Here is a 144,179-nt window from a genome sequence, read left to right as displayed (position 1 = left end):
ACTATTATGTTTTCATCATTTCCTTGCGAATGATGACATGTATACGAACACCTGAATCGGGCAAGGAGGCATCTCTCACTCACTGTACTTGGCGTACAAATTAGGTGCGTCGGTAAGAGATTCCTATCATATGACACAACATACTGTCACTAATGCCGTGTTTGACCCACCAGACGTGTTCTCCGGTGGAGGATTCGGTTCGCCTTGTCATCAAACGTTTGCGGTTCCCATTCGATAGCCACTTCCTTTCGGCTGCTAATAGAGTACTCGTGCAAAATCAACTGTCATTATAGGTCCCTTCCTTACACGTCGTTGTTGCAAAAGAACATTACACTACGACACAGATAAAAATTTGAATACAGCGAACACCGAAAGAAAGAAACAAAAAAAAAAAAAAAACAAAAAAGATGATTAGCGCGAACACGGGTCGCTCGGTTCGCGGTCTGTCATCGTTACCACTTTTCTTTTTAATCTCGTTTTGTTCGTTATGGCTCGTTGCATGTGTTCGGGGCGGACATTCCATGACATCCATTCAAGCTCATCGTCGATCCGTCCACTCTGTTTTTTTATTGCAGAGGGCAGCTAACCCTCTGACCGAACACGATGAACTATTGTGCCGGCGTAACCACGGAGCCATTGTTCTTTCAGGCTGTTCCTTATTGCACTTCTTGTCCTCGGACCGTTCACTGTTTCTATTTTGCTTCTTTTTTCACAGTTCAATACTTCTTCTTTCTGTTTTGATGTTTGATTTGTGTTCAGTTTCTTTTGCGGTTTGTCCACTGGGCCCTCTTACAACCAGATATGAGGGGAGTGCGACGGGGTGTTTCCCTTGTCAATACGGAGTTTCCAGTTCTGCATGCTGTGACATAAACATTGCTTTAGGCCTATCAGTGGTGGATTGGTTCGTATCCTTTATGTTTTCTAGCACTGATGATAGCTATACTGTAGCCGAAACCTACAGTATATCTGCAATAAAGTACAGACTGAATCGCGACTGATGGCTGACTCCCTTCTTGTCTCAATCCCATCACAGTCACTGTGTGCAACGGTTCCAATAGAATCGATCCTGATGAGCGAGAAATTTATTAACATCGACTACAGTGTTCAAGTATTATAAAGTCTTTTACTACGGTATTTTCCTAGAGTGCAGCGTTGTACAGAAATGAAAGGTGGAAAGTGAAGAGTCGAGAGAAGATGACAATGGAAACTTTCAAGAGGTGGTGCTTTGGGTGAACGCTGAACATTGGATGGATACATCGAACGTGTTAGGCGTGTGGAAAGGAAGATGGAGCAAGGCGAAACTTTAGGGGAACGTCCTGTATGATGGGACAAATATCATAGCTTGCTCTTTAACCAGCCCTGTAAGAGAAGTTTAATATATCTCCTTATTTCCTGTTGAAATGGCAGCATTCATTTTATATGACATCATTCCCGCTTTTGGCTGTTAAAATATTATTTATTGCGATTGCAATTTCGACAAGTCATTTTCAGGCACTGTGGGATGTTGTAATCCGCTCAGTAATATAAATCTATGCCACATGCTGTGTAAGAGCAGTTGCATGAGGTGTTGTCAATTTACCAGCTGTTCCGTATGTCACACGCATTATAGGGCTGGTGAAATAATTATGCAAACACTGAAGTTCATATTTCATGTAGCAGGAGTGGTAACTGGATCACGGATAACAGTCACAAGCAGAAGCGATTTCGTTTAAAAATTTCACAAAGGCTGTGGACCGAGTTATCATCAAACTTTTGTATTCACATTAAGTCTGTCGCAGTCTTTTTCTCAAATCACAAAAATTACTCTATAGAAGTAAGGTTTTCTTCCAAACGTGAAAAACTGTTCCAAAACGCAACATGGTCGGCATCCAGGAACACGTTTTCAGCTCCAGTTTGAAACAGCGGCAATCGAGAAAGTCCTACCAGTACTCTATTTAGCAGTATGTACGAGGCGTGTTTTTTAAGTGAATACCGTTTTGAAATTTAAAAAATACGTGTTAAGATATCTCAATAATTTTGTTTTCACATGGAAGCCTGTACCTTAATCTACGCACTGACGCCATTACAGTCTGATTCTTCCTTGTTCCGTTGTGTACTGAGTGTTTGAGATGCCTCCGATAATCGTGAGTCCCGCCGACTGAGAAGTACGGGCTGTTGTAAGATTTCTTAGTGCTAAAGGCCTAAAAGTGATCCATATTCATCGTGAGATCTGTTAGTTTACAGAGAAAACACTATGAGTGGTGGAATGGTAAGAAAGTGGGTGGGAGCATTTAAAGATGGCCGCACAATGTGCATGACGAACAACGGAGTCGGCGTCCTTCGGTCGTTGATGAAAGTTTGGTGCAGGAGGTGGACAATAAGGTGAGAGAAAACAGACGCTTTGCGATTTCCTCCTTCCGGGATGACGTTCCTAACGTTTCTCGTAGTGTTTTGTATGGCACTGTGACCGAGCACTGAAATTACCGAAAATTGTGCGCACCGTTGGGTACCGAAAATGTTGATGGATGTGCACAAAACGAAACGTTTAAACAGTGCATTGACTTTCCTTGAGCGGTACCACAACGACGGTAATGATTTCTTTAGCCAAATTGTTACGGGCGATGAAACATGGATGGCCTACGTCACACCAGAATCGAAACAACAGTCCACGGAAGTTGAGCAAGGGCATCGTTTTGCTGCAAGACAATGGCCGTCCGCATGTGGCGAATCAGACAAAAACATCTCATCGCATCTTTTCGATGGGAAACTCTAGATCATCCTCCGTACAGCCCTGATCTTGCGCCCAGTGACTACCATCTGTTCCCGCACTTGAAGAAACACCTGGGCGGTCAGCGTCTTCAAGACGATGACGGAAATCAAAACAGTGGTGATGCAGTGGTTAACAAGTCAGGCGGCAGACTTCTATGAGGAGGGTATTCAAAAAATGGTACAACGTTATGACAAGTGCCTCAATATTGACGGAAATTATGTAGAAAAGTAGATTAAGGTACAGGCTTTCATGTAAAAATAAAATTATTGAGATATCTTAGCACGTCTTTTTTTTTTAATTTCAAAACGGTACGCCTCCTATGTTTCGTTATTAGGCTACAACACACCGATAATCAGTAAGTGAAATCAAATTAAGATGAGATGTTTGTAAATATTACGAGTTCTACATATTAAAGTGCTGTACAATATACGTATAAGAGCTATTTCGAAGATGTTGCTTATGCTTCTGTTATACAGTTTTAAAGTCAGTAAAATTCTCTATAGTTTTAAAAACCGTGCGAGGTGGCGCAGTGGTTAGCACACTGGACTCGCATTCGAGAGGACGACGGTTCAATCCCGCATCCGGCCATCCTGATTTAGGTTCTCTGTGACTTCCCTAAATCGCTTTAGGCAAATGCCGGGATCGTTCCTTTGACAGGCCACGACCGACTGCCTTCACCATCCTTCCCTACTCCGATGAGATCGATGAACTCGCTGTTTGGTCTCTTCCCCCAAATCAACTCCCCGGTTTTAAAACTATAGTCTGATTAAAACTACTTGATAGCTGGTTTCTTCCAGTCAGAGCGCTCAACGTCAACCCCGAACCGTTCAACGTAACTAAAATGCCGCAACAGTTGGTGATCAGTTCACCTTGCCCGGCTTTCTTTTTTATTGTGTTTGGATCCCGAATACTGGATCTGGCTCTTTAATTTCGTATTTCATCACACAAGGTAACCAGAAAACACACGCTCATGTAACGATGCTAACGATATACATGCGTTTGACAGACAGCACTAACCAAACAAGTTAAAAATATATTGGAACAGAAGCAGATTGAAGCTAACACATATTTCGACTTTGAAGGCAAGGAAAATTGTTGAGACATGAAAGAAGCTCAGTTCGTTTGCACATGTCACGTTTCCACAGTAAAAAACACCTTTTGTTTGAAGGTACAAGGTGGTACACAGCTGACGAAGTCTGGATTAACGTGCCATACGTTATATAGCCACAGTCTGATTAAAATTACCTCATACAGGCTGGCCGGCCGATGAGGCCGAGAGGTTCTAGGCGCTTCAGTCTGGAGCCGCGCGACCGCTACGGTTGCAGGTTCGAATCCTGCCTCGGGCATGGATGTGTGTGATGTCCTTAGGTTAGTTTGGTTTAAGTAGTCTAAGTTCTAGGGGACTGATGACCTCAGATGTTAAGTCCCATAGTGCTCAGGCCCATTTTTACCATTTGATACAGGCTGTGATGAAAAGTATCCGGACACCTTCAAAAACATACGTTTTTGATATTAGGTGCATTGTGCTGCCACCTATTGTCAGGTAGTCCATATCAGCGACCTCAGTAAACATTAGACATCGTGATAGAGTAGAATGGGGCGCTCCGCGGAACTCACGGAAGTTGAACGTGGTCAGATGACTGGGTGTCACTTGTGTCATACGTCTGTATGCGAGATTTCCACACTCCTAGACATCCATAGGTCCACTGTATCCGATGTGATAGTGAAGTAGAAACGTGAAGGGAGACGTACACACAAAAGCGTACAGGCTGACCTCGTCTGTTGACTGACAGAGACTGCCGACAGTTGAAGAGGGTCGTACTGTGTAATAGCCAGACATCTATCCAGACCATCGCACGGGAACTCCAGACTGCATCAAGGTCCACTGCAAGTACTACGGCAGGTAGGCGGGAGGTGAGAAAACTTGGATTTCATGGTCGAGCGGCTGCTCATAAACCACACATGACGCCGGCAAATGCCAAACGACGCCTCGCTTGGTGTAAGGAGCGTCAACATTGGAAGACTGAACAGTGGAAAAACATTGTGTCGAGTGACGAATCGCGGTACACAATGTGGCAATCCGATAGCAGAGTGTAGGTATAGGGAATGCCTGATGAACGTCATCTTTCAGCGTCTGTCCTGCCAACAGTAAAATTCGGAGGCGGCGGTGTTATGGTGTGGTCGTGTATTTCATGGAGGGGGCTTGCACCCCTTGTTGTTTGACGTGGCACTATCACAGCACAGGCCTACACTGTTGAAGAGCAATAAGGGAATGGTGGTTCAATCTTTCAACACGATCGACCGCCTGTTCGTAATGCACGACCTGTATCGGAGTGGTTACACGACAAGAGCATCCCTGTAATGGACTGGCCTGCACAGAGTCCTGAGCTGAAACCTACAGAACACCGTTGGGGTGTTTGGAACGCCGACTTCGTGCTAGGCCTCACCGACCGACATCGATACCTCTCCTCAGTTCAGCACTCGGGGAAGAATGGGCTGCCATTCCCCAAGAAAGCTTCTGTCACCTGATTTAACGTATGCTTGCGAGAGTGGAAGCTGTAATCAAGACTAAGAGTGGGCCAACACCATATTGAATGCCAGCATTACCGATGAAGGGCGCCACAGACTTGTAAGTAATTTTCAGTCAGGTGTCCGGATACTTTTTTTCACATAGTGTAGTTGTCGTCTGTCACCTGGTGGTGCAGTGTTGCCAAATCGGCAGCCGGCTACCGTTCGGCTACAGGTGACACAGAAACACGGCAAGTCACTTCACACGTGCTGTTAACGTGTATTGCGGAGCAGTGTTGGAAGCGGCCCCCGAGAGGTGTGACGGAAATGCGAGGTGCTGTGTTGTCAGCTGGTGCTGAGTGACCAGTCACCGGAACTGCTGCAGGCGGCGCGTATTGTAGTCCTGAACTTAAACTAACGTCCTAACCTAACCACAGACTCGTGATGCGCAATGTATCCGATCGAGAACCTGCTAAAATCGTCACTGCTTTATTCATGGTGATAAAAGCTAACAACTACGAGCAAACTCAAGACATAAAAATTTCAGTTTCAGCGCAAAACAACGAACAGTAATTGATCGCTGTCGTCGATCCGTTACCTCAGACTATCCTTATACTGGCTGCGGCTTAACCAACCGACGAGTAGTCTTGTTTGGCGATACTGGCAGATTCCAAATGAAAAAGGAATGACAGGAAGAAAAGTAAAGGCAAATAAAAAAGCCAATCTGATGGTGAAAATGACGCGACAAAGTATTGGAAATTGAAAAAAAAAAACATTTAAATCACTTAACTGAATAATAACAATAATGAAAGTCTTTTCATTAGATTTTCAACCAAAGAAACTTCTTTGCTATTTACGAGTTTGGAACCTACGCACTTCACGGACAAAGTTACTGCACTAGCCACTAATCTACGACACTACCAAGCGAAAAGTTGTTACGTTTATGGCTCTCTTTACGGTACCTCCGCCGAGTTGCAGCCTTCGTGTCATGCTAGACTTTTCTAATCTAAGCCGATCTCTGTGATTATGATATCTGCTTAGTGACGCTCAACCGCGTCTTGTGCAGAAACATCTAGTAGTGTTTGGTTAGTGCTGTCTATGAAACGCGTGTATGTCGTTAGTATCGTTATGCGAGTGTGTGTTTGTGGCTATCATGTTTGATGAAATACGAAATTAAAGAGCCAGATCCAAGATTCGGGATCCAAACACAATAAGAAAGAAAGCCGGGCAAGGTGAACTGACCACCAACTGTTGTGGCATTTTGGCAACAGTGAACGGTCAGGGGGTGACGTTGAGCGCTCTGATTGGAGGAAACCAGTCCCGGATCGTGAAGTGTCAACTATCAAGTAATTTTAATTAATCTATAGTCTTAAAGCTATAGAGAATTTTACTGACTATAAAACTATATAACTGAAGCATAAGCAATATCTTCCAAATAGCTCTTATGCGTATATTGTACAGCACTTAAATATGTATAACTCGTAACATTTACAAACGCTGCACAAAACACCTCATGACAAAAAAAAAAAAAGAAAAACTGCTGGGGATTGCTTACGGTGGACTCAAGTGTTCGGCTCTTCATGTGGTTCTAAGATCCGTCAGTAGACTGACTTAGAAATGTCACGTGTTCCAGGGTACACTAGCCTAATGCGGGGAGACGAGTAGCCAAGAATCGTGTGTGGTGGGTGAGTCTCAACATTGTAACAGAAAGCACCTGTGCCGCCGGAAATGCCTGCGTATTTGTTCCGTAATGAATCGACTTCGATAAATGATGCACTTCGATAGGAAAATGTTCTTTACCTTCTTAAACTTACAATGAATGGAGTATTGTGTGTCATTCTAGCCGATCGAAATTAACAACTGCACACTTTGGTCTCTACTAGGGGTCAAGTGAAGAACAGAATACAACCCTTCGACTTTGACCAATGTCGTCACAATTTGCCACCAATGTCGTCACAATTTGCCAGAGATGATTTATTAGACAGATTTAACAACAAGACGAGTGTTCATAAACAAAGAAATGCAGGAGAGAGAACAGATGATAGACATACATCAAGTCCAGTAATTTTTCGAACATGAAGTTAAGCATATTGCTCGTTTGAGTTGTAGTATTTCTGTAAAAAGTGAAGAAAAAAACGGATAGAAGTAACGGTAGCATTTCCGGGCGGGAAGGAGCGCCTGGTCCCCGGCACGAATCAGCCCTTCAGATGTGTGTCGAGGTCCGGTGAACCGGCCAGTCTGTGGATGGTTTTCAGGCGGTTTTCCACCAGCCTCGGCGAATGCGGGCTGGTTCCCATTATTCCGCCTCAGTTACACTATGTCGGGAGGACGACTGTTCAATCCCGTCTCCGGCCATCCTGATTTAGGTTTTCCGTGATTTCCCTAAATCGTTTCAGGCAAATGCCGGGATGGTTCCTTTGAAAGGGCACGGCCGATTTCCTTCCCAATCCTTCCCTAACCCGAGCTTGTGCTCCGTCTCTAATGACCTCGTTGTCGACGGGACGTTAAACACTAACCACCACCACCACCAGTCACACTATGTCGGCGATTGCTGCGCAAACAAGTTCTACACGTACACGTACACCACCATTACTCTACCACGCAAACATAGGGGCTACACTCGTCTGGTGTGAGACGTTCCCTGGGGGGTCCACCGGGGGCCGAACCGCACAATAACCCTGGGTTCGGTGTGGGGCGGCGGAGGGGTGAAGTGGACTGCGGTAGTCGTCGGGGGGTTGCGGACCACTGCGGCTGCGGCGGGGTCGGAGCCTCTCCGTCGTTTCTATGTCCCCAGTTAACATACAATGCAATACAATACAACGGTAGCGTGGAATATCTCAGTTGACATATATATGAGTTGTATCTAGAACGTTTGTCGATCTGTATAGCTTAGCTGTAGTACGGGATACAAACTTAACGTACGTCGACGTCTTCGTTTTCGTTAGCACTAGTATCGTATTGTTCATTTCACCTACATAGGCCAGCTGAAGTACGGGATACAAATTTTGCACGTGTTGTTTCTTTCGTCTCCGCTACTACTAGCCTTCTGTTCTTGCGTAGACAGTATTAATAGTGAAGGCGAAAAGACTTACATACAAAATATAGGTCTTGCTAGCGATAACAAAAAAACCGACAACAGTAAAATTTGTACCCCGTTCTACAGTTGATTTATATAAGTCAACTGAAGAATAGGATACTAGTACTAGTGAATGGGATGTAACGACATTTATAACATGTGTGGATATCCTGTACTTCAGTTGACCTATATACGTCAACTGAAGAATAGGATAGTAGTGCTAGCAAAGGAGAAAAATAGCGACGTACATAACATTTGTATCCTGTTCTTCAGTTGACCTATGTAGTTAAATGACATCAGTGTTACATATACCGCCTTTTTCGTCTGTCTAGCACCAGTATCCCGTACTTCAGTTGACCTGTATACGTACGTCGGTCTTTCCGCCTTCATTAGTCCCTGTACAGAACCGAACCGAAAATATCATTGTGATTCTAGTACTAGGTAAGGGAAAAAGAGCAAATTTGTATTCCGTACTGCAGCTGAGGAACCCATACTTAACGCAGAGCAATATAATACGAAATACATCAAACATACAAATTCGGTACTACATAGAAATAAAAACCTAAACATACCATACGCAAACTCCTCCGCAAAAACCGAAGCTCGCCTTGAAGGTGTCAAGAAAAATCACATACTCACATACAAGAGACACACAATATCACCAAAAAACAGACATACACACATGAATACACACACACACATTCAAATATATAAACCCAAAAATTCACATCAACGAAATGAAGCAAAATAATTGAAAAAATATCTACAAAAGAAAATTACCTAACATAAGAAAATGAAGAACGATGTATCAATCCCAGGAAATTCAAATCAATATTTCAACAATGCCCATCACACCTACCCTTTTCCTTAATTATCAGTTACACGCCCTAACCGTCATCCGAACCTGAAATTAACAAACAAATTTTGGACGATACATTTGCCCAACACGTTCAAGGAAACACTTAAATGGGCAATATGTATCGGGTACACTACACTTCCATGAATATTCATCCAAATGGCTCTGTAGTGTCGAAATGAGTCGTGTCCCCCTCCCTACAACAGTTTTTATGGCTGACCAGTAACCTTCTATACCATTGGTGCAACCACCAATTGATGTCTGGCCGCTGTGGCCGAGCAGTTCTAGGCGCTTTAGTCCGGAACCGTGCTGCTGCTATGGTCGCAGGTTCGAATCCTGCCTCGGGCAAGGATGTGTGTGATGTCCTTAGCGTAGTTAGGTATAAGTAGTTCAATGTTCTAGAGGACTGAGGACCTCAGATGTTAAGTCCCACAGTGCTTAGAGCCATATGAACCACTTTGAACTAATTGATGAAAATCTGAATTCAATATTATGATTCACGACAGGATGATGAAAAACCCTATTCCCCATATCCCTACATGAAAAAAAAAAAAAAAATCGGAAATAACTACAGAACCCTTGCAACATGATCTTCAATTAATTTCACCAACACTTTCTTCGTTCGATTAGGAACTACTTTAGCAACTACATCTTCACATTGTGGACCTGAAATTACAGGCCCCCAAACCCATAACCCCACCTACTGTACTTGGTTTTGCCAAATGAGCCTCATCGACTGTATCACCCCCACCTCCACGCCCCCCAAAGGCCCCCTATACTTTATATATTCCCAAAAACTTCGCTACAAAACGAATACCAGTCTGAAAAGGTACGCTCACTCACACGACATTCATGCACACACAGTCACACAGGATACCTCAAACACCAACAGTATGTAGGTTTTATTATATCCCTCAATGCCAGCTTCGATTTCTCAAACCACGCTCATCGTTTAATTGAGCGCCATAGTCGATCCTTGCTAAACCTCCGTATGAATAAATCGTGAGTCCGACGAGCAGACACACTTATGTGGCGCATATGTTCGCCGCACTCACGACTTCGAACGTAATCAGCAAGAAGACCAGACATTTGCAAAAATCGAATGGTTGCCATCATATCTACGCCCAAAGCCTGCTGTAAGTCTTCCATATTGATGGGAATAGATAAATACACAACTACAAACGAAAATGAAAAACTAAACATTCTTCTAAATGAAAAGCTATTCTTCCAAATTGTCTCAAACTCACTAAGAATGAAATTAAGTACCGGCAGAATTGCAAAGAACCAATGATTTAAATCACTGCAAACGAAAAAAATCTTACCCAATATCTAGCGCTGTCTTTTAAAAACACATTGATTTATTTCAGTTCACAATGATGGCGCTTATCCACAGCAGACAACCGATTTATTATCTATGGCTCGAAAGTAAAGACATTAATACCTATGAGCAAGCTATGATGTCAGTTGTCGAAGTCGACGGGTTGTGTCCCGTTCTTCAGTCGACCCCTACTGTTTAATTAAACAGTTTTCTGACTCACCGATTAGCGATAAACCACGCCAGACAGCTCGCCTCGTGCGGAACGTCGCCGGAACTGGGACGCTTCGTTCCCCGCAGCCGTTTCCGTAGTAACGGCTCCTCCCCCTCAACAATGTGTCGCGGCGCGATCTCTCCAGAGCTGGTGAGCTGAACGCTTCACAGACTCCAGGCCCGTCTGCGTCTGCACACTGCGTATCACAATGAGGAGTGTGACGGAGGGTGCTTTCTACTGAACCCTGCATTACGGCTACTTTCCTTTACTGTTTTAAGAGGGAGAGCGCTATAAAATATACAGGATACACTTTACGTCTGACATCAGCGATCCTCTGCACGTTCGAAACACAGCAGTAGTGTTGAGTCGAGCTGGGAAGCTGACACACCCAGTCCCCACAAAAGCACGTTGAAGCGAAAGTGTGCGCCACCTCGCACCCTATTTAATGTCCACACACAGGTTGCTAATCGCAGATGGAGTTTGCATGGGGGCTTAATTATATTAAATGCAAATATTTTTTAAATTTTTAGTAGCTGTCTGTCCGATTACGAAGTCTCGTAAACGGTTGGCCCTGACTAGTATTAGTACGCAATCTGACTGCATAGAATAACAACAAAGAATGAAAGGAAATTTCCGTTAACACAATTAATTAATTAAGTCCCCAGCAACTATAAAACCTACGAAACAACAAAGCACTAGAGTAACTGTTCTGTGTGTGGAAGTGTGATTCAACGTACACATCTGGCACGGTTCTTCCTCAATAAGATAAAATCTTTTAAATACCATTTATACTGAAGTAATAAAAAAAATAAACAAATACTATAATTACACATAGAAACCAGAAATACAGTCTAATACAAGAACACGAGCCACATGCTTTGTTGACTGAACCTGTGACCAAGAGGCATTATTGTTTAAGACATTGAAATAATAAAAAAAAGGAATTTTTTTTACCTTCATATATATTGCCGAAAAGCACACTCTGATCATTACAGCATCCCCAATCCAACAACATCTGGTGTCTAGCCCATCAAAACAATACTACAAGTTCTGAACAAGCACTCACTACCGCAACTTCTCAACTACGACTCGCTACTGCAACATCTCAACAAGCACTGCCTACTGCTACTTCTCAATAAGCACTGCCAGTGGAGGCAGCGGAATAATACTCTTTGGCGCAATCTCTGGCGCTGTGGCTCAGTGTAGCCACCTTTCAAGTTTTAAAGTGAATGTTTGCCTACTGCTGAATGATCTGCCACCATTAGAAGCACTTCTCTGTGCTGACAGCCTTACAGTGACTTCTAGTAATGTAAATGGCCTTTTATTAGCTGTTTAGGGATCGAATAAAATGGGTTGCAATAGTATAGCTATTGGGCCTCCAGCCCACTTTGGTTTCACTGTATATTCCCCACTCTTTTCAAATCATGTGACCAGGTCATTGACCTTCAGATGACGTCACAACCACTCTCTCACGTTTATGACGTCATAATGATGACCTCACAAGTCAAACCCCTTTGTATCATTAAGTCATCAAGGAATGGAGGTGAACAATTTGTAAAACTGATGGGAAACTTCAGAAAAATTAAACATTGTGAGGGATGGTAGGTAAACTTCACACACACACACACACACACACACACACACACACACACACACACACACAAACACGTCAATTTTATGCATTAGTTCTGGTCAACCCAAAGATAGGGAAACTCAAAAAAATACAGGACTGAAGAATTTTTTGTACAGAAGAAAAAAAATTATTAAGAAATGAAAAAACTATGACGAATTAAACACAAAATATCAAAAAAGAACTAGTTGGTCTCCTTCATCACAACAAATTGGTCTTTCAGATTGCTGAGTCGACTGTTGCTGCTGGACTGGCCATCTTGCTGATAACTGTATGATATCCATATAAAGGATTCACTCGAAGAAGACTTGCTTATGTACGCATCGCTGTCAACTAACACTACCGGAAAAGAGATTCTTTTTTTTTAAACGACCATGTCTATTGGCAAGATTGTACCGATATTTGTACTGATGGCGCCAGGGCAATGAATGGTAAGACAGGTAGAGCGGTATCGCTAATAAAAAAATAAACCACCAAACCATAGTTGCAGTAGTAGAATCCTGCAAAGAATAGCACTCCCAATGCAAAAGGTGTTACCAAATCCTAAACTGGCTTTTGATGAAGCAGCATAATCACTTGCGTTAAATCACTCCCTCTTGATTACCGATTATTTTCGATATTTTGTGTAGATTGTGGGAGAAGTCGTAAAACACTACTGTCTCACACAGAGGTTACATGGCTACCTTCGGTTGAGAGTGTAACAAGATTATTTGGACCAAGAGCTGAATTACAAACTTCTACGTCTGATTTTCTTTTAAATTAAAAGACCATTTGAGCGATGTGACTTGGTTTAGATTTGTGAAATCATGAAAACGAATTCTTGCGTTCAGAATCCTCTTGTAACAAGTTTTTGGAGGTCTGAAAGCCTGTGAAACAAAGCCTATGAAACATCCTTAGAAATGACATCGGATTGAAGCTTGAAATCATTCTTGAAAACAATGACTGTAGGTAATTTTTGGTGCAGGGTTCATGATGAACATCCACAATTTTCCACACAGGCTCTGACGGTTCTTCTCCCATTGCCAACAACATACTTGTGTCATTCCCCAATTTTTTGCTGGATGTACTCCAATCTCTGTCTTCCTCTACAATGTTCACCCTCTACAGCTCCCTCTAGTAACATGGAAGTTATTCCTCGACGTCATGCTAGCTATCCTGTCCTCCTGTCCATTCTTCTTTTCACTGTTTTTCACACATTCCTTTCCTCTTCAATTCTGTGCAGGATCTCCTTATTTCTTACCTTATCAGTCTATTTAATCTTCAAAATTCTTCTGTCATACCAGATCAGAAATGCTTCGCATTGTCTTCTTTACCAACTTTCCCACAGTCCATGTTTCACTGCCGTACAATGCTGTACTTCCTCAATTGAAAACCAGTGTTTGATACTGGTAGACCTCTCTTGGTCAGGAACGCTCTTTCTGCCCATTCTAGTCTGCTTTTGACGTCTTTCTTGAGCTGTCCGTGATTGGTTATTTTGACACCTATGTAGCATAATTAGTTAACTTAATCCACCTTGTGACTACAAACCTGATTTTAAGTTTCTCGCTGTTCTCATTTCTTCAACTCATCATTACTTCTGTCTTTCCTTCAATTTACTCTCAATCCATATTCTGTAGTCATTACACTGTTCATTCCATTCAGAAGATCGTGTGCTTTTTCTTCATTTTCACTCAGGCTACCAATGTCGCCAGCACTTTATATCGTTGATTTCCTTTCACCTTGACTCTTAATTCCACTCTTGAATCTTTCTTTTATTTCTGTCATTGCTTTCTCGATGTACAGATTGAACAGCAGAGGCGAAAGACTACATTCCTGTCTTACACCTTTTTTAATCCGAGCACTTTGTACTTGGTCTTCCATTCTTGTCATTCCCTTTTGGCTATTGTACGTATTGTATGTTCCCGTCTCTCTCTGTAGCTTACTTCTATTTTCCTCAGAATCTCGAACATCCTGCACCATTTGATATTGTCGAATACTTTTTCCAGGTCGATAAAGCCTACGAACGTGTCTCGATTGTCCTTTAGTCTTACTTGCGTTATCAACTGTAACGTCAGAATTGGCTCTCTCGTGCCTTTACCATACCTAAAACGAAACTAATCGTCATCTAACACACCCTCAATTTTCTCATCCATTCTTCTGTGTGTTATTCATGTCAGCAACCTAGATGCATGAGCTCTTAAGCTGATTGTACGATAATACTTGCTCTTGCTGGCTAATGCAATCTTCGGAATTGTGTGGATTAAGTTTTTCCGAAAATCTGATGGTATGTCACCACACACATACACTGTTCACACCAGGGTGAATAGTGGTTTTGTTGCCACTTCCTCCAATGAATTTAAAAACGCTGATGAAATATTATCTATCCCTACTGACTCATTTGATCGTAAGTCCTCCACGGCTCTTTCAAATTCTGTTTCTAGTACTGGATTTCTTAGCTCTTCTAAATCGACTTCTCTTTCTTCTTCTATCACATAAGACAAGTCTTCCCCCTCGTAGAGACTTTGAGTGCACTCTCTCCACCTATCCGCTCTCACCTCGGAATTTAACAGTGGGATTCCCATTGCACTCTTAATGTTACCGCAGTTGCTTTTAATTTCACCAAAGGTTGTTTTAGTTTTCCTACATGTTGTGTAAATCCTTTTGACAATCATTTCTTTTTCGATTTCTTCACATTTTTCATGCAGCCATTTCGTCTTAGCTTCCCTGCACTTCCTGTTTATTTCATTCCTTAGCGACTTGTATTTTTGCTTTCCCTAATTTTCCTGAACATTTTTCTACTTTCCTCTTTCATCGATCTGCTGAAGTATTTCTTCTGTTACCCAAGGTGTCTTCGCAGTTATCTTCTTTGTATCTGTGTCTTTACTTCCAACGTCTGTGATTGCCCTTTTTAGAAATGTCCATTCCTCTTCAACTCTACTGCCTACTGAGCTATTCCTTATTACAGTATCTATAGCATTAGTGAACTTCAAGCGTACCTCTCCATTTGTTAGCATTTCTGTATCCCACTTATTTGCGTATTGATTCCTACACACTAATCTCTTACCCATCAGACTACTCTTCGTTACCACTACATTATGATTTGAGTCTATATCTGCTCCTGGGTACACGTTACAATCCACTATCCGATTTCGGATTTCTGTCTGATAATGATATAACTGAAATTTTCCCGTATCTCCTGGCCAAGTAGATCTCCACCTCTTGTGATTCTTGAATAGAGTATTCGCTATTAGTAGCTGAAATTATTACAGAACTCAGAACTCAGTCTTTCTCCTCTATGATTATTTTTCCCAGACCCATATTCTCCTGTAAGTTTTTCTTCTTCTCCTACAACTGGACTCCACTCCGCCACGACTATTATATTTTCGTCTCCCTTTACATACTGCATTACTCGTTCAGGATCCTCATACACTTTTTTTATCTCTCCATCTTCAGCTTGCGATGCCGGCATGTATACCTGAACTATCGTTGTCGATGTTAATTTGCAGTCTAGTCTGATGACAACAACGCTATCACTCAACTGGTCATAGTGACACTATCGCTGCCCCACTTTCCTATTCATAACGAATTCTATACCGTTATACTATTTTCTGCTGCTGTTGATATTACCCTATACTCATCTGACCAGAAATCGTTGCCTTCTTTCTATTTCAGCTCAGTGAACCCACTATATGCAGTTTGAGCCTTATCATTCCTCTCTTCAGGTGTTCTAGCTTCCCTACCACGTCAAACTTATGACACTACATGCCCCTAGTTGTAGAACGTTACCCGTTCGTTAGTTATTAAATCTTTTACTCCTCCCTGGCAGTCTGCATCCGAAGATCTGTTCTGGAATCTTTTGCCAATGGAGAGATCATCGTGACACTTTATCAGTCACAGTCCACATATCCTTTAGATACACGTTATGTGTCTCTATTGCAGTGACTTCCTTCCTGTTTTGTATGCTCACGCCGTTGATCATTCATTATTGTTCCGGCATTAGGAGCCGTTTGCCACCCGAAAGACGAGAGAGAACCATGGACCTCTGTCTGCTCCTCTGGCTTCTTTGACAAAGTCGTTGGCAGAATGAGGTTCACTATGCCAGAAGTCTTCATTGGCAATTGCTGATAGTTATTCAAATTTTAAGCGGTGGTGGGTTTCGAACCTGGGACTGAGGACGTTTTTATTACTAATCAAAGACGCTACCCGTAGACCAGTGCGAGTAATGTGCAGCTACAGCGACGAAATACCGCAATACACTAGATATTAAATCTGACGTGTTGTCAACTCTCTTGTATCAAGCCTGACATTAAAAAGTTGATGAAATATTTTAAAAAATATGCTTCATATCTCACTTTAAATGGAAGCAATTTCATTAACTTATGGTGGAATCAACACAGTGTCATTTTATAAATTGTCATATTGTGCATTGTTTTGTATACTGCTGTAGAAGTCAGTAATGTATAATACATCCGTTTATGTACGATTTTTGTTAAAGGATCTTAATTAAATAGTGAACATACAACCAGTTTTTGCACATGTTCAAGTTCTGTAAAACATTTATTATGTCGTTAGGGCTCCATCGACAAAAATTTTTGAAAACTGTTGATGTAGATTGTGATGCTTCTGGCTACGAAAGTCATTCTCTTATGGGGAGGATAGCGAATATACTTCATTCAAGAATTTGGCCAACTGTACGTATGGAGGTATTAATCACCTAAAATTTGAGTCGCAAATACTGCGAAAATGGAAAGTGTGGTGTTCACAGTATGGATTGGTAGTCAGGGGCTCATACTGCTAGCAAATAGACAGATTGTAAAAATTATTAAAAAGTGTATTTTCTCCGCTCAGGGACTGGGTGTTTGTGTTGTCTTCAAAGAGGTGGCCACAGGAGGGGCATCCGGCGACCTCTTAAATTAACCATGCCTGATCCGACCATCACCATGCCGACCCTGTGACAATGCTGGAGAAAGGCAGGAGAAGAAGAAGAAGAAGAAGAGTCAAAGCACCTGTTCGTCAATGGACTATGCGATTTACCAACACAGAAAGAGCCTACATGCTTATGGTGTATGGAGAGTGTAGGATGAATGCAGTACCTTCTTGTACGGTGTGAGCGGCAAGAAGTCCCCATAGATGTCAACCATCTCGACATTTGTTTATCAACTTCTTGCTGAAAGTGACAGTGTAACACCTAGACAATGTAACAGAAGGAAACAAGTGACAACAGAGGAGCGGGAAGCAAATGCTCTTGGCGCTGTGGCAGTCGATCCGCACGCCAACTCCCGTGCAAGTTCACGAGAAAGCGGCCCACGCATTCTGCATCAGCATATGTTCCATCCTTATCACGTACTCCAGCATAGTCCAGATGTATCATGTGTCTTGTTTAGTGGTAAAGTCACCAATCATGTCCAGGTAAATTGCCAAAGCGTGCACTACTGGTCTGTTGACAATCCCCATTGGCTTCATCAGGTGGAACGTCAGCGACCGTGCAGTGTAAACGTGTGGTGTGGAGCGGCGAACCATCAGCCCATAGGCCCGTTTTTCGTAGACAGAACACTGAAAGCAGCCTCCTAACAGACTAGCTTCCACGGATACTAGAAGACGTTCGCCTGTAGACGAGAAGGAACATGTGGTACCAATGTAATGGCTGTTACACTCCATAGTTCACGAAGTGCTACAGCACGTGTTCACGAATTATTTACAAATCGTTGGACTGGATGCAGAGGACCTGTTCCCCGAATTTGACGTCTATAGACTTTTTTTTATCAGTGGGGAAAGCCGAAACATGCTGCCTACAGGGACATACCAACTACATCCTATGATATGTATTGACCTGTTACTACAGCCTGGTCGGACGCCTCCGCAGAAATCCCAGCACGCGTGCAGCAATCGTTCCATACCAAACTGGAAGCGTGTGGTGGCCATTTTGAACACCGCCTGTGATGGTCAGTTGTCTCGTTACTGGTCAGAATCCGCTTAACTAGTGTATGCACTTGTTCTTTAGTGTGTGCTATCACAGGTATTGTACTAGTGTCGGTGTGTGGGAACTCGCACCAGAATCCTCCAACGAATACCACTGAGATTCCAATTTACCCCATTTTTTGTCTGTTCATGTCAGAAGGCATCGTTCCATTTAAAAAAGTGTATGTCTGCACAAAAATACACTTTCTAAGGAAGGGAGGCCACGGCGTTGACATCACTGGTTGACTTCAAACGCTGTGTATCTTTAGTAGGCCATTAAAACAACATAATGTGCACGTAGTAAGGTGCACTAGTGTGGCAGATCCGAGAAAATAGGAACTGAAGTTTTACGCGTCTGCTACGTGGAGCAGCACGTTGGTGCTGGATGGTAGAGTTCATGGTGGTCAAGGGAGACGCCGGCACGGTAGCTCAGCGTGTTCGGTGAGAGAGTTAGCTGTCCTGTATAATAAAAGACTGAGTGTCTTGTCCTCTATAATAAAAGAGTGAGTGAATGGATCAAAGATGAGACTGAACGGGTGTCATGGGACGTCCGCCCCGAACAAATGCAACGAACAAAATAAGATAAAGAAAAGTGGATAGTGTTCTAGCTACGTAAAACGAACGTGTATGAAGGGACGGTTCGACTCCCGTTCCAAATTTTATTTTCATTTGTAATCTACATAAAGCTAAACAAAAAATAAAGGGAGATTTTTTAAAACGTAACGAGGTGTGTTTTCTCTTTGAACGTTCCCTGTACGTGCGGGAAAACTGCATTCATTCGATGTAGTGGATGCCGTTTCAATTTATGTTTTTCATGTCTGTATGACAAATACCACCCAGCAACGTGTGATGTCGAGAGCAATTCCGACTACTCTTGTGGTCTGGCACAGTATGACTTTCTGCTTCACTGAATAAAGGCATTCCTAGCATTATTTATCGACGTTTGACTTGGGTTTTGCAAGCCTTTCCCTCGGTCCTTGAAAATGTAATTAAAAATAGTAAATAGTCGAATAACTTATGAAATTCACTACAACTTCATGAAAATGCACGTGTTTCTTTCATTATATTAATTCTCAAATGTTATAGAAATTAAATAATGTGACCAATGACGAAAAAAAATGCAAGGGTTACCCAGAAAGTAACGGACCGCAATTTTTTTCTCAGCTGAAAGCAACGCTACGAATGCGAAACGTTACTTGTGTATTGTTTCAAGTGTCCTGAGTGAGTGCGCCAAGTTTCCGTCGTTTCCGACAGATAGCGTAGCTGCAGGACAGTTTCAAAATGGCGTTTGTAGGTGACGTACGTTACAAGCAACGTGCCGCCATTGAAGTTTTCACTGCAGAGAAAGAAACTGTGGGGAATATTCACAAACGCTTGTGCAGAGTCTATGGAACATCTGGTGCCGACAGAAGTAGGGTTAGTCGCTGCACACGGAGGGTGAGGTCATCAGAAGGCGTTTCGGCGGAGCTCCACGATTTGCAGCGGTCGGGGAGACCATCCACAGCAGTCACACCTGACATGTTGCAGCGAGCTGATGTTGTCATTAGCGAGGACAGACGCAAGACGCATTTCGACTCGGCAGTTGGCGCTTCAACTGCCGATCAGCAAAGGAAGCGTCGATGAAATTATCCTCACTCTTGGATATTCAAAAGGATGTGCTAGGCGGGTCCTGCGGTTTCTAATCGTGGAACACAAATCGGACAGAAAAAAGATTTGTCTTGATTTGTTGCAACCTTTTGAAGCTGAGGTGGAGGCCTTCTTGTCCCTTATTGTGACAGCAGATGAAACTTGGGTTCTCCATTTTGAGCCCAAAACAAAACGACAGTCGATGGAATGGCGCCATTCCCGCTCCCCACAGAAGAAAAAATTCAAAGCAACAGCTTTCACTGTTAACGTCCTGATCACTGTGTTCTGGGACTGTGATGCGAAGGGGCGGCGCCATTAATTCAGAAGCATTGTAAGGTGTCAGGCAAATCCAACACCTTCCATGGAAACCCTGACATGATAGCAAATCCAGCAGTATGTCACATAGCTCCGAATAAATCCTGACATTAAATTAACCAAAGTAATATGATCAATGAGTGAGCAAATGGAATACCACAGACTAACACAAGAACGCCTGAATGCATGTCATACCTTCCCACCGTGAAACAGACTCAGTTCCGAGGGGAGGAACGAGAACAGAAGCCGAGAGCAGAACCGCGTTAAGCTAGAAGGCCCTACGATAAGGGACAGACACCCACGTCGCCCGCCGACCGCCAAGACCACCCCCCAGCCCATGTTAAAAGATAGAGCCCTCCAGAAGAACAGTATAGATCTTACGATAATACTAAAAGGACCACACCAGCTGCACTTTTAGTGTGGGGCTATACGCGTCTCTGTTACGCTGCAAACGTTAAAAACATTGCCCCCCCCCACCCCCACGAAAAGTATAACATTTCTCATTGGATAGACAGAATTTTTGTAGGTGGAGCTTAAGGTTAACATTAAGAGTCTGATTGGTCAGTTGAAAACACAGCCAGATAGCTTTTCTTAAACCAACTCTAGTAAATTGTAGTAAGGAGAGGATAGAGAAGGGTTGCTTCTGAGATGGCGAGGTGTGGAGCTGCCCCGCCCCCCGCCCCCTGACACTGCCTGACCAATGGCAAGGTAATGAACGCACGCGATGCCGCATAAGAGCACATAAGGCTTCACTCAGAACTGCAGAAGTCTCATCTGTTACATCCCCTTTTTGCATAATACTAATGTCGATCGTCAATTAAAGCTCATGGTATTCACATTTGCTACTAGAAGTTAAAATCTGTAACGCGATGATTTTTCTGTTATATAATTATTGAGAAGCCACATCAGCCACTGTAATTTACGACAAGTTAAATAAGTAATTAAAGATAATTGAGAGTCTCTGTAGACCATTTTTGATAGTTTTCTCTTTTATGAAACTTAATTTAAAACTAGATTATAGATGTCATATGGAATAGGTCATCCTTCAATCCATTGTAGAACTTGGAAACCCATTGAGGGAATATTGGTTCAGATTTTTGTTGAGCGCAGTAGGTTTTTATCATCCTGTATTAAAATATTTCCTTTTATCAATCGTGCAATTTATAAACAATGTTTTGTGAGTAGAATAAAAATTCCAGTGGTAAACTTAACTGATTTTTCGACGTTATTTTACCAGCTAACTAAAAATAGGAAAGCCTTGAACCCCTTCCACTAAATTTAGTTAGTATTAAGATTCTTTTACTGGGAGTGCAGTGGAGCTGACGCTGAAATCATTAAGTATTTGGTTATATCGTCGCTAGTCTCACTGAACTCTTCTGAACTCTACATTTCATGTGTGGTCTGGCGTCTCCTTACCAGCAACAGGTCCCAGATTCAAACTAGTCAATTCCCTAAAAAACACGCTCAGAGCGTCGTTGCGCGGAAGTGGTAGGGAGACACGACTTAGAACAAACAGATACCACACAGAATGTTAGAGCATGTATCAACACATTAGCAAAACTCAAGACGCACTGCTGGCGACGTCGGCGCCACAGCAGAACAGGAGATGTTTTGCTGCAAGAGAATAAGGCTCGGCCCCACATAAGTGTGAGGACTGCTGAACACATCGCAAAACAGGGTGGGACGGCGTTACCCCATCCACCCCACAGCTCTGACCTACCGCCCTCGGACTTCCGCTTCGTTGGGCCATTAAGGGGCGCCACTCGTGGAAGACATTTTAAGGACGATGAGGAGGTGATTCACAGAGTGAAGCATTGGCTCCGCCCCCAGGACAACGACAGAGCATACACGGCCTTGTTTCGTGCTGCAGGAAGGCCACAGGACAGGATGGAGATTACGTGGAAAAATAGGGGTGTAGATAAAACACCAGTCTTTCGTATGTATAATTCTCATTACATTCAATAAAGAATTGCTGAAGAAAAGAAATACGGTGCATTGCTATCAGGGCATCGCTCGTATTACACTGACAGCCGCCGGCGCTATAACACTGACTCTCTGGAAGCGTCTCTGGACGAATGTTCCTGTGTAGAAGTTGATCTACTAAGTCATGTGTACAACCTCTAGAAGTGTGTAACATGAATTTGGGAAAAAGACTGCATTTTGATTCAGGGCTGGGAAGGCTACTGCCATTTCACGCAGAGTAAAAGAAAAATCAGGTAAAAAGAATGTCTCAGAGACATGTAAAACGATTAATAATACGTCTACAGAAGTGGGGGAAAACTATTTCGTTGGTAAATACGCGTACCTGACCAGAAATTCTTGTACTGTTGCTGCAGCCTATGAAATATTGTGAGGATTCCTCCAGTTTGTCCATAAACCAGCCGTAACTTCTTCTGCACGCTGGCCGAGTGGTTCTAGGCGCTTCAGTCTGGAACCGCGTAACCGCTACAGTCGCAGGTTCGAATGTGTGTGATGTCCTTAGCTTAGTTAGGTTTAAATAGTTTTAACTTCTAGGGGACTGATGATCTCAGATGTTAAGTCCCATAGCGCTCAGAGCCATTTGAACCATTCTTCTGCTCGCCCTCATTGACTTCTCCCCGTTTGTCTGTCAGATACTGCCAGTCCAGACAGCGTTATGTCGCGTCCTGCGTAAGCGACAGCAGCGACCGACGGCACGCGACAGCTTCGGACTGCGAAACACCACCGCAGGTGTGGCTGCGGAAGCGTCCCACGTGGGCGACGCCCGTCACACGTGTTTGGATCTCGACGCTGTGGCGTGCGCTACAGCGATAGCGACGGACACACGTCGTCTGCGCAGAGCAGCGCAGCAATGCGCCGGCGGCTATGAAACTGTATTGTCTACTGTCTATTGAACCGGGGACCTAGAAACGACGGAGAGGCTTTGTGGTGTCACCGCCAGACACCACACTTGCTGGGTGGTAGCCTTTAAATCGGCCGCGGTCCATTAGTATACGTCGGACCCGCGTGTCGCCACTGTCAGTGATAGCAGACCGAGCGCCACCACACGGCAGGTCTAGAGAGACGTACTAGCACTCGCCCCAGTTGTACAGCCGACTTTGCTAGCGATGCTACACTGACAAATACGCTCTCATTTGCCGAGACGATAGTTAGCATAGCCTTCAGCTACATTTGCTACGACCTAACAAGGCGCCGTATTCAATTGATATTTATTATATGAAGCATGTATCATCAAGAGCCATGTTCTACAATTATGGATTAAAGTTAAGTATTCCAGAAGCTACGTACTTTTCTTTATAGCATTCATTACGTGTCCTGTTTCAGACCTCACGCCAGCCTGCGTGAGTTTAAGCGCGTGCCTTTCGGCTTCCTCTCATTGTGTCTAGGCTGTCTTGTCTAGACACAACAGGCTTCGTTCCGCCATAGCCCTCAGTGGTTCACATCCTCACTACAGGCCACAGCAGCCTACCCACCTCACCGCCACCCCACACTGAATCCAGGGTTGCTGTGCTGTTTGGCCCCCCAGTGGACACCACCCCTCTCCCCCCCACCCCGCCACCCCCCGCGGGAACGTCTCATCCAGACGAGTGTAACCCCAAATGTTTGCGTGGTAGAGTAAGTATGGTGTACACGTACGTGGAGACAGTGTTTGCGCAGCAATCGCCGACACAGTGTAACTGAGGCGGAATAAGGGAAACCAGCCCGCATTCGCCGAGGCAGATGGAAAACCGCAGTAAAAACCATACACAGGCTGGCCGGCGCACCGGACCTCGACACTAACGAGCCGGGCGGATTCGTGCCAGGGACCGGCACGCCTTCCCGCTCGGGAAGCAGCGCGTTGGACCGTGCGGCTAGCCGGGTGGTAGGCTATGAAACACTTATTATCCGATTTTAAGAAAACTATTCGGTGGAAAAATTTGATTCTTCCGCATCTTACGCGCTTGCAACCTTCACTCGATAAACATTTGAATTTATTTTCGTTATTCGTCATAGTTACTGTGGAGCATAAAACTGAGTACATGGATGCACGAAATTTTTAAGACTTTGCAAAGGTAAAATCACATTGCGCAGACTTTCCGTGTAGTTCATTTTAGGCCATACATTACTGCATGTCAAATGTAATAAATGTATCTAAATTGTATTTAAAGTTGAAAGCGGAATGATACCTCTTTACATTCTCGAGGTATTGATTGTCATACACACGTCCGAATCCTTTCCTCCGCGTCGGGAATAAACTGGTCGTAAAAATCGTGGCATCTCGCAAAGGATTCAAGATATCGATACGACGTTTCTAGAAATTACAGCACGCAGAAAGGACTATTTTACGGTACGGTTAACACTCGACACGTTTTCGTCAAACTTATAAGCAGCGCGAAAACAAGACTCCCTATAAATTACACGGTGATGTTTTGTCTCAATTTTCATAGACAAACAAGGAGAGAGAAACAGGCAAACAGGGTATGAAAGTGACCAGCGTGACGTCTAGTTTTGCATGAAAATATTTAATTGCTTTAAAGTAATCAGGATAATTAAGGAAAAGTAATTACTGAGTTCAGAAAAAATTTGAACATTTCATGAAAAGCTGCTGCAAGCTACGTAAATGAAGTATAAAAAACTTCATCCGTTGAAGGCCTAGCTATTTTGCACATAAGAAGATACATTGGTACGATGTTTAAATGTCAAAAAGGGTTCCCTCGAATCAAGTACCAAAGTTAGGATTTTCGAGAACAGAAGACGTGAGGAAGGCAAATGATTTGTCGATAAGATCACGTTACCTGAATAAAACTGGAATGTAAAAAAGTGAAAGAAATCGGTCAAATATTTTGTGAAATGATTTGTCTAAAATAAGTAAATAGACCTGAAAAAACCATTCGACATGCCTTTCAATGATGCTCGAACTCATGAACAGAATATAAGGTGTACCAAATGTTTAATATCTTTTATTTCGTACTTTCAGACAAATCATTTCACAAAACCTTTGACTTTCTTTTCAGAAATTTTATATGGTTTGCTTTTTAGAGACTACTTAGATTAACAACAACGCTTCGACTTAACACTGACTGCTCATAAAATTACGTTCGCAACAATAAAATATTGGTAAAATTTCATGGTTGTTCATTCTATTTCTTAGGAATTTAATATGTGTGATGTACTGGGATACGCGTGTATACACTTAGAGATCGAGTACTTTGGCAAGACCTTAATAGCGATGCAGTGTAAACAATGCACATAAAACTTAGTGTACAGAATTGTAGCCTAGTCAGTTAAAATAGACGATGTCGCAGGGACCGAATCGAGATCTTTGAATCATCCGCAGCTGCAAATCAAGTACGCTAACATTACACCACAGCGCGATATCATTCACCACCCTTATTCTTTTGTATTTAGGATAGCGGTTGTCAGTTACTCTTCCGCATTTATTAGCTGTTACAATTTTCTCATCATAGAAAAAACATTAGTCTTCAGTTTACAGATGAGATAGTCGAATGCTCCTTTGCTCATTCATGTCTATTCGAAGAATTTGTCTGGTGATCTTCGTAGCTGATGATATAAATTATGAAATTCTCCATAAAGATTCCTCCCTCCGCAAATTTCGTGCACAGTAGTCCTTTTCGCTTTATTTTCATCTCGAGCTACAGTGCGCTACAGTTTACGGGCGCCGTTTCATAGAAACAGCTGGCCGGCTCTAAGCAGCGATCTTGCAGCGGGAGGTGGTATGTCGCACGCAGGGCAGCCGAGATGTCGGCCCGATGCCGCCACTCGTTGATGGAATGTCGCGTATCCAGGCGTCGCTCGCCGGTGGTCGCTTCGGACGATTGCGTGCGACGCGCCCTTAGCGAGATTTCCTTATAGGGTGCCCTTCCTGACACCACCACTCCCCTTGGCACAGAGTCTGTGTCGCCCTTTCTGACTGCGTCTGGTGTACGTCTCACGTTCATGTCAAAGTTTAAGCCCCTGTTACACGACGCACCTAAATCGTTCACCAGTGCACCAGCGCCCCACGTGTGCATATCTGTGACTACAGGCTGGTTCACGCAGACGTGTTACACCATCCGCGGATAGACCTGGCGCATATGCGCAGTAGGTGGTAATAACGCGCGAAATGCAAATAGAACTTTCAAATTATTTATGTGGGCTAGAGGTTTTTTAATAAGGAATTGGTTTCATTATTATTTATTAAATACTTGTTATTCTCTTATGTAGGTTACCACTGTCCTGAATTACAGACTCGAGAGTTAGTTTTATATTACGACACTTGGTTACACAGGTGTATCTACAGGGTGTTTCAAAAATGACCGGTATATTTGAAACGGCAATAAAAACTAAACGAGCAGCGATAGAAATACACCGTTTGTTGCAATATACTTGGGACAACAGTACATTTTCAGGCGGACAAACTTTCGAAATTACAGTAGTTACAATTTTCAACAACAGATGGCGCTGCAAGTGATGTGAAAGATATAGAAGACAACGCAGTCTGTGGGTGCGCCATTCTGTACGTCGTCTTTCTGCTGTAAGCATGTGCTGTTCACAACGTGCAAGTGTGCTGTAGACAACACAGTTTATTCCTCAGAACAGAGGATTTTTCTGGTGTTGGAATTCCACCGCCTAGAACACAGTGTTGTTGCAACAAGACGAAGTTTTCAACGGAGGTTTAATGTAACCAAAGGACCGAAAAGCGATACAATAAAGGATCTGTTTGAAAAATTTCAACGGACTGGGAACGTGACAGATGAACGTGCTGGAAAGGTAGGGCGACCGCGTATGGAAACCACAGAGGGCAACGCGCAGCTAGTGCAGCAGGTGATCCGACAGCGGCCTCGGGTTTCCGTTCGCCGTGTTGCAGCTGCGGTCCAAATGGCGCCAACGTCCACGTATCGTCTCATGCGCCAGAGTTTACACTTCTATCCATACAAAATTCAAATGCGGCAACCCCTCAGCGCCGCTACCATTGCTGCACGAGAGACATTCGCTAACGATATAGTGCACAGGATTGATGACAGCAATATGCATGTGGGCAGCATTTGGTTTACTGACGAAGCTTATTTTTACCTGGACGGCTTCGTCAATAAACAGAACTGGCGCATATGGGGAACCGAAAAGCCCCATGTTGCAGTCCCATCGTCCCTGCATCCTCAAAAAGTACTGGTCTGGGCCGCCATTTCTTCCAAAGGAATCATTGGCCCATTTTTCAGATCCAAAACGATAACTGCATCACGCTATCTGGACATTCTTCGTGAATTTGTGGCGGTACAAACTGCCTTAGACGACAATGCAAACACCTCGTGGTTTATGCAAGATGGTGCCCGGCCACATCGCACGGCCGACGTCTTTAACTTCCTGAATGAATATTTCGATGGTCGTGTGATTGCTTTGGGCTATCCGAAACATACAGGAGGCGGCGTGGATTGGCCTCCCTATTCGCCAGACATGAACCCCTGTGACTTCTTTCTGTGGGGACACTTGAAAGACCAGGTGTACCACCAGAATCCAGAAACAATTGAACAGCTGAAGCAGTACATCTCATCTGCATGTGAAGCCATTCCGCCAGGCACGTTGTCAAAGGTTTCGGGTAATTTCATTCAGAGACTACGCCATATTATTGCTACGCATGGTGGATATGTGGAAAATATCGTACTATAGAGTTTCCCAGACCGCAGCGCCATCTGTTGTTGAAAATTGTAACTACTGTAATTTCGAAAGTTTGTCTGCCTGAAAATGTACTGTTGTCCCAAGCATATTGCAACAAATGGTGTATTTCTATCACTGCTCGTTTAGTTTTTATTGCCGTTTCAAATATACCGGTAATTTTTGAAACACCCTGTAAATTTATATTTATACAGCAGATTAAAACTGTGTGCCGCACCGAGGCTCGAACTCGAGTCCTTTGCCTTTCCGGTGAAGCGCCCTACCAACTGGCGGAAGTAAAGCTACGAGCAGGCGTTGTTGGCTGTGCTTGGGTTGCTCAGTTGGTAATGCGCTTGCGCACGAAAGGCGGAGGTCCCAAGTTCGAGTCCGGCACAAGGTCTTAATCTGCCAAGAAGTTCCATATCAGCGCACACTCACGCCCACAGCAAACGAACTGGCCGCGGGCCCGGAGATGCGCCTCCTGGGGTGCGGCACGTACATTAACTTCTCACCAATTCAGAGGTCAGCTTCGCTTCAAATTTTTCATTGTAGTGAGGTTTGTAATAAATTCATAAAACAAAAAGCAAGGAAAGAATTAAAATACTATTCTCATATTATTCTCCATCCGAACAGGCTATGGAAGGTCTAACGGGACCGACCGGCCGCCGTGTCATCCTCAACCATCAGGCGTTATTGGATGCGGATATGAAGGGACGTGTGGTCAGCACACTGCTCTCCAGGCCGTATGTCAGTTTACGATACCAGAGCTGCTACTCCTCAATCAAGTAGCTCATCAGTTTGCCTGACGAGGGTTGAGTGCACCCCACTTGCCAACAGTGCACGGCAGACTGGATGGTCACCCATCCAAGTTCTAGCTCAGCCCGACAGCGCTTAACTTTGGTGATCTGACGGGAACCACTGCCGCAAGGCTATTGGGATTCTCATCTTATTAATTAAATAAAATTTTATGATTTATCATTTTGATTCATATTTCTCATTTAACTCCTACAACCGATTGCTACAGTTCTCATGAAGAAGAAATGTCGTTTCAGAGATGGTGTCAAGGTAAAGTACAGCTATACACGATCACCTGTTACCCTTCACTATATTACTTCGTCATCCGGAAGGCTCTCTGGTCTCTTTTCGATCCATCTGCGACTGCTCTGCAGCATGTCTGCTTGCATTTCCACACTAGACACGTACTCGTTTGTACAGCTTCATAGTGTTCCAGTCTCTGACACATACAGTCCCCCACATGAAAAACGGTCGCACAACAGTCGGGAACATCTGTCCCCTTTTCCACCAGAAGCTGTCTTATAGTGGGTGTCACCGCTGCCATTTCGTCCCTCTCCTGTTTCAATTGCTAATGGCGCACACGCAGAACGGCTGTTGATATATAGTGGGCCAAATAAAGGTGGTCTGGAGAACAGAGTTCCTGGGCACAAAGAAACACAGCAGGGGCAAGGCAATACAGTAATAATCTGGCTATAGGAGCTGTTAAAACTCACCACCGTTCATCTCTTGACACTTTTGGGCCCTGATCAGCAAGATGCTGTCCAGTGGAAGTGTTTAAACTCAGTAGAGTATTCTTGGAGCCATTCTTTAGCAATTCTGGACGTGTAGGGTGTCACAATGTCCTGCTGGAATTGCACAAGTACATCGGAATGCACAATGGACATGAATGGATGCTGGTGATCAGACTGGATGCTTACGTACGTCTCAGCTGTCAAAGTGGTATCTAGACGTGTCAGGCGTCCCATATCACTCCAACTGGACATTTCTCCCACCATTACAGAGCCTCCAGCAACTTCAACAGTCCCTTGCTGACATGTAGGGTCCACAGATTCACGAGTTTGTCTCCATACCAATACACATCCATCCACTGAATAAAATTTCAAACGAGACTCGTCTGACCAGACAACATGTTTCCAGTCATCGACAGGTGATGATGGGTCCAGGCAAGGTGTAAAACGTTGTGTTGTGCAGTCATCAAGGGTAGACGACTGGGACTTCGGCTCTGAAAGCCCATATCGATGTTGTTTCGTTGAACGGCGTGCACGCTGACACTTCCTGGAATTGCCCAAATCCGCAGGTATGCACAACTGACATGAGTGGATGCAGGTGATCAGACAGGATGCTTTCGTATGTGCCACCTGTCAGAGTCGTATCTTGACATATCAGAGCTCCCCCTCTCAGAGATTAGAGTCCTCCCTTGGGAATGCGTAAGTTAGTTTCAATTAGACTAAGTAGTGTTAAGCCTCGTGGTTTGCAGCGTCCAAGAAGTGTGTAAGCCTAGGGACCGATGACCTCAGCAGTTTGGTCTCATTGGAGCTTACCACAAGAAGGTCCACTCATGTACCCTTGATGACTGCATGACACAAAGCTTTGTTTTGCCTGGGCCTGTCAGCACCAACATTTGACAGCTAATGACTGGATACATGTTGCTCGGTCAGATGAGACACATTTCAAACTGAATCGATTGGATGGGTGTGTACAGGCATGGAGAATACCTTATGAATTCTCCAGCAGGCCATTCTGACACAGTGCTGTGTTCTCGATAGCTCTCCAGCAGGCTGCTCTGTAACACTTCTGTTTTCTCAATGGCTCTCCAGAAGGCCGCTATGGAACACTGCTGTGTTCTTGATTTCTGTCCAGCAGGCCGCTTTGGAACACTGCTGTGTTCCCTATGGCTCTCCAGCAGATCGGTTTGGAACACTGCTGTGTTCTCGACAGCTCTCCAGCAGCCTACTCTGGAACACTGCTGTGTTCTCGACAGCTCTCCAGCAGGTCACTCGAGAGTCGGGTCGGACCTGTGCTGATCTACACTTATAGCGGCCAGCCTGGCAGTGATGTTGTAAATATTCTATGTAAATCTGTACTTAGTTTCTATGTACTTGTTTGGGCTGTATTCCTCCTCTGCGGACACAACACTGGCGGGACAGAACGGCAGCTGGTTACTTGGAGATTGCATCGTCTGCCTGAAGGAATGCAGTGACAGCGCTCTGCAGTTGGCGCAGGATGGACCACGTTCGCTTCCCACCTGGCATACCGGCGTCTAGGCGACGCATACGCTGCAGGAGGTGTGACAGCACTGCAGCAGCGCCAGAGACGGCCGTGGGTGTTGTCATCCGGCAAGCACCTCTAGCGACAAGTTGCGGCATAGCATCCAGGAGGGCGAGGGTTAGAGTCCGGTCCTGTACTGGGAGCAGCGGCGGCCCGAGGGAAACGGGTGACCAGTACGTACACCTTCGTCCCATTGTCACACATAGCAGGTCAAACAGGGCAAAGGGCGGCGAGGACCAGTGACTGTAGAAGTCTCTGGAATGGTGGGGGCTACACTCCCAGCTGAGTGGCCCTTATGATGGAGGGGCAGCGTCTGCATACCAGGAGTTGCTGAGTCGGCTGGACTCGCGGGACAACACTGTAGGTGGCACGCCGACACTATGATGCACCCATCGGAGTACTGTAAATTATGTGAATAAAAGAATGCTTTTGAATACCGCTGTATCACTCTGCATTGCCCCTTGACGCTGTTGAACTAACTTGGCCTCCTGACGAAATACAGCGCGGTGGGTCCCTGCATCAGCTAGGCCATCTAGAGTCTCGGGTTCGACCATCGACACACCGTAACAATACTACATCTGAAAGTTGGTGTGTCGCAAATACTTCATCATTTGTGTGGGTGGGATTGAGATGCTCCCATTCTCACCCTGTTTGCTTGAGAGTGATTGAATATTTGCGTGCGTCTGTGTGTGTGTGTGTGTGTGTGTGTGTGTGTGTGTGTGTGTGTAGAATAGCCAGATGAGGTGTTTGTCATGTTTGTCATAGTTGTTTGTATGTACATACACATGTTAATTGAAAGCACACTATATGTGCATACAATCTGTACAAAATATATGTTGCACACATGTGTGTTTGTGCATATTGTATATATGTTTACATGCATATATGTGTGATCTTTCTTGAACTGCTGCTGCTAGACCATCTATATATATTGCACATAAAAAACGATTCAGAAAAGAAAAACAGGTTTATTGGGGAAATAGATTCTTCACTGTTTGTTTTTAATTTGCATAAGCCATTGAGCGTAAATATCATGTGCGATTAAATGAGAGAAAGCAGATTTTGTATTAGCAGAAAAATGTAAAGAGAAGTTAAATCTAAAATATTGTACATGATTGAAAGGTATACATAGTGCACAGATTAAAAAAAAAAGTATATCGGTCACTTTTTGCAAAGAAGTATTGTTAATAATAAGCCATAGTTACTGGTTTTACAACATAATTATGAGTTTGATAATAATTCAAAATGTGCTGTAACTTCTGCATTGCACACTTCTTTTCTACCATATTTAGACTCCTTTACACATCAGTACGAATTATGTTTAGTATTAAACTTCACTGTAAGAAAAGGGTATTAATAGTATTATGTTTAATTATAGGCAGCTTATTGAGTAACATGTTACCACTGAGTTACTGTAACTACATCTCACTCATTATTAAGATTTGAATGCAGATTGCTGCTGACTGTGTGCTTTGAGGCGACATCTCTCTAGTAGTTGTTCTACCTGCACCACCAGCTGTAGCTGGAAGCAGTGGTGGCCTGGGACGTTGCACCACCTCTGCAGGATTTACCTGTCAGGTGGGCACTTGTGGGTGGTCTGGGGCTTATCCGTCACCAGGGGAGATGGGGACCACCACAGCAGCTCCGTGGTGGTCGATCAGAGTTCTGCTCAGTCGACACACGTGCGCCGCTTCACCGCAGAGGCGTCTCATGCCCTGACAGCGACGACAGTGTTGGAGACTTTCAAGCAAGCACTGAATTTTCTTGTGTTTATATGCAATTGGATGATATTTTACACTCATTGTGTTGAGCAAAGTTTTTTCAACAGCTGCTATGTATAAGACTTGAATTCCGTTTGTATAGCTTTCAGTCCAACAAGTGCCACAGTAAACGAGGATTGATTGAAAAGCAATGCCTTCACCTTCGTAACTCTTCAACAGTTTGCAGCATTGGTATCCGGGTGATACTGGCTTGTTCCATAGTCTCTTCTCTACAGCAGTAGTAGGCGGGAAACCTTAGCATTGCACGGTTGTGTTGTTACAGTGTAAAGTATGGAACCCTGCGCAGACGGTCGGTCAATGCGATTTAAGCAACGTGCAGTCATTGAATTCTTGACAGCAAAAGGTGACACCTCAAAGGAGATTCTGCTGTATATCTAGAGGAGGCCGAAATGCACGCGTTTAAATACACGCAGACTGGCGTGAGGTCTAGAACAGGACAATGTCTTGAGAATTGCAATAAAGTACGAAAATCTTGTAATATTTAACCTTAATCCACATCTGTAGAACATCGCTCTTGATGATACAGAAGTATAATAGCAATAATAACAAAGGATAATGGCGCCTTGCTAGGTCGTAGCAAATGACGTAGCTGAAGGCTATGCTAACTATCGTCTCGGCTAATGAGAGCGTAATTGTCAGTGATCCCCTTCTGGCAAAGTCGTCTGTACAACTGGGGCGAGTGCCAGGACGTCTCTCTAGACATGCCGTGTGGTGGCGCTCGGTCTGCAATTACTGACAGTGGCGACACGCGGGTCCGGCGTATACTAATGGACCGCGGCCGATTTAAAGGCTACCACCTAGCAAGTGTGGTGTCTGGCGGTGACACCACAGATTCATCACAGAATGAAAGCAGTTTAAAGTGATTGTGTTGATGTGAGTACTGTGCGTCGTTGAGCGTGTAAGTTTAAAGATGTTGAGACAGGAACATCTGACCTGCGTGACAATCAAAGAGTTGGACGGCCTGTGTCAGCAACCACCGAGTTTCACAAGCAAAATGTTGACAGATTGATTCAGGACGATCGTCATATCACTCAGAGAGAAACTGCAAGCACAATCGTCATTTCTCAAGAACGTGTGGGTCATATTATTGCTATATTTGGCTATCGGAAGATGTGTGCACGATGGGTACCCCAGATGCTGAGTCCTGAAAGCGCACAGACTCCTTTCTCCATTCAGTTGTGATAGGAGACGAAACGTGGGTACACCATTACGTCCCGGAGACGAATCGTCAATCTATGGAATATCGACACAAAGACTTGCCCCAGAAAAAGAAATTCAAGGGGAAGCCCTCAGCTCGAAAAATCATGGTCACAGTGTTCGGGGACGCAGATGCGGTTATCCATGTTGATTTGCTAGATCGTGGAACAACAATAAATTCAGAGCATTACATCACAATGGTGCGAACAGTGAAGCGACGGCTAACAAGGGACCGAGAGGTAAACGGAAATGTTTTCCTGCAGCATGACAGTGCCAAGCCACACACTTCACGTGCCACCACAGTAGAACTTCAGAGACTGAATCTCACCACCGTATGGCATCCTCCATACAATCCAAATTTAGCACTGTCTGACTTTCATCTGTTCCTGATAATGAAAGACGATCTGTGGGGACATCATTATGATTCTGATGAAGACGTTGAGAGAACTGTGAGACTGTGGTTGTAGAAACAGTGTCTTGGCTTTCTCTGTGACGACTTCAGAAAACTTGTTCATCGTTGGCAAAAATGTACCCAATTGGATGGTGATTATGTGGAAAAGTGAATATTGGTAATTAAAGATCAAATCCTAAGGGTTATTTCTGCGTTACATTTATTGAAATATTCCCATCAAAACCCAATTAACGAAGGTGTGGGCATTACTTCATTCAACCCTCGTATATATGAGTATACCATCTGTGAATTCTGCTTCAATGGACTTAATGCATATAGGGTGCTCACATACACTCTATGGCACTCAGAGAATACATGGATTTATACACTGGTCCATTTACGTTTGGATGGTAGACCATTAATCTGTCTGTAGCCATTACTAACACACAGAATAAACCATCCAAATTTGCAACACCCAAATGTTTTATTAAAATACATATTTCCTCTGAAGTTGATTCAAGCATAGCTTCACCATACATATCCACTATTGGAACCCTAAGATTTTAGTGTCAATTGGTGTATGAGAGCACTACACACTGTCCTCATGTTCTTCCTTATCTCCCGTGCACAGATAGTCCCACTCATATCAAAAACATATTGCGCACTTTGTACTTCTCTAACGATGCCAAAGTTGCTGTTAGGTTCTGGGCCTATTTTCAGGCACGTAGATAGACTGCCAGTCAATGTACATGTGTTGGCGAATACCAACGATCTTGTGCAACTTAACTGAGCCTCAGCAAGTTGAGGAAGCTATGATGTTCGTACAAAACAGTGAAAAGGTTGCAGGTTTGATAAATCTGGAAGGTCTTCTGCGGCTTGAATTTACTTCTCAGCTGGAGCTCGTTGCATTGCTGAAAGAACAAGAACGTGTAATAGGATATATTAATAAAAATAACAATAATTATTTGTGGATAGATACTTACTTTCAGTCTCCTCCTCCTTTCTAGTAGATCTCTGCTGGGCGTCCATGACGATATTTTTCACTACTGTATACAGACCTCAAATGATGATTCCTGTTGAGAGAGAGAGAGCACTATGCGGGGAGGGTAGCAGAGGGCAGTTAGTGTAGAAAGGAAAAGCAAAGAGAGCGCAGGGCTAGGCTGACTTTAATTGTGACATATACAGTTACAGCTGTTGCAACATGACACCTGATAAAAAGTTCTAACAGGTGCTGATTCAGCGATTTGGCCCAGAACCCACAGTGATACACTATTATCATGTGTCAATGCTAACTGTTAATGCACACACAATAGGTTTCCTTATATGTGAGTGGCTCGAAAACTTCTTAATAATAATAGAACCCATTCCATTGTCTTTGATGGCGATCACGAAATGTATCTAACACATACTAAGTATTAGTTCGCTATTGGGTTGCCTAGAGGTCAACCCCGTTAAGACATCCATAGTCCTACACTCCAGCAGACCTCTCCATTCGGACAGGTCCTACCATTAATGGAAACGTGAATCATCCCCGCCCAGGTCATCGTCGTAGCACGCCAAGCACGCACAGGTAGAACCATTGTCCTAAGAAATCATCCACATAATTATATATTTCATCCCTGTACTTACAACCAAATGTTACGATCGCGGTCTCAGTTGAACGACGTTCGACCATGAGCGAGTATCAGAAATACACCCTCTTGACGGCTGTGGTTCTGGAAATAGAAATATTGGTACCATTCTTATGACTTTCCTTTGTTATCACAGTACTTAACGTCAAATCCATGCCCTACTTACGAATGAACATAGTAATTTCCTTTTGCACATGTTGGAACACAACCATGTACTTTATAAGCCTGATGCTCAAGGCAGACCTATCACGCACCCCCTACTACTAAGTATAATACTTCGTCAATAACTGATCGCTGGCGATACGAAATAGTACTGACCGAAAATCAAAATGAGTGGGCATGTCTCATAAGTTTTTCCTGCTAGAGCTACCACTGTGTCTTAGAAAGAGAGGTTTAATCGTCTTACAAACTGCCAGATGTTGAAAACCCGATCCTAACAACTACTGTATTTTACTGCCACAAGCGGTCTTGGTTCTACATGTACACACAAGTATCCATGTTAAAAGGTATACCGGCTTTATAAATCGACGTATGGCATTACCTGCGAATCACATGGTTTTTCCAGACAAATACCAAGGTAGTGGTCGCAGAGTGTATATTATCAGACCAGCAGTCCGGTTACACGTAGCCGACGATGCAACCTCGTCATAAAATCGTTCAATTTTGAAAGTGATTTGGCTAAGGAACATGGTATGAAACCGCTATTTGTAACCCCCTCACGCCGCCGCCACCAGATATATCTCCAGTATTTGTAATGTGTTCTGTCTCGTTACTATTTCAGAAGTTCTGCGATATATCCACTGAGTTATAGGCGATGACTGATTGAGAAGGATCACAAAGAATAAAAGATGGTGTGCTGATTGAGGCCGTAAGAAATGTACACTAGCTTTTCAGATCTCTAGTGTTACGCTATCTGCTAGAAATGATGTCTATGATTTGGAATCAAGTCTTTCCATTCAACCACGTACTTTAGTTGGATCCTATGGAGAAGTCCTCTAATGATTACAATCACTAGTGAATCATATTTCTGGCAGTCTCATATCTCGCAATGAGTCACTTTTCTCGAACCTGTCTGCTACAGTAAAATTCAAACATGGTTTTAGGTGGTCCCTATGCATCTTGCAACTAGCCCTTAGAGTCTGCACACTACTGTCCCAGTAATTTTGCGCATGTGTAAGTCGGAACCGATTAGAAGCTATATCTACCACCTTCTGCAACCCATGTAGAAACAGGCGAAGCTGAGTTACTGCGATGGAACTGTGTTTTAACCATTCGACGGAAACAAGGCCTGCTTCTGCAACATGACGTAGTATAAAAGACAGTAGGGAACTGGGGAAAGGACGTGGATGTTGCTACTGCATTGTGGTGTTTCTCCAAACTACAAGCAGGTATTACAGATCCACACACCTCAGGATCCAATCACATCTATCATCCCAACATTCTATCATCGTTATTCTGTTTCATCCACCAGAGAAAAATGACGAACTATAAAAATTCCACTAACTTCATCCAACAGAGGACTCGATAAGATTTTTACCGCATCTCTCTCCCCCACATATCGAAAAAAAATATCGCATGCATGCTGGCTTTCAGCATATGTGACTATCCTATTAAATATACAGGTATTGGTCCACTGCACAGACCAGTTTAAAGTTTAATCACCTATATAGTAGGAGGATTAGCGTATCCCTCAGACTATACTGTAAGTCGCAAGAGATGGTCCCTGTGACCCTCCCTGTGTCGTTGTTTGAAACATTGTTTTTTTTCTGCTGTAACACGCATTGTACACTCCGATACATTTTGTTTTCCCACCACAACTTCGAAGCTGTGTCAGATTCTAAACTGACATTATCACGTTCTGATCCATTTCTTCTCGCAGAAAATTACACGTCGCGTGGTGTAAATCATATTGTTACTGCTGTCACCATAACACACTGCACACACTAGATGATTTTAAATAATAGACAGTTACAGCATAAGGAAACTGGAAGAGTTTGGCGGCTTTGTGGAGAGTTTCCAAACTGCTGTCCGAAAGTGATTGATGACTTCTACATTTTAACTCATCTGTCACAGTGACGGAGTAGCTGATGGATCCACGTTCCGTTTCGACTGACTCCTCATACTGGAGTCATGTACGCGATAACTGTTTTGGTACTATCCATCCCCAGAAGGTTTTGTGCCTCCACCAAACCTCTTTCTCCAACTCGAACAAGCGATGTCAGTCAATCATTATGTGGTAACCAACAGCGTGCCAGTGGATGGATGGGATGGAAAAGACACCCCTAATGAACTGAAATAATAAGTATCACAGTTGGTACTGTGAGCAATTTTACAGTAATTTCAACACCGACCAATTATGTGACAGCATGTTTTCCAGTTTCGGTATCATAGATAAACCACACCTTCCCCACTTTTCGGGTATCATTGCGAATGTGGATAGATGACTATACACTACATCCATTCATTGTTAATTCTCAAATACATACATCATCAAAGTATATCAGACAGCATTTTACATATTTCTACACCTCGAACATAGTGTTTAATTTACGCTCTATCTTGATGCTGATGGGAGTCATAGAGTATTCTCGCAGTCTTAGGGTAAAATTAGTGACTGGATGCCCCCCCCCCCCCCCACACTGTCATTGACAAACACACCCTGCAGCACAGTTACCGATTTCATCTGCAGTCGACCACAAGCAGACGACTACACTCAACTTCTCATGAGTGAATGTAGCTTGCTGAGTACTCACCCATCCAGGTGCGCAAGATTTCTCGAGATGCGCCGACGTCGAGAAAGTTACCATTCATTATCGATGTATAGTAACAGATTTGAAAGTGTTATGATGTAATACCAGACGCTGAAGAAGGACAAGAACAGTTAACATATGAGTTACTAGATTTGTTACTGGCAGTATTAGGGCAATCTATGTGTCACCCCACACTCCATTGTTGCCAGATGTATCCAAGATGGCGGTGATAAAGACATCCAAGAAGGCGGCTGTGACATCATCCAAGATTGCGTATTTGGTGGGAAGATAGGTAAATTGGGATACCTCCACTAACCTAAACCCCCTCCCCTCTCGCAGAAAATGGTGGGAAGTTCAAATTGCATCAGGACAATGCAACACACCTCTACTAACCTAAAAAAATCGCGAAAAAATATGTCACTTGGGCTACCTCCACTAACCTAACTTCTCTGGCTGCCACCTCCTCCTAGGAACTGGAGGGAAATTTGAATTTTGGCGGTAAAGAAAGGCCACTTGGGCTATCTCTACAAACCTAAGAAAATGGTAGGCAAGAAAGGACACTTGGGATACCTCCATTAACCTAAGACATCGGACCACCACCTCTTCCTAGGAACTGGCAGGAAGTTTAGAAGGAGCATAGATCAATTGGGCTATCTCTACTAACCTAAGAAAATGGCAGGAATGAAAGCACAGCTGTGCTACCTCCACTAACGTAAGTCATCCGACCATCCTAGGAAATGGCAGGAAGAGGATTTGATGTGTGATGGACATGAGTCTTTATTTTGTATGCAGTATTTATGTGAACAATTAGAGGCAGTACCACCATCAAGTGTAGTTCCATAGGGTCTAGAGTCCAACTGACCTAGTACACTGCATTGCCAGCAGAGGACACTGATGTCCATTCCATGATGTCATTTAAGATGGTGGGGGAAAATGGAAAGAAACAGTGTGGTCGCCATTGGATCCGGAGTCCAACTGATCCAGTACACAGTACCAACACCAGAGGGCACTGTCGTCCATTCTGTGATGTAACCCAAGATGGCTGTCTGGAGGGGAAATGACTCAGCCTGTGCTGGGCAGCTAGAGAGATGAAGGAGTGTACTTTATTTATTTTTGAACAGGCTATTTAAGCATTGGATTTGAGATAGTATATTCATCACTGTGATAGGCTTGGTGTCACGCCACACTGCTTACAGACCTGTAAACTACTCCTAAATTACGGAAATTGTAGCGAAATGCAGGAAGATCTGCAACGGATAGACACCTGGTGCAGGGAGTGGCAACTGACCCTTAACATAGACAAATGTGATGTATTGCGAATACATAGAAAGAAGGATTCTTTATTGTATGATTATATGACAGCGGAATAAAACACTGGTAGCAGTTACTTCTGTAAAATATCTGGGAGTATGCGTGCAGAACGATTTGAAGTGGAATGATCATATAAAATTAATTGTTGGTAAGGCGGGTACCAGGTTGAGATTCATTGGGAGAGTCCTTAGAAAATGTAGTCCGTCAACAAAGGAGGTGGCTTACAAAACACTCGTTCGACCTATACTTGAGTATTGCCCATCAGTGTGGGATCCGTATCAGATCGGGTTGACGGAGGAGATAGAGAAGATCCAAAGAAGAGCGGCGCGTTTCGTCACAGGGTTATTTGGTAACCGTGATAGCGTTACGGAGATGTTTAGCAAACTCAAGTGGCAGACTCTGCAAGAGAGGCGCTCTGCATTGCGGTGTAGCTTGCTGTCCAGGTTTCGAGAGGGTGCGTTTCTGGATGAGGTATCGAATATATTGCTTTCCCCTACTTATACCTCCCGAGGAGATCACGAATGTAAAATTAGAGAGATTCGAGCGCGCACGGAGGCTTTCCGGCAGTCGTTCTTCCCGCGAACCATACGCGACTGGAATAGAAAAGGGAGGTAATGACAGTGGCACGTAAAGTGCCCTCCGCCACACGCCATTGGGTGGCTTGCGGAGTATAAATGTAGATGTAGATGTAGAAATAATGCTCTGCAATCACGCAAGCAACTCCTAAATTATCTAAAAATTTCAGTACACACCAGACAGACAGAAAACTCCTCCTAAATACACTCCTGGAAATTGAAATAAGAACACCGTGAATTCATTATCCCAGGAAGTGGAAACTTTATTGACACATTCCTGGGGTCAGATACATCACATGATCACACTGACAGAACCACAGGCACATAGACACAGGCAACAGAGCATGCACAATGTCGGCACTAGTACAGTGAATATCCACCTTTCGCAGCAATGCAGGCTGCTATTCTCCCATGGAGACGATCGTAGAGATGCTGGATGTAGTCCTGTGGAACGGCTTGCCATGCCATTTCCACCTGGCGCCTCAGTTGGACCAGCGTTCGTGCTGGACGTGCAGACCGCGTGAGACGACGCTTCATCCAGTCCCAAACATGCTCAATGGGGGACAGATCCGGAGATCTTGCTGGCCAGGGTAGTTGACTTACACCTTCTAGAGCACGTTGGGTGGCACGGGATACATGCGGACGTGCATTGTCCTGTTGGAACAGCAAGTTCCCTTGCCGGTCTAGGAATGGTAGAACGATGGGTTCGATGACGGTTTGGATGTACCGTGCACTATTCAGTGTCCCCTCGACGATCATCAGTGGTGTACGGCCAGTGTAGGAGATCGCTCCCCACACCATGATGCCGGGTGTTGGCCCTGTGTGCCTCGGTCGTATGCAGTCCTGATTGTGGCGCTCACCTGCACGGCGCCAAACACGCATACGACCATCATTGGCACCAAGGCAGAAGCGACTCTCATCGCTGAAGACTACACGTCTCCATTCGTCCCTCCATTCACGCCTGTCGCGACACCACTGGAGGCGGGCTGCACGATGTTGGGGCGTGAGCGGAAGACGGCCTAACGGTGTGCGGGACCGTAGCCCAGCTTCATGGAGACGGTTGCGAATGGTCCTCGCCGATACCCCAGGAGCAACAGTGTCCCTAATTTGCTGGGAAGTGGCGGTGCGGTCCCCTACAGCACTGCGTAGGATCGTACGGTCTTGGCGTGCATCCTTGCGTCGCTGCGGTCCGGTCCCAGGTCGACGGGCACGTGCACCTTGCGCCGACCACTGGCGACAACATCGATGTACTGTGGAGACCTCACGCCCCATGTGTTGAGCAATTCGGCGGCACGTCCACCAGGCCTCCCGCATGCCCACTATACGCCCTCGCTCAAAGTCCGTCAACTGCACATACGGTTCACGTCCACGCTGTCGCGGCATGCTACCAGTGTTAAAGACTGCGATGGAGCTCCGTATGCCACGGCAAACTGGCTGACACTGACGGCGGCGGTGCACAAATGCTGCGCAGCTAGCGCCATTCGACGGCCAAAACCGCGGTTCCTGGTGTGTCCGCTGTGCCGTGCGTGTGATCATTGCTTGTACAGCCCTCTCGCAGTGTCCGGAGCAAGTATGGTGGGTCTGACACACCGGTGTCAATGTGTTCTTTTTTCCATTTCCAGGAGTGTAATTCTGTACAATTTGATGTGCAGACACGAAATTAACTCGTATACTGTCCAAAAAATCCATAGCACAGCGTACAGACCTGCTTGTAAAATAATGCAAAAAACGCACAAACAATGCGTACAGCCACTGCCTGTCATCCCCTGTCCAGTAGACCCCACAGGAGGCCACCGCACATACTCCCAGAAGCCAAGCCACGCACAGGTGCCCGTTTGGGTCCCTCGAGCATGAGGCGGTGGTATCCCTTTCATACTTGACACCTGAGAAATTCCTCTTGAAATTGGTGATCACCTGACGCGACCGGACAGGGGCGAAGACCTATCTGCAGAGTGCAGACGCCCAAGGGCGCGCACAGGCCGACACCACAGCGAGCCACTGCTGGGTGCAAGCCAGCGCGAGCCATATTCTCACGCCGCTGCTGCCTACAGCAAGCAGGTGAAAGTTGGCTGTATTTTCGGGTATACTATTAGAGTTCTTTGAATGTTACACTGATGTCGCAGAACTCCAAGATGTGCTCAAGCTGGTTCCATAAGCAAGGCGCCTTTTGGCAGCACATATGTTTACCATTACTGACACGATACATGCGGATATGTATGTCACAGAATAGCAGAGGGTGCATTGTTCCTAGCGATCCTAATGTGGCATGTGAAGTGCATCTTGTCATGCATGCGTACCCAGTGTGGCACAGGCTTTGCGTGAAATGTTCGTAATGCTATCGATACACTCTCAGAAACATTAAACGTTGTCACTACTAAAAGGCTGTGCGTGATCGTGAAATCACTATTAATCATACAAGTGGCCAGCCGAGGTGGCCGTGCGGTTCTAGGCGCTTCAGTCTGGAACCGCGTGACCGCTACGGTCGCAGGTTCGAATCCTGCCTCGGGCATGAATGTGTGTGATGTCCTTAGGTTAGTTAGGTTTAAGTAGTTCTAAGTTCTAGGGGACTGATGACCTCAGCAGTTAAGTCCCATAGTGCTCAGAGCCATTTGAATCACAGAAGAGAAAAAAATGGCCTGAAGTTCTGGTATCCTACAGCTACAGGTCGAAGATGTCCTAAAATGGCACAGTGGCAGATCAGTAATGGCATTCGCGCCAGAGATGGATGATCTGCTTCAATTTGTCTTTGAACACTTGCTTTCTCAGGACTTTCTGTGTGTACCTAGCCTCTAACTTGTTCAAATCTGTTTGCAGATGCTCCTACGTCCCAGCACAAAGGTAGTGTTGTGAATGAATCGATCATTATGATTGTATTTTGTACAGATGACCATATTTTATTGACAATTAAACCCTGCAAAGTAACCTACAAATCGTCCAATATGGAAAGACTCTTACTCAATCACACTGCTCCCCCAATGAGGACAAGAATGAGAATAGTATAGCACATAACAGATCTCCAACCCAGCAGTATGTCACCACGTACCGTATTGATGTAGTGAACATACAATTCATATCCTGCGCCGTACGCAATCAGCCCTTTCACATCATTCGTACATATACTGTGAAGACAGACAGCACCGTATAAACTCCTCGCAGCACTAGATATTCCACCATGAGGTCTGCGGTCATCCACCCCTGACGGTTGACCAGAGCACCCTCAGCAGACGGAAGCCACCCTGAGAACTTTTCCACAAATTCGGGCTCGTTCCCCCTCGGCACAAACGCATTGCTCTTTCTTATCTGGACCTGCTTGCTTGCTTGCTTGCTTTTCTACACCCAACTCTAGACTCTGGGATTACAAGAACACATGTATTTTCGCATGGTTTGCCGTAATATTACACCATTTTCGCGGTACTTCTCGATATCAAGCACGCAGCAGCCGTATCCTACCGATCGCTTGCGCAACATAATTCTGAAGATATGTACTGCATATTATTTCTCTACAAAGCCAAAACATTTATCTACGTGAGGCGTGCTGTAAACAACTGAGTAACCAGAAACGTGTCTCGTCTGCAAAGACATTTACTTGGAAACTCGAAAAAAATAGCGAAAACTGATTTTTTTTTACTTGCGAATGCCGACGTCAGTGATGTAGTAGATTCCAAATCACCCCTATAGTTTACAAGGTCAACTAAGGTTTTTCTCATGTGTATAGAACCGGCAAACGTGTCTTCCACATATTAGATGCACACACCACAATCGATCTTCTCTCAACTAAATAATGGCGTGAAATCTGCAGAAGCAGTTAACCGAAGAAATTACGTGGGAGGGAATAACAGTCCAGCACAGACACAACTCCATTATTCCATCATCTCAAATGTACTCACAATGACGAAAGCTATCCAACACATACTAAGTATCAGTTCACTGTTTGGTCGTCTAGATGTCAATCCGGTTAAAACGTCTACGTTCCTCCACTCTAACAGGCCTTTCCATTCAGACAGCTCCTGCCACTAACGAAAACGTGAATCATCCCCTCACAGGTCAGTGGTGCTGCACGCCAAGCACGCCAGGTAGAATTATCATCCTAAGAAATCGGTCACGTATGCATTTTATCCCCGTACTTACAGCTGTATGTTACGATCACGGTCTCAGTTGAACGACGTTCGACAATGAGCGAAGTATCAGAAATACACCCTCTTCACGTCTGTGGCTCTGGAAATATAAATTTGGTACCATTCTTATGACGTGAAATACTCCTTCCTTTGTTATCACAGTACTTAATGTCAAATCCATACCCTCCTTACGAATGGACATAGTCATTTCCTTTGCACATGTCGGAACACAAACACATACTTTATAAGCCTGATGCTCAAGGCAAACCTATCACACCCCCCCTAAGTATTGGGACAAGGGGGATTCTATGCACAAAGTATTGTTATCCAAGATGGGGACGAAGACGTCATCCAAGATGGCGTCGATGCCGTCTTCAAAGATGGCGGTCTTGGCATCAGCTGATGATGCAAGTGACGTTATCCAAGATGGAGGATTTTGGCGGGAAGTTTGAATTTTACTCGGGAAACTACCACACCCCCTCCCCCACAAAAAATGGCATGAAGTTCCAATTCCAAGAGGATAATGCACCACAAAATGGTTATCTCTACTAAGCAAAGAAAATCGCGGGAAGATAGCTCGCTTGGGCTACCTGAACTAACCTAAGTGAACAGTCCGCCACTTCCTGCTACGAACTGGCGCCAAGTTTGAATTTTTGCGGTAAACAAGGCTCACTTCGGGTTTCGCTGCTAAGGTAAAAAAAAATTGGCGCAAGAGTAAGGACAGTTATACAAACCCAACCATCACGTCCTCCAAAGCGTACATGGAAAAAAGGACTTGTCTTTATTATTCAAACAATTTCATACAGATGTGTTCAGCACTGGGTCCAGAGTCCAACTAGCTTAGTAAACACCACCACCAGTGTTGTCTGGCGTCAGGTGATGTCTCAAGTACCGTAACCCAAGATGGCGGCATCCAGTGTATTCACCACGAGATCACGACTCCAACTGACTTAGTACATATCGTCGCTGCCCGAGGGCGCTACCATGACGTCAGGTGATGACGCAAGTTTCGTTATTCAAGATGGCTGCATACATTTTGTTCGCCATGTGGCCCAGTACATATAGCCAGCACTAGAGGGCGCTACTGTGACGACAGTTGATGACGTAAGTACTATTATTTAAGAAGGTTGCATACATTTCGTCCACCATGTGGTCTAGGGCTAGGACATAGCCACTACATGATCCCATTATGTAATCCAAGATCGTCGCTCGCAGTACGGCAAACACACGTCACCCCCGTAGTCAAGTGCTGAGACAGAGAGATGCTTTCCTACCTGACGCGTCTATAACGGCGTGTGCCGCGCGTGTAGAGGCCTCGGGTGCCACAGATAGTGTTCTGCAAGTATGCTAGTGAATGTAACTGAATACAAGTCACACCCACATCACCCATCTACCGTATGAATTACCTAAGTACTTAATTCCGCATCAATTTTTATCATATTCCATAAATGAATGTAATATTAGCATATTCATTTATCAAATGAGAATTTTCACACTAGGAGCACAGTGTTCATTCATGACGTAGCACCCCCCCCCCTATAATGCAGCACTCCTATTGGCTACTGCATTAGTCACTTGATTCTACGTCATAGAACACCAGATGGAGGTCTGTAGAGAGAAAATGGCGCGAGAATGACTCAGGCTGCGCTGGGCTGCTGGGGAGAGTAAGGAAGGAGTGCACTCTATTTATATTTGAACATTTTATTGAGGGATGGAGTACGTTTATGACACTGATACAAAACACACGCTCTCACATGCTTGGGGCCAACCCACACAGCCCACAGACCTGCAGACTACATCTAAGTAACGTTTTCCAGACAATCAAACAACACCTAAATTAGCCAAATACATTCCTGGAAATTGAAATAAGAACACCGTGAATTCATTGTCCCAGGAAGGGGAAACTTTATTGACACATTCCTGGGGTCAGATACATCACATGATCACACTGACAGAACCACAGGCACATAGACACAGGCAACAGAGCATGCACAATGTCGGCACTAGTACAGTGAATATCCACCTTTCGCAGCAATGCAGGCTGCTATTCTCCCATGGAGACGATCGTAGAGATGCTGGATGTAGTCCTGTGGAACGGCTTGCCATGCCATTTCCACCTGGCGCCTCAGTTGGACCAGCGTTCGTGCTGGACGTGCAGACCGCGTGAGACGACGCTTCATCCAGTCCCAAACATGCTCAATGGGGGACAGATCCGGAGATCTTGCTGGCCAGGGTAGTTGACTTACACCTTCTAGAGCACGTTGGGTGGCACGGGATACATGCGGACGTGCATTGTCCTGTTGGAACAGCAAGTTCCCTTGCCGGTCTAGGAATGGTAGAACGATGGGTTCGATGACGGTTTGGATGTACCGTGCACTATTCAGTGTCCCCTCGACGATCACGAGTGGTGTGCGGCCAGTGTAGGAGATCGCTCCCCACACCATGATGCCGGGTGTTGGCCCTGTGTGCCTCGGTCGTATACAGTCCTGATTGTGGCGCTCACCTGCACGGCGCCAAACACGCATACGACCATCATTGGCACCAAGGTAGAAGCGACTCTCATCGCTGAAGACGACACGTCTCCATTCGTCCCTCCATTCACGCCTGTCGCGACACCACTGGAGGCGGGCTGCACGATGTTGGGGCGTGAGCGGAAGACGGCCTAACGGTGTGCGGGACCGTAGCCCAGCTTCATGGAGACGGTTGCGAATGGTCCTCGCCGATACCCCAGGAGCAACAGTGTCCCTAATTTGCTGGGAAGTGGCGGTGCGGTCCCCTACGGCACTGCGTAGGATCCTACGGTCTTGGCGTGCATCCGTGCGTCGCTGCGGTCCGGTCCCAGGTCGACGGACACGTGCACCTTCCGCCGACCACTGGCGACAACATAGATGTACTGTGGAGACCTCACGCCCCACGTGTTGAGCAATTCGGCGGTACGTCCACCCGGCCTCCCGCATGCCCACTATACGCCCTCGCTCAAAGTCCGTCAACTGCACATACGGTTCACGTCCACGCTGTCGCGGCATGCTACCAGTGTTAAAGACTGCGATGGAGCTCCGTATGCCACGGCAAACTGGCTGACACTGACGGCGGCGGTGCACAAATGCTGCGCAGCTAGCGCCATTCGACGTCCAACACCGCGGTTCCTGGTGTGTCCGCTGTGCCGTGCGTGTGATCATTGCTTGTACAGCCCTCTCGCAGTGTCCGGAGCAAGTATGGTGGGTCTGACACACCGGTGTCAATGTGTTCTTTTTTCCATTTCCAGGAGTGTAATTTCAGTACACACTTGCAGACTACTCCTAAATAATGCAGCACAGTGATGTGTAGACACGCACAGTACTCGTAAACTGTCCAAATAGCGTATGGCACAGCCTACAGGCCCACTCGCAAAATAATGCGATCAACGTGCGCAAGCACCGCCCCCCCCCCTCCCACCCCCACCCCCACCCCCGCACCCTGTCCACTGGACCGCAAAATGACGCGGCCGTCAGCTGTCAAACCACACACTGACCCCCGCTCGGGTACTGCAAGCATGAGGTGGCCACATCCCTTTCATACTTGATTTCTGAGAAATTCCTATCCAAATACATGTTCACCTAGACACAGGTCTTGGCGCAACCGCCCAGGGACATGCGCGCTAAGCCGGCCGAAGTGGCCGCGCGGTTAAAGGCGCTGCAGTCTGGAACCGCAAGACCGCTACGGTCGCAGGTTCGAATCCTGCCTCGGACATGGATGTTTATGATGTCCTTAGGTTAGTTAGGTTTGACTAGTTCTAAGTTCTAGGGGACTAATGACCTCAGCAGTTGAGTCCCATAGTGCTCAGAGCCATTTGAACCATTTCGACATGCGCGCTGTCGCAGTCACAAGCCACTGCCTAACGCAGGTGAAAGTTGCATCTTGGAGCCGTTGACGACGCGATCGGACAGAAGCGAAGACTTATCTACAGACCACAGACGCTCCAAGCTTGGCCACGTGTGTGGGTTCGTCACTACACTCGCTCTAACTGCGGTCCGGCGAAGACGCTGCAGTAATACAATCCAGAATAGCGGAAGTTCCTTTCTCAGCGATTCTAATAGACGACGCCTGATGTGTGGTTGACTCTTTGCTGTGCGTAGCTACTTACTATCGCAAGTGCATCTAGCAACATTCTCATTATTATACTGAAGCCACATTGCTATCTAAAATAATGACCATGTCGAAATCTAGTAAACTGCATAGTCCCCCAGAAATACTTAATGTCCGATTTTGTAGGAGTTTTCGTGTTGTCTCAGCTTGTATGCACGGTAATTCTTGCCCTAACAGAACCTCTTTACGAAAATAACGCACAATAACGTCGAATGCAGTCTTCCCCGCGCCCCTAACGTCGTACCCACTCCATCACGTGCTACCCTCCCTGCTCTCAACATACGCAAATATAGATGCTCCTATATCCCAGCACAAACGATGTCAATGAATGGAGCATTATAATTGGCTATTATCGAATTTACTCGCCGAATTACTGATACCGCCGATATCGAAGCACTGTCCGCCTTTTTTCCTTCTGCAGACGAGACTTTCAGTGGGTAATTTACACAGATCGCAATACCGCACTGACAATTAAATCATACAAACTACCATACATATTGCCAAATACGGAAAGACTCTTACGGTAGGACACACAGTCATCCACTGTACTCTTGCCATAACATAAAAAACAGTAACAATACAATGCAATATACACGCATTTTACATAACGTAAGCCACAGTAGCTTTACAATACAATATATACACATTTTACACAAACAGTGCAGTTATCTTTTATATCTGTACAGCACCCGAAAAAATTATCGTATGCCTACACTCACACAGGCTATATGTCACGACGCCTCCCAGTCCTAGGAAAGCACCGTACACCTTTCCTTTCTTTCCACAGACGTGAGATTCAGCGGCAATAAACTATTTTACACTGTTCGCCATATTACACCGACAATGAAACCTCGCAAAGTGCCATAGATATCATCAAATACGTAAACACATCTACTCATTTACACTGTCCTCCCACTCGTACCAGGAGGCTGAATATTAGGGGCTGAAACCGATCTCGACCTTAGCAATATATCAACGAGTACCGTCTCCGTGTACTAAACATACAATTCTCATCCTACACCATACAAAATCACCCCGTTTACATCATAAATCCCTCAGTGAATCGAAGTCACTCTCAGAACTGATGTGAAAAGACAGGCTGTTTTCCCTTCGCTACAAACGCGCTACTGTTTCTGGCCCAGACCTCCCTGCTAGCTTGCGTTTCCAGATCCATCTCCTGACTCTGGGATTACACGAACACAAGTATTTCCGCATTGTATGACATAATATGATACCATTTTCTCTGTACTTTTCGATATCAAGCACACAGCAGTAGCTGCCCGATCACTCAAGCAACATAATCCCGGAGACATAGACTGGAAATTATTCCTCTGCAAACCGGAAACTTTAGCTAGTAGGAGCGTGCTCTGTACCACTGAGTAACTAGAAACAAACATATGAAAATCATATTTCCAGATCTCGCTTATGTAACACATTGCAAGCCATCCCTATAATTTCCAAGCCAACTAAGGTCTTTCCCATGTCTAGAGAACAGGCAAACGTGTCTTCCACATGCTAGATGCACACACCACAATCGATCTTCTCTCAACTAAATAAAGGTCCGAAATGTGCAGAAGCAGTCAACCAAACAACTGACATGGGAGGGAATGACAGTCCAGCTCAAACGCACTTCCATACAAAATCTTCTGAAATTTCCACTTGATCACGAAAGCCGCCCAACACGTACTAAATATTAGTTCTCTAATCGATTGTCTACAGACTTCAAAGTTAACTCATATACATTCCTACACTCCACCGGCCTCTGCATTCAAACGGCTGCTGCCGTTAACAGGGAACGTGAATAATTCCCACCACAGCCCATGTACAGACGGAATTATTCCAGAAAGCCGGTCACATATATCTTTCATCATTATACTTACAATTAAATGTTACGATCGCGATCTCAATTGAACAGCATTCGACAATGAGCAAAGTATCGGAAATACACCTTGCTGTCGGCAGTGGCACTGGAAGTAGAAAAATCTATACTTTCCTTACGACTGGACATACTCTTCCCTTTGCTATCACAGTACTCCAAGTCAAATCCATACTCTTCCTACGATTGGACACAGTCATTTCCTTTCCACAAACACATACTTTATAAACCTGATGCTCAAATGCGAACATATCACGCATTCCCTACTAATACTAAGTATAATACCGGGTGATTCAAAAAGAATACCACAACTTTTGGAATTTAAAACTCTGCAACGACAAAAGGCAGAGCTAAGCACTATCTGTCGGCGAATTAAGGGAGCTATAAAGTTTCATTTAGTTGTACATTTGTTCGCTTGAGGCGCTGTTGACTAGGCGTCAGCGTCAGTTGATGCTAAGATGGCGACCGCTCAACAGAAAGCTTTTTGTGTTATTGAGTAGGGCAGAAGTGAATCGACGACAGTTGTTCAGCGTGCATTTCGAACGAAATATGGTGTTAAACCTCCTGATAAGTGGCGTATTAAACGTTGGTATAAACAGTTTACAGAGAATGGATGTTTGTGCAAAGGGAAAAGTTCTGGACGGCCGAGAACGAGTGATGAAAATGTAGCACGCATCCAGCAAGCATTTGTTCGCAGCCCAGGAAAATCGACTCGCAGAGCTAGCAGAGAGCTGCAAATTCCACAATCAACTGTATGGAGAGTCCTACGAAAAAGGTTAGTTATGAAACCTTATCGTCTGAAATTGGTTCAAGCACTGTCTGCAGCTGATAAGATTAAAAGATTCGATTTCTGTGATTTTATCCTTGCTCAAATGGAAACAGATGAATCTTTCATTTCAAAGATTGTGTTTAGAGATGAAGCAACTTTCCACACTAACGGGAAAGTCAACCGTCACAATGTCTGTATATGGGGCACTGAGAATCCGCGGGAAACAACTCAGTATGAACGTGACTCGCCTAAGGTGAACGTTTTCTGTGCCATTTCAGCAAATAAAGTTTTTGGTCCCTTTTTCTTCGAAGGTGCTGCTCTAACTGGACTACAGTATCTGGAGATGTTAGAGAATTGGCTGTTCCCTCAGCTCGAACAAGAGGCACAACAATTCATGTTTCAGCAGGATGGAGCGCCACCACATTGGCACTTATCTGTCCGTAACTACCTGAACGTCAACTACCCGAGGCGATGGATCGGCCGCCAGGCAGCTCGTGACAGAGCACTTCATCACTGGCCTCCAAGAAGCCCTGATCTTACCCCCTGCGATTTTTTCTTATGGGTGTATGTTAAGGATATGGTGTTTCGGCCACCTCTCCCAGCCACCATTGATGATTTGAAACGAGAAATAACAGCAGCTATCCAAACTGTTACGCCTGATATGCTACAGAGAGTGTGGAACGAGTTGGAGTATCGGGTTGATATTGCTCGTGTGTCTGGAGGGGACCATATTGAACATCTCTGAACTTGTTTTTGAGTGAAAAAAAAACTTTTTAAATACTCTTTGTAATGATGTATAACAGAAGGTTATATTATGTTTCTTTCATTAAATACACATTTTTAAAGTTGTGGTATTCTTTTTGAATCACCCTGTACTTCGTCAATAGATGATTGCCTGCGATACGAAATAATACTGACTGAAAATCAACGATATGTGAGCATGTCTCTTAGGCTTTTTTTGCGAGTCCTACCACCCTGTCCTAGAAAGAGAGCCTTAATTGGTGAGATGTTAAAGAAAAACCAGATCGCAGCAACTACCGTATGTTACTGTCACAAGCAGTCTTGGTTCTACAGATGCACACAAGTATCCATGTTAAGAGCTATACCCGCTTCACGAATCGAGGTACGACATTACCTCTGAATGAGGTGGTTTTTTTTTTTTTTGTTCTGGATAAATATCGTGACAGTGATCATAGGAATGTGTATTACCACCACACAATGCAATCTTGTGATAAAATTACCCCATTTTGAAAGTGATTTGTCTGAGTAGCGCGGTATGTAAGCTGTATTTGCGACTCCCTCACACCACCCAACTAGATAATTCTATAGTATTTCTAGCGCATTCTGTCTCGATAACATATCAGAGGTTCTTCCATATACCCACTGAGTTATAGGCGATGGTTGATTGAGAAGGAACACAAACGGTAGTAGAGATGATGTGCCGATTGAGGTCGTATGAAATGTACACTACCTTTTTCAAACCTCTAGTGTTACGCTATCTGCTAGAAATGATGTCAGTCATTTGGAATCAGGACTGTCCATTCAAACACATACCTGCATCCATCACACCCACAAGTGAATCATATTTCTTGCACTTCCATATCTTGGAGCAAGAGACATTTCCCAAACCTAGTTGCTACAGTAAAATTGCAACGTGATTTTATTCACTCCCCATGCATCTTGCAACTGCTCCCATTTCTACTGCTTTCCGCATGTAATCGTTCCAATTTAAGTCTGAACTGAGTAGAAGTCGGAGAAAGACGTACCAACCAGTATATAAACAGAACGACCTGAGTTAGTGCAACAAGAGCAGGTTTAGACCATTCGGCGGAAATGCGCGCAATGTAAACTACATACAAGTACTACAGATCCGCGTCCATTCAAATCAATCAGCCCAACATGCTATCATCGTTATTCTCTACCTTCCAATATAAAAAAATTACAAGGTATATTAGAACAAATAAGCCCTCGGTCACAAATATTAAGTCAAAATTGACCAGGTTTCGACGTTACTATGAGCGTCGTCTTCAGAATTAAACTAACTGTTCTAGAACATAATAGGTATATAAGGCATTAATAAACTAAAGTGTGTACTGACTGGAAAGAGATGCAGTACTTACAAGTCACATTCTAAAAAAAAAAAAATCTAAGCCGGAAAGGCGATGTCAGGAAAAGTTGTAAATAAGATAAGATGGCGAGCCGCTAAGGGCTGCTCGTACCTGCAACCCGTGTCCACTCAGGTGGATATACCTATTATGTTTTAGAACAGTTAGTTTAATTCTGAAGACGACGCTCATAGTAACGTCGAAACCTGGTCAATTTTGACTTAATATTTGTGACCGAGGGGTTATTTGTTCTAATATAATTCTGACACGGTCACTGAACCTTAGCAGCTATGTTCTAAGCTTTTTTTTTATAAAATTACAAACTATAAACACTCATCCCACATAGAAGTCATCTATGCACCGATGCGGGTGCAATGACGCATAGCTGCGGCGCAGCCCAGCGTGGAGAAACAGATTTCGCAACGCTTCCCCAGAACAACGAAGCGTGCAGCCATCGAACCATTCCTAACGGTTTACCAAGTCTCTCACCGATTTTACATCTCAAACTGTTACTGCTACTAACGCTTATTAAATATACAGGCGCTGCAAAGTTCGACCAGCTATACTCTAGATGAACGATCTTATCCCGCAGACTATGCTAAGTCGCATGAGACACTCCCTGCTGTCCTGGTTCGAGCCCTGTTTTCTAACACGCTTTTGTACAATGGCAAACATTTCGTTTTTCTGCCACGACTTCGAGGCCAGTATCAGGTTGTAAACTGACATTAAGAAGTTCTGATCTACGGCCTTTCGCAGGAAATCAGACGTTGCACGGTGTAAATGATACTCTTATGACGGATAGCATAACATGCCACACACTGGTTGATTTTAAATGAAAGACATTACAACATAAGCAAACTGGAACAGTTTTACTACGTTGGCATAGGTCTCGAAACTACAGTCCGAAGGTGATTCACAAGCCCTACATTTATACTCGTCTCTCACACTGACGGAATAGCTGATGACTCTGCATTCCTTTTCGACTGATTCCTCATATTACACTCATGTACGCGATCGATGTTTCGGTGCTATCCATCCCAGAAGTTGCTGTCCATTCACCAAAACTTTGTCGCCAATTCAAAGAAGCAATATCAGTCAATCATTATGTGTTAAGCAGTGCACAGATGGGATGGAAAAGACACCATCCATATACTCTAATAATAAGCGTCACAGTTGATAGGGCAAACAATTTTGCAGTAACTTCAACACCACCCAGTGGTGTGACAGCATGTTTCCCAATCCATTATCATAGATAAACCACCCCTTCTCCACTTTGCGAGTATCAGCGTGAACATGGATAGGTGACTGTGCAGTACATCCATTCCGTGTTCATTCTCAAACAAATAAATAATCTAAGTATACCTGACAGTGCTCCAAATATTTCTATCACCTCGAGCATAGTGTTTCTCCATTAGAACTACTGACGGCCTTTGGAGAGCCAGTCCTGACAAAACTCTACCATCTGGTGAGCAAGATGTATGAGACAGGCGAAATTCCCTCAGACTTCAGGAAGAATATAATAATTCCAATCCCAAAGAAAGCCGGTGTTGACAGATGTGAAAATTATCGAACTATCAGTTTAATAAGTCTCAGCTGCAAAATACTAACACGATTTCTTTACAGACGAATGGAAAAACTGGTAGAAGCCGACCTCAGGAAAGATCAGTTTGGATTCCGTAGAAATATTGGAACACGTGAGGCGATACCGACTTTACGACTTATCTTAGAAGAAAGATTAAGGAAAGGCAAACCTACGCTTCTAGCATTTGTAGACTTAGAGAGAGCTTTTGACCATGTTGACTGGAATACTCTCGTTCAAATTCTAAAGGTGGCAGGGGTAAAATACAGGGAGCGAAAGGCTATTTGCAATTTGTACAGAAACCAGATGGCAGTTATAAGAGTCGAGGGGCATGAAAGGGAAGCAGTGGTTGGGAAGGGAGTGAGACAGGGTTGTAGCCTCTCCCCGATGTTATTCAATCTGTATATTGAGCAAGCAGTACAGGAAACAATAGAAAAATTCGGAGTTGGTATTAAAATCCACGGTGAAGAAATAAAACCTTTGAGGTTCGCCGATGACATTGTAATTCCGTCAGAAACAGCAAAGGACTTGGAAGAGCAGTTGAACGGAATGGAGAGTGTCTTGAAAGGAGGATATAGGATGAACATCAACAAAAGCAAAACGAGGATAATGGAATGCAATCGAATTAAATCGGGTAATGCTGAGGGAATTAGATTAGGAAATGAGACACTTAAAGTAGTAAAGGTGTTTTGCTATTTGGGGAGCAAAATAACTGATGATGGTCGAAGTAAATAAGATATAAAATGTAGACTGGCAACGGCAAGGAAAGCGTTTCTGAAGAAGAGAAATTTGTAACATCGAGTATAGATTTAAGTGTCAGGAAGTCTTTTCTGAAAGTATTTGTATGGAGTGTAGCCACGTATGGAAGTGAAACATGGACGATAAATAGTTTGGACAAGAAGAGAATAGAAGCTTTCGAAATGTGGTGCTACAGAAGAATGAGGAGGTATTGAATAGAATTGGGGAGAAGAGAAGTTTGTGGCGCAACTCGACAAGAAGAAGGGACCGGTTGGTAGGACATGTTCTGAGACATCAAGGGATCACAAATGTAGCACTGGAGGGCAGCGTGGACGGTAAAAATCGTAGAGGGAGACCAAGAGATGAGTACACTAAGCAGATTCAGAAGTATGTAGGATGCGGTAAGTACTGGGAGATGAAGCAGCTTGCACAGGATAGGGTAGCATGGAGAGCTGCATCAAACCTGTCTCAGGACTGAAGACCACAACAACAACAACATATATGTCCTAGTTTCCTTCCCCATCTTCTCTCCTTCCCCTCTCTGTATCTCTCTCCTCCTTCCCTCTCTCTTTGTCCATGATCTCCTCCCCCTCTCTCTGTCAATCACCTCAGCCCCACTGCCTATACATCTCTTAACCTAAGCTCTCTCTATCCTTCTCCACCTACCTCATTTCTCTGGCCATATCCTCCCTTCCCTTCTTTCTATCCATTTCCTCCCCTCTTTTCTGTTCACCACTTCCTCCCGTGTCTCTGACCATATTTATTGTTATTGCAAACGGAACATTGGTTGGGAATATAAGTCAAAATGAATGGGTAAATCGGTTGGAAAGTTTAGAACACGGGGTGTGAGAGAGACCTTCCACCTGCTGGACGTGTGAGGATAGTAACTTTATTGGCAGTATTTGGCATAGTCTTAACCTATGAACAGGTATGATTATAAAGTTAGCCATAAACACGACTTTCCTCTTTTCTGTTAAAAACAACTGCAAAAGGGAAAACCAACCGCACATTTTCACGGCACTGCTTAGCAGGTTCCTTCTCGGAGCCGGTTTAACAGAAAGTGTTTATTTTATAACATTCCCATACTTGCTGGGGTTTACTATGCGCGCTGATTGTCAGTCAGCCAGTCATCTGGTCGAGAGGGGATTTTACCAACTACATGTTATCTAAAGTGTGTGTGGACTGAAACAGTCCAGTTTCAGTTATATTATGAATTAACTGATATGAACGAAAGAGGAATTCATTTGTTTCGCAGTGATTTGTTTGTGTTTTTAACGTATTCATTGTAACTTTTGGTGACGAATGATATATTTTAACTTTCCGTCCGGAGGGAAAACGAATTGCAGCGATGGCCTACCGACTCTTCAGTGCGCCACGTACTCTGCCCATGGGAAAATCACGGCACTTCAAGCATTGTCTGTGACAAGTGCTTTTGTATTTGACTTGTGAAGTAGTCGAAAAATAATTTACGTTAAAACCTCGTTCGTAGATAATATTGGCCCCATTTGGAAGGAACTGCTGTAGGCCTACTTTTATGTATTAAGCAACAAATGCTTCGCTGGAGGTTCATGGACAGAAACCATCGATGCCAGTATCTTGCTGGCGGTAGGTGTCTGTTGCGGTAATTTGACCTTTCCGCTGGCACAACACAATCCTGGCGCTTCGTGTCGAAATCTTAAACCGTTACAGTGTTGACAAACACTGTCCATTGTCCCGAAGTCGACCAGTTCATCTGCGGCGTAATCGACTGTTGGATCGTACCTGCACGCGAAACGTTCAGTTCTAATTGTTTTGTTCGGCCGTCTGTTTTCCCCACGTTCCAAATTATTTTGTGTGTTAACTCCAACTGAACCAGTCCAACTCGACTAAACTTGTTTCGAAGTCATAATGGATCGCGCTTGACGAAGTCGTATTCGATTTGCTCCAAGACGCTGTCTACACTCTTCGTTATCCTATCTGACTAGAGGATCACGTAGGTGGTCTGCGTTGCGCTACACCCACAGATATTTCTCGGCTCAGTCGCGGCATTTTTTTCCAAAGACATTAACCACGAACTGAACTCAATTGATTATATGCAACACACCAAATTACTACGAACCGACACACCAAAAGTATGATCACCATTGATAACACACTGAAATATCGGTTTTCCGGCCGGAGTGGCCGAGCGGTTCTAGGCGCGTCAGTCTAGAACCGCGCGACCGCTACGGTCGCAGGTTCGAATCCTGCCTCGGGCATGGATGTGTGTGATGTCCTTAGGTTAGTTAAGTTTAAGTAGTTCTCAGTTCTAGGGGACTGATGACCTCAGCTGTTAAGTCCCATAGTGCTCAGAGCCATCTGAACCATTTTTTTTGAAATATCGGTTTCAATTGCATTCTTTTCTCAATATTTAATGCGAAATTTGTTGCTGTTGTGAAAACATGTGACAACGGAACTGTCAAACTGAACGTCACATTTTTTTAAATTGACATTTTCAGTAAAAAATACCATTCCACTTTTCTTTCATGTAAACTTTTTTCCGAAAATTGCGAAAAACAAGTCGCCCAAATCGGTCGAGTCTTTCTCAAGTGAGGACCTTTCATACTTGCGGCAACTGACTTTTAGTCACATAAATTCAGTGTTAATCTCTCAATTGGCACCAGTAACATTCATTTGAATTTATTCCATATCCGGCCTATACTTCTATCGTCAGTTTTGGAGGACTGCCGCGTATGAGAGCATCGAGCGAACTTTTACCTGCTTTTTCATTTACTCGTAGATGAAGTTCGCGGTTATTCTCGGTGGATTTGAATGTTATAGTATTCAGTCTCAGTGCGACCTCGCATCGTACAAAAGCTTACAAACAATCCCTTCCTCTCGTAAATTTGCTACTGGAGCAGAAAGGGAATGGTTAGTTGTTTCAGCAAATACTATCATCCATGCATTTTTCAGTGACTTGCCGATTATGTATATAGATTACTCAGTCTACTATTTATTTAATAAACCGGGAGCAAGTACGTAAAATGCGTTAAATAAATACTTCAAAGTGTCACCAGTAAGGAAAATTGCTTTAGGTCGCAAAAACGAGAAAATAAATATGCAGAAATAGCAGAAAAAAAGGACGAATTAGCAGGGATATAATCGCTAATGTGTGGCAAATTCGGTGTTTTTCGGACACTTGCAAAAGTACTAGCGTACTGTCAAGACGTTTTGGAAGACTATCACTGCAAAAATATACTTCAGGCTATGTAATATTATAAAGTGCCGTATCACACCGAACTGTGACACCTATCGCAAAGAAGCAGAATGTAATATCACTTGCCCTTAAAAGTTACGTAGCTGGTTTATCCCCGGTATCAAATGGATATTGTTAAAATGTCTGCGCAACATATATAAATAATCCACGACACGTACGAAAAGAATCCGTCTGCACTAGGGATGTAGTGACATTCTAAATATACAGCGCGCTATACATACAAACAGACGACGTCCCGAGAACACGTGACCACCCCGGCAATGTATGTTGACAACACAAAATCTGTTCTGCGCATGTGAATGCTCACTCCAGAGATATTTACTCTATGAACAACACCAGTGTACGTGTGCTACTGATTCTGACCAATCATCGCTTTTGTGTTTTTTGACATCAGGTTTATTCTTAGGATGGACCGACTATAGTCAGTATGCGTTACACGTTGTGGTACTGAACCGATATACCTGACCGTCTGGCGGGACTGGATGGGGGTTCGGAATACGTAGATCACACAAACCAGCCCGTGAAAAGGAGACCTCCCCCGGAAGGCGATGCACTGTCCATTTAAGGACACATTCAGCCTTTACTAGGATGATAGGGCAGCAGGAAGGCGGATTCTCGCCTCCACGTCGTATCTGCGAAACCGGACTTCTGCGGTATCGCGCCAGGAATAGCGTCTGTAACCGACAGAAGCGCCAGCGTCAGATCCACGCGGCAGCTGGTGGATGGCGTCACCGCTTCCTGGTCGCGATTTTACCAGGAAGTGCTCTCCTCCATCCTCCTGGACTCTTTGGGTCTGCTTGTCCGGTTCACTGTGCAGCCTCATCAGTATCGACGCTAAACTTCCAGACTCCGCTGCTCCTGTGCCAGGGGTCGCTCCAGCGCACCCCGTCGGGTCTCGACCGGCGGTCCGGCGTCTCGGCGTCCCTCCTCTGTGAGGGCCCAGACAATAATAGATGGTCTTATAGATCTTATAAATAAATTTTCCCCGAGCCAATTAAGTCTCACCTTTACTCTGATAATAATGGAAGCAGAAGAAATGAATTAAAATTCGTGCCCCAGCCGGGACTCGAACCCGAGTGTTACTAGGCAGAGCACCAACCATTACACCACTGCAGCACTATGGTCAACAGTGCTGCACGATCTACCCAAGTAGAGCGCCCTCCCCAACACAAATTTCAAATCCTCAGCTTATTTTCCCGCTACACTGTGAGTATTGCCAGGGCTCTCTGGCATCGGTATAGCACCCCATCATTGGACGCGAGAGGGAAGTCCTATACAATAGGTGATTCTCTAGACCTTATAATTAAATTTTTCCCCGAGACATTTCTCACCTTTACTATGATAATGTAGGGGAACAATGAGCTGTAAATATGAATTGGAGTTTGTGTTGGGGAGGGCACTGGACTTGTGTAGCTCGTGCAGCAGTCTTGGCCATAGTGCTGCAGTGGTGTAATGATCAGCATTTTTGCCTACCAAGCCAGAAGACCCGTATTCGAGTTCCGGCCGGTGCACAAATTTTAATTCATTTCTCCTGCTTCCATCGTTATCGTAAATAAAAGATGGGTCTGCAGCTCCCAACACTTTTGCTGTTCTACTGACCGCTTTTTCATCAAAGATTTCTCTCGCTTGATATTTTCAGAAAATAAAAACACGTTCAGATAGTGACATTTGATGTTAGCTTTTGTAGAAGCAGACCAATAATGGTCGCCCACACCAATTCTGCATTCTGGTCGCTTCTCAGATGAATGGACATTTCTCTATGGCAACCCCACAATAGTGAAGAAGGCTTTCGGAGAGGGTGCATAAATTTACTTCCCGCCAGGCTATAGAAACCCATTTCAGGTCTTGACACGATTGCAAAGTTGTATCACGGCGCCGGCCTAGGCACTACAGTCCGAAACCGCGCGACCGCTACGGTCGCAGGTTCGAATCCTGCCTCAGGCATGGATGTTGTGATGTCCTTGGGTTAGTTAGGTTGAAGTACTTTTAGGTTCTAGGGGACTGATGACCTCAGAAGTTAAGTCCCATAGTGCTAAGAGCTATTTGTACCATTTTATTCTATCACGGAACAGCGAAGATGTAGTATTCCTGGCTTTGCAGCCATCATATTCGGCTCCAAGAAGCTTTTCTTAGAGTAGTTGAGAAGGCAGCAGTTGCAAGATGACGTAGTGCGGTGTGAGGTGCCGATGATGTTTGGTTTGTGGGCACTCAACTGCGCCCTACAAAATCCCAGTTGTTATACAGTCCAATTTTTTAACAGTCCGTTTTAGCCACTGCCATAAATTACGAGGATGATGATGAAATGAAGACAATACAAACACCCAGTGCCCGAGCAGAGAAAATCTCCAACCCGGCCGGGAATCGAACCCGGGAGCCCGTGGTCCCGAGGCAGCAACACTAGCCCCTAGACCACGATGAGATACTGATGACAAATTGTTTATTAGATACTGGAGTCGTCAGAAAGATCGCCTAAATTGTGGTCCTTCTCCGCGATTGACTGCTGGATTGCGCCGGCCGCGGTGGTCTTGCGGTTCTAGGCGCTGCAGTCCGGAACCGCGGGACTGCTACGGTCGCAGGTTCGAATCCTGCCTCGGGCATGGATGTGTGTGATGTCCTTAGGTTAGTTAGGTTTAAGTAGTTCTAAGTTCTAGGGGACTGATGACCTAAGATATTAAGTCCCATAGTGCTCAGAGCCATTTGACTGCTGGATTCGGAAGTTGCGCGCCAAATTGGTAATCTGCTGTTATTAATATTTGAAAAATTAAACACCGTATTTATTTGAATTTCAAATCAAAGCGTCTCTCAATAGCGTGCTATCATTCCATTACTTCACAAGTATTAATAACCAGTGAATAATAAACAACTGCAAAACGAAAAGGCAGACGAAGCACTTGGGTGACCTTCGGATCGCGACTAACTTGGATGGCGGGCGAGGTGGTTCGGCTGTAAGATCAGAGCTCGTTCGGCAGTCTCGGAGGACGGACGTGTTGTCCGCCTCGGTGTCACTTAAGACTTAATTTGCAGTGCCTAGTTTGTAAACGCGAGGGCTAGTTTGGCAGTGTCGGAGGACAGACGTGTTGTCCGCCGAAGTAACAGTTAAGACTTTGTTTGCAGTATATGGTTATTTGAACACATAGTTGAGAAAAGTGTGATACTAATTACAGAAATATGCAGTCCAGTAATTTGCTGAGGAATAAAAAATCACTTGCGACTCTAAAAAGGAATGTGCAGTTTCTCGTGTTATGCTAATGAAAAGCGAGTGACGTCCTGTATAAACAAACAGATGGCAAATTTAATCGTTTATGAAGCGATAGTTCCTCGCTAAGAGTTTCTTACAGCCTCAAAATAACGGATTCACAACCTACGTGCGGTTTTCTGCGCAGGGAACGACGACTGTATAAGAAAAATTTTGTGGTAAGGTCTGATGGGACCAAACTACTAAGGTCATCGGTCCCTAAGCCTACAAACTACTTAATCTAATTTAAACTAACTTACGCTATGGACGACACACACACACACACACACACCCATGCCCGAGGGAGGACTCGAACCTCCGACGGGGCGAGCCGCACGGACCGTGGCAAGGCGCCTGAGACCGAGCGGCTACCCCGCGCGGCCACGACTGTAGAAGATTGCAGGTTGGTGAACGTCTGTTACAATTTATGCATTCCAGTCAGGGGGTGAAAGCAAATAAGCACCTCGTGTGTACCGCAGTCTTCGTACAAATGAGATCAGTGACATGTCATCTGTGGTAACACACATGACATGTCACTGATGAGAAAAATGTTTTGAGGGAAGGGGTTTATCATATGCACGTATATGTCAGCCAATCTCTATCTCTCCCTCTCTCTCTCTTTTTCAACTTGCCGTGAAGTTTGTGAAGATATGGAAACGCATTCCTAGCTGTATGGCTTCGAAAGGACCACTTCCTGTCCTACTTCGTGCACTGACTGTGTCTGATTCATCAATTTCCTTTCCTATTACAGGTGTAACTCTACCACGTCTCCATGGTCACCAAACAAGTTGCTGCTAAGTGATGGTACATTGAGGATGGAGAAAGTCTGTAATTACTTTGTGTTTTAATTCATACTAGCTGCTGGATGAAAGTGGTCTCTGTTGTTCCGGACACGTGTGAAAGAAAAGATACCTCATTATTAAGTCGAGGATGCCCAATGATCTCATGAGTGCGGATGCATACCACGCTCGGCCTGTTACGGGAATCAGCGAAATGGCGCGAATAATGAAGACGATGGGCAAGGGACATTGAATTGGTAGTGTGTGGATGGGTTGAAAATTTGGGTCTGCTGGGAGGTGTGCCATGGTAGTCCGTGCTGTTGTGATGGCCCCTGTGCCAGGATGGCGCCGTGGTCAGCGTATCTGCCAAGTGATCGGGAGACCCGGTTGCAAAAACCTGTCTGGCACAAATTTTCAACTTTCCCCATTGATTTAAATCAGTGCCCAGTCGCAGCCAATGTTTGTAATTCCTTTCTGTCTTAGTGAATAAATGTAACGTACTGCGCAAAAAGTAGGCTAAGTCCACTACTGCTCGATTGCACCATAGGCGGCAAATTGCTGGGAACAGTGACGACTAGAAAGTACACAAGAGTAGCCGTGAAGACCGACCCACAGCCTGATCACCGCACAAAACAGGAATCAGGCAAAGCAGGTGGCAGACTGAGATTCACTACACAGTCTTAAGATGTAATTGATTCACGAAAGAAGCAGCTTACTCGTGCGACTGACTCCTCAGTAGTGTCCATTAGCATGGCCTCCTCGACGAGTAGGATTAACAGAAGAGCGGCGAATTTCTTCACGGTATTGTTTACTCGGCGAGACAGCTTCGCAGAAATGCTCAACAGACTCAAGTGCCACACGTTGAATAAGATGCATTGTACATCGCGGCCATGATTGCTATTGAGATTTCTAAAGGTGACGTTTCAAGAAACATAGGACAACATATTACTTTCTCCCACATATGTCTCCCGAAATGATCAGGACTAGTAACTTAGGGATATAAGATGTTATACAGAGCTTTATCGACAGGAAGTTTTCTCTAGCGCCAGTCGTCAAGACACTAGAGATGTAAGGCTGTGAGGCACGGGGGGGGGGGGGGGGGAGGGGGGGAGGAGGAGGAGGGTGGAGATGTACCACACTTACTCCCCGCCTCACACAGCTTTAGTGAACCAGGAAGTTTCGGTAAGGATGCTGTCTCTAAAATTTCGTGTCCGCAGCTCGTGGTCTAGTGGCTAGCGTTGCTGGCTCTGGATCACGGGCTCCCGGGTTCGATTCGCGGCCCGGTTGGGGATTTTTTCCGCTTTCGGACGGGGGGGTCCGTCTTGTCCTGATCATTGCATCATCATTATCATTCATTAAAGTGGCCACATTTGACAGAGCAAAGGTTGGGAATTTTTACGGGCGCTAATAACCTCGCAGTTTTGCGCCCCACAAACGAAACACCATTATCATCATCATCTCATCTAGACTTTTGTATAGTTCATACTGTCAGCAGACACTCCATACATAAACGAGTTTTCCCTTTCCTTGTTTCCGATAGGCTCTTTCGTAGTATAAATCTTGAATGCATCAGCTTTCCTGTCGTTCCCCTAAATCTGCATTAGTTTTATTATCAATGTAGCACATATTTCTCTCCTTTTATTTCAGCCTTGGTTTTCTTTAATCTTTACCTGCATAAGGTAGGGCTCGAACTCACATGTTTAAAGAACTTATTTATTGAATCTACACGGCACAGCGAAATTCACTGACTACTGAGAACAGAAATTGCAGGTGAAATCTCACAGCGAACAGAGACTTTGCCATACACGGAAGATTTGGACACTAGCTGAGGACCAAAAAGGAAACCCCTAAACAAGGAGGATGTAGTCTTCAGGCACACTGATATTTACACTTTAAAATGATGCTAGAGTATTTGTTTTTTTAATTTGAGTGAAAAGGAAACCGATGTTACGACAGTAAGATAATACCGAAATTTTTGTGTCATCACATACGATACCTATACACATTGTAGAAAGATACACTTTGTTTACACTGTATCTGTCCAAAAGTAGCCAAAGAGCAGTGAAAGAAAGCCCCACAGATTTCCTAGAAAATTCACGCACATAGTATACCTGTCCCTAACTACACTCCTGGAAATTGAAATAAGAACACCGTGAATTCATTGTCCCAGGAAGGGGAAACTTTATTGACACATTCCTGGGGTCAGATACATCACATGATCACACTGACAGAACCACAGGCACATAGACACAGGCAACAGAGCATGCACAATGTCGGCACTAGTACAGTGTATATCCACCTCTCGCAGCAATGCAGGCTGCTATTCTCCCATGGAGACGATCGTAGAGATGCTGGATGTAGTCCTGTGGAACGGCTTGCCATGCCATTTCCACCTGGCGCCTCAGTTGGACCAGCGTTCGTGCTGGACTTGCAGACCGCGTGAGACGACGCTTCATCCAGTCCCAAACATGCTCAATGGGGGACAGATCCGGAGATCTTGCTGGCCAGGGTAGTTGACTTACACCTTCTAGAGCACGTTGGGTGGCACGGGATACATGCGGACGTGCATTGTCCTGTTGGAACAGCAAGTTCCCTTGCCGGTCTAGGAATGGTAGAACGATGGGTTCGATGACGGTTTGGATGTACCGTACACTATTCAGTGTCCCTTCGACGAGCACCAGTGGTGTACGGCCAGTGTAGGAGATCGCTCCCCACACCATGATGCCGGGTGTTGGCCCTGTGTGCCTCGGCCGTATGCAGTCTTGATTGTGGCGCTCACCTGCACGGCGCCAAACACGCATACGACCATCATTGGCACCAAGGCAGAAGCGACTCTCATCGCTGAAGACGACACGTCTCCATTCGTCCCTCCATTCACGCCTGTCGCGACACCACTGGAGGCGGGCTGCACGATGTTGGGGCGTGAGCGGAAGACGGCCTAACGGTGTGCGGGACCGTAGCCCAGTTTCATGGAGACGGTTGCGAATGGTCCTCGCCGATACCCCAGGAGCAACAGTGTCCCTAATTTGCTGGGAAGTGGCGGTGCGGTCCCCTACGGCACTGCGTAGGATCCTACGGTCTTGGCGTGCATCCGTGCGTCGCTGCGGTCCGGTCCCAGGTCGACGGGCACGTGCACCTTCCGCCGACCACTGGCGACAACATCGGTGTACTGTGGAGACCTCACGCCCCACGTGTTGAGCAATTCGGCGGTACGTCCACCCGGCCTCCCGCATGCGCACTATACGCCCTCGCTCAAAGTCCGTCAACTGCACATACGGTTCACGTCCACGCTGTCGCGGCATGCTACCAGTGTTAAAGACTGCGATGGAGCTCCGTATGCCACGGCAAACTGGCTGACACTGACGGCGGCGGTGCACAAATGGTGCGCAGCTAGCGCCATTCGACGGCCAACACCGCGGTTCCTGGTGTGTCCGCTGTGCCGTGCGTGTGATCATTGCTTGTACAGCCCTCTCTCAGTGTCCGGAGCAAGTATGGTGGGTCTGACACACCGATGTCAATGTGTTCTTTTTTCCGTTTCCAGGAGTGTAGTTGGCATAAATTATGGAGGTATAATCTTCCAAAACGCAGGAAACTATGACATACCTAACGCCTTTTCGGTTGATATTCACAACGGTCACGAGCTAGATTGAACTCTAATCTAAAATGTAAAGATTTACACGGACGACGCGAAACTGTAATGACAACTCCACTGTGAATGACTGGTGCTACTGCGCGCACGTGGTGTGGTAGGGAAATGTGCTAAACTGAGTAGAGATGCATTACTCCAAGTATGGGATGGGTAACTTTTGGGGAAGCCTACTGACGTGGTCGACTTTTTCAAACAACACACTGTTGTGGCCTGGGGCCTGTGTTCAACCAGTGGCGTCGTCAGTTACGACTGTATTGGGCGTAGGGTCACTGGGACTGGATCGTGGGTCAACGGGAATGTGTCACCTGGTCGGATGAATTCCGATTCCTGTTACAGCAGGTCGGTGGTCGAAACATGCATGATAATTTCCATCGATTTAAAGGCACTAAACATGTTGGTTATCTGTCCATCATTTCATTGAAAATTAACATAAAATGATGTGAAACGGAAAAATGAGAAAGGTCAGCACCGGGGTCTGTGACCTTGTCGCCCTGGATGAAAATTGACGTGAAGGTAGCTTAAGACCCGTACTTAAAAGTTAAATGGAAGTCAGGCAGCTGGAAACTGCGGCTAGTCGCCGGAGAGGGGTGCCGGCGGTGCGGAAGCAGAAGTGGGTCCACAGCTGTCAGCTGTATCCACGTCAGCACCACTCAGTGACAGTCTAAGGCCGGCCACCGTAGTCATTGTGACTGAAATGTGCTCATAAAACTGATGAGTGTGCAGGCTAGAGATGTTAATGAGATAATTAACTTAATGAGGTAAAATATCTACATACATTTCATGGTAGTGCGGATGGAGAAAGTGGCTTGAGGCCACCTGAGGCATAGCTCCCAGCCACAGGCGCTGCTTGCATCCGCCCCTGCCACAGAATGCTGAGGCGCACTACGTTTTGTTATCGTATCCACTTTCCCTCCGAAAACATATGACTTTCTTAGCAGCTATCCCATCGTCCACAAGTATCTGGGATGGGAAGGTGGTTCAGTCAGCAGCACACTCTCCTTGAGAAAATGGGCAATGAGATGAGTACCACAGCTGCACTGGGAGGGAGTCTGGCTTATGTATGTGGAACAGTTGGGTAAGTCTGTTTTGGCCACAATATAATGAGCACACTACGATGGTTTCTCTCTGAGAGGCTCGAAGAGAAGTGTACCACAGCCCGGTGGACCCTCCAATTCCGCACAAGTTGTAGATGGTTGTGACAGTCTGCTATTCCATACGTCAGGTTTCAAGAATTTGATGTCGCAGCTGAAATTGTAGGGCTGTGCCTGCTACTCCGAGTTGAAATTTGTCCTCTGTGCTTGCTTCTGATGTGTGAATAAGTTCATTTATTGGAGTGCCCACATGGCTCAGTGTCCAGATAAATCTTAGGGTGCTTCCGAAGCTGTGGAGGCCAACTAATAGGTGCTCGATGTTGGCATTCAGAAAGTTTCTGGGTCAGATCAGGGGAACGCTACAAACCAAGAAGTCTTTTGTTACAAGAGGTTTGACATATTGTGGAGCCCGTGATGTCACTACCAACAATATTTGCATAAAAGCAATAGCAGGAGATAATATTCAAACTAATTCACATTTTGCCACAAAAAAATCACGCACACATACGCGCGCGCACGCACACACACACACACACACACACACACACACACACACACACACACACACACACAGAAAGATGGTGCCCCTCTACACGCCCTCCCTCCCTCCTTCCATCCCTATCCCAACACCCTGTTCCACGCTCAGCCTTTACAGCTCCCACGATCACTCAGTCAGTCATGCAGCAAGTGAGCAGGAACATGTGCAGAATTCTATTGTGTAGCTGATGTGCAGTTAAATCAACCTACTGTTGATAAAAACCTGTGCTCTGCATATCTAGTACGCAGAGGACAACACATGAATACATAAAAAGGGCAAAAAAACAAATTTAGGTGTAATGAACACAACCATGAAGTTGTAAATAACTAGATAACTGAAACTAGGCCCCAAGAATCAGTACAGACCTCTTACTGAAATATGTATAGTTAAATGGTTTTCTTATCTGTTACAGGTGGCAGACGATGCCTACCATGAATAGCCGAAAAAATTTGGTACACATAAATAAATGACTCATTTGCAAAAGACGAATTCTTTTCTTGTCTTTATGATGTATCATAATTGTATAAGATGTCCATCACTCGTCATTCTAACTTGAAAAGAAACAGCTAACTTATACTGCTCTTCACATCTACGTCAGAGCAGTGAATTAATTTTCCTACCAGCATATACACTCAAGTGCAAAAGAAATTAGTATAGGCATACGTATTCAAATACAGAGACATTTAAACAAGCAGAATACGGGACTGCGGCCTATACAAGACAACAAGTGTCTGGCGCAGTTGTTAGATCGGTTACTGCTGCCACAATGGCAGGTTACCTACATTGAAGTGAGCTTGAATGTTGTGCTAAGGTCGGCGCACCAGCGATGGGACGCAGCATCTCCGAGGTAGCGATGACGTGGGGATTTTGTAGTACGATGATTTCACGAGTGCACTGTGAATATGAGGAATCCGGTAAAACATCAAATCTTCGACGTCGCTGCAGCCGGAAAAAGATCCTGCAAGAACAGGACCAACGACGACTGAAGAGAATCGTCCAACGTGACAGAAGTGCAATCCTTCCGCAAATTGCTGCAGATTTCACTGATGGGCCAGCAACATGTGTCAGCGTGCAAAACATTAAACAAAACATCATCGATACGGACTTTCGAATCCGAAGGCCCACTCGTGTGCCATTGATGACTGCGCGACACAAAGCTTTACTCATAGCTTGGGCCTGTCAACATTGAGTGTTGGTGACTGGAAACATGTTGCCTCGTCGCGCTAGTCTCGTTTCAAATTGTCTCAAGCGGATGGACGTGTACGAGTATGGAGAGGACGTCATGAATGAATGGACCCTATACTTAAGCAGAGGACTGTTGAAGCTTGTGGACGCTCTATAATGGTGTGGGGCGTGTACAGCTGGAGTGATATGGTACCCCTGATACATCTAGATAGGAGTCTGCCAGGTGACACGTACGTAAGCATCCTGTCTGATCACCTTCATCCGTTCATGTCCGTTGTGCATTCCGACGTACTTTGGCAATTCCAGCAGGACAATGCGACATCCCACGCTCCGAGAATTGTTACAGATTGGCTCCAGGACCACTGTTCTGCGTCTAAACACTTCCGCTGGGCACCAAACTCTCCAGACACGAAGTTTCTTGAGCGTATCTGGGATGCCTTGCAACGTGCTGTCCAGAAGAGATCTCCATCGGCACGTACTCTTACGTATTTATGGACAGCACTGCAGGATTCACGGTGTCAGTTCCCTCGACTTCTGCGGGCTCGCGGGGTCCCTACACGATATTAGGCACGTGTATCAGATTCTTTCGCTCTTCAGTGTAATATGTTGATCATTAATCATTGTTATGAAGAAATTAACTTTTTCTACGAGGGTAGTTACGTACAGTCAGAATCAGTCCGCATTTCAGTTGTAAACAACGACAGGCGTGGCGGTTTTTGCGTCGGAATGTTGTTGTTGTTGTGGTCTTCAGTCCTGAGACTGGTTTGATGCAGCTCTCCATGCTACTCTATCCTGTGCAAGCTTCTTCATCTCCCAGTACCTACTGCAACCTACATCCTTCTGAATCTGCTTAGTGTATTCATCTCTTGGTCTCCCGCTATGATTTTTACCCTCCACGCTGCCCTCCAATACTAAATTGGTGATCCCTTGATGCCTCAGAACATGTCCTACCAACCGATCCCTTCTTCTGGTCAAGTTGTGCCACAAACTTCTCTTTTCCCCAATCCTATTCAATACTTCCTCATTAGTTATGTGATCTACCCATCTAATCTTCAGCATTCTTCTGTAGCACCACATTTCAAAAGCTTCTATTCTCTTCTTGTCCAAACTATTTACCGTCCATGTTTCACTTCCATACATGGCTACACTCCATACAAATACTTTCAGAAATGACTTCCTGACACTTAAATCTATACTCGATGTTACAAATTTCTCTTCTTCAGAAACGCTTTCCTTGCCATTGCCAGTCTACATTTTATATGCTCTCTACTTCGTCCATCATCAGTTATTTTGCTCCCCAAATAGCAAAACTCCTTTACTACTTTAAGTGTCTCATTTCCTAATCTAATACCCTCAGTATCACGCGACTTAACTCGACTACATTCCATTATCCTCGTTTTGCTTTTGTTGATGTTCATCTTATATCCTCCCTTCAAGACACCATCCATTCCGTTCAACTGCTCTTCCAAGTCCTTTGCTGTCTCTGCCAGAATTACAATGTCATCGGCGAACCTCAAAGTTTTTATTTCTTCTCCATGGATTTTAATACCTACTCCAAATTTTTCTTTTGTTTCCTTTACTGCTTGCTCAATATAGAGATTGAATAACATCGGGGAGAGGCTACAACCCTGTCTTACTCCCTTCCCAACCACTGCTTCCCTTTCATGTCCCTCAACTCTTATAACTGCCATCTGGTTTCTGTACAAGTTGTAAATAGCCTTTCGCTCTCTGTATTTTACCCCTGCCACCTTTAGAATTTGAAAGAGAGTATTCCAGTCAACATTGTCAAAAGCTTTCTCTAAGTCTACAAATGCTAGAAACGTAGGTTTGCCTTTCCTTAATCTTTCTTCTAAGATAAGTCGTAAGGTCAGTATTGCCTCACGTGTTCCAGTATTTGTACGGAATCCAAACTGATCTTCCCCGAGGTCGGCTTCTACTAGACTTAGCTAGAATAGCAAACCAGTACTGTAGCTGTCCCCCACAAGTCTGTTGTCGGAACTCGCTGTCACCCTAGGAGCGTGTGGCAGACGCGCGACTACTTTTCTGTGAAGACTGTGTGCCGGCAGCTGGTCACTCTCGCGCCACGCACGATCGTGGCTGTGGTCCGGACGAGCGACGTCGCATTTCCTGTGGTTCAGTCATCCTGCGGCAGACTTCCGCTGCGCTCGCCGTTATATTGTGGCTGCGCTCCCAGCGATGCGCACAGCTTGTGTTTGCTGCGAGCTCTACCAGCAGAAGACGATGAATGCAACGGCCGTAGTTCCTTCGCTGCTGGCTCTGTTCTTGGCTAATGGGACCTCGGTGCTGGACTGTCTCTGCAGTCACATCAACAACTCGAATGATCAAGGCAGAAGCTGGAGAATGAGGGGTAGTCACGGTGAATATCAACTGTGGTGGGAATACTGCAAACATTTGTGTAAGTAATTTTTCGTGCAGTGCGGATTCGCATGACTTGAGACTCGGCTTGGCTTGCACATGCTGCTGTGAAGGAAGACGATACGCTTTCAGTCTGACTGTGTGAATGACTATGTTTATTACGGGCAAATTGCACTTCATGTTCAACCTAACATCTTAGGTCACTGAACTTTGTCCATCCTTTTGCGAGCGAGGAGATATCGTGAAGTACCATTTACATCGCTTAACTGAGTCCAAAACGTTTTCCACATATTTGGGAAAAGTTGGAAATGGATGGTTGCCTAATGTAAACAATAGGTTCGGTATTAACAAAGTGTAATCGTGCAGAGGTTGTTACGTACCTTGTCCTAATCGCGAATTTTCTTTAATTATGTTTTCTGTAATTATGGCTGGCTCTGAGCACTATGCGACTTAACTTCTGAGGTCATTAGTCGCCTAGAACACAGAACTAATTAAACCTAACTAACCTAAGGACATCAGACACATCCATGCCCGAGGCAGGATTCGAACCTGCGACCGTAGCGGTAGCTCGGCTCCAAATTGTAGCGCCTAGAACCGCACGGCCACTGTGGCCTGCTCTCTGCAATTATGCAGATATCGGAATAGTCAGCAGCAAGTTGCGTAAAAGAAATTCAATTTCATAACTCGTTTCAGGCGCTTAGATCCCTTCAACAAAATGTTATAACTATCACATTATTTTTTTTCGAATATCAACAACAAGATACATGCAGCCTATTGCTGACGTCATTGTGTGGCCATTTTTGTACAGGCAGGATGAACCACATGAACACAGCAACATGTTGCGTGCATGTTATCGTTGACGCTCGCAAATAATGCGGTAGTTGTAACCTTTTGATGAACGGCTCTAAGTGCCTGAAACCAGTTAAGGAATTAAATTTCTTTTACACAGCTTGCTGCCGATTATTTCGATACACACAACTTCAGTTTCTGAAGATGGATCAAACACTAAATAATTTTGGGGATTCAGACATGACAGTACAGAACAACTCAAAATTAACGTAGAGCCTGAGAGAGTGCTCTCACTATTCAATGCTTAGTGATACATCGATAAGAATGACAGAGACCGAGACAGTAAGTACAAATTATCGATCGTTGCGCAAGCACAGTGAATCGCAGTCCGGTGCACGTGAGATGATGCGGTAAGTGGAATGTTCCGTCTGATAAGAGACAATGGCGGACGGCATTTTGCGTGCCAGAAATTAACAATCGTCATTTTGCCAGCATGGTGCAGAGAACGTGTGGTCAGTGACAGAAGAGCCAGTGGCGGCTGATGCCTAAGGTATCGGGTACGGGGTTCTCTAGTTTTACTGCGTTGTGCAATTTACCTTTCCCAATAATTTAATTTTCTAAATTATTTAAAATATTTGTGTACCTCTAAAGTTTCCGGAAAATGTGGGTGACTACGTTAGTAGCGTTCAATTGACAGTAGCGGTATATTTATAGAGAAAATCCATTCTCCTTTCCTTTTTCGTGGTGGATCTATGACTCTCCTCTTGAAATCTTGAAGCCTGTGAATAATTTCACTTCCCACAGAAAGCACAGCAGAAGCAGACAGCCTATCTTCACCCGTGGTACTCCTAACAAACGCTTAGATCTGCGACAGACCGGGGAAACATCTCTCTACTTCACACGTTGTCATTGGGATAGTAGCTGCTAATTTAAGCAATTTCATGACGTCTCCAAAAGGTTGTTGCAGGTTATTTTTAAAAAAAAAAAAGAAAAAAAACTTGATAAGGGCTATTACACATTCGATTTCTTAAAAACTAATCTCCGCCCGAACAGGCCATGAAAGCCCAATCCGCGTCCAATAACGCCCACAGGACACGGATATAGGGGGAGGGGGGGGGGTCAGCACACCGCTGGCCCAGCCGTATGTTAGTTTCCGACACTCGAGCCGATACTTCTGTATCAAGTAGCTCCTCAGTTTGCCTTACAAGGGCTGAGTGCACCACGCTCGCCATCAGCGCTCGGAAGACCGGGTGGTCACCCATCCAAGTGCTAGCGCAGCCCAATAGCGCTTAATTTCTGTGATCTGCGACAAGACCGTTGGCTTCTTATAAGTTAGCTTTATTTGAAAAATGAATAGGACTGCACAACAACAGAAAGAATTCTTTCGGGAAAATTATTTTTCAGTGAAAGGAAGAAGTAAATTAGAGGCCAATAAGTGGTTCGAGCATTCAAATCTCTGACTGCCGTTCTGAATTTGTGCGTCACATACCGTGCTTCTCCTCTGCTACATTCCTTATTATACACATCTCCTCGCATTTTCTTTTTGCTACATTTGGTTCTTCCTCGATTATGATATCAACAACATAGTCTCTAATTTTCAAAATTTCATTTTCAAATGATTCTGTTGCTTGCTTTATTGAAACGGGATAACTGGTGCGCTTTTGTAATTGTCTGTACTAGATGTCTTCGCGTGGGACGTTCATACATATTATAAAAATGGATATATTTCTAATAGAAAATTGGAAAAATGAATAACTAGACAACGCTGGGTTTGTCGACTAGGAATGTTACACATCCCCTTCCTTCTTTTATTTCCAAAATTGGCCTGTTCTCGAAGACAACTGACAAGTTTGGAAATGAGAAAATTTTGCCCCAAATTAAAAAAAAAATTGAAGCTTCCAATCTCTTAGTAGCTCTCCTACTCTCTCATTCATGGAAATACGTTAAACAAAAACTATGAAATTGTTGTTGCTAAAATATCATCCCAATTAACCAAAACCATTGACTTACTAATGCTATACTTTCTCATCTGAATTCAATCAAAAAACCTTAACTAAACGCACATCACATCATGAACTTCTTCTTAATACAAAATATCATTTATGATCTTCAGCATAGAGCTATTCTTAAAATTTTCTGTAGTCTTGTTATTCAGCACCTTGGCAATTAAATCTCTTTATAAACACTCACTACACTTATTGATGTCTATATATCATAGGAAATAAACAATATATGTTATCGGTGCAGTTCCGTCCAGCTTTACACAAAACATGTTTTTCATCTAATATCAGCGCACTGACGCCCACTTTTACCTGACAACACTCACATTTTTATTTTTTACTTTATCTAATATGGGTTCAGTGGTATCCGCTTTCACCTAATAATACCGACACTTTTTTTTACTTTTGCCAGTACTAGGTCTTCTATATATATCGTTTACTATCACATAATTCATAAATACTCAGCATCATGTAAGTGTCCTGTTAAAATTCATACATATATGTTACACAGTTTTACAGTATACACAATGTTGCTTTGAAGTAATACAATACTATTTACAAATTCTCTGTTACTGCTGTGCTGACTACAGGGCTTTCATTTGAATTGTTTCCTCGTGTGGCTGGTGTTCCTAACCTTGACTCATTGGTCAGTGCACTCTCGCACCACCTGTTAATACCCGTATACTGCCATTACGCATCAGGCGTGACTCATTCCAGTCAGCGCTCAAGTTTATACCGGCCCACGGCGCACCACTATCTTGAAAATGGAAATGATTTGAGAATAGCTCTCAATTTACACTTCAGGTTTTATTTTCATTTCATTCGATAACTTAATTAGGCATTCAAACAAGATTCACAGGTCTTTTGAGAGAACTGAAGATACTATATATCGTGATAACATAAAAAATAGCGAAGCAAATCCTGTTACTTTAATTTGCTCGTAGTTTATTATGGACTTTGCTGCTCAAACATGTAAAAACTATAGAAACATTTCTCATGTGCTATATGCATTTGTACCTCAGTACTTATTATTGTCTGTGTCCTATGTGAGACTCATGTTAGCTGTGAGGGTACCATTTCTGTGTCATGATACAAGTAATAATAATGCTTCGGCGGAAATACCTAGCCTATTAATACCTAAATGTGTGGCCGACTTGTCTGGTCGATCCCAAACTCTTTCATTTTAACTGTGGCTCGACTCATCCTAGCCCATATATATATATATATATATACATATATATATATATTACAGCGGAAACCTCATCACTGCTTGTAATCACTTTGTTTGTTCTAATTGCATCCACTTACTTGGTTTGGCGCAGTTCTCTTCCTCTGCAACAGCTGCAAGCTAGCTAAAGGAAGAAGTATAGGAGATTGTTTTCTCTGTATAGAGGCATATGTAAATCCTTTGTGTTTCATAAAATGTATGAAAAGTTTCTGTACGCAGTTTGTAGGGTGTTATTCTGCCTGTATGGATGATGATTTTAGGTCTTACAGCCTGGGTCTGTACTTGTTTTGCAGACTTTATGCTGCCTGTTATCTTTTGTGATACATAAGTATAGTCTATGGTTGAATGCTTAACTATTCGATTAGTACGTCTTTTGCTTCAATTGATCCCTTTTTGCCTTTTTTTATCTTTTGAATATAGAGGAAAGATAGATGGCCGATATTAGTTTAGAATGATGAAGAAGGAAGAACTAATAGCGTGAAAAGAAAGAAAGTAAACTGTTAGTTAACTTGGGTACCTGGTAGGCGTCAGATACCTAGCAATGCAAAGAGTGCTATTGCCCCTGAGGTTACTATTCGTAATATATTTTCATTTCGCTGATTGACATTTCCTCTAATAATTGTTGTGGCGCTTCATTCACAACTCTCTCAAATTCAAACACGTGATCTACCCCCATAAGATGCTTTTTAGAACTGAACTCAGAGCTTCGTCTCTCATAGAAGAATGCAGTATACCTTTGATCATTTTTTGCTGGCGGCCTCTCACAAAAAAATGGCTCTGAGCACTATGGGACTTAACATCTATGGTCATCAGTCCCCTAGAACTTAGAACTACTTAAACCTAACTAACCTAAGGACACCACACAACACCCAGCCATCACGAGGCAGAGAAAATCCCTGACCCCGCCGGGAATCGAACCCGGGAACCCGGGCGTGGGAAGCGAGAACGCTACCGCACGACCACGAGATGCGGGCGGCGGCCTCTCACAGAAAGTGGCTGTCATGTCTATGTTTATTGATATCTTGAAGCCACTAAACTTCGGTTCAGGACCTTCTAGTACCTCACTCCTATCCGTTTGTGGTATAATGGCATTTTCATTACCAAACCTGTTGATAACTACTTCCTCCCTCGGTCTGTTTTGTGTGTTTCAAGACCGGTATTGATTCAAGAATGCTTGAACAAATCTTTTATATATTTTACATGTTTTACTGACCTCTGTACCCCATAATTTTGCTTCTCCTTCTAACCTATTGTCCACGAATTGGATTTCCTGCTGTTCTGTCATGTTGTCAGCTATGATGCCCTCAAACTGAAGAATGAAAGCGACAGGACGAATAGTATCTTTACTAGAAAAGTCATGCAATTTGTAAGCATTGGCATTACTGACTACTTCTTTAATATGAACAACACACTTAGATTTTTTTCATTCAGTCCACGTTTCGAGTTTCTGTTTTAACGCAACTTCCACATCACGTATGTTTTTACTCATCTCTCTTAGTTGAGGTATGTTTTCTACCTTCTGTTCCGTTTCTGTCAAACGACCCTGAATCATATTTGTATTGCCATTACAAACAAATTATATTCGTGATACTTTACGGCTAAGGACGGCATTTCCGTCCTTTAAGTCTCTGGCATGTTTGTTTTGCCTTACGTGGGTATCTTTGCTAAATTTGGTTTGTTTTACACTGATCATTACTTAATTTAATGACTTCATCCCTAACTGGCAATACAATTGAGCTTGTATGAGACAATTTATTTTCGCTGCTTCATCATCAGGTTATGATTAACCTCTTGCTTACACTTATCTAATTTTGACCCCATTCTTTACTCTCATGCTCCATTTTTTTTCACAAGTCCCTATTCTAGTTTCATGAGAATCAACTCTGGTCTCAAAGTATTTAAACTTACTATTAATTTCTGCTGAGTCCTTGTTTCTTGCTTATATTTGATCAGCAAGTAATTTTGCCCTTCCTTTAATTCATTTGAATCCTTTATTATTTCTTTTTGTCCAGATACTAACTCTTTTAACATTTCAGCCAGACTTTTATTATTATCTTGTGTAGGCAATGTATCAGCTGATGCTGTTCCATGACATAATCTACTTGTTGATTCATTAGCAATGATGGTGTCAGAGTCATCACCTCTCATATCACCATTCACCTTACTTAACTAAGTATCAACATTCATGTCATCCACATCAGAATCCACCTCTCTAATTCCACTATTGCTACTACCTGTAATTGTGTTTTCTTAGAAAACTTCTGTTTCTACATCAGATGATTCTGGTAAATAGCTATCATCCGTACGATTTCGTATACTTTCCTCTTTACCTATATTACTAATTTCATTTGGCATGCCCTGTAATTGGCGTGCCTCTTCGATTTCATTACCCTGATGCTGCACTGCCTCTCTACTTCTAAGATTGTACTGCATTTTGCTTTCCCCGACATTTTGTTACTAAGGAAATGATTACGAAATCATTTAACATTATTCTTAAAAATCCCTATGGTTGTTAATACTAGCTTCCTCTCGCTAGATGTAATGTGATTAGCATACACGCTACCTTTTTCTCCGGCGCAATGCTGTTGCTCGCCACAAACTATCCGTGCCGTTCGCCGGTCTCTGACGCTGGACGGCAGCTGATGGAGGCCACAGGGATTGCTTCCGAGTCATTCGCCGCGCCTGCTGTACGCTGCTCTGCTAACTGATCCCCGAAGCGCTGTTTCTCGTAGTGGTGAAATAAAACGTAATCCGTTTGGACAGCGTACGGACTTATGACTTTACACTTCGATTTGCGATTCCGCTTTTGCACTTTCAAGTGTGTGACGCGGGTTAATTAGCGGCATTTATCGATTTTGTTTTGTAACAGTTCAAAGAAACTTACAAGAGTTCAAACAAGATATAATTTCACAGTTCACACAGTGTCGCTTTTCATCTTTTTCACTGTTCCTACACTATTAGTTTGGGCGTTCTATGATAATCATTACAGTTCACTGTTCTCACTAGGATTTTCACATCCCAGCCGGTTCACACTTCTCGTTAATGGATAGTAGCCTCTTCTCTAAATACAGTTTCCCGGCAAGGGATGCAATGTATAAAAATTGTATGTTGTCGTATTGGAAGTCAGATCTGCAAGCTGGAGAGATGTGTAGAGATTGAATAAGAGTCCCTAGCCGTTCTTTCCTCCGCCGGCCGGAGTGGCCGAGCGGTTCTAGGCGCTACAGTCTGGAACCGCGAGACCGCTCCGGTCGCAGGTTCGAATCGTGCCTCGGGCATCGATGTGTGTGATGTCCTTAGGTTAGTCAGGTTTAAGTAGTTCTAAGTTCTAGGGGACTGATGACCTCAGAAGCTAAGTCCCATAGTGCTCAGAGCCATTTTTCGTTCTTTCCACCAGCCTGTCGTCTTCTAAAGTTGGGTCCCCAGCGCAGAAGACAGCTCGTCATCAGTCGTCAGATTTTCTTTGGCGGAGGCTGCTATGCTGTCATCTCGAACTCGATTTTTTTTCTTTTTTTTGGATGCCACTACTCCAGGTTAGTCTCTGTATCTACAGAGCTGTAGTACCGACAATGATGGTAATAGTACGGTAACTTTTCAGACAACTTCCGATATAGAATACGAAACAGAGATACACGTCCGGCTCTGAAGAACACTCGTAGCACAGTGACTAGTGCAGCCGAAGTACTTCGTCTCCCAGGCGTGCCGAAGCGACCTGAAGGCGTCCGAAGCGCTTCACTTGTAATATCATTACTCTTATGTTTCTCAAAACTAGTGAAATATAATAAACAAAAACGGTAGGCTCGTAGGGGAAACATGAGAGATTGTCATTCTGAAAACTGGGTTAAATACAATGAAAAGTTTTGAAGCCAAAATGTGCCGACCAATCGGAAGCAAGTTCAGTACAACTGACGGATTCTCCCACAGGACTGGTACATACTGTAGGCTACCATCTGCTGCTTGTACCTCACTCCACTTTTGTACCACATGCTACTTCACGTATATCAAGCTGAATCAAGGCCAACTTCTAGCAAGGTAAAATACTGGCAGCCACAGCCAGGAATATCACAAGGGACTCTTCGTTATACAACTGCATCTGGAACGGCCACTTTTTGAATGAGAGAAGAATATTAGTACCTCTGCAATAGTTCTGACAAATAGTTTTATTTGTTTGGCTAGACTTCTAGCTTGGGCAAGAATTAAGTTCACTCGGTGTTCATAGCAATCCACATAATACATGAAATTATACTGTTCTCTCGCAAGTGTTTGGATCCCTGTTGTTGGTCAAGTGTGACACAAGCACCATGTTAAATCAGAGATGTTACGTTTTCTTTCTGTTCTTGGACACTGGTGAGTAAATTTTTAGTAGTAGCAGCTAAGGAGGAAGCACCATTACGAAGTTGATTTGGAAATATCCAAAATATTTCAACAGGCTCATCAGTAGATAGCAGGTAACTATATGCTACAACCAAATTAAGTTAGAAGCTACTTCAGAAGTTTCGTCTGCTACTCCAGGCACAAAATCTGTCTTAGCTATTTCTGAGTTATTTTGCTCATGACACACATGTAACCTACACTCTAGTAAGTTATTTGGTATATCCTTAGATGTACCTTAAAGACAGCGCATGTGCTCCTTCACAACTGCATCTAAAGGTGAAGTACAATAAACCAGCCCTCCGAATATTCTAGGGTTGTTAGATTCTATTGCTTCCTCGTGTACATGTCAGGTTAGTTCAAGCTCGCTTCAGAAATTAACACAACCAATTATCTTGGAAGGAATTGCGATTTTTCCTTACGTTACCATTGTGTCTGCCTGTATTATGGCTGAAAGCTGAGCTAAGATGTTGCTCAATTTCTATTTTTCCAAGGATTCATAAATCTAAATAAGCATTCTTATGTGCAATAGATTCCTAGAGCTTCTTAACCATCTCTGTGATATGGCTCGGACGTGACACGCCAGTGTATGTCCAGCTTGTATTCTTACCCTCTGCCAACAGCAAACACGAAGAACAATATAGGTTATTGATAGGAATGCAGCCGGAAATCCAACCGTTCCTTTTACATTTATTTACATTAACAGACCTGCAGAATGCCTTACCTCGGCTTGTTTGCGTTTGTCTTAATTCGAGAAGAGGCATACGTGTCCTGGAAGCGTATAGCTGTCAAATTTTGTTTCTAATAGTTAATGAATGCTCTTCATTCTTCTTTGAAAACAAACTTCAAGAACAGACGAATATACATATGTACACTGAGGCGCAGTTAATATCTGAATACACTGTTTCGCGATCGCAGGAAAATCACTCCATTAAGATGAAGGCACACTTGCTAACTGCTTTATCTGTGGGTTGCAGCCTTTCCCTTCGGATTACTTCGTACATTTCCGTCAGAGTCCGACTCGTATCTGAGCTGGTGCTTTCACGAGCGCCAGTGCACATGGTACCACCGACGTTTGCCTTAGCCCTTCCCTGCCGAAGGCAGACCCATGAATTTACTCACGGAGGTTGAGAACAGAAACTGAACTTCGGCAGTGCATGGGCAACGCTTAGGCACGTATAGGGTGACAATTATCGAACCATATGAAGAAAAACGTAAATTAGTTACAAAACATGGCGTGCACAGACTTTATTGAACATGTAAACGTCACTACAGTTATTCGGATTTAGGATGTGACAGGTTCGATATGTCTGCCCCCATTGGCGGTGATGTGGCTCAGACGAATAGCGAAATTCTGCATCAGATGCTGAAGCGTCGGCACATCGGTGCTATCGGTGACCTGCTGAATGGCTGTTTCCAGCTCAGCAATGGTTTTTGGGGTTGTTGCTGTACACTTTGTCTTTAGTATAGCCCAACAAAAAGGAGTCGCATGTGTTCGGATATGGAGAACATGGCCCGTGCCAGAGGCCTCTGGGTACCCCAGAGCCATAATGAGGACCCCAAAGTGCTCCTTCAGGATGCCAAACACTGTCCCGCTTCGATGGGGTCGAACTCCGTCTTGCACGACCCACACCTTGTCGAAATCAGGATCACTTTCGATAGTGGGGATGAAACTATGCTCCAAAACCTTCACGTAACATTAGGTAGTCACCGATTATTCCGTGACTGGACACTGCTCACAACACAGCCACCCGTTATGAGTGAAGAGGCTTCTCGATTGCGAAATGCGGATTCTCTGTAGCCCAGATGGGCCAATTTCGCTTATTGAGGAACCCGTCCAAATGAAAGTGGGCGTCGTCTCTAAATCAAACCATGCATACACATATTAATTCCCATCATGCCCCGCCGTCAACGATGCAGTTTGAACGTTCAATAATTGTCACACTGTATGCGTGCTATCGAAACGACTTGAAAGTTTTTCGTACCATAAAAACACTTTGAAAATGCAGATAAAATGATCTCATATGAGAAAGAATCGACGAATGACTGTTTAAACGTATACATTTGTAATTTTGACAATCAACTCTTATCTGTGTCTTCACTGAGCCACTGAACACACATGACGCGCAGCCATTGAATGAGGTACCTTTCGGACAGCGACAACTTTTGCTGACGGCGTTGGCAGTTTGAGCGAACAGGATGGTGTTGTAAACGAAGAACTGAAACGGAGTACCTCTTAGATGTTGCAATCATACCCTCTTAACTATGTACCATTTTTTAACTTTCTCTTATGTGTTCTACAGTCCTTACCGTTGTACAGCTACGCATTAAATGGTTCCAGCCGTCTGCCATCTCTACCTTCATTTTAGAAAGCCGTGTGTTTAGTCGAGGAGCAACTTACAGAGATTCCAGGCTGTGTTGGGGGTGTGTCCCCACAGCCGGAGAACGCGAGCAGCCAACGTGGCGAGTTTTTCGGTGCGGTGATCACAGCAAGCCTGGAGTGTGGGCCGTGGCTCGCTGGGAGAGGACAGACTTTGCCTGGACCCAGTCATACAGGTCGGGCAACACCTTCAGAAGGCGCACTAAACGGCCGTAACTACAGTTTCAAATCTACATTACAATAGGTTCTTTTTGTTACAGAAATTGTGAGGCAAAGTCCCTCAGTCATGGACCACAACTGTGGCGATATTCCGATCGGGTAATCTCCAATGAGTAGAAGGAAAGGTCACCGGAGAATTGGGGCTTGCTATATGGAATAAGAGAGGAGAATGACTGAGTTCTGTAAGAAATTTCAACTAGTAATACCGAATACTCTGTTCAAGAACCACAAGAAAAGGAGGTATACTTGGAAACGGCCAGGTGATATGTGAAGATTTCATTTAGATTACATCATGGTCAGACAGTGATTCTGAAATCAGATATTGGCTTGTATGGCGTACCCAGGAGCAGATGTAGACACAGACAATGTATTAGTGATGAAGAGTAGGATGACGTTTAAGAGATTAGTCACCAAGAATCCATACAAGAAGAAGTGGGATACAGAACTACTAAGCAGTGATGAGATACGTTGAACTTCTCTAAGGCTATAGATACAGCAATAATGATTAGCTCAGTAGGCAGTACACTTGAGTGGACATCTCTAATAAAGGCAGTCACATAAGTTGGAAAGGAAAACATAGGACCAAAGAACGTAACTGCGAAGACACCATGGTCAACACGAGAAATATTTCAATTGGTCGATTAAAGAAGGAAGCACAAAAATGCTCAGGAAAATTCAGGAATACCGAAGTACAAGTTGCTGATAAATGAAATAAAAAGGAAACGCAGATGAAAGCTGCATGAAAAATGTGAATAAATCGATAAAGAAATGACTGTAAGAAGGACTAACATAGCATATAGGAAAGTCAAAATAACCTTTCCTGAAATTAAAAGCAAGGGTGGCTACACTAAGAATGCAACGGGAATTCCACTGTTAAATACAGAGAAGAGAGTGGATAGGTGGAAAGAGCACATTGAAGGCCTCTATGAGCAGGGACAGTAGTTATGTCATGCCGATTCTGACGTAATGAGCATTTCCGAGTCAGATTTCCAGAATGCCAACCAACAATCCTATTTCGCTGTTCCCTCAGCCAAAAAATCTCATTTCCCCAGATTGAAAAAACTAAATTCAACATAAATACAATATAAACAAAAATGACAAACAAAGCTGAGCCATTTAAAAAACTTATCGAAAACCAAATTTCCATTTTCTTATTTAAAAATTTTCAGATCTAATGAATTTTATTCTTTGTATATAAGAACCATCAAACCTAAAATCTCAAAAGATACATTTAACCAAAAACATTTTAATTATAAAGTCAAATTTCCTTCTCTATAAATACACTCCTGGAAATGGAAAAAAGAACACATTGACACCGGTGTGTCAGACCCACCATACTTGCTCCGGACACTGCGAGAGGGCTGTACAAGCAATGATCACACGCACGGCACAGTGGACACACCAGGAACCGCGGTGTTGGCTGTCGAATGGCGCTAGCTGCACAGCATTTGTGCACCGCCGCCGTCAGTGTCAGCCAGCTTGCCGTGGCATACGGAGCTCCATCGCAGTCTTTAACACTGGTAGCATGCCGCGACAGCGTGGACGTGAACCGTATGTGCAGTTGACGGACTTTGAGCGAGGGCGTATAGTGGGCATGCGGGAGGCCGGGTGGACGTACCGCCGAATTGCTCAACACGTGGGGCGTGAGGTCTCCACAGTACATCGATGTTGTCGCCAGTGGTCGGCGGAAGGTGCACGTGCCCGTCGACCTCGGACCGGACCGCAGCGACGCACGGATGCACGCCAAGACCGTAGGATCCTACGCAGTGCCGTAGGGGACCGCACCGCCACTTCCCAGCAAATTAGGGACACTGTTGCTCCTGGGGTATCGGCGAGGACCATTCGCAACCGTCTCCATGAAGCTGGGCTACGGTCCCGCACACCGTTAGGCCGTCTTCCGCTCACGCCCCAACATCGTGCAGCCCGCCTCCAGTGGTGTCGCGACAGGCGTGAATGGAGGGACGAATGGAGACGTGTCGTCTTCAGCGATGAGAGTCGCTTCTGCCTTGGTGCCAATGATGGTCGTATACGTGTTTGGCGCCGTGCAGGTGAGCGCCACAATCAGGACTGCATACGACCAAGGCACACAGGGCCAACGCCCGGCATCATGGTGTGGGGAGCGATCTCCTACACTGGCCGTACACCACTGGTGATCGTCGAGGGGACACTGAATAGTGCACGGTACATCCAAACCGTCATCGAACCCATCGTTCTACCATTCCTAGACCGGCAAGGGAACTTGCTGTTCCAACAGGACAATGCACGTCCGCATGTATCCCGTGCCACCCAACGTGCTCTAGAAGGTGTAAGTCAACTACCCTGGCCAGCAAGATCTCCGGATCTGTCCCCCATTGAGCATGTTTGGGACTGGATGAAGCGTCGTCTCACGCGGTCTGCACGTCCAGCACGAACGCTGGTCCAACTGAGGCGCCAGGTGGAAATGGCATGGCAAGCCGTTCCACAGGACTACATCCAGCATCTCTACGATCGTCTGCATGGGAGAATAGTAGCCCGCATTGCTGCAAAAGGTGGATACACACTGTACTAGTGCCGACATTGTGCATGCTCTGTTGCCTGTGTCTATGTGCCTGTGGTTCTGTCAGTGTGATCATGTGATGTATATGACCCCAGGAATGTGTCAATAAAGTTTCCCCTTCCTGGGACAATGAATTCACGGTGTTCTTATTTCAATTTCCAGGAGTGTACAATGGAAAAAATTGGCAAAGAAAGCTGAGATATTTCATAGCTTAGAAAATTATTGTAAAGGAAAATATGAATTTAGTTTTGAAGATTTGGAAAATTATTGTAAAGAAAATGGTTACTCAAAAAAATGGAAATTAATGTATGGGATGGTTGGGCAGGAGGCCCCATCCGGGGATGTTCAGTTGCCAAGTACAAGCTGTATTTCACTTGATGCCACATTGGGCGACTTGCATGTTGGTAATCGGTGATGAGGATGAAATGATGGTGAGGACAACACAACACCCAGTCCCCGAATGGAGGAAATTTCCAACCGAGCCAGGCATCAAACCTGGGCCCACTTGCATGGGAGGAAAGCACATCATCACCCAGCTAAGCAGGTGGACAATGGTTACTCAGATGTAAGATTTGTTTTACTTAATTTATTATTTTAATAGGAAAGAAATGAATAGAGAAATGAAGAAGAGTGAACTAAAATCTTAAACTTTAAAAGACCTTCAATCAGTTGCTAAAACTGAATAATTGAAGAATTATTATAAACTTAAAAAATGTGAATTAATTGATCTTATTAAAGGAACTGAAGTAAAAATTAATGATGGTAACGATTTGAGTAAAAATGTCTTTAAGCCAACTTCAAAGACCTGTAAACACAAAATTTAAAAAATTATTCTGATCTTAAAATACAAAAATTAATCGATTTCTCAATAGATCTGAGAAAAAAAATTAATAATGATAATGATAATGAGAATTGTTTTCAAAACTTTTAGTAGATAAATATAAAAAAAATTAAACAATAAAGTTGCCAGAAAAATTTACCATATTTTAAATTTCTAGACAACGATGATTTTTCAAATCAACTAAACTGATTTATAGAAAAGCTTCTGCTTTTGCATCAAGAATAATAACGAATAGAAATAATAATCCTCATAATACTGTGGAATCAGAAGAATTTTTTAATCAAAGAATGGAAGAAATAATCACAAAATCAAAGAATATTTTAATTCAAAGAAGAAAAATTAAATTTAATATGAAGTCTTATAGCAATTTTAAAAGACAATTAGAAATACAAGAATTTAATGTTAAAACATCTAATCAAGTATTATTAAGAAGAACTGAATTTGATTATTATAAAAAATCAATGAATAAACTATTATCTGAAATGGAAGAAAAGAAAATCTGGGTGGTTTTTATTTTATACAGATAACAGGATGGTGTTGTAAACGAAGAACTGAAACGGATTACCTCTTAGATGTTGTCCGTGTGGCCGAATGCAATCATACCCCATTAACTATGTAACATTTTTTAACTTTCTCTTATGTGTTCTACAGTCCTTACCGTTGTACCACTACGCATTAAATTGTTCCAGCCGTCTGCCTTCATTTTAGAAAGCCGTGTGTTAAGTCGAGGAGCAACTTATAGAGATTCCAGGCTGTGTTGGGAGTGTGTCCCCACGGCCGGAGAACGCGAGCAGCCAACATGGCGAGTTTTTCAGTGCGGTGATCACAGCAAGCCTGGAGTGTGGGCCATGCCTTGCTAGGAGAGGAGAGACTCTGCCCCAACCCACTCATACAGGTTGGGTAACACCTTCAGAAGGCGCACTAATTTAAAATTAAATGTCAATAGACACAATCCAATTTAGTTTCATCTTATATCCATTTACCAAAAGTAATTCAAGTTAAAAAAGTTGTAATTAATGTAAGAAACAAAGATCAAAAAGTTTTCTTTATTCAATAAAATCAGCATTATATCCCATAGAACATGATGCAGAAGGAGTTAGTAAGCATACAAATATTAGATTAGAATTAGACGAAATTTTTGAAAAAGAGAAAATAAATTTTCATTTTCAGTTAACAGATATTCAAAAATGTTAAAAGAAATCAAATATTTCAATTACTGTCTACACATATGAAAACAATGAAGAAGATAAAATTACATATCCTCTTTAACATACACAAAACAAACACGAAAAACATGTTAATTCGAAATGAAAATAATTCAGGATATTTGTTGGATAAAAAATCTTTCTAGATTATTTAGTAAACCAAAAGTTACAAATGGACATCAAATTCATCTTTCTCATCATTATTCAATATATTTTCATTCACAAGAAGAATTAGACATTTATGAAATCGATTGTAAAGAACATAAAGATGTATAAATACGTATGCCTTTTAAAGATCAAAAATTGTATTTAAAAATTATAGCCATTCATTACGAGTTTCTTTTGTGATTTATGCAGATTTCAAATGCTTATTAAAAGATATTCAAACTAACCAACCAGATCCTGAAAAATATTATATTAACAAAAACATTTACCAATTTAATTGAGTTAATCTGTTAAATATTCTAATGGACATTATAAAAATGTAGTTACATAAGCAGGTGAAGATGCAACAAAAAAATTCGTTGATATGTTAAAAGAAGAATCAAGAGAAATTGCTAGAATATATAGTCATAATGTACAATTAAACTGAGTAAAGGAGATGTAATTAATTATAAAATTCCGGAAATTTGTCATATTTGTGAAAAAAATTGATATTAGAGAAAAGAAAATAAGAGATCATTGTCATTTATAAGGACAATATTGAAGCAAGATTTTTACATACATTTACATGTAAATTTATGGCTTCAAGTATTGATAAATTATTGTCAAGTCTTACAAAAGAACAATTTAGAGAAACAGCAAAATATTTTGAAGATGAACAATTATATTTAATTATTAAAAAGGTGTTTACTTATGAAAATATGAATTCTGAAGAAAAACTACAAGAAACTAAACTATCAAGAAAGAACGCTTTTATTCAAGAATTAATTAAGATAATACCTCTAATGAAGATTATCTAAGTGCAAAACTAGTTTGGAAAAAACTTAAGAATAGAAATTTAGATGAATAGACAAGACAATATAACAAATCTAATGTTTTAATTTTAGCAAATATTTTCGAAACTTTTTATAAACTTGATTCATCTTGGTATGTCACTGCAGCAGGATTAGCTTGAGATTTTATGTTAAAAATGACTTAAGTTCAATTAGATTTATTGCATAGTTATGATATGATTTTATTTCTTGAGAAAGGAATTTGAGGTAAAATTCCTCATAGTATTAAAAGATATGCTAAAATAAATAATAAAAATATGAAAAGTTCTGATTAAAGTTCAGAACCGAAGACAATGGCTTATGACTACATTTTTTTATGTATCAACAGGTCATGGAACTGTCCCAGTTCTCTGTGATCCTATTCAGTGACAGCAGTGAGTATTCGAACTGTTTGTCTGAGACTCTAATATTTGATGCTTACCATAATGAGAAGTCCACATACCTCAAACAGAGTTTCCTCTTCCATGCCAATTTCAGTCGAGAAGACACAGGTTATGCGAAACTGAAACAGAGCTTTTCAGACAAGTCGGAAATATTTATTAACTTTTGGACAGAGTTTCACTAATTTTGCACAAGCATTTATTAAATAGAGAATTATTCTATGTGGTACTGAATGAAATTTGCAACGGGATTGAGATGGGGAGCACATAGTGTAGATGGAGGATCATGGGAAGTGTTTTGGCACTGTTACTGTTCATGTTATACATTAATTAGCAAACAATATTAATAGTAACCTTACACAGTGCAGTTATCTATAATGAAGTGCTACCTCAAAAAGCTGCCTAAATACCCAGCCACATATTGATACGATTTCAAATTGGTGCAAACATTGACAACTAGTTTTAAATGATCAGAAGTGTAAGACTGTGGTCTTCGCTGTCTGAAACGAGTGTTTTCACAGAAGTACTCGTGTGTGGCAGCTTTTGGAGATATGGAATTGGTCGATGACATAGGCTTACTCAAGGAGGAACTGGTGGTAGACTACACTTCATCGGTGGAATACTATGAAAATGCAGTCATTCTATATGGGAGCTTTCTTACAAAACGGTTGCATGAATCATACTGGAATACCGCTGAAATATATGGGGTCCACACTAGACAGCAATAAGAGGTGATATAGAATGTTTACAAACAGTGACAAAACGACTGTTGCGAGTTGTTTGAGTCTCAGAAGAGGTTCCCAGGAAAGTTGCTTGAGCGAAACTGGCAGGAGAGAGAAGTCAGGTAGCCTGTGAGAGCCTACAAAGTATCAGTAATCAATATTAGGTGGGGAATCTGGGATTAACCTATGGATTGCAGCCTTAGCGACCAAGATGACATTATTGTGGAGATGCATAGTATTTGGAAGTCATTCTTATTGTGCATAGTACAGAAATGGAAGGTCAATGGAAAGTCAAAGGGCCACATATAGCTAGTACAATGGAAAGCATCCTCTGCCAAGCACTTAACAGTGCTCGCCAAGCTACTGTGTAGCAATATAATACCATTGCGGCACACAAAGGACAGGAAATAACGAAATTTGACTTATAGTGGTTATACAGTAGAGTAGACAGAAAGGGTGATAACATCTCCAGGTGATAGGGGGTATACAGGGTAATTTAGTACACAATTCTACCACCAGAGCCATCAACAGTGGCAGTAATTCGATCAGGCATCGAGGTAAATCTCAGTTGGCTGACAGACATTGTCACGTCATTCTGTGCTGCTTCAGCTCTGTGCCCGAACTGAGTCTCAGCACCCAGTGACCAGTGTTGCGAATCTCAACCCAGCAAATCATATGAAGCAGAACACTTGAGAATTATTCCACTGGAGCTGGTACGAGCCAGCCTTGGGGTGGAAGCATTGCCTCAATATCTGAGAAGCGATAATGGCCAGCGCCAACCAACTGGCGCCAGGGAACAAACATGGCTATGTGCCTAGCAGTGCCTGCAGTGCCTGGTCATGCCAGGGGAAATTTCCCCACCACACCTTTTGTGAAAATGGAAGTACACTGAATACGTGACTAGCCTCGCCTAGAGCGTCATAGAAGGTTCTAGAATCCTGCCTGTGACGCCACACGACCCATATAAAAAGGGCTCATGAGGACCCAGTAAGTAGTCGAGATCTGTGGTGTATAACAACGCAGACTCTGTATCATTCTGTACAAGACACGAGACTTGGAACTATTAGCTAGCCTTGCATGGAGGTAGATTCAGTAGATGGGAATTTGACTGATAGTGGGAATGAGCAGCAGTGGCAGTAAGATTCTTCATTTTTCAGATGAGAGGGAACTTGTGATTTATACCCTGCTTCCCAGACCGATCGTCACTGAGTTCTGTACTCTGCACCACCTGTTGGAGTTTCAGAAGCTGCCCAAACCTACTTCCACTCGACGAGGAGGTCAGCAGAGGTAACACCCTGAGTTGTCGGAATGCGTCTATCTCATTCCCTCTCTGGACACGACACCGTGCCGAGAGATCTACTGGACTTTGCAATCAGCCCAACAGTCGAATGCAATCTCTATCGGGGTAGGGCAGAGCTGCACTAGTGACATGTGGTCTAGAATTCTTTTGTGGAAAGGTAACGTCTCAGAGACCTCAAAGACACGTCAAGTGAATGGTCTCGAAGACTCAGAAACATAATGGCTGCAATCTAATTTACTGGTTTCCTGTCGACTATCAAATGGCTCCCTGACGCCAAGTAACGGGCAAGGAGGAGAATGCCGAACGCAGCTTGGCACCCTCAACTCTGCTCGGAGCCACGACACACGGGTGCGTCTACTGCGATGCTGTACTCTGAATGGGGGCTCATCAGAAAAGACGACACGGTGTCCTGTAGTGTCCCAGGGCAGAGTACTGTCTGCGCAGCTCTCTCTGCTTCCTCGTCAAGAGGAGCTACGGCAGTGGCCGCTGTGCCGACAGCCACCTGAAGTGCTGGTCATTTGTTCGTGAAAGCAGTGTCGACTTTCGTCGACTGCTGCTCTCTTAGCGTTTCACTTTGGGTGCCTGCTAGTACAGATGGAGGCAGAAGAATTCAGTGACAGCGTGTGTGAGTAGTCGGAGCGCAGACCTCTCGAGGTGACTGAACAACGTTCCACAGATGACGACACGCTGAGCGGAACTCGCGGGACGCTGGAGCCGCCGTCCGCCGCGGTGCCGGCCGTGGCCCGCCTGGCAGCCAGCATCTCCAGCTACGGACCGCCGCCGCCCCCTGCAGCAGAAGGGGAGGGCGAGGTCTGCGACGGCGCCCTGGCGGCTCTCCGCCGCCTCTCCTGGGACGAGGCCAACCAGCTCGGCGAGGGGCTCAGCTGCCGAATCGCTGCCGACTGTATCGCCTCCTGCCCTGTACCAAGGTTAGTACACCACTCGAAGCCGTAACTACTGACCGTACGCCTAATCACATTCTCCTGCGCCCGGGTTCCCGGGTTCGATTCCCGGCGGGGTCAGGGATTTTCTCTGCCTCGTGATGACTGGGTGTTGTCTGATGTCCTTAGGTTAGTTAGGTTTAAGTAGTTCTACGTTCTAGGGGACTGATGACCATAGATGTTAAGTCCCATAGGGCTCAGAGCCATTTTTGAACATTCTCCTGTCTGTAAATTTGTTCTGTACGCTATCACCTATTTTCCCTGTTTTCCGAGACCAACCAGCCGCCAGTAACCACACATTGGTCAGATATAGGGAGACAGCAAGCTAATACGCTGCCTCTTCCGTTGACAGTGGCCACCGAACTGTCGACGAATGTGCCTTCTGGAATTCGTACCACTCTGCTCGCTATCTCTGGATATTGCTACAGCAGACACTCTATTGCCTGATGATGATCGTCAATGATTGAAACCGGTACCCATCAATAAAATATTATGCGGTTGACACTAATTGCTTTACTCAAATTGAATTTAGATAGCTATTTCCCAATCCTTTATCAAAAATCTTTAAAATTACCGTGTTATTAGAGATGACAACAGTCACAGCGTAGCTTGATGTCGGTTTTATCTGTAAATAATTTCAAAAGTGAACAAAAAAACACCGCTAACAGCTAAATTAATTACCAGGATTGTCCAGGAAGTAATGCACCGCATTTTCTTTTCTTCAACAATTCTTTATCGAACATAATGAGAATTAGACTCATGAAGGAGTGGTGTTTTATCTACACACCCTATTTTTCCACGTAATCTGCATTCCGTTCTATGGCCTTGCTACAGTGCAAAACAAGGGCGTGTCTGCCCTGTCGGATCAATCCTCGTCCTGGTGGCGGAGGCCGTGCTTCACTGTGTGGATCACGCCCCCTTCGTCTTCAAAATGTCTTCCGCGAATGCCATCCTTCAGTGCCCCGAACAAGTGGACGTCCGGCTCGGCCCGCTGCAACATGGCAGGTCTGACAGCGGTGCACGGTCTCCCCAATCGCCATCTGGTGACCTCACCCTCCGTGTCCAGCTACTAACTGTACTTCTTCCGACAGCAGATGCTCCATAGACGATGCACAAGTGTTTGTGAATATTCCCCACAGTTTCTTTCTCTGCAGTGAGAAATTCAAAGACGGCACGTTACTTGTAACGTACATCGCCTACAGATATGATTTTGAAACTGTCCTGAAGCTGCGCTATCTGTAACGGATACTTGGCTCGCTCACTTAGTAAACTTCAAATAATACATACGTAACAACTCAGCTTTCGGCTGAGAAAAAAATGCGGTGCATTACTTTCTGGGAAAGAAGCAACCGTAGGGTCAACATTCTGCACCACAAGGTAGTACTAATACTGCGTATCATCTGCTATATATACGTCATTAAAATCTTGAACATGGCACTAGTCGGTAACTGTAAAATTATGGGAGCCATGGGAATGACACAGGCAACCAGTGGCACAAGAGAAGTTTATTCAAACTTCTACCTAGATATACTGTTGGTTAAGCCTTATGGCAATGCCATAGCATTTATATTGATCATTTTACTGTTGACTGGGCCTTATAACTTGATGCCTCTTTTCAGACAATATGCTAGGCGTCTTACTACTGCTTCCGAGGAAGAGAGCTTTATACCTGTCGAAACCTATGTAAAGTTCTGAATAAACTTTTGACATGCAAATAGCTGGCTGTTTGATTCCCATTGTTTCCATACGTCATTAAGTTATAGTTAGGCAGTCAGCTTGAAGCCGGCTTTTGCGTGAAGGATCACACAATGACATCACGACCGAGCGATGTGGCGCAGTTGTTAGCACACTGGACTCGCATTCGGGAGGACGACGGTTCAATCCCGCGTCCGGCCATCCTGATCTAGGTTTTCCGTGATTTCCCTAAATCGATCCAGGCAAATGCCGGGATGGTACCTTTGAAAGGGCACGGCCAACTTCCTTCCCCATCCTTCCCTCATCCGATGAGACCGATGACCTCGCTGTTTGGTCTCCTTCCCCACGAACAAACAACAACAACAATGACATCACGATATCACCGCCTCTAGCCTCGAAAATTCCGGCAGTTCGGCGAGGAAGAGAGTATTGAAAGTTTCTTCAAATAGGCAACATCCACTGTCCTCTCACTCTTTATTGGATCCCATTGAGCTACCAACGTGCAGACATGTCAGCAGCTGTGTCTCAGCTGCCGTTCCAAGCAGTGCCCTACAGTGTCAGCAGCACTAAGAGCGGACTGCCTCGTGACCATCTCGAGGTGCTGCAGGGTGCTGGAATGTTTGTTAAACGAGGAACGTACACATGCAGACCTGGGAACACGACTGTTGCCATCTTCTACAATTCGAATGTCCACAGCATATTCATCAGGAAGAAGCAGAAGATAGTACAGCACTTCATTAGTAGGGCAAGGAGAGGGTAACCCCAGGGAGAGCGTCACCCCAGGTAGGGTGTCACCCCAAACTGCCGTTCTCCCAGGTGGCGGCTGTAACGTCAGCTGACGACGCGATTGACGTCATTCAAGATGGCTGCTTTTGGTGGGAAGATAGGTGAATTGGGCTACCTCCACTAACATAAGAAAATCACGGCTACCTCCACTAACCTAAATCACCTGTTCCTAGGAAGTGGACGTAAGTCTGTATTTAAACAATTAGAGGTAGTACTACCATCAAGTGTATTCGCCATCCTCTTGGAAAATGTGCGCTAAATTTTGAGAGCAAAATTAGCGTAGATTTTCCAAGAGGATGACGAACACAGTTGATGGTAGTACTACCTCTAATTGTTTAAATACAGACTTACGTCCACTTCCTAGGAACAGGTGATTTAGGTTAGTGGAAGTAGTCCAAATGACCTTACTTCCCACCAAAAGCAGCCATCTTGAATGACGTCAATCATGTCCTCATCTGACGTCACGGCCGCTTTTGGGATAACGATACTGTGGGATGACACCCTCCCTGGTGTGATGCTCTCCCTGGGTTGACGCTCTCCTGGCCCTACTATCGCTTTGTCACCGACAATGTTGGAATGAACGCGCTCGTTCAGGTTCAAGTTAACCCTAATGAGTGAGTACAAGATATGGTGACGGAAACACCGCCATAACACCATGGAACCTCCACCGGCATGGACCAAATCCTACACACACTGTAGCTTAGACGCCTCATTGGGCCGCCAGTCTACTCGGCACCTCGGTGATTCCAGAAGAGGCGAAATCGCGACTCGTCTGGCGACGCTGTACGCCCTCGCGGTCCATCTCTGTGTTCTTTGGGCCACTCGACACGCGCAGCTGTGTGTGAGTGACGGTCTCCGACGCGAAATGTCGAATCTGTGCAGCTGACTTCGCGATGAACGCTCGGTATGTGGTTCAGATGGACCTGCAGACACTGTCAGCGGCAATTCGCTTCTGGCTTGAAACTGATCGACAGTGACTTGAACATTCGTCTCCAGTCCCTGTCAGCTATGATCTCTTAACCTTACTGTTTTTATGCTACCTTGCATCACTGTCAGTGGTTCACCATTCCTTGTATATACACTGCTGGCCACCGTAAATGCAACACCAAGAAAGACAAGAGGTAGCAAAACAAAATTTATTTTGTAGTTAACATGTTGACCAAGTATCAAATGATTACGTTTACAGACGTCTGTGACATGTGGTTCCTGCCAGAATCAGTAGCCAGAGTAGCCGCCATTGTTGGATATCACCGCTGCCACACGTCTCGGCATTGAGTCAAAGAGACGTTGGATGTGTTCCTGGGGTACAGCTGCCCAAGCAGCTTCCACACGTTGCCAAAGATCATCTGGTGTGGCAGCTAGGGATGTAATCTGGGTCACTCGCTGAGCAACCATGGACCACATGTTTTCTATCGGCGAAAGATCCGGAGAGCGAGCCGGCCAGGGAAGCACTTCAATCTGGTTATTGACGAAGAACCTTTGGACAATGCGTGCCACGTGTGGTCGCGCATTATCCTGTTGAAATATGGCTGTGGCCGAGCCCTGAAGGTAAGGAAGGACATCTGGCTCCAGCACCTCGGATATGTAGCGCCGGCTATTTAAAGTACTGGCAATGCGTACTAGAGGCCTGCGAGAGTAATATCCAATACCGCCCCATACCATAATACCCGGTGCAAGACCAGTGTGGCGGTGCATAATGCAGCTGTCCAGCATCCTCTTTCCACGGTGTCTCCACACTCGAATCCGACCATCGTGGTGCTGCAGACAGAAGCGTGCCTCGTCAGTAAAGACAACGTCATTCCATTCTGCCGTCCACATCCGTCTGTTATCACACCATTGGCGACGGAGACGTCTGTGGTTCTGCGTCAATGGTAGATGAAGCAATGGACGTCTTGCGGACAGTCCACTCTGCTGTAAACGGCGTCGAATGGTACACGCAGACACTGGATGATGCGTTACAGACGCAATGTGCTGTGCTATGGTTCGGGATGTCACTGAGTGATCCGTCACTGCCATGCGCACAATTTGCCTATCAGCACGTGCAGTGGCGCACCGAGGTGATTGCGATCGACCACGTCGGTCCGTCGTACCCTCCTGCATCCAACGGTCACATATCCGCATTACAGTTGTTTGGTTTCGTCCAACACGACTAGCGATTTCTCTGTATGATAATCCACAATCTCGATAAGCCACTATCCTTCCTCTGTCGAACTCGGATACTTGATCAAACGATGTTCGCTGTTGACTACGAGGCATAACTGATCGTCTTGTGAAACAACCACAAGGTAAACACACGTGCCGAACGTACACTCGTCGAAATCGCCAAGCCTTAAATGGCGCTATGAGGTGGCGCCACAGGCGCGCGTGATGTGCGTCTGCGCTGAAATTCTAATCAGTTGCATATCTCATCGCTGCAAACCCATGGTGTAAATTTCACTTGATTCGGATGCTTCCTTCAGGGTGTTGCATTTACGGTGGCCAGCAGTGTACTTGGACAGCCCACATTGAGGCACCAACAAACCGTGTCATTATACTGGTGCTGTGGTCGTGCACACGTCGGAACGCATAGTTCCTTTCTGCCGTTCCACGACATCTCGACGTCGATCCATGTGACCGTGCAGATTCCACACCAATGACTTGCATGCACAGACCGCGATCGTCACCTCACTGTCACCACTGACATCAGTGGTGGAGGCTCACATGACTGACTGGCACCTCCCCTGCACCACAGCATGCTGCACTCCAAAGCGACGCATGTGCTCAGCTAAAGGGCGACCGACATTTTGTCTGATGAGCTTACGTCATGCTTTCGAGATGATTTGGGTTTCGTAAACTTTTAGCCGATACTTAACTCGCCTAATGATAAGTATAGTGCTTGAAATCAGCTTGTGGCTGCCGAATTGATGGAAACAATCTTTGCTAATTTTTAATTTCGCTTTTAAGTTGTGTACCATAATCAGTGGCTTCATTTCTTTCTACAAAAGAAATGTAGTTCTACAATCACCGCGCATGTTATGTTATTACTGTTAGAGGCATACGTGTACTGTTTACTGAATATTTCCAAACTTCAAGTCTTAATTCCTCTTTTGCAAAGAATTTTATTTTAATATCGCAAAGGAAACAGTTTCCTGATGTTCTGCAGCTATTATTTATTTTATCACAAACAGGGATTCAGCTTGTTATGCTATCTTTAACTGACAACAGGACAGGTTGCCATTCAGTTAATAACAGCTGCACAACATTGGGAAAATGTTTCCCTTATGATATTACTGTCATGTTCTGTCAATCATCGAACGATAATTCATTTATTTAATTTCATTTTCTGTCAAATGTGGTTATGTCCCCGCTATATTAATTAGTGAAATACATCTTGACATATCCATAACGTATTAAGCGAGCTAATAAGGTTGCTAAAAGGTTGATCTGTCATATTCAAAAGTATCATTTGTTTAGTAAATAAGACACTAAAGCAGTAGATAAGTTATACCACTTCGGCAGCAACGTAACTGTTGCAGGTGAAGCAGACAGGGTATAAAAGGCAGACTGGATGCAGCTCGAAAAGCATCTCTGGTTTAGAGGAAATTATTAAAGTGTAATATCGATTCAAATGTTAGGAAGTAATTTCTGAAGGTATTTGTCTGGAATGTAGCCCTATACGGAAACGAAACATGGATGATAAGCAGTTGCCACAAGAAAAGAATAGAAGATTTTGTAATGTGATGCTAGAGTAAACTGCTGAAAAATAGGTGGGCAGATGGTACAACAAGAAGGAGGTATGAATCGAATTACAGACAAAAAAGTATAGCACAACTTGACTAAAAGAAGTGATCAGTTGACAGGACACCTCCTGGGGCCTTAGGGAATCGATCGTTTGGTAATGGAGACAAACTGTAGGCAGAAAAAATTGTAGAGGAACACCAAGTGACGAGTACAGTAAACAGGTCCAAATGATTAATGCTTGCAGTAGTTATTTGGAGATGAATGGTCTTTCATAGGACACAGTGGCATGGAGAGCTGCAGCAACCCAGTCTTCGTGATAAACACGAGAGCAACAAATAGCAACGATAATTATAACAATAATTATAATGAAGCACTTTCACATTCGATATACGAATAATGGGACAAACAAAGATCTGAATCTTGCTGATAGATGGAAACTGTGTGTCAGGCTGGGACTCAAAACCACTGGTCGTCTTCCTTTTGTCGATATTGTTCTCATCAACCGAAATATCGAGACAGGACTCAAGAATTGTGCTTACAGATTCCATTCCAAGAGGACCTTTCGCTGACACCTCACTCTCGGAATGGTACAAGGTCAGTTATGGCGTTTTGATACAGATGTTCACTGCATCTCCTTTGAATGATTTGGGTGAACAGCAGAAACCCACATCAGGGTAGTGGGATTAGGTATCCTTGTTTGATAAACAGTTAACCAGCTTTACAATCAATTTTAAAGACTTACACTTCTTGAGGTAGACTTAAAGCGCTCAGGTATCAAATGTATTGTCGAATATTCCGTACGTTTAACTTAACTATACTCTTTCAATGCAAGTAGAGCTGAAGTACTTCTGCAAGAAATGATACATTGCCAGCAGCAATCTTTCAGCTTGCGTTTGTAGAGTTTAGGTTCGACACTACCAGACCTCAGTTCCTTCTTTTGCCTTGTCTACTCTGGATGCCTGCTGCTGTTGCTTTCAAACAAGTGCACATTGGCATCCAAAAATCTTATAAGTAATTAGATGTACTGTGGGTGTTAGGGCGAAAATGTCACACTCATTAAATGAATGTGTACATGATATATGTGAATTACACCACAAATGACATGGGTAGCTCGCATTTGGGCTTCATTTATATGAGTTCTTTTCAAATATTATCTCACATAACGTGATGATAAACAGTGTTCCAGGAAGTACTGGCACCATGGGCGGTTTTTTCATCGTAAGTGCAGCTTTATTTAGACTCTCGAAATGTTACTTTGAATCTACTTTCGGTCACAAAAACTCAATGTGTTGTGGTGCATTGATCGCAAAACTACTGTAAGATTTTTATGTCAGCAAAGACTGATTTGTTCATAAGAAAGAGGATGTGCAGAGTGTTATTCCAATCAAGTGTCAGCCCAGTAGCTATAAAGTGAGAGTTACTTCCCTCCAGAATAATATGTACTACATCATTCAGTTCACAATTTGAATCTATAACTATAGTGTTTATGCAATTCCAACATTTTGTTGGTATCAGGGTCAGCAACTCAACATATTTATATTTTATTAATTAAGATTTCCATCAGAGGGACAAATAATATTCTTATTAGTGATTAATTTCAAATGTTTTCCTTCACTGTCAAACCAATACCTGCATTTGTAATTTCGTTTACATCAGGCTACTATAACAAATGTCATTTGATCGTATTAAAACTGTCTTGACACGTTCAGTTGTTTACGCATTAACATTTGACTGTTCTGTCCAAGAACATAACTATCAAGGAATAAAATAGTACAAGAAATTCTCTAAGGGGATTAAAGAGACAAGTAAAGTTAATTGTTCACAGTGGCAGTTAACAACTAGCTATTTTTCTTAGACGGTTGTATTTCTCAGATAACAGAGAGTAGAGGTTTGGTGAACAAAGTAAGACAAGAAAATAATAATAAAATCACTCTGTCTTTTCCAAGTCACATTCGCACTATTTTTTACTGGAAATGCGAACATCTTTCTAAGCTCAACATCTCACTCATTACAGAGTGGTACAAGCTCTATTTCTCAGTTGAGATAATCGAAAAAGTGAAACTACACATCATCATCGTGACCCTGACGTCTGTTGATGGTGTGCATGTACAGTATGTAGAGTGTGTAACACTAGATTTTTATGTTACAAAGTAACTTCATTGTAAGAATACATAGACAAATAAGTATTGTTCATTAGAAGAAAATAGGACGACGTTGCTCTGTTTCTAGTTTTGTATGCAGGATGATGGTGGCTAAGTCCCATCTGGATATTTTGAATTTCTTATTCTGTGATTTCCCTAAACTATTTCAAGCAAATACCCACTCGTTTCCTCCTATAAAGTCACATCCGACTTCCTGGCCCATCCTTGCCAAACTAATAATTATCCACATGTCCGTATGTACGAGTCACATTTTCTGTTATCAACCTGTAAAGGAACCAAATGTTCAGCTGCTTTGGAAAGTGATCCTTGGGCGAATAAAACTGGGAAGCTCAAATTCAAAAGCCCCTAACTGCATAGTGATCGATAAAAACTCGTCCCATCAAAACGACTAAAGTTAAAGATTTCATTTCTTTCTAAAATTGAGTAAAAAATTTAATTACAAGGTATTAATGGCTGAAATTTGCGATTATGTTTTATACGTTAAAATTTTAAGTGAAATATTGACTTCGCAGTTATTGCAACCGATTTATGAAGTTAGTGGGTTTTGGAAACGTATCGATACAATTACAAAACAAACGTTCGGTTGTACGACGTGCTATTTGGTGTTATGTTAGGACTGACAGAAATGTCGAATTTAAGTATTGCGAATATAAACAGAATATGTTTTATTTTAAAGAGAAGTCTAAACATTCTACAAAATTGGCTTATAAAGATAAGAAGGTGACATTATTTTACCAGGTGGAACTGACTTACTTAATGTCAAAAAGAGAACAAATATGAATGTTGAACATTAGATTCTTTTAAAAAATACACCATTCCTTTCTGAGATCAGAAAATATTTTAGAAAAATAATAATCTCCAAATTGCATCTTAGTGAAACATCGACACAATTTTATAAAATAATAAAAGTGGCTGCAAGTTGCATCTTTGTTAAAACAGCGACAAAAGATTCTGGGAAATGAGGTTAGCTGAAAGTTGCTTTTAAGTGACATGGACTTCAACACTGCCCATCAACTTAAAATTGCTTCCGGCTTTTACTGATCGTTGGCAGTGGCAGGAGCGACTGTAGAAGTGCTTCGAACTCGTCTAACAATTCGGCGTAGAATTTGAGTTGTCGAAGATCACACAGTCTTCATAGAAGTGGAGCTCCAATAGCTTTTTCACGTCTGCCAGTTTGGCTTTCGAAAGTCCTGCACTAGCTGTGATTGGTTTTGGGCCGTTTCCTCTGCTGAAATTTTTTCCCCTCTTCAGTGTGGTCTTCCCTTCTACAGCTTCAGTGTTGTAAAAGGGCCCACCACGAACGAGACAAATCATCTTGTTTTTTCTTTTCGTGAACACGAGTTTTTTGCTTTTTGAATCTGGAAATGCTGGTTACAAGTAACTTTCACTAATCCTTCCACGGATGCCATAACAAATAGTGTCAACATAATTTTCATTGCATAACATGACTTTAGCAATACTTTTCATGTTCTTAGCGCTCTGTTTTGGAAACATTTCTTTTCCACTGATCAGGACGCCTCTTTCTTTTCTGGGAGGATCCCTCTATTTCAATTACTTCCACTTCGTTTGTACCACCTTGTGCATTTAAACCATCCACAAAATCACTTATTTTTTCAAAACACTCACGCAAAACACGTCAACAAACATCCTACTGATCAGCTGAACTGTGATTATCGGCGTGTATTTCGACAACGCATCGGTAACAAGAGCTTAATTGTTGCGTAGTCATTCGCTACAGTGCAGCCAACCATACTCTGAATAAAGAAAAGTATCCCTTCTTATTGTAACAGACTGAAAGGTAGCTTTCAATGTCTAGATTGGTGAGTCTGATGTCAGCTGGCGCGCTTTACATCCAGACAGGGCATGGCCATCGCCATGCCTATTGAATTTGGCGGGTTTTGAAAACGTTGGACATTTAGCGGGCCTTGCGATCGAAGACAACGGGCAGCTAGCGGCTTTTGCAACCGAACAAGATTTTCTACAGTCAATTTCAACGGTTTATAGCGGTGTTTTGCACCCTGAAGCCTATTCCATCTTGAAAGAGCTGATAAAATGTATACGGTAATGTGCTCAAACCGGAATGGAGAGTGTCTTGAAAGGAGGCTATAAGATGAACATCAACAAAAGCAAAACGAGGACAATGGAATGTAGTCGAATTAAATGATGGTGAGGGAATTAGATTAGAAAACGAGACGAGATGAGTTTTGGGGCAGCAAAATAACTAAGGATGATCAAAGTAGAGAGGGTATAAAGTGTAGACTGCCGATGTCAAGGAAAGTGTTTTCTGAAGAAGTTTTATACACGTATCAAAAAAAGTTTTGCATCACCTCTGTTGTCAGAACACCACGTTGACTGCGGATATTATATCACAGTCAAATTCCCTTTGACCGTTCAGCGTGAGCAGCACCTATTAGACGGAGGGGTCCGACAGCCGATCATTTCCAGTCAATCCACCAGGAAGGTGGTACACGGCCAGAGTTGTCTGTAGTTCAACCCTGCCAAGACTGTCCGCATTGTTGCTTTGTGCCAGGAAGGGCTCTCAGCAAGGGAAGTGCCCAGCCGTCTCGGAGTGAACCAAAGCGATGTTGTTCGGACATGGAGGAGATACAGAGAGACAGGAACTGTCGATGACATGACTCGCTCAGGCCGCCCAAGGGCTACTACTGCAGTGGATGACCGCTACCTACGGATTACGGCTCGAAGGAACCCTGACAGCTACGCCACCTTGTTGAGTAATGCTTTTCGTGCAGCCACAGGACGTCGTGTTACGACTCAAACTGTGCACAATAGGCTGCATGATGCGCAACTTTACTCCCGACGTCAATGGCAAGGTCCATCTTTGCAACAACGAAACCATGCAGCGCGGTACAGATGGGCCCAACAACATGCCGAATGGACCGCTCAGGATTGACATCGCGTTCTCTTCACCGATCAGTGTCGCATGTGCTTTCAACCAAACAATCGTCGGAGACGTGTTTGGAGGCAATCCAGTCAGGTTTAACGCCTTAGACACACTGTCCAGCGAGTCCAGCAATGTGAAGGTTCCCTGCTGTTTTGGGGTGGCATTATTTGTGGCTGACGTACGCCGCTGGTGGTCATGGAAGGCGCCGTAATGACTGTACCATATGTGAATACCATCCACCGACCGATAGTGCAACCATATCGGTAGCATATTGGCGAGGCATTCGTCTTCATGGACGACAATACGCGCCCCCATCATGCAGATATTCTGAAGGACTTCCTTCAGGATAACAACATCGCTTGACCAGAGTGGCCAGCATGTTCTTCAGACATGAACCCTATCGAACAGGACTGGGATAGATTGAAAGGGTCTCTTGATGGACGACGTTACCCACCAACCACTCTGAGGGATCTACACCGAATCGCCGTTGAGGTGTGGGACAATGTGGACCAACAGTGCCTTGATGAACTTATGGATGATATGCCTTGACGAATGCAGGCATGCATCAATGCAAGAGGATGTGCTACTGGGTAGTAGAGGTAGCGGTGTTACAGCAATCTGGACCACTACCTCTGAAGGTCTCTCTGTATGGTGGTACAACATGCAATGCGTGGTTTTCATGAGTAAAAAAAAGGGCGGAATTGATGTTTATGTTGATCTCTATTCCAATTTTCTGTACAGGTTCGGGAACTTTCCGAACCGAGTTGACGAAAAAAGTCTTTTGAAGTGTGTAGATTTAAATGCCAGGAAGTTTTTCTGAAAGTATTAGTATGGAATGTAGCCATGTATGGATGTGAAAGATGAACGATGAACAATTTAGACAAGAAGAGAGTAGAATATTTTGAAATGTCGTGCTACCAAAGGATGCTGGAGATCAGATGGGTAGATAGCGTAACTAATGATGTTCTGAATAGAATTGGGGAGAAGAGGAATTTGTGACAGAACTTGACTAGAAGAAGGGATCGGTTGGTAGGACACATTCTGAGGCACCAAAGGATCACCAATTTAATACTGGACAGAGGCGTGGAAGGTAAAAATCTTAGACAGAGAACAAGAGATGACTACATTAAGCAGATTCAGAAGGATGTAGGTTGCAGTAGTTATTTGGAGACGAAGAGGCTTGCAAAAATGCATTTAGCGGCTTTTGTATCTGGGCTACTCAGTTGCACTACACCTGCTACATGAACAGGGATGAGGGTGGTTGAGATTGGCTGAAAGTGTCAGTACGTAGTGTTGGGAACCCTCTCCACATTCATCATGTGAGCTCGCGGGGGCCGCCGTCCAAGACCGTGGCGGTACAGGCCCGAGAAGCGACGGCTCGACCACTGTGTGGACAGCACGCCGAGGGCCACTGAAAGGCGCGTCCCAGCGGAGCTGCTGGGCTTCTGTTGTACATGTCAGATATTAATGATCTAGCAGACACAGTAGTGACGACAGATTCCATGCAGACGATGTAGTTGTCTGTAATAAAGTGCAACGTCAAAGCAAAAGCACCACTTATAACTAGTCAAATCTAGATAAGGTTTTAACTCTATAGTTGGGCAGTATCAGATATCACAAATTTCTTTGGTTCTGCATAGTGAACTGGCTTGCGCGCTTTCGAGAACTGCTTGAAACTTCTCAAGTGTAAGCGTTGTTCTCCCATGTCCTTCACAATAAAAGCTATGGCTTGAGCCACACCTTAGGATGGCAGAGATGTTCTTTGCTCGTACACGTGTCACACACCATTCTGTTTTCTTTGGCAGGCTCCTCAAATTCTCTCCACCCGTGCTTCTTTCTGTTTCTTGACGAGTGCTATATCGGAAGGAAGAAAGCTGTTTCCACTAGCTGAGGCTTCGTAGGGGAAAATTCTAGGCCTTCAAAGAAAATGTTCCTCTTCTTTTTGGGATTTACTTCATTTTCATGAAAAATGATTTCAGTTTTATTCCCGCTATATCCGTCAGAGCACCGAATACAACCATCGGCCATCTACTTGTCACCCATGCTATCGAACTCGCACCTCGCAGTTGACCTTTTGTTACATTGTAATCCTCGCCTTATTGCAACAAGTTCATCAGTCGCTCTCCTTTCTTGCCTTGAGCTCTTGTCGTCAAAGCGGATACAGCGTAGAAGGACACGACTCCTCTGTAGCTCATCAAAGCACTCGTGATCTCCATACCAGTGCCGCCTGCTCTCCACAGTTCCGTGACATTAGTACAGTTTGTTCTCTTAATCCCAAAGATGTAAAACAACCAGAGATATGCCATTATTCCACATCTTGTAGTTTGTTTAGCGTCTTCTTCCACTGAATACAAACTTTTGTGCACCTTACTATCTCGTCAATTATTTCCAGGCTAAGTACTGTCATTTTCGCTAGGACCTTTAGAACCAGGAAATATTTTTACAATATTCTTTCTGTTTTGTTTCTGTGGCTATACTGGCACGTATTTTATTCCGTTTTCATGTTCCTCCCTCCCAATAAAAGCGTCATCTGCGGAGAGTGACCGTTCACGGGTGTCATCTGAACGGTGTTCTCCTTCAGGATGCGAATCGCGGTCAGTTCGCGCGGTGAGTTCCTCTTCTTCCTCAGAATCTTCGTCATTTTGGTTACCTGGTACGGTGTTGAACCCTAGATCCTCGTTGAGTGCCCACTCAAACTCGTCGGTTAGCTTTCATCTGGTCTGCACAGAGTGACAAGAACCCGCTTGCTGAGTTTCATACACCATGTGATCAAAAGCATCCGGACACCTGGCTGAAAATGACTTACAAGTTCGTGGCTCCCTCCATCGGTAATGCTGCAATTCAATAGGGTGTTGGCCCACCCTTTGCCTTGATAACACCTTCCACTTTCGTTGGCATACGTTGAGTCTGGTGCTCGAAGGTTTCTTGGGGAATGGCAGCCCATTCTTCGTGGAGTACTGCACTGAGGAGAGGTATCGATGTCGCTCGGTGAGGCCTGGCACGCAGCCGGCGTTCCAAAACATCCCAAAGGTGTTCTATAGGATTCAGGTCAGGACTCTGTGCAGGCTAGTCCATTACAGGGATGTTATTGTCGTGTAACCACTCCGCCACAGGTCGTGAATTATGAACAGGCCCTCGATTGTGTTGAAAGATGCAATCGCCATCCCCGAATTGCTCTTCAACAGTGGAAAGCAACAAGGTGCTTAAAATATCAGTGTAGGCCTGTGCTGTGATAGTGGCACGCAAAACAACAAGGGGTGCAAGCCCCCTCCATGAAAAACACCGCCACACCATAACACCACCGCCTCTGAATATTAATGTTGGGACTACACAGCCTGGCAGATGACGTTCACCATACCCACAACCTGCCATCGGATCGCCACATTGTGTACCGTGTTTCGCTACTCCACACAATGTTTTCCCACTATTCAATCGTCCAACGTTTACGCTCCTTACACCCTGCGAGGCATCGTTTGGCATTTACCAGCGTGATGTGTGGCTTATGAGCAGCCGCTCGACCATGAATTACGAGTTTTCTACCCATTACACATTACGACCCTCTTCAAATGTCGACGGACTCTGTCAGTGAACAGAGGAAGTCGGTATGTACGCTTTTGTGCTGTACGTGTCCCTTGACGTTTCCACTTCACTATCACAGCGGAAACAGTGGACCTAGGGATGTTTAGGAGTGAGCAAATCTCGAGTACAGATGTATGACACAAGTGACACCCAATCACCTGACCACATCCGAAGTTCGTGAGTTCCAGGGAGCGCCCCATTCTGATCTCTCACGATGTCTTAAGACTAATGAGGCCGCTGATATGGTAGTAGCTGGCAGTAGGTGGCAGCACAATGCACCTAATATGAAAAACGTGTGTTTTTGGGGCATGCTTTCGATCACATGGTGTACTTTGTTGTGCGTAAAAGATATAGAAATGAAAGTAATATTATTTACGTGTCCGAGTGCGTCGCACACCTTCTATACTAAGGGGGCAGATTGTTTTATATTACTGCTGCCCACTTGGACGCTTGACAGCACATTTACCCCCGAGTTAGCTGAAGCAATAGTGAAGGAATAGGTACGGTTCACATTTATCTAACAATAATGGAATTTTTTCGTTTATTATGCAGAGAATTGTACAAGACAATGTTATTTGTGGTTGGCTCTCCTTACACTCAGAGTCGCCCACTCGATGTTTAAACTGCTGTAAAGACTGGCAGCTTTCTTTAACTGTGTAAATGTACAATTGTACACTCCAGAAAAAGCACATAATAGGTATCCTGCAACTACCACATCAGTGAGTCATATTTGGAATCAGTCAGTTCACAGAAACACCTAGGTGTACACAGTGCAGAAACCCGTACTGGCAGCATTTTTCGCATTTTTTCCCTTCAAAAATTATATTACAAGCAGCTGGAGAAGCTGTGGCGCAGGAGTTTGAGTTTTTCTTCGACATACCAGAGTTTATAATTTAAAGTTTTGCGTATCCCATTACAAGTCAGTAGCGTCTTCACACTACCGCAACAGTTAACTGACAGCCGAAGCTTTCCGTTACTCGCCTTGCACTGTCCTCGTTATGTACCAGCTGATTTTGACATTGATATGAAATCTGCACATCCTGGTAGCATAGCTGATGCTGCCAGCTGGTTTAGTGACGTTTCTCAAGGTATTACAGTGTTCCATGCAATTATCTATAGCTGATGGCTCTTGATACTCCTCTATTGTTTGATAATATTTCTTCTTTTAATATATGTAATTCTGATGCGCTACACATTGGTTGTTTGTCTCTTCCAAAAAGTGTTCTTGTACCCAGTGTGTGCATGTGTGTGTGCATTGAACCAGGTACCTAGATACGACGGAGACGCTTCGTCCCGGCCCCTGCCCTCAGTGGTACGCAACCCCACAACAGGCTACAGCAATCCACTAACCCGACCGCCGTCCCTCAGCGAACCCAGGGTTATTGTGTTGTGCGTTTTGGACCCCGGCGGACCCCCACACCCCCCCTCTGCGGGAACGTCTCATACCACACGAGTGTAGGTGGCAGAGTAATTACGGTGTATGCATACGTGGAGACTGTCTGCACAGCAATCTCCGACATAGTGTAACTGAGGCGGAATAAGGGGAACCAGCTCGCATTCGCCGAGGCAGATGGAAAATCGCCTTAAAAACCCAACACAGGCCGGTCGGCACACCGGACCTCGACACTGATCCGACGGTCGGATTCGTGCTGGGGACCAGGCGCTCCTTCCCGCTCGGGAAGCAGCGTGTTAGACCGCACGGCTAGCCAGGTGGGCCCTTGTACCTAGTGAACATCATTTTCCTGGAAAACATAAAACAGACATATGTGAAAGTATTACATCCTTCATCCAGTATGTGTCCAATGTGCACCTCTGCCCACTGATGAACCTTTAAAGAGTCGAATGCATGTGACTGTGCAGAGGCTTTAAATGTTTCTCCCGTTTCTATACTCCTTTCTTTCAGGATTCCTATAAACACCAACACCGATACTTGTACTGATAACTGATGCCGGCTGAGGTGGCCGAGCGGTTCTAGGCGCCGCAGGTTCGAATCCTGCCTCGGGCATGGATGTGTGTGATGTCCTTAGCTTAGTTCGGTTTAAGTAGTTCTAAGTTCTAGGGGGCTGATGACCTTAGAAGTCAAGTCCAATAGTGCTCAGAGCCATTTGATAGTTGATAACATATAATTTACTGATGAATTTTGCATAATGAGTCTTAGGCTGTGGTCCAAGGCACATTTCTGTGCCTAAGGCTTCGTCTGCTAATGCTGGAGACACCTCCAGAGGCCATAAACACTGAGACAACTTTACACAACTTAACGAAATGTCGAAACAAAGTTCTCCGAAATTAAAATCCTGATACATTCTAGAGTTTCTAGCAAATAAGGGCAATGCTACAGTGACGATGAGGTACTAAAACTACTGCAGTAAAACTGAGGGTGTATTACAACCAGGAAGGTACAGAGACATTAAAAGAAATCTCCCAACATCAATACTTAGGGTAATACATCAATCAGTAAAAACCCCTTTGATTTCTCCCACTATCTAGAAATGTCTTATCATTTCAGAAGTGATCTTGTCAACATTGTGCGGTATACCAAAAATTAACAAACTCGTCACTCCATTGAGACCAAGTTTTAGCGCTATGGACTGTCTGACAAATGTGGCTGCCAAACAGTGGGCCTGCCTTCTACAGCTATTTGTAGGAAAAACAGACGTATAAAAGGTATCGTTCATTTCATCGAAAATTAAAATCCTTTAGGTTGAGTCCAAGAGATATTAGATAGTTCAGATGTTGCATCACCACTTTCTATGTTTACTCTTAATGTGACGATCTCACAGATGAAACTTACACTGTCAGGGGGAAAAAAAAGGAAAAAAGCGACACACAATGAAGGACCTATCCAAATGGAACAGAGACCAGAAGATGTACGTGCATAGGCAAACAAATGATCACAGTTTCAGAAAAATGTGGTGAGTTATTCGAGAGAGAGAGCTTCACAGATTAAGCAAGTCAATAATCCCAGAATGAGATTTTCATTCGGCAGCGGAGTGTGCGCTGATATGAAACTTCCTGGCAGATTGAAACTGTGTGCTGGACCGAGACCCGAACTCGGGATCTTTACCTTTCGCGGGCGCTTGCCCGCGAAAGGCAAAGGTCCCGAGTTCGAGTCTCGGTCCAGCACACAGTTTTAATCTTCCAGGAAGTTTCAAGTCAATAATTCATTGGTCCATCTGTGGCATTTATGCTTCGCATCGATTGAGACAGCTGTTGGATGTCTTCCTGAGGGGTATCATGCCAAATTCTGACCAGATGGAGCGTTCGATCGTCAAAATTCCGACCTGGGTGGAGGTCCCTGTCCATATTCCTCCAGTCATTCCCAACTGAGAAAAGGAATGGCGACCTTGCTGGTCAAGGAGTGGTGTGGCAAGCCCAAAGAAAGCAGGAGAAACATTCGCCATGTGCAGGCGGGCGTTGTCTTCCTAAAAAGTTACCCAAGGTTGGCTTACGATGAAGAGCAACAAAACGGGGCATAGAGCACCACTGACGTACCGCTGTGCTATAAGGGTGCCACAGATGACGATCAAAGAGGTCGTGCTATGGAAACAAATGACATCCCAGACCATTGTTGCAGGTTGTAACGCTGCATGGCGGGCGACCGTTGGTATCCCAGCGCTATCCAAGGCATCTCCAGACACAACCTCAGCCAGGAATCTCATTGACTGGAATAGAATTGTCTTCAGTGATAAGTCTAACTTGTAGCTGAGCTCCGATTACCAGCAAAGACGGGTCTGGAGACCCCCTGGACAGTGGTGGGATGCCAGCGCGAGTGTCGTCCGCCATAAGGTACGACAGCCAAGAATGATGGTCTGGTGCGACATTTATTTTCAGAGTAGGACCCTTTTAGTCGTCATCCGCGGCACCTGTACAGCAGAGCGATACGTCCAAGGATATTCTACGTCCGGTTTTCCTGTCTTTCTTGGTAAACCATACTGAGACTACATTTCAACAAAATAATTCCCGCCCGCCCCGGCGAGAGTCTCTACTGCTTGTATTCGTACTCCCCACACCTTACCTTCACCAGAATGGTCGCCGGATCTCTCCCTAATTGAGAACTTTAGAGCATTCTGGGCAGGGTCCTCCAATGATCTCGGGATTTTGATGACCTCACGTGCCATTTGGATAGGATCTGGCACGATATCCCTCAAGGGGACTTTCAACAACTCTGCGAATCAGTGCCAAGCCGAGTAATTGATTCCATGAGGGCCGGAGGTGGACCAAAGCGTTACTAACTTTCTCAGTTAGTGAAGCTATTTCTCTTGAATGAGTAATCCAATTCTTCTTAAATTGTAATCATCTGCTTGCCTGTTCAGGTACATCACATATACCGATTTCCGTTCCATTTGGATAATTCTTTTGTGCTGAGTTCGTCTTTTTTTGTCTTAGAATATGTTTTTCCAAAGCCAAGGGACGATCTTTTTAAATATTGTGTCACATCGACTTAGTTTCAATAAGACAACAAACTGTATGAAAAAATGATAGTGTGACTATGGGAAACACACACAGCGGAGTTATAGCGAGTTTTAATATGTAAAGCTGGAGGAAACATCTCATCAGCCTACCAAGGAAATTCACTAGCGTTGGTTTTGGTACATTGATGATACTCATACTTCATTACATAGCCTCGCAGAGAAAAAGAATTCTCAGAATTTCCAACGAGCGATGTTAATATAACATTAAGTCCAGTATGGAAAAAGAGAAAGACGATGAACATTTTTCAGTGTACCGGTACTTAGAAAATCTACAGGTGTTGAGCACACAAGGTCTGCAGAATGGTCACTCACACATACAGATACCTTCACAAAAGTTTCTACCACCATCACAAACTGAGAAGGGCAGCGATGAAAACATCGCTGGACTGGATTAAAATAATCTGTGATCACAGTAGCTGGAGGAAGAATCCGATCATTTAAGCACTACTTTAAGAAGAAATGGCTATTCTGAGAAAGAGATAGATAGGGCAATAAGTCCTTAAAGATATGGAGTCTCTCATGAAAAAGAACCAAATACTTACTCCCATTCGTAAAAGCAGTCGCAGTTCATATCATCAGAGTACTAAGAATACATGGGATCGACGCCGTGTTCATACCAGTAACAGAGGAACGTGAATGTTCGAACACTGTAAAGGACGTACACCCAACACTTGCTATAGAACGAGTGTATAAACCGTCTCTCACACGCGGCCAAGCATACGTAGGTACTACAAAGAGATGAATTAAGTCCTTGCTTTAAGGAACGGGAGAGTAATTGTCACGTGCAAAACGCAGATAAATCAGCAGCAGCAGAACATACACTGGGAACAGAGAAGCCCCAAGTTCGTCTGTCCAATACAATGGTTTTATGAAGATCCAATATTACTGTACTACATATTACGCGGAGGAGGTAAAAAGTGTAAAGCACGGAAACAACTTTAATGGAGAATAAGAAGGACTTCAACTACATATGTTGTGAGAGCTCCAAATTTGTCTCTCCGATACAGTGGTTTTATCAAGATCCAATATGAGCGTGCTACGATTTACGGAGAGGCCATAAAAATTCTGAAGCACGAAAACAACTTAATTGGAAAAGAAGCAGGACAGAAATCAGAGCCGGCCGCGGTGGTCTCGCGGTTCTAGGCGCGCAGTCCGGAACCGTGCGACTGCTACGGTCGCAGGTTCGAATCCTGCCTCGGGCATGGATGTGTGTGATGTCCTTAGGTTAGTTAGGTTTAAGTAGTTCTAAGTTCTAGGGGACTGATGACCACAGCAGTTGAGTCCCATAGTGCTCAGAGCCATTTGAACCATTTTTTGAACAGAAATCAGACGAGTTGTTGGTGTTCCCCATTAGAAGCTCCATAATACATACACTGGTGACTCGGCGCTCTCAGGCAGTTGTCTGATGACATCATAGTCCGACTGTCGCGTGGACGTGCAAACAAAAAAAATGGTTCAAATGGCTCTGAGAACTACGGGACTTAACTTCTGAGGTCATTAGTCCCCTAGAACTCAGAACTAGTTAAACCTAACTAACCTAAGGACATCACACACATCCATGCCCGCGGCAGGATTCGAACCTGCGACCGTAGCGGTCTCGCGGTTCTAGACTGCAGCGCCTAGAACCGCACAGCCACTTCGGCCGGCGACGTGCAAACAGTTTGGCTGGCTGAGTTTATTATAGTCTGAAACTGCTACCTGAGTCTTTATAGCCTCTGATGATGTCTCCAGCATTTGGAGACGAAACGTTAGACTACCTAACTGTCATAAAACAAAATTTACGAAGGACGAGGACACCGGTCGTGAGCGCCTGCGTTCTAGGACCAATACAATTTGTTGCTCTGCTGCTACTTTGTACTGTTCCCAAATCTATAGCTCGAAGTGAATAAATGAAGAATGGAGTGTTGCACTTAATCTATTTACGTGGAGTGCGCTGTAGCCGCAACTGTGATCTCAACACACAATAATATACTAGTTTTTTTACAAATTAATTTCGGAAGTAATACCGGACTATCACTAAAATCAGTATCATTACGAATCTGATCCCGGTAAATGACGTTACACTGTACAGAGTTGAAGCACGTGTTAAGTACAAAACTGAACATTCTCTGTACGGAATATAATTCTCAACGTACAACACGTGTGCAGGGAACTCCTAGAGCAGAAGTTGGCCGCGGTGTGTCCCTGCAGACGGAGTCCCACGGCCTCCGCGCTTTCCACAGAAAGGGGTGGCTGCAGCTGGCAAAGGCGGCGTAACGGGTCGGATGCACGCCCGGGCATCCAGTTTCGTATCTCCTGTGCTTTGAGTAGACTTGTTTAGGTGGAAGACTAGACGGTTCCCGTGAGAAGACACAGTCCACCTCCTTATCCAGCATTTCCCGTTCCAAATCCGTCTTCCATCTCTGACAAAATCTTCGTCGACGGGATGAGAAACCCTCATCCCTCTCGTCATGGCTTCGAAGTCAGCGTTCCGAGTGGCACTTTCTTCTTGAGTCATCAGTCTTCTGACTGATCTGAGGCGACCCACTAAGAATTCCTCTTGTCTGTCAAAAAAAAAAATAATGGTTCAAATGGCTCTGAGCACTATGGGACTTAACATCTGAGGCCATCAGTCCCCTAGAACTTAGAACTATTTAAACCTAACTAACCTAAGGACATCACACACATCCATGCCCGAGGCAGGACTCGAACATGCGATTGTACCAGTCGCGCGGTTCCAGACTGAAGCGCCTAGAACCGCTCGGCCACACCGGCCGGCTGTCTGTCAACCTTTTAATCCCAGAGTAGCACTTGCAACCTACGACCTCTATTATTGGCTGGATGTATTCCAATCTCAGTCGTCTTCTACTGTTTTCGCCTTCTACAGCTGCCTCTAGTACCGTGGAAGTCATTCACCGATGTCTTAACAAATGTCCTATCATCCTGTCACTTCTCCTTGTCAGTGTTTTTCACACACTCATTTCCTCTCCGATTCAGTCTAGAACCTCCTTATTCCTTACCTTGTCAGTCCACGAAATTTTCAACAATCGTCTGTGGCACCACATTTCAAATGCTTCGATTCTCTTCTTTTCCGGCCGCGCGGGATTAGCCGAGCGGTATGAGGCGCTGCAGTGATGGACTGTGCGGCTGGTCCCGGCGGAGGTTCGAGTCCCCCTCGGGCATGGGTGTGTGTGTTTGTCCTTAGGATAATTTAGGTTAAGTAGTGTGTAAGCTTACGGACTGATGACCTTAGCAGTTAAGTCCCATGAGATTTCACACTCATCTGAACAATTTTTTCTTCTTTTCTGGTTTACCCACAGTCCATGTTTCACTACCATACAACGCTGTGCTCCACGTATACACCATCAGTAATTTCTTCCTCAAAGAAGGCCCATTTTAGATACCAGTAGACGTCTCTTGGCCAGGAATGTCCTTTTTGCCAGCGCTAGTCTGCTTTTGATGTCCTCCTAGCCCTGTCCGTCATTGGTGTTTTTGTCGTCTAGTTACCAGAATTCCTTAACTTCATCTACGTCGTGACAATCTGCTGATGTTAACATTCTCGCTGTTCTCATTTCTGCTACTTCTCATTACTTTCGTCTTTCTTCGATTTATTCTCAATCCGTATTCTGTACTCATTAGATTCCATTCAGCAGATCGTGTAATTCTTCTTCACCTGCACTGAGGATAGGTACGTCATCGGCGAATCGTATCATTCGTTTCCTGTCACCTTGAATTTTAGTTCCATTCCTGAACCTTCCTCTTATTTCCATCATTGCTTCTTCAATGTACAGATTGAACAGTATGGGCGAAACACTACATTCATGTCTTACAAACTTTTTAATTCGATCATTTTGTTCTTGGTCCTCCACTCCTAATAATTCCCTCTTGGCTCTTGTACATAATGTACAGTACCCGTCTCTTCTTATAGGTTACCCTATTTTTCTCAGAATTTCGAACGTCAGGCACCATTTTACACTGTCGAACGTTTCTTCCAGATCGAGAAATCCTATGAACGTTTCTTGATTTTTCTTTACTCTTGCTTCCATTATTAACCGCGTCAGAATTGCCACTCTCGTGTCTTTAACTTTCCTAACGCCAAACTGATCGTCAATTAACGTACCCTCAATTTTCTTTTCCATTCTTATGTATATTATTCTTGTAAGCAACTTGGATGCATGAGCTGATAAGCTGATTGTGCGATACTTCTCGGACTTGTCCGCTCTTGCCGCCTTCGGAATTGTGTGGCTCATGCTCTTCCGAAAGTCAGATGGTATGTCGCCAAACTCATAAACCTACACACCAACGTGAGTAGTCGTTTTGTTGCCACTTCACCCAATGATTTTTAGAAATTCTGATGGAATGTTATCCGAACTTTCTGCCTTATTTGATCTTAAGTCCTCTAAAGCTCTTTTAAATTCTGATTCTAATACTGGATCCCCCATCTCTTCTAATTCGACTCCTGTTTCTTCTTCTATCACATCAGACAAATCTTCTCCCTCATAGAGACTTTCAGTTTATTCTTTCCTTCTATCCGCTCTCTTGTCTTCATTTAACAGTGGAATTCGCATTGCATTCTTAATGTCATCATCCTTGCTTTTAATGTCACCGAAGGTTGTTTTGCCTTTCATGTATGCTGAGTCTGTCCTTCCGACAAACATTTCTTTTTCGATGTCTTCACATTTTCCCTGCAGCCTTTTCGTCTTAGCTTCCGCGCACTTCCTATTTATTTCATTCCTCAGCGACTACTGTTTCTGTATTCCTGAGGTTCCTGTAACATTTTTCAACTTCCTCCTTTCATCGATCAATTGAAGTATTTCTTCTGTTACCCATGCTTTGTTCGAAGTTACCTTCTTTGTACCGATGTTTTCCTTCCCGACTTCTGTGATGGCCCTTTTTAGAGATGTCCATTCGCCTTCAACGGTACTGCCTACAGAGGTAGTCTTTATTTCTGTACCTGTAGCCTTAGAATCTTCAACCGTATCTCGTCATTCCTTAGTACTTCCATATCCCACTTTCGATATTGATTCTTCCTGACTAATATCTTAAACTTCAGCCTACTCTTCATTGTGATCTGAGTCTATATCTGCTCCTGGGTACACCTTACAATCGCTGTCTGACCATGATGTAATCTAACTGAACTCTCCCCGTATCACCCGGCCTTTTCCTAGTATACCTCCTCCTCTTGCGATTCTTGAACAGAGTATCGCTATTAGTAGCTGAAATTTATTACAGAACTCGATTAGTCACCTCTTCTCTCATTCCTTGTCCTAAGTTCGTATTGTCCTGTAACCTTTTCTTCTACTCCTTCCCCTACAACTGCATGCCATTCGCCCGTGAGTACAAGATTTGTATCTATCTACTGTTTTATCCTTTCAATATGTTTATGTACTTTCTCTGTGTCTTCATTATCAGCTTTCGACGTCGGCATATATATATGAACTATCGTTGTCGGTGTTGGCTTCCTGTCGATTCTGATAAGAACAATCCTATCTCGGAACTGTTCACACTAACGCACTCTCTCTGCCCTACCTTCCTATTCATAACGAATGCTACTCCCGTTATACAATTTTCTGCTGCTGTACTCATCTGACGAAAAATCCTTCTTTCTATTTCACTTCATTGGCGTACATTCTGTAAAGCCATACGATAATATTGGCCCATAGGTACAATAGCACGTGCGTGTCCTGATACAGCTACGGCTGAATGTGTGGTGTCACCGCCAGACACCACACTTGCTAGGTGGTAGCCTTTAAATCGGCCGCGGTCCGGTAGTATACGTCGGACCCGCGTGTCGCCACTATCAGTGATTGCAGACCGAGCGCCGCCACACGACAGGTCTAGAGAGACTCCCTAGCACTCGCCCCAGTTGTACAGCCGACTTTGCTAGCGATGGTTCACTGCCTGCTTACGTTCTCGTTTGCCGAGAAGATAGTTTAGCATAACCTTCAGCTACGCCATTTGCTACGACCTAGCAAGGCGCCATTATCAGTTACTATTGATATTGTGAACTATGTACCCTCAAGAGCGATGTTCACCAATTATGGATTAAAGTTAAGTATTCCAGCAGCTACGTCCGTTGTTTCTAAATTCTAATTTCCTTGTCCTGTTCCAGACCTCACGCCAGCCTGTGTGAGCTAAATCGCGTGCCTTTCGGCCTCCTCTAGTAACACGGCGTTGGCTCTCCTACCAACCACAAAAGAATGTGTGGACGAACATTCTTGTTCTTCAATAGAGACCACTCAGTTCATCAAGATGTGTCAGGCAGACTGACTCAGTCTAACACATTCATTCGTCTCTGATGACCTTGTCACCTCTATCAACAGGAAGTGTAAAACCTGGAGGAGGTTTAGTTTAGCGTTCGCTGTCCTATTCTACAAAGTACAATGACTTCCTTTTATTTTGAAAGGTTGTACGACGTGGAGTGGAACGTGACAGCGCTGCAGGCGGATCACCTGAGGCACCGTGTCCTCTCCCAGTCACTGCACGCTGTCGGACGAATCACAAGAGCCATGGTCGCCAGGCGAGAATGTGAGATCTACAATCGGCTTAATTTTAAGCTGAGGTACTGGAACCAAACTGGTGAGTACCTTATTTGGAACTACGTTATTGTTAAACAAAGCGTAATGTGCTTATGAAGGTATTCTGTGAACAAAATCTCGTTTAAGCTAACTAACACATCAGGATAGGAGTTGTCCCGGGGCTGAAAACTGTGTCCTAATGAAATGACACAGGAGGAAACAACCTTAAAGCTAAGTAATAACCACACTAGAGAAAAGAAACTGTAGAGAACTGACTGCATCTGTCAAGGGAGATCATGAATTTTATCTCTTATATAAGGTGAACAAAGCAGACTCGCAAGATATCAGCCTCAGTAATCGGTCCATCGCGGAGCTTTGGACCATGATTCTGATAATTTGTTTGTCGCGCACTGAAGCAGGCCAACACCGGAGCGCCAAAGTATTGTACGGTAGAGATGGTGAGAGGCTCGTGTTCATGATGGCTGGGAGCCGACGGGTGATAGTGCGTCACCTCTAGGAGCGGCGTACAGTGATGATCAGACCGCAGCGCTTAAACATCACAGCTGTTGAAACTTGTTACCTGTAAGCATCGTTACATGTGGCTATTCGACTAACGACTATACGAAGCAAACGAAAGCGCGTGAATGTTTCGTTGTGCTCTTACTTTTACCTCTCGCTTTACTTGCAAAAATCATAGACAAGACCTGCTAAACGTAGAGAAAAATAGTGAAATGAGGTTAGATCCTTCTTTACGAGAGGATGGCGATGAGGATAAGGAGTCTACCGTTGCACCACAGTCACTTTCGTCAAACAATCCATCGGTACGCCGACAGGGATGTAAAATCAGGAAGTGATTAACTATGAACCTTGAAGATGTAATATGATCGGATACTACTTTGCCCCTGTCTGTAACAACAAAACTTCTGCAGGATATCAGTACAGGAATACTGCTAATTAATGCTGAACGTGAAACCTCCTGGCAGATTAAAACTGCGTGCCGGACCGAGACTGGGTCTCGAGACCTCTGCTTTTCGCTGGCAAGTGCTCTACCGGCTGAGCTATCCAAGCACGACCCACGACCCGTCCTCACAGCTTCACTTCCGCCAGTACCTCATCTCCTACCTCCCAAACTTCACAGAAGCTCTCCTGCAAACCTTGCAGAACTAGCACTCCTGGAAGAAGGGATATTGCGGAGACACGGCACGGGTTACTCACAGCCTGGGGGATGGTTCCAGAATGAAATTTTCACTCTGCAGCGGAATGTGCGCCGATATGAAACTTCTCGGCAGACTAAAACGGTGAGCCATGTCTCCATTTATCCATGTCTTCCAGGAATGCTAGTCTTGCAACTTTCTCAGGACAGCTTCTGTGAAGTTTGCGATTGGGAGACGAGATACTGGCAGAAAAAAGAACTATAAAGACAGGTCCTGAACCATGCTTGGGTAGCTGAGACTGTAGAGCACTTGCCCGCGAAAGGCAAAGGTCCTGATTTCTAGTCTCGGTCCAGCACAAAGTTGTAATCTGTCAGGAAGTTACATATCAGCGCACTCTCAGTTGCAGATTGAAAATTTCATTCTGGAAAGTCGAACGTATATTTGTGGCACATTGACATATTACGTACTCATATTACTTACATCTTTTTCGTGTTAAAGAACATGTGTTCTACCTCTAGAGCGAGATTTTGAAATGCGCAGGGGAGTAATGACCGGTTTCGCCCACCTCCTCCCTCGCTTTCAACATCCTCTCAGTGTCAGGGCTCTGATTGTCACTCCACTGTACGGTACTTGTGCTCGGGCATTAGGCTGCTACAGTGGGGTGGAGACAGTGACAGACAAATGGCGTGGGTTTCTTTAGAAACTGTACATTCAGCAGGACGTAACTACGTACCATACCATCAGAATTGTGGTCAAATTTTTGTTTAATTTGTGGGAAGGGGGGCGGGGGCGCCGGGTGGTTTGGTTGCTATGGTAAATGTACCTTTTTCTACTTACATCACTGGCTCAACTTGGTGATCTTTGCTTGGAAGATGCCTATTACAGCGTTAAGGACAGATATCAGTTAATGTCAGATAACGAGAAATAGTGCTAACACAACAGTATAGCACACCGCCTCCAGCCTTGGTGACGGACTGAGTTCGCCACAAGTGTCTCCAGATATGGCGTTTTCAGCTGAGGTCACTCATGAGAAACCATAGAGCAGCCAAATCGTAGGGAGACAGCCTCATTCCACTCGCTGTTCCCAGACATTTCCTGTGAGACTGAGACTGATAGATCGATTGGTTCAGAGGGCACGTCGAGATACGACAGGACACCTGAGTGGCCATCAGGCCAGGATCACGTCCACGCGGCCCTGTGGACACTATGAAGGTAGGGCACAAGCCCGGAACCAAAAATCACTGGGTGATGTGATTCGGTCCAGAATGCACATACACAAAACTTCCATACAAATCTGCGACGCTTGACTTTTCAACATTCTCGCCCATTGTCGTTCTGACAAGAGCGATAATGCAGAAAGGTGTTGCCGTTTTCTTCCGGAATTCCTACACCTTTGAGACCATATGATACCGCTAGTGGCCCGCTGACACATATATGCTACGGAGAGTATGGCTACACGACGCCAACGCTAACAGAATAAACACTGTAAGTCGAAAGATGAGGTAGACCCCGTGTCTTTAAAACCAGTTAACGTGGATAACAAACAATAGCGGATTTCGCACATACTTCCCTATGTATTTATTTCACCTGACAAAGAGGCCTTCGTACACTCTCTTGTAAATAATCTGACATACATAGCGAGTCAACATTACAACATGCATAGTACATAAGCAGCACATGTGATAATAGTCATACTACTGTTAATAATAATAACAATAACAATAATAATGGACACAAAAATGAACACGTGTTGACATTCATCATCAATGTTCAACCCTACTACAGTTGAAAAATTTTACAACCGTAGCGCCTTTGTCATTGCTGACATAAATGAATGTATGGAGCTTAATAAATTCTATACATTATGTTTTTATGTCAGAATACACATTGTGGTAGATTCTTTTATGTGTTTGTCTATTTTTTGTTTGTCTGCTGTCGATTTATTATGCTCCCAGTAAAAGGTCGTAACAATGTGATAAAATTTTCTGTGATAGTGCTGTTAAAACAATTACTGTTTGTTGCACGTATGAAGAGTCTTGGGAGAGACGGCTGGATATTTTTAGCAACTATTAATACATGAGATTGCAGGTTCGAGTGTTGTTGTCCACGTCTCTTCCCGTACACGTCGCATTCAATCTGAAACAATTCTGCTATTTCAATACTTCCAAAAATACTAATAAAGGTTCTGACACTCACCTTTGTTCTCGTGAAATAATAACGGTTTATTGTGTCTCTTGTACAATTCTACACATAACATCAAAAGAGGCGAACAGAAAACTCTAGTTACCCTTAGTTACGAGTAAACCACAGAGAGAGTAATATTCCGAGTCAACGATATAATTGTCATAGAGTCTCTCAGATAACGTCTTTGCCACTTAGCTTTCTCACAGTCGATTCAGTACATTACATATTTATTACACTACACATGCCTCACTAGGAGTACATAAGAGTACTGAAGATCGATTATGAACTCCTTCCCACAGTTGTTCATCATTTAACACACATGTATAATATCAACAAACTGATAACACTTTAAAAATATTTGTTTTGTGAATGATGGTATTGTATGGTGTGTGTGTGTGTGTGTGTGTGTGTGTGTGTGTGTATGATTGTGTCTCCACTACAGTTCTCAATACTGAAAAACAAAAAGACAATCTTAGATTTATATCTTACCTCCTCATTCGAGCATGGATAACGGGAAAACCAAGCAAAAAACCGCATCGAGGCCTTCAGTATCGAGAATTGCAATGGTTTTCTATATTTGTTTGCATCATGACACATTGATCTTTAATTATGCTGAATAGAGGAAAACTTTAGATGTTTTACAATCTTCTGCTTCAGTACATAAAATTATTCGCTTCAAACGTCAACGAACGATGCTGGTCGTGGATGGCGACGTTGCAGACGATGGGAAGATGAGACCAGGATCGGGATCGAAGTTCTGGTTCAGGGTTGATGACATACATGAACTCTACTCTTGCATGGGATTGGTTTGGGACTCAGCTCACGGACAGGACATGAAACATTCGAAATTAAGTATTAGAGTTTGGCAATAGTACTCCATACACCTGTAAGAGATGGATGAATTTACATATCAAATTCATTCTCAAATGACGAATCTGTGATCTTGGGAGATTCGGATTCAGAGTTTATTGTCATTAATTCCCCAGACAACACTGTAAGTGTTAATATTCAGTTCGCACAGTTGAGTGAAACCAAAACTCAATAAAGTTAGTCAAAATTAAACCAAAAATTGTCAAATGTCACTATTATAGATTTCGTAAGAAATTATAGCTTATCACTTTAGGAAATGCGATGATTATTGCAACACGACTGTTCACTCAAGTTTGTGTGAATATAGATTGAATCATATCTCATGGCACTGTATGAGCGTTCATGTCAAATCACATCAGACTGTGTGGCAGCACATTCTACCACCAATACTCTGTTCAAACTTTGGACATAAATACAGTTCTCCACTGAAACACTGAAGTCATCCACTGTACAAACTTTTAACACATAATAATGTGTCCATTTAAGTCATTGCACTGGAATACAAACAACACAACAATCCTTATCAAACACTGTGTCCGAATAACTGTAGATAACAGATGGTCCCACATTCACAATTTTCGGATGGTCTATTACTCTGTCATATAATTAAATTAAATCTTAAATAACATGAATACCTTTGATACTACATTGTGTACGTCCCCATATCCATGTCTACCGACTCATCTCAAGGGCAAAAGACTTCCTAATACGTCAAGTCACAAAAGGATTAACTCCTCCCCAAGAGAGTCAAATAAATATTCATCTCGTTTCCATTTAGGTTAAGGATAGATAGACACATGCCTAACTTAGTCTCCTTTATGTGCTGTGTATGAAGTTCAATGGCAAAGCGTTCATATTCATAACTACTAAATTATAGAAACATCACCTTAAAAACACTTAACACTAACATACAAGATCAAATAACACAATACCACTAGTACAATATACCAATTAAAATCAAACTTTTCACAGTTATCCTAGATAATTGACTGTATCAGTCTTCTGAGAAATGTGGTTTTAAATTTTTATGCGGGTACATGTCTTTGCAATTTTTAAACTTTCGTTATAACAAATTTTTCTCTGTTGAGCTTTTCTTTTAGTCACTGATAGTGCCTGACGAATCTTTGCCTCCCTAGATTCTTCATTGATTGATAATTTAGGTAGACAATTTATCAAAACTGGCTCTGAGCACTATGGGACTTAACATCTGAGGTCATCAGTCCCCTAGACCTTAGAACTACTTAAACCTAACTAACCTAAAGACATTACACACATCCATGCCTGAGACAGGATTCGAACCTGCGACCATAGCGGTCGCGCGGTTCCAGACTGAAGCACCTAGAACCGCTTGGACACACAGGCCAGCAGACAATTTATCCACTCATTATTTTCTTTTCTATTAAACATCAATTCTGAGGGTGTATAGTTGGTTGAAGTGTGTGGTAAATTATTGTAAACTTCTTCAAATTGTTTTAAATAATCCACCCATAAAGTTTGTTTATGTTGGCAATAAGTCCTTATAAATCTGTTAACTTCCCAGAATAGCCTCACAATTGGATTGGCTTCTGGATGAAATCTAGGAATTAATAGTTGTTTAATCCAGCTTTCCTTCAAGAATCTTTTCCATCTGTATCAGGTAAAATTTGATGCATTATCAGATAATAAAACGCTGGGTTTTCCAACACCTGGGATGTAATAAGGGATGATTTTCTTAATAATTGCCTTTGCAGTACAAGTCTTGATTGGGTACAATTTTACACACTTGGTGGATAAATCGTAAAATCCGACAATGTACTTAACATTCCCTCTGACTCGTGGTAGGGGTCCCATTACATCAACCTTCAAAGGTTCCTCAACCACAATCGGATGCAACAGTCCTCTTGCTCCATGATTCAAATACTTTGCCTTTTGGCAAATCTGACAGCTCCTTATGGTAGTTTGTACAACCTTTCTCAAGTTAGGAATGTGAAAGTATCTACCTAACTTCTCTGTACATTTACTTACCCCACAATGTCCCCAGACTATGTGTGTATGCCATATTAATTTCCTTTCATAATCGTGTGGAATGCAGACACACCATTGGTTCTATTGGGAATGTCTTCTATGGAATAAGACATTGTCATGTAACTGATACATCTCTTTCAGTTTAGGTGAGTCATTTGCCTGTATCTTCTGAATTATTTGTGTCCATCGAGGATCTTCTAGTTGTAAATGGGTCATATCTTTGCACATCTTAATGTAACCGCTTCTGTTTTCAACATCCTTCATTAATAAGATTTTGAATTCTGTTGTTTGATCTTCTATTTCTTCAGATTCAGTTAATCTTTCTGGTAGTCTGGAAAGAGCATCAGCTATAATATTCTCTTTCCCGTTGACATATATCACTTCAAACTGGTACTCTTGAAGTATTAGTATCCGTCTTGCTAATCTTGGATGAAGGAGTTTACAGTTGTTTAGAAAACTTATTGCCTGATGGTCACAGTACACTGTTGTATAAGCACCAGCTGGGTAACAGTGGAACTTTCTAAATGCCCATATAATTGCTAAGGCCTCAAGCTCTGTGATTGTGTATGCTCGTTCACAGTGAGTGAGTGTCCGGCTTGTAAAAGATATGGCACAAAAAATAGATTTATTGTCAACCATCTGAATTTGAAATAAGTAAGCTCCTAAACCATATGGCGATGCATCTGTCATTAGTTCAAACTCCTTTGTCATGTCTGGATGGTGTAGTAAGGGTGCATTGACAAGTGCCACTTTGATTCTGTTGAATGCTTCTTCACAATCTGGAGTCCATTGCCATGACACATTCTTCCTAAGTAAGGATATTAATGCTTCTGAATTAAGATTCTGTGTCGGTATAAAACGACGATAAAATGAAGTTAATCCCAGAAATGCCTTTAATTGTGTTCGGTTGCGTGGTGATGGCGAGTTTTCTATTGCGTCAATTTTCTTTTGAGCTGGTAAAATCCCATAGGATGTAATTAGGTGTCCTAGGAAACTGATTTCATTCAAGGAGAACTTGGATTTCTTCAAGGTAGCAGTTACTCCTGATAACCTAAAACTTTCTAAGACTCTTCTTAGGATTACAATATGTTGCTCCCAGTTGGTTGTAGCAATCAACATATCATCCACAAATGGGGTAACCAATTCACACAGCTCAGGTCCCAAGACAGTATCCAATGCTGAAATAAAAACATCGGAACTCACGTTTAAACCAAATGGTAATACTGTGAATTGATAACTGCAGCCTTTTTAAAGGAATGCTGTGTACTTCCTTGATTCCATGTCTAATGCAACCTGCCAAAATGAGGATCGCAAATCAATTGTAGAAAAAATCTTCACATCAGGAATTATGGATTAGTTCTTCTATATTGGGAGGTTGGGTTCTCACAGGAAGATTAATTTTGTTAATCTGCCTCGAATCCAAAACCAAAGGTACACTACCATCTAACTTTGGTACTGCATGTAGTGGACTGCAATAATGACTGTTGGATGGTTCAATAATGTTCCAGCTAATCATTTACTGCATCTCCCGATCGGTAGCAGATCTTAATGCCCATGGAATGGAGTAATATCGGCGACAGTAAGTTTTGTGTGGCCTAATATTTAAATGGCAAACATAATTTTGATAACACCCAGTTTGTTATCAAATACCATGGTGTAATTGCTTAACAATTGTTTCAACTCATGCTTCTGTGGAGATATCAGGGCATTTGCTTCAGTTACTTTAACATCAATCTGTTCTCCTATAGTTAACTCTGGTTTTTCAGTTAGAGGGTTAGAAATCTTCCTGTTGAAACTTATCTTGATCAGCTTAATTTCGATCCTAAGGCAGCAGCGTTCATGCAATTCCTGCTTTTGAATTAAATTAACTGTCAGAGGTACACCATCAACAGTCAACATGAGTTTACTGGAGGCGAAATCAATAATTGCATTTAACTCTCTTAGTAATTCATGTCCTAAAATTAAGTCTATGGCGAGATTTGAGACAATTAGGCTCGTGCAATCAATGGCTCCATTACCTAAATTCGTTTTAGTTCTTGTCTGTAGCTTCACTGACTTGGAACATCCTCCTACAGCACCTAATATTTTGCAGTTTGCTACGGGTAAGGTCGGTATATTTGCTCGTTCCTGTAACCTCTTCATGAGGGCCGTGGAGATAGCATTTACACTTGCGCCTGTATCTAATATTGCTGTGAATTTAAAACCCTCATTATTAACTTCTATAGCCGCTTGTGGCATGCTTCGTGGCTTAAAGTTACATCACCTTCAAGCAATTCTTCCCTGATATCAGCATGGTTGTATCTAATCAATTTTATTTTATTGTCACGACCCCATTCACAAGTTCTGACCAGCCTTTCGGGGTAAAGTTGGTCGATTTTAGTTTCCCTGTCCATTGTTAGTAAGTTGTGTTCATCACTAACATCAGTAATTATTGGGGAATAATCTCTCCAATTACTGCTGTTATTGTTGTGATTGTGTGGAGCATTGTTGTTATTGTGTGACTGGTTCCAATCTGATGTTCTGGGATTTTGACGATATCCCTGTTTCCTGTTGTTATGGGACTTGTAACCCTGGTTGTTACCATTATCCTGACGAGAATTACTATTTGATCTGTAGCTCTGTCCTTGTTGCCCATTATCGCTATTTGATTATTGTTGCCTGCTGTTGTTGTGATTACTATTGCTATGGTTCCTTTCATTTAAACCATTGATCTCGTGTGGATTGTAGGAACTAGCTTTAATATCCTCTAATAGAATATCGACTGCATCGACTGCAGTCAAGAATTCTTCCAGGTTATTGTCTTTGACCTGCAGCAATTTTGTTTGTATGTCAACCGGCAATCTGGATTTTAATACTCTAATCAAGCCTTTGGAAAAACTGCTTCAGAAAAATGTTTTGTTTTGTTGAGATATCGCTCAAAATATTTACTGAGTGTTCCAAGTCTTGAATTATAATTCTTGCTTTCTTATCCTTTCCTGTATTGCAGGAGACCAATACTTGTCGATAAAAGCCTGCTGAAAATCTGAGTACATAAGATAAGTGTCTATTGCCTCGGTACTCCACATAGCTCCGTCTCCTACCATATGTCCACTTACATAACTAATTTTCTGTCTTTCTGTCCAAATCCTGGGTAAAACTCCTTTAAACGATTTTATGAACACGATGGGATGAATAGTTTTCTTTTCTGGATTGAAAGTTGGAAATGGTCTATATTTAATAAGTTTTTCCTCCATATCAAGTATTGCATAATCTGATACACGATCCTGCACGCCACTACTATGTGGGGAATTGTCAGTATGTCGATGTTCATGTACACCAGCATTTTGTTGGATGCGAGATGGGTTAACTCTATCTCTTGTGTAGATGTTCTCGGAACCTACTGACTGATAATCTTGGTCAGACTGACGCATATCGTCAATTTGTTTACGCACCTCTCGCAGACATTTAAAAAATTCTTGGTGTGCAAGCTCTGTGTCTGTCAATACTTCTTCGAATTGTTTCCGAATTTCCAATAAGTCGTTTGATAATTCTTTGTTCCGAGAATCTCTGTCATTTATAGCTTCGGTGACTGCAGACTGAACTTTCTGCTCAACAGCGTCCGCTAATTGTGAATCACGCTCACCGACCCACTGATTAAAAACATCAGAAAACTGTTCCAGCTCATGTGTACGCTGTTCAAATGGTTCAAATGGCTCTGAGCACTATGGGACTCAACTGCTGAGGTCATCAGTCCCCTAGAACGTAGAACTACTGAAACCTAACTAACCTAAGGACATCACACACAGCCATGCCCGAGGCAGGATTCAAACCTGCGACCGTAGCGGTCGCGCGGTTCCGGACTGAAGCGCCGAGAACCGCTTGGCCACGTCGGCCGGCTGTGTAAGCTGTTGCTTAACCACGTTAGCATGCCCTATTGTAACGTTATGTAATTCCTGTGACAGTTCTGTAGCAGTGGCCGATAGCTGCTCTTGCTTTTGTGACGCTTTGTCAAATTCTAACTGAATATTGTTAACCGCTTCGGGTAGGTGCTTGTATGCTTCCTGAAAACTTTCAAACTCTGTTATTGAAGCTGTCTGCGTAAGAGAAACGTGTTCTATTTTAGTTTTAAGTTCCTCTTGCGTATTTACAATCTGCATTTGTAAAGCTGTTTTCATTATATTAATCTCTGGTTTAAATATCGACTGTGATTCTGTTATTTGTTTTTGCAGAGCAGACTGTAGTTCGTTATGAGACGCAGCTTGACTTTCTCGAAATTCTCGAGAGATTCCCTCTATTCGTTTCAGTAAAACTGTCATAGGGTCAACTACCTCCTGCACATTAGTCTGAGGCAAACTACACTCCTGGAAATGGAAAAAAGAACACATTGACACCGGTGTGTCAGACCCACCATACTTGGTCCGGACACTGCGAGAGGGCTGTACAAGCAATGATCACACGCACGGCACAGCGGACACACCAGGAACCGCGGTGTTGGCCGTCGAATGGCGCTAGCTGCGCAGCATTTGTGCACCGCCGCCGTCAGTGTCAGCCAGTTTGCCGTGGCATACGGAGCTCCATCGCAGTCTTTAACACTGGTAGCATGCCGCGACAGCGTGGACATGAACCGTATGTGCAGTTGACGGACTTTGATCGAGGGCGTATAGTGGGCATGCGGGAGGCCGGGTGGACGTACCGCCGAATTGCTCAACACGTGGGGCGTGAGGTCTCCACAGTACATCGATGTTGTCGCCAGTGGTCGGCGGAAGGTGCACGTGCCCGTCGACCTGGGACCGGACCGCAGCGACGCACGGATGCACGCCAAGACCGTAGGATCCTACGCAGTGCCGTAGGGGACCGCACCGCCACTTCCCAGCAAATTAGGGACACTGTGGCTCCTGGGGTATCGGCGAGGACCATTCGCAACCGTCTCCATGAAGCTGGGCTACGGTCCCGCACACCGTTAGGCCGTCTTCCGCTCACGCCCCAACATCGTGCAGCCCGCCTCCAGTGGTGTCGCGACAGGCGTGAATGGAGGGACGAATGGAGACGTGTCGTCTTCAGGATGAGAGTCGCTTCTGCCTTGGTGCCAATGATGGTCGTATGCGTGTTTGGCGCCGTGCAGGTGAGCGCCACAATCAGGACTGTATACGACCGAGGCACACAGGGCCAACACCCGGCATCATGGTGTGGGGAGCGATCTCCTACACTGGCCGTACACCACTGGTGATCGTCGAGGGGACACTGAATAGTGCACGGTACATCCAAACCGTCATCGAACCCATCGTTCTACCATTCCTAGACCGGCAAGGGAACTTGCTGTTCCAACAGGACAATGCACGTCCGCATGTATCCTGTGCCACCCAACGTGCTCTAGAAGGTGTAAGTCAACTACCCTGGCCAGCAAGATCTCCGGATCTGTCCCCCATTGAGCATGTTTGGGACTGGATGAAGCGTCGTCTCACGCGGTCTGCACGTCCAGCACGAACGCTGGTCCAACTGAGGCCCCAGGTGGAAATGGCATGGCAAGCCGTTCCACAGGACTACATCCAGCATCTCTACGATCGTCTCCGTGGGAGAATAGCAGCCTGCATTGCTGCGAAAAGTGGATATGCACTGTACTAGTGCCGACATTGTGCATGCTCTGTTGCCTGTGTCTATGTGCCTGTGGTTCTGTCAGTGTGATCATGTGATGTATCTGACCCCAGGAATGTGTCAATAAAGTTTCCCCTTCCTGGGACAATGAATTCACGGTGTTCTTATTTCAATTTCCAGGAGTGTAGTTTCACCCGATTGAGCCATCTTGGTCTGAGATCGTGTCTTAACCATATAATTACACAATAATTAATACTAAATGATCCGTTAAAAACGTGTGTAACATATACTGATTACTCAGTAGCTAATGATTTGCTAATGGCTATGCAGATGGCCGTTTTGTGACAAAGAGTCGTATTGAACTGACACACAATTTGTAACACAAACCACCGCTAATCTACTAAGGAAGTATGTGCCCGTCTACACCTAACACTTTGCTGCTACCCGTAGACGAATCAGCAGAATAGAATATGACAACGTACACTTACTCCTTGTTGATAACTGCGATATAGACTGGCATATCTCCGCTATTTATCTCCTTTGTGGTAACTTTGTTCTCTCGTTTCGTCACAAATGGTTACATGAAAAAGAAAGTACAATTAACATCATACAATATTAATCACAATGCACATACAAACTTTTGTTGCTATGACAACCGTGTGTGTGCGGTCATGTATGGTGTCCTGATCATCTGTCGCCAAATGTGGTAGATCTGTCGATTTATTATGCTCGCAGTAAAAGGTCGTAACAACGTGATAAAACTGTCTGTGATAGTGCTGTTAAAATAATTACTGTTTGTTGCACGTATGAAGAGTCTTGGGAGAGACGGCTGGATATTTTTAGCAACTATTCATACCTGAGACTGCAGGCTCTTCCCGTACACGTCGCATTCAATCTGAAACAATTCTGCTATTTCAATACTTCCAAAAATACTAATAAAGGTCGTGACGCTCACCTTTGTTCTCATGAAATAATAACGGTTTATTGTGTCTCTTGTACAATTCTCCACATAACATCAAAAGAAGCGAACAGAAAGCTCTAGTTACCCTTAGTTACGAGTAAACCACAGAGAGAGTAATATTCCGAGACTACGATACAATTATCATAGAGTCTCTCAGACAACGTCTTTGCCACTTAGCTTTCTCACAGTCGATTCAGTACATTACATATTTATTGCACTACAATGTACTACCCGTATCCTTCAGCTCACGCAGATGTAAAACACCGAAAAACATCATTTTCAGGACAAATTATTTATCTAATGATGTTCAAGCTTTGAATCCAATACGTTTACATGTTTCTACGTCGTTCTGTTATCAAATTACATATTTTTAAGAAACTTTCTTAACTCGCAACTGTCGCTAGCTATGGAAAGCACTTTTTCCTCAGAGGAAGTTGCAAAGAAAATGAGTGAGGGACAAGAAAATTCCAGCTAGGCGGTACCATGGTCAGACAGAGATTTCAAAGTTAGATACTGAATTGTAAGTGCTACCCATTGCCAGATATAATCTCGGTTGGGGTAATAATGAACAGCAGGCAGATGTTTAAGAGAATACTCTGGAAGAATGAATGTCCAAACAAGTGGGACTCTGAAGTGCTGAGCAATCCTCAAGTAAGTTTGAATTTTTCTAAGGCTGTCGATACTGTCTGAATGAATAGCGCAGTAGACAGTTCAGTTGAATGGGAGTGGACATGTCTGAATAGAGCATTACAGAAATTGGAGAAACAAACATAGATATAAGAAAGTAATGGGCAAAGAATCCTTGGGAAACAGAAAGAAAAACACTTCCACAAATAGCAAAAATTAGGAGGTACAAAAATGTTCAGGGACAGACAGGTATACAGCAATACAGTCCATTTAGGAATGAAGTAACTAGGAGGTGACAGGAAACCAAAGCGAAATGGCTGTTGGAAAAATCTGAAGAGAGGGAGTAAGAAATATTCGTCGGAATAACTGATTCAATGTACAGAATACTCAAAAGAACATTCTGTGTAATTAAAAGCTAGTGCGGCAACATTAAGAGTGAATGTTGTTGTTAAATGCAGAGGAAAGGTGGAAAGAGAGAACTGAGGCCAACTATGAGGGGAAGCTTCGTCTGATGACTTGGCAGAAGAGGAGATGAGAATAGCAGTGGAAGACATGGGAGGTCCAAAGAGAGAGTCAGAGCTCAGCGGAGCTTTCGACGGAAGAGGGGATAGGTAAGACACATATTGAATATCTGAAATCTTTGGGGGAACTGTCAACCAAGCAACTACTTAAGCTGAAGTGTAGAATATACGTGACTGGTGATATACCATTAGACATAATCCTGAGACATCAAGAGCAGTAAATGCGAGATCTATCGCACAGTCAGAATAACAGCTCATGTATACAAGTTGTCGACATAAATAATATACATGGAAGAATGTAAAAGAAAATAGAGGATCTGATAGATTATGATCATTTTGCCTCTGAGAAGCACAATAGCACAAGAGAGAGGCACTTTTGTCGTTGCGATTGATAATGCAAACAATGCCTGAAAAATAAAAAAAAAGGTAGGTACATAGAACATGTCGACCTAGCGAAAGCTTTCTGAACTGTAAAAATGGGAAAGATGTTCGAAATTCTGAGAAAAGTAAGAATGAGATACAGCGAAAGACGGATAATATACAATAGGCACAAGAACCAAGAGGTAACAACAAGAATGGAAGACCAAGAACAAAATGCTGTCCCATCCTCCTGTCAGTGTGCTCATTCTTCAGCGATTCTGCTGAGAACCTCCTCATTTCTTGTCTTATCTGTCTATCTAATTTTCAAAATCTTTCCAAAGCACACATCTCAGACGCTTTGATTGTCTTCTGTTCCGATTTTCTCACTGCCCATGAGTCACATTCATACAACTTCATACTTCAAACTTATATTCTCAGTTACTGTTCCTGAAATTAGTGCTGACGTTTGATACTGGTTGACTTCTTTTGGTCAGGAATGCCCTCTTTGAATGTTTTGGTCTGCTTTTTATGTCTTCTTTAATTTGTCCGTTATGAGCTATTTTGGTCAGAAGGTGGCGGAATTTCTTCAGTCCACAATTTTGATGTTAAGTTTATCACTAAACATATTTCTCTTATTCCTCATTATTATCATCCTTTTTTGGTTTACTCTCACTTCATAGACTGTGCTCATTAGACCTTTCATTCAAGTGAAGATGTCCTACACTTATTTCTCACTTTCAGTGAGAACAGTAATGTCATCAGCTAGTTTATCATTGATAGCTTCTCAATATAGTTTTTTTCTCACTTTTAATTTTTTTCTCACTTTTAATTCTGCCATCACTGCTTCGATTTTTTTTGTTGAGTTATTAGTCTTCTGATTGGTTTGATGCAGCCCACAATGAATTCCTCTCCTCTTCATCTCAGAGTAGCACTTGCAACCTACGTCCTCAGTTATTTGCTGAATGTATTCCAGTCTCTGTTTTCCTCTACAGTTTTCGCCCTCTACAGCTCCCTCTAGGACCATGGAAGTCATTTCCTAATGTCTTAACACATGTCCTATCATTCTGTTCCTTCATCTTGTCCGTCTTTTCCACACACTCTTTTGCTCTCCGATTCTACGGAGAACCTCGTCATTCCTTACCTTGTCAGTCCACCTAATTTTCAACATTCGTCTGTAGCACCACATTTCAAACGCTTCCATTCTCTTCTGTTCTGGAATGAGATTTTCACTCTGCAGCGGAGTGTGCGCTGTGTGCAGCGGAGTGTGCGCAGATTAAAACTATGTGCCGAGCCGAGACTCGAACTCGGGACCTTTGCTTTTCACGTGCAAGTGCTCTACCAACTGAGCTACCCAAGCACAACTTACGGCCCCCTCCTCACAGCTTTACTTCTGCCAGTACCTCGTCTGCTACTTTGCAAACTTTACAGAAGCTCTCCTTTCATATCAGCGCACACTCCGCTACAGAGTGAAAATCTCATTCTGGAAACATCCCCCAGGCTGTGGCTAAGGCATGTCTCCGCAAATCCTTTCTTTCAGGAGTGCTAGTTCTGCTACGTTCGCAGTAGAGCTTCTGAAAAGTTTGTAAGGTAGGAGGCGAGGTACTGCCAGAAGTGAGGACGGGCAGTGAGTCGTGCTTCGGTAGCTCAGACGGTAGAGCACTTGCCCGCGAAAGGTAAAGGTCCTGAGTTCGAGTCTCGATCCAGCACACAGTTTTAATCTGCCAGGAAGTTTCTCTTCTGTTCTGGTTTTCCCACAGTCCATGTTTCACTAGCATACAACACTGTGCTCCAAACGTACATTTTAAGAAATTTCTTTCTCAAATTAAGGCCTACGTTTGATACTAGTAGAATTCTCTTGGCTAGAAATGACCTTTTTGACAGTGTTACGCCCTCCTTGCTTCTTCCGTAATCGATTATTTAGCCGCCTAGGTAGCAGAATTTCTTAACTTCATCTACTTGCTGACCATAAGTCCTGATGTTAAGTTTCTTGCGGGTCTCATTTCTGCTGCTTCTCACTACTTTCGTCTTTCTTCGATTTAGTCTCAATCCATATTCTGTACTAATTAGAGTGTTAATTAAATTCAGTAGATCTTATAATTCTTCTCCAGTTTCAGTCAGGACAGCAATGTCATCAGCCAATCGTGTCATTGATATTCCTACACCCTAAATTTTAATCCCATTCCTGAACCTTTCTTTTATTTCCACCATTGCTTCTTGCGTACACAGATTTAACAGTAGAAGTGAAAGACTGCATCCCTGTCTGACATTCTTTTTAATCCGAGCACTTCATTCTTGATCGTCCACTCTTCCTGATGGCCCTTGTGCACATTGTATATTACCCGACTCTCCCTATAGCTTACCCCTTTTTCCCCTCAGAATATCTTGCTCCATTTTACATTGTCGTACGGATTTTCCATATCGACTGATCTATGAACGTGTCTTGGTTTTCCTTAAGTATCGCTTTAATTATCAATCGCAAACTCAGAATGTCCCTCTAGAGCATTTACCTTTCCTAGAACCAAACTGCTTGTCATCTAGCACCAATTTAAATCCCTTTTCCTTCTTCTATAGATTATTCTTTTCAGCGACCTGAATGCAAGAACTCTTAAGCTCATTGCGCGAATGTTCTCCACTTATCTGCCCTCGCAACCTTCTGAACTGCGGATGGTATTTTCCCGAAATACTGATTGTATACCTCCAGAAGCAGAGAGTCTTGAAACCAAGAGAAATAAAGTTTTGCTTTCCATATCTCTCAACGATTTTCGAAATTCCGAAGGATTGTTCTCTGTGCCATCCACATGATTGGATCGGAGGTCTTCCTAAGCTATGTTTCATTCCATGAGTGGCAGAGGTACGAGTCTCGAGGACCGCTGCTTCCTACGACCTCTCACCACGTCGTCTGGGGACAAAGGCTCAGCACCGAAGTACGCCGCTCACCGTCCCAGCCGACTTCGGCCGTGCAACGTGCAGGCCTGCGTTCTCTATGGTGAACGACACGCGGTAACTCGACACCTCAACCCAGGTCCCACTAATCTGTTCGCGACGGTCAGTGGTCCTCTCTCCATTGTCTCGACCCCGTGTCGTCACTACACGTTCTGGAGTCATTAACACCGTGCGGGGTAGCCGTGCGGTCTTGGAGCCTTGTCCCACTTCACACGGCTCCCTCCTGTCGGAGGTTCGAGTCCTCCCTCGGACATGTGTGTGTGTGTGTGTTGTCCTTAGTGTAAGTCAGTTTGAGTTAGATTAAGTAGTGCGTAAGCCTAGGGACCGATGACCTCAGCAGTTTGGTCCCATAGTCCATACAACAAATATCCAAATTTGTTGCAGTCATTACCCTACAGCCAAATGTGTGTGTTATCTGACGGTATGATGCTCTCAAGTTCCACATGCCAAATATTCGTCCTTTCTCAAAATCAGCAAGATGTGATAAACTCAACGTGCACGTCCTTAGGACATTCTCTTTTGCTATATTTCCCTGAGTAATTCCCATAGTATTAGACACACACAGTAGTCATCCCGTCCTCCCAACATTCTTCGTTGAATACGTGTGACTTTAGTTGTCCTTGGGCCTTGAAACAAAACAAAACCATTATTCATCTGTAGGTATGACTTTCCGCACTGTAAATGACTCACATAAGAATAAAACTCAAAACATATCATACAGGCACAAGTGATTTTTTAAAAGACGTCCTAGCTATCATAGACTGAAAAACTTACTTATTTTCGCAACTGCAGTTCCGGTCTTATGGGCATTATCAAGGGGTATACAACAAAATCTGAAAAATGAAGAAACATGTGTAGAATAGCTCCATCATTCCATACATATAGCAGTTACGTTAAAAAAATGCTAAAGATGACACATCACTTATACTGCGCTTCAGCAGATGGCAAAATTAACGAACCTTCTTACACGCATACATCGGTCGTATCTGTACGTTGAGTTTACTAGCTCTGAGATTATCAACATTTAATGAGCGCGACGATCGTAAAAATGGCATAAAGTAAATTTACTGTTACTGATGTTCACATATTTAACACGAATCCCACCAAATCATTGTTCATGTACACAGATTACGTCATTGTGGCAGCTGGTGGGAAAAACATCCACCCTTTGCACTCGTGAGCGATTGCACATCCCAGAGTAAACGACTGATATAATAACATCTTCATACCATGTTTATATTGTGTTAACAGTATTTGACATACTGTATTATGATACAGTGATATGGCATGAGGGGATGGGATACGAAATTTATTTATGGTGGTATGGCGTAATTGTACAAATAGTATCTATCCTAAAAGACTTGTAGTAGCTTGCATTGTCATAGAAACAAGACATAAATAATCGAAGATGTCATTTTACACGTGAATACACTGTAACATAAAAATTTTTGGGGCTGCACATGATTCTTCCTTGTCTCATATATAACAATACAACTCACTGGAAACTCCATGAGGACTACCCATATTCTAAAACCACGATACATGGAAGACAGACTTCAGTACAGACCTTCACATCCCATGCATATTAATTAATCAGAATCAGACAGGCAAACTAGGCATCCTGAGGTATTTTACTTTCTACTATTAGCATATAAAGCTGACTGAAAATTATCTAAAACTCTCTTATTTCTTATATCTGTCTAATAGTTAAGCAAGTCATGTGGGTGGTTTTTGAAGCAGTTCCATTTCTTCAAGTCCCTTAATACTTCGACTCTCAGGCAATTTTTGTAGAATTTTTATGTCTGAATATACGTTAGATGATCTCCTCTCACTCCAGCTGATGTGCTCTTTCAATGTATCACTGTAGTAAGGGCTGTGTAACAACAGGTTAAGGCCTCCATACTGTGACTCTTACTATTACTGACAGTGTATATCAATCTAGTTTCGAAAAGCAGATTCTACTTTCAGACACTGTGTGAGCAGGTGAAGGCAGAAAGTGAAAGCTGTGCTGCTACAGGAATCAGATTCACTGGTTTGTTCACTAGACCGCCTTCTTGTCCAGGCCTCCAGGTCCAGCAGACGGTCTACCTGGAACAGCTCTCCAGCTACTGGCGAGACTTTAAACACCTATTCTCACTCGCTGTGACGCATGCATCACGACTGTTCATTCCCCTCGCATTCGAATACATGGTAAGTGGTATTTTTTTCCCTTCCTTTAATCTGTGTTTTACGTATGAGGGGTGAGAAAGCGACACACAACGCCTGGTCATTTCTTGGATTTGTTTCCTGGTTTATCTGACTCACCCTGTAGCTATCTTAGGATCTCCTGCTCTAATGTCGGCAAGAAATCTGACCCCACCTCTACTTCTGTGAGCCTTGTGGTGTTATTACGCAGAGAGACTAAGCTCAGAATAGTTAAGGACAGGAAAGAAAATCGGCTGTACCTTTTTTGTATTTTCCCAGAACTTCCTCAAAAATTTTGGGAAACATCAGATCCTACTTTACAATCCTAAGTCTGGTGGGTACATACTTAGAGGAGATTGGTCTATATTCTACTATATGTTATTTTATGTCACCATCTGCAACTTTCGTTATTCGGAAAGTATTGTTCCTAAAGAAAGGAGAGAGGGAGGGTGTCACAGTTTACATTGACAACGTAATTGTAGTATTTAATAAGGCGGCAGACAAATAAATTTTTATGCACCGATATGGACAATGCCATACAGAAAGTTCGCCAAGGGTAAACAGAGGTTGACATAAAAATCTTAGCATTTGCAGAATATGTGATGATATATGAGGACAATGAGCAGAAACTGGAAGACCAACTAGGTACCTGGCAGTTGGTAACTGGAAAAGGAAGCATGGGAATAACATAAACATAAATTGAGGTGATGAAAATCAGCATCGAAAAGGAATAAAGTAAAGGATCCGAGCTGTAATGAAAAAACTATTAAGGAAATAGATGTTTTCAAAGATCTAAGAAGTAAGTTAACCAGGGCAGGAAGCATCTAACAAGAAATTTCTGAGGGGATGTAAAACGATTCAAAATTTTTTAATTGTGTATCAGACGTAATCAGGAATTGGAAAATATTTTCCAAAGCAATTATCATGATAAGCAAGTAATATTGTCTGCCAATTTTGAGCTATGGATCAGAATTTTGGATCCAGACAAAGAACGATCTGAGATGAATACAAGCTACAGAGATGTACTTTCTACAAGTGATCAATGGCAAGATGACAAGGAACAGTAAAAGAAATGAAACAAACGAAAGACATTTCAGATCCATCGGCTAAAAGGAACTATGGGGAGAAGTAGAATGGAATGGTTTTGCAACGTAAAAAGATGGTAAAAGGAAGACTACTAAGAACAGCTCTGGAATGGAGAGAATACGGAAGAAGACGAAGTGGAAGACCAGGAAAAATAAGGGCAGACCAAGTGAAGGATGTCCAGAATTAAAGAGGGTTATTGTGGGAGAAAATGGTAAACGTCAGACTGTGGGGGGAAAGAGAAGGTAGGAGAAGGCTTTGTGGACAGCCTACATAAGCAGAAACGTTTCAGGGAGAAAAGAAGATAAGGATATTGAAATGGATATTCTTATCCTTTGCAGCTCTAACGAGCTTTTGGAATGTAACGTATATTCTTCAGCCACTGCCGAAAATGCTAGGAGCACTGACATTTTATTTTACTTAAACTGCCAAGAAATGGTCTACATTGTTGAGATGTGTGTGACTTACTGGTAGTAGACGTTCTATTGATGTATATTAATTCAACTCTTTAGTACTATGAAAGTTTTCCTTTGTACATAGGAAACTAATCTATTCGCTTAAAATTTGGGGCAAATATTTGAGAAAGAAATTTTTTAGTAAATGATTGTCGCTTTTCAAAAATGATAATATCCTTATCAAAATTTTCTTGAATTTCACAAATCTTAAAAGATTGTGAACGTGATAGTCACTGCACCAGTTTTACTTCGAAAGCACTGAACTGAGAACAAAATTCAGAGATATAAATCACACAAATCTGCCTACTTCTGTTGTAATTCCTTTATTATGGAGTCATAATGTCATGATAAGTAAAGAATACAACGCACACCCTGCAGTACAGGTAGGATTTGTCTACAAAACTTCAGACTGTATCTACTCCTTTATGGTTTCATTTACTCAATAAATATGTGTACCTGTAAGTAGCTGTGAATCGTATAAGTTCTCCATAATTTCATTTGAGGACAGTCGGACCTTTTGAAGGGAGACAACCTAGAAACACATCACACCTGTCAATAACACCATGTGCCCATTGGCCGTGGCACACGTATGATTAACTGCCACCCAGAAGCAATAACGAGTGATGACAAGGATCCTTTGCAATAGACGACGACGTCTGTTACCTTGGTTGATTAATCTGCAAACAGTAGAACATGACCAACTACATCTTCCTCATTCATAATGGTATAATTCAGGAAATAAACCCCATTTCTTGTAGAGAAGCAAAAGTTGGTTGATACTGGCGCAGCACAAATCTGATTATAAGAATTGCAGGGTTCGCTATATGAGTTACACCATGTGACGGTTGTTATATCTTCGTTTGCACGCTGTGAGATTCTTTAATGGGCGCAGGAGTGAGGAACAGAGGCTGTTCGTGAACAGAGAATTCAGATATTAATTTATTCTACATCTAATATCAAATTGTAAAAATAATACATAACTGTGCTGGTGTAGCCGCAACATCTATGGCTAACAGCCGATTTTAATGTAGAAATATATACAGATACAATAGATTTATAAATCTGTCACTCTTCAGTGTCATGTCTACTCAAAAGACCTCCGTAAATGTTATTCAGCTGACAAAGACACAAGAATGGATCAGTGCACGGATGTTCCGAACTTAACCCATTAAGTCCCAAATTAATTTTTTTTTAAATTGAATTTTTTATTCCTTAATTCTAATGTACATAGTGTACGAACCACAATAAGTACAAAAATAGCCAAAGCATATTTATACATGCTGATATAATGGCCGTCCTCAAAATAGGACCCTGGGATCTAACAGTATCGTATAGCATACTAAACTGTGCACAAGTCTTAACTATTTATTTATTGGGAAATGGTACAAAACGCTTCACACACAGTGTTACACGGCATTTAACACAATATGTTTTTGGTTTTCCGTTGCATTTAGCTCTTACACATCTTCTATGCGTGCTTCTTTTGTCAATAATATGACCAATTCTATCAAACCTGATGTCTGGTATCACTCTCAACTGACTTGATGGGTATTCCATTTGACGTCTAATATTCGGTCTTCCAGTGTCCTATTTCAGATATGTAACTGTAACAGCACATCTGAAATCCAGTATATCCAGTGCATTTTTCCCATTTGCTAGTCTGTAGAAGAGCCAGGCATTTACAAGGGCCATTTCCAGCATATATGTAAATAGGATCCAGTATCATTTTTTCCCTCTAATTAACGTCGCATATTTTCCAACTAACCAGTCATGGTGGTCAACACCTCCCATGTACGCGTTATACGACTTCAAAACGGCAGGTTGTTGCACTTGTGTCTTCTTACTTGCTTGTATACTGCACTGCGTAGCTGCTCCCAAAGGTTCAACTTTGTCAAAATTTGTACTAATTGTAACGCATCTGTTGTCGTGCCATCAAACAAATAAGACTTCACCATTCCTGTCAAACTGGTAGTCACAGTTTCCTCGAACTGTCTTTTTCAGTTGGTTGCTGCTCAGTAGTGGACAGTCACCGACTCGATTCCCTCTGACAGTCCCAGTTGCTCGAAAACCCAAATTTCTCCGATGAATCAGAAGATCTCTACTAGTGAAGAAATTGTCAAAGTAGGCACAATGATTCTCGGGCTTTTCAATGCAGTCCAGCATGTTTAGGACTACTCTTGATCATTATAATCTATATAAAATGAAATGAAATAGAATGTAATAAAATAAAGTGAAATGAAAGAATAATACATTAGCACAAAATGGAATGTGTAAATACCTCAGTCTATCTGGAACTGTATTATTTACTAATGGGTAACATATTCATAAATATACTTACATAATATGCTGCAAATTTCGAAGTAACTTCATATCCTGCAATATATAATAAGAGGGGTCGTTACTTACCTCAGCAACAAAATCTGGTAAAATTACCACGTTCTAAAAAGAAAATACATCAGCAGTAGCAGAATTTCATATTCGAACGTGCAGCAATACAAATAGCTGAAATGATAACACCAAGTCCCAGTGTCCTATTTCGTGTACACCAAATTTTATAACAATGGGAAACAATGAATATAGCTCCAATTAAGCTGACAATGCAAGTAGTTTAAAAGACACATTGTTGACTGTACATAATCACAAAAAGATCTTTGCCGCATATTTCAAATATTACTAAATTGTCGATAAAGTAAATACCTGTAATAACGAAAAGTGTGCCTTAGTATTCAATAATCAATTAATGGTAGGAGTTATTGCTTTTAATTTCCTGTAATTATACATTTGTTATACAAAGCATCAACAAATGATGTAGAATAGTAATAGTTGCAAATTAACAAGTTATTGTGTATTTATAAATAAATAAGTGGTCTGTCCTCAAAATAGGACACTGGCACTTAATGGGTTATGTATGGCCATGGCTGGAGCTCCGCAGAGGGGACGCTTGCATCTCATTGGCAGCGGCGTAATTGTTCGCGGCAGGCAGCGCCGTCGTGCCACGGTGACAGCTGCAGGAAACAGGGCGGCATAACGGACGGCGCGCGTATTTGAAAGTGCGGCTGATCGGATATCGGCTGATACCGCACACCTCCCCGCCAAACTTGGAAGGTGTTGGAAGAGGCCTGTGCCGTGGTTAGTGATGAGGCTGGTTGCTTGACTGGGGGCAGAGCAGATCAACCAGCATCCTGCCGTTGTGTCTTGCGTGCGCCAGGGAAACAAGGTGCAAGGCACATCCGAGAGCAGAGGGTGCTGCAGACGGTGATGGCGTCTATGTCTACGGGAGAGGTGACCTCCAGCGTTGGCGGTAGCGGCGTGGCAGGTGGGTGGGCAGAGGCTTCCATCGGTGAGACGACTGTGGGTGGAGTGGAGGCATCCGGTCAGGAGGCAGCGTAGGAGGCTGCGTCGCGGCAGACGTATCTGGCTGCGTCACGGCGGCAGGCGTCGTGCAGTGAAGAACCCTGACACTGTCTGATCTACTGCAGGATTGCTGCATTCATGAAGCCATAGCTGATTTTGGTGGCGCTGATGCGTGCCTGAACTGCTGCTAATAATACAGTGCACTCTGCCAGGTGATCTGAGAACAATGCCGAATTCCCATAAATGAGGTTTGTTGTACACTCGATGTTGAATTCTGACGTTTGGGTGAACCTTGCCAGTGAAGCCTGAAGCTGGAACAGAATGGGAAGGGGGAAACTAATGCTGCAAGATCCCCTGGCTTCCTCATGCAAAAGTTGCTAGTGATCACTGAAGTGAGAGGCATGGGCATTGTCCTCATATCAAACATGTCTGTTGCAGCTGTTGAAGACACCGCCATAGGTAAATGACGTCTCATCTGTGAACAACACAAACAGTGTAAAATTTGGCTCTGCTGCACTACTGTGGATAATCCACTGACATAACCGTTGGTCCCAGTGCTTGTACACATTCCTCATGATGTAGGCGTAATACTTGTTCCGCCAGTGCCCTCCAAAGACAAGGTGACCAGTGCTTAATGAATGGTGGTCGGCCACTTGATCCAACACCATCTCCTCAACGTCTAATGTTCAGAAATATCTTTGGCAGGAACCTCGGCTGGCTCTCTGTGGTGTGAATGACACCATCTCCCTCGAGTTTTCACCCACAGTGGTGAACTTAATTCAATTAGGACGACTCCCGCACATTCATGATGCAGTACAGGGGCATCATCCGGCTGCACCATACATTAAATGCACGTGCCCAACAATCATGACAAGTAATGTTCCATCTTTGACTATGTATCATAGACAACACTAACACTCCTCAGCATGGATACATCACAGGCTGTAACTAGGGATAGTGGTGTGTGTGCAGCACAAATTAATGAGTTTGTGTGATACATGTGGTTACCATGCAACAAATGTGCTATGAGCAAAGTTGTGAACAGTTTCTCTGTTTGGTGGTCAGTGGTGCACGCTGTTAATCTCCTGCTGGCTGTTCCACTGTACAACAGACACCAGGGATCTTTGCAAGAGTGCAGCACAACTGCATGCACCATTGCAATATATGCATTGAGACTGGTGGTCGTCGTCTTGAACAGTTACTAAGAGCTACATTGTTGTTATGCAATATGTGCTGTATGTGTGCACTAAACAGTAAACATGCGTTTTCGACCACTGGTACCTCAATATAATCGGTTGCAGACCCACTACCGCCTGTTTCAATTTGACCTTCAAGGTTTCAAACACACTGCGTAAATCACAAGAGTATTCCTCTCTCTTGCCATCCAGAACAATGCACTGGGTGCTCCCATTGTATATAAAAATCATTCCACAGCATTCTCTTCACAACCAATGGAGATATTTCGAGATACTTCACTGATCTCACGTATCTTTTAACATCAGCTAGAGCGACAGGGACAGTCATTTTTTCTGGTATGGAACTAATAAGAGCAATGAACTGTGCTACATTAATTCAAACCGCCAAATATCGAGACATGTTCAGATGTAGACGACATCATGCCAAACGACGAGAATCTTTGGCGAAATTCAGCAGTGAGACAACAGAAAACTGCTATCAAATTTTGAATCAAACTCACATTTCATATGTCTGCAAGTAATTCAGATAAGTCTTCTGGTATGGAGCAGCTATTACCCATTATTACGTTTTTAAATTGTCGCAACATATATCCAACTGCCTCACAGCATGGGTAACGAGTGAGATTTCAGTGGAATAGACAATGATCTGTGGATGTTTTCTCCAAAACCACTAAAAAGTTTGAATAAAAACTTCTCAGAGTCTCAACTCAGAAATTTGGAAATTTGTGGTAAGTTCCTATGGGACCAAATTGCTGAGGTCATCGGTCCCTAGACTTACACACTACTTAATCTAACTTAAACTAACTTATGCTATGGATAACACACACACTTTTGCTCGAGGGAGGACTCGTTCCTCCAATGGGGGGAGCGGCGCGAACTGTGGCAAAGCACCTAGACCGGGCGGCTACACCGCGCGGCTCTCAGCCAGAACATGTGGCTCTACCTGAGGGAGCTTGACGTCGGTGGCAGCCTGAGAACATTTCAGCCAGACATATTTCCCTGAGAGCATGCATTCATACATTCAAACGTTGTGCTGTAATTACCGAAAAATATCTACAGCTCCCTTG

Source organism: Schistocerca piceifrons, chromosome 11 (genome assembly GCF_021461385.2).
Source record: "Schistocerca piceifrons isolate TAMUIC-IGC-003096 chromosome 11, iqSchPice1.1, whole genome shotgun sequence".
NCBI classification, from domain to species: domain Eukaryota; kingdom Metazoa; phylum Arthropoda; class Insecta; order Orthoptera; family Acrididae; genus Schistocerca; species Schistocerca piceifrons.
The sequence above is the reverse complement of the archived record's forward strand: the minus strand, read 5'-3'. Positions refer to the sequence as shown.